Source organism: Pithys albifrons, chromosome 1 (assembly GCF_047495875.1).
Source record: "Pithys albifrons albifrons isolate INPA30051 chromosome 1, PitAlb_v1, whole genome shotgun sequence".
Taxonomy (NCBI): Eukaryota; Metazoa; Chordata; class Aves; order Passeriformes; family Thamnophilidae; genus Pithys; species Pithys albifrons.
Genome location: NC_092458.1, coordinates 89,436,100 through 89,540,398, shown reverse-complemented (window position 1 = coordinate 89,540,398; position 104,299 = coordinate 89,436,100). Strand labels below are relative to the sequence as shown.

Sequence of the window (104,299 nt, the reverse complement as noted above, 5' to 3'; positions counted from 1 at the left end):
AGTGTTTCTGAGCCCACCAGGAGGAACAAAAGGAGGCACGAAGATGTGAGGATGGAAGGAAAGGCCACTGACCACTCGCATAAGCCTTGTGGAAAAGCACTTCCATAAGAGTGGGTTCCTTGGCAGAGTGGACATACATGTTGGATGCCAGAGAAGGAGATACAATATGAGGAATGGAAGGGAAAAGGGGTACAATGGGCTTCTGGAAAAATCCTTGTGCAAAAGGAAGAACAAGAAGAGAAAAAAAAAGGGGTGCTGTGCAGAGGCAAATGGGAGTGCAGACAAGCCAGTACTGCTGAAAAGCTGAATCAGTCTGCTGAATCAGCACAAAGCCTTGACTTTCACAAGGACTGTGCTGTTGACTTCAGAGACAAAGGCAGAATGGGTCATATGAGAGAGTCAGGAAATGGAAGTTACCACCATCTGTGTTTTGGTATCTATAATGTCAAGAATAACTTAGTAAATAGGAACTTAGAAGCCAGGGGCTCATCAGCTGAAGCTAAACAGGGAAAGTGGAGCAGAAACAGCAGGAGTGATGACTGAGAAACAAGGCAAGCACAAGCCCAGCATACAAGGAAACAATTATTTCTTACTCTTTGTAAAAGCTGGCACAGTCAAATTTTAAAAGCAGAACTATTATTTCAAATGCAGCTTTAGAGCAGCTTTCAGTGCATGTGCAACACCCAATTTAACAACCACTTAAGTACATCTTATCCTTGATGGGCACCGAACTAAATATGTCCACATTTCACACCTATAATACAAGTCATATGATAGATTTTCCATGGCCTTTAAAGCTATCCTGAGTCAAGGACATGTACCTGAAAAATCACAGATCTTTAGTACAGAATTTTTGACTAAGCTGTGCAGCACTTTGATCAATAAACTCACTAAGAAATTCAAAGCAGCAACTGCAGATTGCTTTACCTCAACATTTAGAAACTCAGATGGGAACATATTTTACAACCCACAACGGTTTTTTCTTACTATCCTGATGATGTGAACTCCTCGGTCTCTCTGAAGGTTCTGAAAGCCCCTTCATCACAGGCTGCTTTAAAAATAAAAGAAACATACCTTTCTTTTCTTAAAAAGAAATTTAAAAAAGGATGTCTTTGGACAAGTTCATGACTATATGCTTACCTATGACATTTGCATAAAGAAGACATTTGCTACTGAATAAAAGACTGTGAAGACAAGATGTTTGTCAGCTTTATTCACCCTGGAGAATTCTGGAAAAAAGCTTGTGACAAAAGCAACAGGACTTTCAAGTTTGAAAAGGTTGTTACTGTAAAAAGAAAGGGGAGAAGAGAAAGTCATTGCTGAAATGGTTGGGCTGCCATGTACAGTTCAACAGTCATTTGGAAACCTCTCAGATCTGGGATGTTCAGGCACGTTATGACAAGGGAAAAACACAGGCAATGGAAAATTATTTTATCACTGTAGCCAGGAGTGCATTGATGTCTTCTCATAAAACACCAACTCAGTTTCTGCAAGGGTTAGTTAAACTGAAGGATGTTACCAGGTTTCTGGGAAGCAGGCCTGGGAAAATACATTATGCTGGCACCTAGAGCAGTAGCAAAAGGTGACTGGAACAGCCTTTTCAAATGCCTTTCCAGCCTTTCCATTGCCAGGCTATTTCTGGGGACTTCAGGAATTAAAGCACTGCATGAACAAGTTACTGTGAACCATGTCCATCTTCTGTGGTTGCCTGGACCAAGACTACAACAGTTGCAGTTGTCTGGAAAGCCTCTGGAAGGGTAAAAATCTTTTCTCCTGGTGACAAACCAGCCATCATGTTAAGGATTTGCTAGGTCATGATACCCATGAATCTCCTGATCATCCCAGATACTACTGGAGGATTCATCTGTTGGTGGATTAATAAATGTGCAATACTTACTTGTGAGGCATATTTCTGTATTTCTACATCCCTATCCATGGGAAAAGCAACATTCGTTACCGTTACATATGATTAAGTATGTTCTGCTCTATCCAGAGGCCTTGTGTCACACCACCATTGCTTTTTAGTAACATCAGGCCAGAGCCTTATTTTGTCACATCGAAGTGTCATTAGGCTTCATCTTTGTCCCCAAGAATCTGGAGAAAACACTGTGATGGTTTAAAAAACAACAGGTGAGACTTACCCTCACTAGACACTTGTGATGTGTGGAATGGTACAGAAGGCATATTCCATAGATTTGTTGAAAAGCTACAGCTTGTCTGGAGTTCAGAAAATCCCACTAAAGAGGATGCTTCCATCTCACTCACCTGTTGCAGCAGCCACCCTCAGACCCCACGCTGAATGGCCCAGATCACCCCTTGCACGTGACTGTTGCTGGGAGACCACAAATGATGTTGGAAGGTGCTGGAAGGTGTTCCCTCTCAGGACACCCATGGTTCAGAAGCTGGTATTGGGTTTGAGAAATTATCCTGGGTTGGTGTTCTTTCATAATGTGAACGCCCCGCCAAACTTCGCTAACTGGTGGTGTAACACAGAAGTGACACTTGCCACCCATTCATGCTTCTCGAAGGTGGTCACCTTGGAGGGGGCAGATCTGTGACACTGGGAACAGAATTCCCATGACAACCTAAAGCAGAAGGAGGCAGCTACTGGTGAACCTTTCTCCAAGAGAAATGACCTTCTGGAGGCAAAAGCTCAACTGCATAATGGCAAAGGCTCATGGCATTTCCTAAGCCATGGAGGCACCTTGAGGTTGGATATCAGAAAGAAATTCTTTGCAGAGAGAGTAATCAGGCATTGGAATGGCCTGCCCAGAGAGGTGGTGGATTCTCTGTCCCTGGAGGTTTTTAAGATGAGACTGGACGTGGCAGTTAGTGCCATGATCTGGTAATCACAGTGGGGTTGGATCAAGGGTTGGACTTGATGATCTCAGAGGTCTCTTCCAACCTGGCTGATTCTCTGATTTTCTCTGTGCCTCCCCAGGACCACATAGGGATGGGTGCTTTTAACATCAGCCTGTTAATAATAAGAGCAGTCTGACCAGCTCTTAGGGGAGCTTGTTTTTGGGACAGCCACCCACACCATCAGCAGTAATTACAGTAACACCCCCTCCCCTTGCACATGCACTTTGCCAGAGTGTTGGTGGAAGATTAAACCCTGCTAATCCCCTCCTGTGCAAATGGCATTTATGTGCAAGTGGTGCAGGTAAACAAGCACAAGCTCAGGCTCCTCCTTGCTGCGGGAACACACTGGTCCTGGGAGACGCCCTGCCTTTGCCCTCTTTCCTGTGGGGAATTCACTAGCCACAATGCTCTGCTTGAAGTGGGGAACACAGAGCAGGAACACACCCCATCAGGCCTTTGCCAGCCACGACTAATGCAGACCATATTTATAGCAATAAACTAGTGCAGATACCTAATTCATGTAGAATTTAAATATAAGGTGCCTACAGCCCGCTATGAAGAGGTGGAGAAACAAACAAGATGCTCCCAAATGTGCTCCACAGCAGTTTTCTTCCTCGTGGCCACAGTCATAGGAACCTCTGAGCACAGGGATGAAAATATCTGCTGGCACAAGCAGCATGGCACATGCCATCTGTCAGCATTCAGCCAAGGATTTGCCTCCCAAGGCCACACTTCTCCCCCTCACATACACACCACAGCAAATCTGTTTCCCTAAAAGCACTATGAACTGTTTCTAGGCAGGATTCTTGGAGAGCTGTGCATGGGTCTAGGGACAAGCCATGGCCAGGCACCACAGTGTGGGCTTTCCCCACAAACCATGGCAAAGGGTCATCTCTGAACAGGTTTTCAAAGTGCAAGGCAGCCAGATGGGGTTGCAAGTTGTGAAAGACCAACAAAGTTTCAGACATTCCTGGACCATTTCAAAACATGTTTTGACGAGCCCAGTAGTATGGGGTTTTCTGCAAGGCCTTTTATGATTATATCTCTCAGCAGAAGACTCAGGACTGCTTTAAAGAAAGGAAAACAAACAAAAAGATGCAATTTAACTCCAAATACCTGAATAGAGTAACTAGGGAACCCAGCTTTGGAAAACACACTCAGTGTTTATTTGAAGATAAAAACCACAGCTGCAAACCACTCTGGTCTGATTTTGATTAAAAAGGGTGTTTGGTTATATACATGCAAGGGATGTTTTAAAGTCTTCCAGCAAGTCCCTTTCAGCAGTGCTCCTCACAACAGAAACAAAGCACGGGGTTCAGCCAGGGCTTTCCCCAGCCCCTCTGAGCCTGCAGGGAGGTTTTTGAGCAGGGGCTTTGAGTTCAGGGTCCTCCAGCAGAGAGCAGAGCAGTACATGGGGAAACAAGGTGCTTCCCCGAGCTGCCCTGGGGGACCCTCTGCCAAGGAGGAATGAGATTGCAGCGACCTGTACACCTGAGGCAAAGCATGTCCCCCAGAGGACAGACTTACCCACCCTCCAAAACACACCCAAGTGTGTTTGGAGCAATGGACTACTGTTAAGGGAAATACAAGAGAAGAGCAACAAGGCTGGTGAAGGGACTGGAGCACAAGCCCTATGGCGAGAGGCTGAGGGAGCTGGGGGTGTTTAGCCTGGAGAAGAGGAGGCTCAGAGGTGACCTCATCACTGTCCAGAACTACCTGAAGGGAAGTTCTAGCCAGGTGGGGGTTGGTCTCTTCTCCCAGGCACTGAACAACAGGACAAGGGGGCACGGGCTCAAGCTCTGACAGGGCAAATTGAAGTTGGAGATCAGAAAAAATTCTTTGCAGAGAGAGTAATCAGGCATTGGAATGGCCTGCCCAGAGAGGTGGTGGATTCCCCATCCCTGGAGGTTTTTAAACTGAGATTGGCTGTGGCACTGAGTGCCATCATCTGGTAAAGGGACTGGAGTTGGACCAAGGGTTGGACTCGATGATCTTGGAGGTCTTTTCCAACCCAATCGATTCTATGATTCTATGTTCCCTTACTTCTAGCATCCAGGTCTCCATCCACACTGCTCCCACTCCCATGATATGCCAGCTTGGTGAAGATTTGTTCAGTGTCATCCAGCTCACAAGCAGGACCCGTTAAGTCACCCACAGGCATCATGTGGCTGTTCCCAAGGAACAACGGGGCGGCCTCCCGAGTTCATAAACATTTATCAGCATTTGCAAAGCAAGGCATTGGACAGCAACCACGTAATGTTGTCTGGCACAAATGATAATGTTTGCTCAATACTACGCAGGTTTGTTACAAAATAACTTTTACTGTGGATGCCAGGAAGACTAGGAATTACTGAAATACACTTCTCCACAAGGGCATTTTCCTTTCCTATCAATTTTCAAAGCGCTAAGGCTGAAATTTACTCTGTCAGGGACAACCCCCAAACAAAACAATCCTGTGGCTCTCACACAGGTCCTTTCACCAGCAGTAAATGTTTGTGTCCTTGCATATATAAAGGGTAACATGCTGACCTGCTGGGCTCCGGTCTGTGACCCCCTGCCCCCACCCAAACTATCACCCAGATTAAGGTTTGTTTGCACTCCCAACTTACCTGTTCATCAGCGCCCACGTCAGAGACGAGGACCCTCTAACATGCTGGTCTGTCTCACTCCCTTACACGAGGAATGACACAGCTTCATGAAATAATTTAGTTGCCAACACAGTGATCTTCAGAGATGGGTAAATAGCAGCCAGCCTTGTGGGGTTTTGACACTCTGATCATAGTGTAGTATTTGGGATAAATGCACAACTTCCTAATCAGTACTAACCTCAAGACCCATGTTTTCCAGAGGGTGAAGAAAGGAGTTACAGACAGGGCACTTGGACAACACTCTGAAAATGCATCAATCCCATGCCAGTCTGAGATAAAGCTTTGAGCTGCCACCAGTAAGTCCCAGACCAGGACAAAGAGAAGGATCCTGGGTCTTCCTTGGAAGACCAGCCCTTGGGCTGACACCAGATGAGCTGCACCCTCACCTCACCACAACTGGAAGCACGACTTGGGCTCTGCTGTGGACTAACTTCTCCTCATTCCTAAAAAGACCCTGTCTGCTGATAAACCTCCTTGGAAAACTCTCCACTTCGCTCACTGGTGAGAGAGGAGACTGCAGCAAGTTGTAGTACCAAGACACGTGGTCTTTACCCTCTTCCAATGAGTCACCACAGAGCAGCAGCTATAGGAGGGGAAAATGACACATGGACATGGCCTGCCATCTCCAGACTGTGACTAAGGGTGCAGATGGCCCTGGCCTTCTTCAATACAGCACTAGGGCTTTCTCTCCCAATTTTTTTTTAAAGGTTGTCAACTGCAACTCACAGCCTCAGTGCAGAGGAAGAGGTGTGCACATTCAACTCTAGTGGTCCTGATCACCCAAGGCAGCCCATCCGAGTAGGAAATATACAGCTCTACTTTATGATGCCATACTTCATATACATCAACATAATGCTCCACTTTAGATCTGTGCAACTGCAGGGGCCTAAAATGTCAATTTGACATTCTGAGCATCTGGTTCAGGCATCTACACAACTCAGGTTTTATTTGCACTCTTTTTGTTGCATGAGTGCTAAAAGCAGACAAGGTGGTCTGAGGGCCAAGATCTGCTCCTTGAGACTAGAAGATGGGCAACTCATGCCAGGAATCAGCACTTCCAGGATTTTGTTTCCTAACATAAAGTAGGTATTGAGGGCTCAGAAAAGGGTATCCTTAAATTAGTTAATAAAAGAGGCAAGAATAATATTCTCAGCCTGGCTATTGCTGCAAGGTCACTGCATGGCTCAGTATTTTATCTTATTTGAAATGGAGCTGCGGCATAATTTGGGAGGTTTTTCATTACATGTGAAGTTGAACCATCTCTGAAATAGTTCCTGCTGAAGTTAATATCAAGTAATTCTTGTTTCCCAGTACACTACATTTGTGCACTGACAACTGGTAATTGCACGGCAGGATCCAAAACATTTTGGCAATAGATCACAAAACTCTTCAGGATGTAGGAGGAAACATGGGATTACTCAAGGAATGGGAACACATTAGCCAGTTAACAGGATCAGAAAATTAACATTCAAAAAGTCATTTACAGGTTTCAAAGGTTAGCATGGTAAGAGAGAAACAACTCAAGAAGTTTTGAACTGTTGTTTCATGTTGCTGGAGAGGTTCACCGTGACACCACCTTCTCTTGTTCATGTATTTATGTTGTCTGTGAGCTACTTCTACCTTTAAACTGCAGAGCAAATATCAGAAACTCTATACCATAAGTGAAACAGGGTCTGGTTCTGAATACACACTGGCCTCTCACAAGTGGGCCCCAAAAGTCAAAGTTTTTGCATCCCTTTGCAAGTTTCATTTGCTCTTGGTTTTACACAACACAGGTCAAATCTCATCTGCTCCCCAACCACGTATAGCCCCATTTGAATGATTACAATTCCACAGGGGTTCTGCCTGCAGCAACACCAGGATCGACATGTCGGCAAATAATGGACAGACAACAGCAGAAGGAACATTTCTGGTTTACTGTTTGCAATTTGTTTTACAGCTTATAATGAAATAACTGTTAGAGATATTCTACATTCATATGTTTCAGGCAAAATACAGTTTTAAAATCATAAGGCACTTTAAGACTTCCTAAAACAAATGCTCATGATAAAAATTCACCAAGAGGGCGGGATGAGAACCCTTTCTATCCTTAGTGTTCTACCCTCAGGTCAGTAAATGATCAATTCTCTAGTCAGGCAGGCAAGTGAAATAATCAATAGAAAGGTTTCCAAGACAGAGTTATTGCTGTATTAGTGTGCATTCTGAAGCAGTCTATTTGAAGTGTCTTCAGCTGGGGAGGGAAGGCATGGTGTGAATAAGATGCATTAAAATAATTCTTTGAACTGGGCAACAAAGATGCATTGCATGGATTAAGTTTCATTACTTTCATTGGATTAAATTCCTTCCATTCATTATTGCCAACAAGAGTGAGGAACAAAAAGGAGCTGGTTCTCCTCTCCCTCCCCCCACTCCCATTATAATTCAACACAAGATTTCAAAGACTTAAAATGACCAGGACAGAAAAACTGCATCTGGCCACTTCAGAGTATGTTTAAATATTCATTACTGACTTCCTCAGGTCTCACCTCTTATTAAAGAAAGACAAACATAAAAGAATTGGCAACAACTGTCTAAGTTGCTTCCAGTCAAATTGATATTTTGCTTCTTTTTAACATGACCCCACCGTTCACATGAAGTACCTGCATTCAGAAAGCAGCAGCTCCCCCTGGCAGGGGCTGGCAGGGCAGGGGATGAATGCATGCATGGCCCTGGGCCCTGCAGGGAAGGAGCAACGAGCAACTTTGCTTCACACACTTGTGTCTCAGCTTAAGAACAGCTTCAAAAGCCGGACATGCTGGGCTGCTGTAGCAACAAGGGCTCTGATACCAAAACATCATCTGAAGAGTTCATTTGGAGATGCCTCTGTAGGAACTGAAATCTGCTGAAAACTGACAGAAACAACTGTAATGCTGTCAAAACCACTGCCTACTTCTCAGGGCCCTGAGAAGGGAACAGTAGGAACTAGTCCCTATTATCCATCTGTGTATTTTCAAGTTGTGTATTACCTATTTTATTGCCCAGTACATTTTCGAGTCTTTTGCTGCAAAACTTGATTCCCAGGGGCTCAGTGTGTTAGAAACCACAGCCCACACCTGCATCCCTAGTCCTCTCAAATATGCCTCTGTGGGGAAAAAAGCCAAACCTAACCAATCATTTGTCCTGCAAGTCCTTGATTGTTTTAAATTCTGAATTACTTGAATTGCACTTCAAAGCCCAGCAGCAAAAAGAAAACTTGGTAGCTATGTTCAGAAATATATATAAACTTTTAAGAGACAAGATATTTTATCAAGTCTAAAAATGCATAGAGATATCAACTGCATAAGCTGTCAAGTTTTGACCTGGCTACAGTGAAGAAGCTGTGAAAAAAAAAAGATTAGCCTAATAGACCACATAAAATTTGGGCAGAAATGGGATGCCTGTTCAATTAGGGAAAAAAATGCAGTTAAGGATTGAGCTGAATTAGAACCAGCCACCACTGTTCTTAACTCATCACATACGGAGGTGCTACTGTGCAAACAGGAACTGTGATGAAATCTAACTTTGTGAAGTGAAAAAATGCATGACTTCAAGGCAGTTGCTGCCAAAGAGAAGAAAGGGAGGTGGTACCTCATGGCCCTGAGCTCAAAAGATCTTGAGATCTAAACTTGTGTGGCTCATTTTCACTGGCAGGAGAGTCAAGTTCCAGACCACTCTGTTGCTCACTATGGTTATACCAGCAGCCAATTTAAAACTGTGGCTCTGGAATTAGCACTGTCCTTCAGCACTGGTGAGTGACTGTGTTCACTTGGGGCAGGAAGAAGCATCTGAAAGGTGAGATGAACAAAACAGGCCACTCTCTGACTGCAATTTAACAACAGCATGCAGTTGGTTTCTCTCACATTCTGTAGGTTCTTCTTCCCAAGCAAACCTCACAGAATTTGCTAAAGTGACATCCAGTTGCTTGGTACATGTACCTTATTGTGTCTTACAAATATACTTTAAAAAAATTATTTGGAAAGGCACAGAGCACATGCAATTAGTTCCCTGCAGACCTGTGCATGTGGGGAATCGTGCATGTGGGGACTAAGTTGCAATGATTAACAATGAACAGGGTACTATTTTACAACCAGGTAATTTCTTTCAAACTCCAGTTCTTTCCAAGGGAAACCGGGGAAATACGGAGTGCTGTCAGGGAAATGCGAGGCAAGAAATTCCACCTGCACATCGAGACAGACTGGAATATAAAAAGTTTCACAGACCCTGCTCTTCAGGTCACATGAAAGGAAAAACTGTAGTCTAATTAAAAAAAATCACTAAAGCTAGTTGTAAAGAGAATAATTATCAAAGTGCTTTAATATATAAAGTGTCAAACGTAATTAAACAGGACCATTAACACAGAGCTGCCATAAGATGTTCAAACAGGTACAAGTGTTTCCTGAATACAGGAGGGAAGCACAGGTTTTTAGTTTCCCCTGTGGGGCCAAAGTGGGTTAAGAGAAGTTTTTCTTGTTCATTTCAGCTTCTTAACATGTTTTCGCTCTGTTCGTGCATTCAAAGGCACAGCTGGATTTGGTCTATCAGAAAGAAACTGCACCAAAAGGACTGCTTACCATGAAATATTAATAAAGAGGCAGCTCTCACTGAGTGAAACAAACAGCCTCATGAAGTAGATTTATAGATGCCTCTCCATTCATAATATTATTTTTATAAGGAATTTTTTGATACTTAAAAATTCTGAGCTGTTTTCTGCAGCTTTCCTTTAGATGTAGTTTAAGATAACTGAATGTGTTAGTTGAACCATGCAACCGACTGCCAAAGCTGTTACAACAAGAGCAAATGCAAACAAATAAATAAGGAAGACATTTCAAAACCACTTCGTGCAAGATGCTCAGACAATGTGCTTTTGCCTTCCTACTGGCTTTTCCTCTCATGTTCTGGATCAGGAAAAGAGCCATTCTCCACAGCACTTCCCTTGGTATGCCCATTAAGCTGCTGCACACCTTAATCAGATGACCTAAAAGACAGAAAGTAACTCTACCAAGCACAGCAGAGCAAACTGCAGCAGGGGAAACGTGGCTCTTTATAAACAAAGAATGTCAATCAAGACCTTCCCTGCAATTCACAGATATCAAAGCAGCTCTGCTCCACTAAGCTGAGACTCAAAAGCGTGACACAAAGCACCACATCTGGTCCCTTGCACAGGCACGTGTGGCCACAAGTCTGAACTAATACCAAGTCTCAGCAGAACAACTTCCCTGTTTTCTGAAGGCATCATAGAGACAGCAACACTCCAGGTGTAATGGGAAGAGGCAGAGGGAGGAAAAATAGCAAATACAGTTAGAAGGAGACAGCAGCTCAGCATAACGAGGGAGAAAAAAGGTGGCTCAGTTCTGTGGTGGCTATGACATCTATAGCAGCATAGAGATGCTACACCTTTAGGCAAAGGAAGAGTAACTAGTTTGGCATAGTCCTGAACAAAAAAATTTCAACCTTGATTTTCAGTGGATGGGTGTAAAATCTGTAACTGAAATCAAAGGAGACAGAAAAGAATCAGGCTGCTACATAAAACACTGGGGGCCATACATACTCACATGGCATCATTAGCCTGTTTCTGATTTACCACAGTGTTAAAGGAGCTGGACAATCTCCTTTGCTATGCAAGATGACAAAAGTTCAGTGAAGTTTCATGGATTAAAACCCTTCTGAATCCGCCAGTGAGAACAAATGCCCCTCCCCAGCCTGTCTGAGGGAGGGAAGGTGTCTCCCAGTCAGGAGACATTTCTAACAACCCCAGGCAACCTACAGGCAGTATGCTACTGGGTTAGATCTCCTAAGTAGCACTGCATCAAGCAAGCCTAGGCTTGCTAAGATGTTCTGCCCCTTGCATGGACTTGAGGACAATTTCAGGCCAGTGGCTCATGCTTCACCATTCCATTACTGCTTTCAAATCTGTTTTCCTGGCTTGCCCTCTCGCTCCCTGTTATCCCAGAAGGACTTTCTGCATCCTGTGCGCAGCGACGCTGGCCTCATCCTCAGAGTCAGACTCGCTCTGGGAAGTGGAGCTTTGGGAGGCAGAGCTGAAGGGAGAGGAGCACTCTGGGGAGCACAGGTAGTGCATCAGCGGGAGGCGGTACTTCCCACAGAAGTCAACGAACTTGATTTGTCTGACGCAGCTGTCAAAGTAGACACCTGTAAGGGAACAGTAAACACACATGAGATCCCACACCAAGAGATCTTGTAAATCCTACAAGGTTGTTGTGGCTGGTGCCTATGCCTCAAATTAGGATTTAATGGACACAGCACTGGACACTGGAGCACAAAGGATACTGAAGGAAGGAACCAGGATACCTATGGATATGTAAAATTTCTGTAAAACTGTATTTGGTAGGGGATTCAGAATGGCACACTCTTCATGTAAAGACACAGGGCAGTTACCTCCAAATAATATGACAATTTCCTCTAACCATTAGGGAGAAAACTCAGGCCGGGAATTTGCAAACTTCTTAAATATCAAATAGATTCATGCACTCTGTTTTCAAACTTGTAAAACCTCTTCTGCCAGCGAGTAAAAATGCATTCACAAACAGACCTCCACAACTCTACTTTTCTTCTGCTTGAGTGAAGTCACCATGCTGAGCCTGGATGCTACTTTCCATGGCAACAGTCTTGCTGTAACACACAATTATGTTCTCTTCCTGTAACAGCAAGTGATTTTAGATGCTGACATTTTCAGAAGTTTCCAGCAGGGTTTTAAGTCCTAGCTGGTCAGGGGCAAGCTTTCCTCCTGCAGTGCTAGAGCAATGCTGCAGTACTGTGGCAAGTTCAGAGGGCAAAGTGAAAAAGCACAAACCCAACCCACTGTTACCCAAGCTGTGCAAAACACTAAAAAGAGAAACTTTTCTTTCCCTCCCAACACAAGTTCCAGCCCTTCTGTCTTTGCTTATGGAGCATGCTTTGATATTGTCCTGTAAGGAGATAAGATAACAGCCTGCATTACGACTGCAGGGTAGATACTAATTAATGATTTTTTTCCCCTTAATCTTCTAAAGGCTAAATGCACAGATCATTTACTTTGGATAAAGATTAAGCATTGAGCCAAATTAAGCCTGAGCATTTCAGGCTTTTTTATGAAGTCCTCTCCTTCCAAGAACTATGCAGCCTAGAGCTAAACAAGTTGGTCTCGATAACTGCTAAGCACTTAGAGCCACTCTCCTCTTTCCCATCCAGAAATCATGCTAGCTGTTCAGCAAGACTGCTTTGCAAAAGCTGCCCTGTCCATTACTTACTCTGAATTATTTTAGGACAGAAGGATCAGAAATGTCAGATCATAAAACCACAGTGGAGTGCTGGGATGAGGTACAAAGACTCTGACACAAGTGCTGTCTTACCTTCCCATGCAAATACAGTAAACCAGCCCTACAACTCTGAACACTGTTCCTAAGTCAGGAAGTCTCCTTAAAGGCAAGTTTGAAGGAAACCTGGAGCCAGAATGTGGCTGCAACAACACACAGAATCTGACTGAGCTACTAAAGCCATGACAAGTCAGAGGGAAAGGAAACCCATGAGGTAAAAGCAGAAAGCAGAGCTGAGAGGGTGAACTTACCCCCGCATTTGGGATTGGGACAGTTGCTGGCCAAGCTCAGATAGCGGACCAGATTCTCTGGGAGATCACTGGGAGCATAGGGAACATTGCGAGTTTTAACTGTGCGTCCAGCAAGTTCCTGAAGGCTCGGGGGATTGTAGGTCAGGTCCCGCACAAACCGAACCACCAGCGGGTTCCCACGCAAGCTCAGCTCTTCTAGGTGAACCAGGTTAAGGATCTCTCGAGGAAGGTAAGTCAGCAGGTTATTGTGCAGGCTAAGGGAACGCAGGGAATGCAGCCTGAAGATGGAGATGAAAACCCATTGAAGATGTGCAAGCAAAATTGTTCCACAACTGCATTACACAAACCTGATTACTCTCCCACCAATTTCTGTTTTGTGGGCTTTTCTCCCCTTTAAAACAAATTCATGCTCTAAGATCTGCTGTTACTCCAACACACACACTACACTAGAAAACTTGGCTCAGCTCCAGAATACCTGTTAAAGAAACATGGTATTAAATACGCTGCTGTCCCTCTCAGTGTTCTCAACACCCCCATAAAGGTAGCACAGAACGAAAGTGTACGAACTGAGCGCTTTCAGGGGACACAACACTTCCCTGTACCGAGGGCATGCATCAAGAACAGCTCTGTGCAATACTCTGAATAGTCACCTGCTTTCTCTCATGCATTAAAGATGATTGCTGGCAGGCAGGCAGCCCTGGAAAACCCCATGTTTTCATGGCTTGCGGCTGCACCACCTTGTGCTGTGCCATGACCAGATCTCAGCAAGGCCAGGCCAGGTTAGTGCTGGCACAGGTGACAAGCAATTCTGTGGCTCTTGGAGGAGCCTTATTCCTCTCAGGAAGCACAGAGCAACACTTCAGCATGGCAACCAGGGATGCTATCAAACAGTAGAAGTTACAAGACAACTGGACATTGTCCATCAAGAATAATCCCACTACACCACCAAATTCCAACTCAGAAAGCTCCATGCTGCTATTCAATTGCTTTTGGGGTTCCAGCTGTGCTTCCTATCTCTTCACTTCCCATCTCCCATACAGAGCTGCAGTGTCCTCTTTCACCCATTATGAACACACAGAGCAGTAACTTGGCTCCTAGAACTGTGCCATAGGATTTAACAAATACTAAAACATTCTAAGATCCTAGAGTAAGGAATGCCAATGGAACACAAGGGTTGGTGCAAGACAAAAGCACACACAAAATATATCAAGCATTTATCATTAAAAAACAGTAGCATTCTTACTTCTTACAGTGGCAATTTCTCTTTTCTGAGTTGCCCAGGTAATTCTCAGGCCCACAGCAAAAATCTATTAATTCACCTTAAAGTGGAATGTTGGTACATTGTTTTCCATAACCCTTTGACTGAGTCTTCCATGTCACAGATTCACGGTCTGCCTGCAGTGCACCATGCCAAAGATCATCTTATTCAAGTCTTGTCACATTAACAAACTAAAGGACAAATAGGTCCTCCCAACTGCTTTTATCCAGACACACAGAAGAAAAAGTTCAAAGAGTTAATTACAGCTGGTGGCTAATGACAGTAAATACTCACTGTGCCAGCTGAGGTGGAATGCTCTGGATCTTGTTGTCACACAGAACTAGATACTTTAGACAAGGCAGTTTTGCTAATTCAGGTGGAATTGAAGTGATGAAATTCCCTCCAAGGTATAGAAACTCTAAACTGAAAAAGAGAGGAGAAAACAGTGCATTATTTAATGTAAATTATTTCAAGTTTCCTTTAACATCTAGGTCTTCACATCTCCTGCATTTCATAAAGAAAGCTCACAAATGACTACATATGAGATAATTTGCTGAGGGAAAGAAAAAAAAGGCTGAGTTGCACATCAAAATTACATCAGAGCTGCTGTTTCACCACAGATAATGTTGAGATTTATCTCTGGACTCCTGCAGTCACCATTACATCTGCAGGCAGGCACCAGATTCCCACCAACTCCATGTGCAAAGCTCCTGCTCCTATTTCCAAGGAAGACCAGCCTGCACATCCAAGGTCTGCAGCACTGACACAGATCCTGGTGCAGCCAGTGGGAACTCTCAGTTTCAGTAGGATGAAGCAAGAGAACAGTGTCTCTCCCTGAAAATCCAGCCCTGCACAAGCACTAGTCATTCTTTATGAGATCACAGGACTCCTCAGTGACTAACTGGAATCTCTCAGCGTTGGTCAGAGGCAGCCAATGCCCCTTTGATACAATTCCCAGATCAACACCACCACAGCTGCCATGGCAGAGTGCACCTGAGTCTCACAAGTACTACCATGTAATTTCTCAGATTGATTTCAGCATACTGAAGTCACAAAGCCCAAAGCTACCAAAAACATTAACTGGGCTTAACTGCAGTTTGGGCCTGAAAGAAATAAAAGAATCATTGAATGACCTAGGATTAGAAACAAGAACAGAGAGAGGCACTAGATCCCTCCTGCCAGGTGGAATAGCCACTATTTGCTGTGCATCTCTGCCCTTCCAGAAAGAAAAATTGATATGCACTTCTCTTCACCATAGCAGTTTCCAGTCCCTGTTGCAAGGATTCAAATAGCTTTCTTTCCCTGTTCTCAGATCTTGTCTGGAAGAGGAACAAAGGAAGGTTCAGTTTGGGTACTTCTTGCTAATCACAGTCCAGACAAGACTTCTTCCCATGCTTGACAAAGGTGGATCCCACAGTCCTGGTTCAGCATCTCCAGAACACACTCAGGTTAGCTGCCTAACCAACCTACACTGGCCTTCTCTGATCCACCAAGTGTTCCTCACGGGTCAGGGAAAGGGAAGTCCTCCAGGCTCCATCAGCATTTCTTTAAGTCTAGGTTATAACCTCCTTGGAATAGGAGACACCTTCATCTCACCTTGCAACTGAGAAATGGATGCAACTGGCACAGAAACACACGAACAAAGCACCCAGAGGAGACGGTGGCTGATTTGGAGAAGGTCTGACCACTGCAACTTGTGTGCCACAGCATATGTGGAGTGCCAGGAAGCTCCTCCCTGAGGCTGCCCCTGGGATGGAGCAGAAAAGCAGAACAGTAGAAAGAGTCTATTTTGCTCAGTTCTTGCAGGAAACTTGAACCCCAAAGATCCAATGACAGCATCTGCCTGGGCTACAGAGGCCACTCATGCAGCACAAAGGTCCACCTGCCCAGCAGTGAAGAACACGAGAGACTTGTGCAACTCACCAGGAGATGCTCAGAGAGCTTAACTTCCCCTGGATTCACTTACGTTTGGAGTATGTCAAAGGCAAGCTAAATAACTAAAACTTAACAAAGTGGGTACAAAGCTAAGCCTTAAGCTGAATTTGGTAATATGAAAGGAGGTAACTACACTTGCTCCAGCCGAGACACACTTGGAAGTTACTCTGAACATGCAAGAAAGTACACAGGGAAAACCCACCACCAATTCCCACTGCTCAAAAGCAGCCTCTCTTCTACACCAGTAGGTGAGGAATGGGGGCAGGGGAAAGGCTGCTGTGCAGAGACCATGTCAAGGGGAGATTATTTTTAATTAACTTTTGATCCCTTAACAAAGCCATGACTGTTAACCAAAATTCCTCATTCAACCTCCATTGTTTCTCAAGGTGGATTTAGGCTGCTTGGATCTCATTAGGGACTTAACTGCTGACCATACAATTCTTAGGCATATTTTAACTCCATGCCTTTGCTGGAGCCCACAGCAAAAACTGTTGGACAAGGGAATTCTAGTAACGTGGATTTCAATATTTAAACAAGTTTGTATGTGTGCAAGTTTACACTCCTATGAAAAGCAAATAATGAACTCCTCATCCTCTGTGTTTAAGGGCATTAACACCGTGTTTCAAGAGCAGCTTACTGTACAAACTGAGCATGCAAAAACACTGCCTACAAACTACTCACAGCTTCAAATCCATTCTTTGTAAAGTCTGTGTAATGAGAACTCTCTGTCTTACCAGGTAGGATATAAACCCCCAACATCAGAATACAAACTGTCTCTGATGCAAAATCCACTAAGTAAGACAACTCCTTCAGTGGCAACAAAGTGCTCCAGAAAAACTGCTTTCTTTTTATCTATCTTCTGAATCACCTTTTTGAGGTCAGCAGACTAATAACTCACTGGGCTCAGGCTGGTGCAGCAAATTCAGAATTTCCACATCAACTTAAAATATTAATTAGATGGTCAATTTATGTAAAAAACAGATGGATGGAGTTTTGAAACTGTGAAGAAACTTATTTAAAAGATATGAAAAATATTTTTATAGGTTCCACTGAAACACTGCTCAGTAGGTAAATGAAATCCAGACCTCCAGTCCTTCAAAATACTATTTGGTAGAAAGAAGGATCTAGCCCAGTCCTGGATAAGCAAAGTGAAGAAATTAACAACAGCCATTTCTGCATCAAATTAAGTGTCAAGAATCACCTGAGCAAAGCAAATCACGACACAGGAAAGCATTTTCAAGAGACACGACCCTTTTTATAAGGAGCGCTGACCACACCACTGGGGGCCATGGTTTGTTCCCAGCTCATCACCTACTCCTGGCCTGATTTTCATGTCCCACAGAGCCCATACATAGACGCCAAGGTGATGGTGGGTGTTGAGCTGTCCTGCTCGGGGCAGGGCAGTTGGCTGCTTGGTAAGAGAAGCACAAGCACTGCTCAGCTCTGCCCTCCCTCCTCAGACAAGAGGCAAAGAAACCCACAGCATTTACCGCAGTTTGCGCAGGAGGACCACAACAGAGACAGGACTGAACTTAGTGAATACTTACCCAGCTAACCTTTCACACTGAGACCCAGTCCTTCTGACAATCATTAATCTGTACAGTCATTCTGATCGATCAGCTGAGGTCTTGTGCACTGCTGTGTACACAGAGGGAGAGCTGGAATTTTTTTTGTGCACTTTCAAAAGTCAGTCCAGAACCTTCGCAATGCCAGAGAGCAACAAGTCTTAAATGAGCATAAGCTCACTTCCTATTTTTGAAGCTGGAATAAATTATGTACTTCCAACCTGCCACACAGGCTCAGGCTGAATGAGTTTCAAGAGGATACAGATACTCACAAAATCAACCTCAGCAAAAACTGAAAAACACCCCAACAACCATTTGACAGAGTAACTAATGAGGGTTGACACTTTCTCTTCTGCCTTTTAGCAGTGTTTACAAATACACTAATAAAAGGGCAGTCCCTTTCAGCCTCATACCCAGCAGCCCCCTGCTCAGCTCAGCCAGTGCTAATTACTGCCAAGCAGCAGCCAGCCGGCCGAGCCCATCAAGTGCTGCTCCTTCCTAGCATGGTATTTCACACCATCAGGCTGTATTGTGGCAATGAAAATCCTTTTACATACTAGGAAAGGACTGGAGAAAAGCTCAAACAACTATGAATCAATTCAGGTAATGGGAGCAATAACATGTCAAGAGACTGTACATTCTTGCTCAAGTATGTCCTTGATGTTTTCAGGTCATCATACACCACAAATCAAATCAAAAAGGCCCAAAACATTCAGTAAATAAGAAGAGCCCACTCGGAGCACTAGAGTTATTTTTGATACCCTATTAACTACCACAGCACTCCCATAGTCATGTTTCAAGGGGAAAATGTCTTCTGGCGTAGGAGATACTCAAATTTTCAATCCACCCTGTTTGCCTACAGATGCTTCTTTGGATAAAATCTAACAGCTGACATCAAACAGATGCATCTAAATAGGTAATCTAAAAAAAAAATCAACAACCAACAATGGTGCCTGAAATAGCTCCGGGTCCTTTTTAAGACAAACTTTTTAGCAAGAAATTTCCAGGGCAGTTTTGAGGCTCAGGCAAGGGAGGAATTTCAAAGCAGCCCACAATACACTCCTGTTAACCCTGTTCTACGATTTGCTAATTCCTGAGAGAACTGCACAGCCTTTACTGACACGCAAATTTAAGATCAAAGGGTCGTCTGCAAACTATTTGCAAAACGTTTGAAGAGAGGAAGAAGGGAGGCACCAAGCAGATTTCCTAATGCTGCATCTTTATCAAAGCTCCACTTGCCCTTTTTCCCACACTGTAGCAGCCCTTCTTTAAGCGTATGCTTGTCTAACATGCTTAACACTACCCACGAATGAAAGCAAACGCTCTGGTTTTCACTGCATCTAAGCCTTTACACAAAACTTGGATAAATCCTGCTAGGCGTTTGAGGTCTTTGATCCCAGCCCTCACACAACCAGGCTTTATTAGAGGAACACAAGCAAGAAGAAAAGGAACATGCACGGCTCTTCTCCAAGCTCTTTCTGCCTGCTCCTGGTGCTCTACTGCACATACAATCATTGAATAGATTGGGTTGGAAAAGACCTCTGAAATCATCAAGTCCAACCCTTGGTCCAATTCCAGTCCCTTTACCAGATCATGGCACTCAGTGCCATGGCCAATCTCAGTTTAAAAACCTCCAGGGATGGGGAATCCACCCCCTCTCTGGGCAGCCCATTCCAATGCCTGATTACTCTCTCTGCAAAGAAGTTTTTTCTGATATCCAACTTCAATTTCCCTGGCAGAGCTTGAGCCCGTGCCCCCTTGTCCTATTGCTGAGTGCCTGGGAGAAGAGACCAACCCCCACCTGGCTAGAACTTCCCTTCAGGTAGTTCTAGACAGTGAGGAGGTCACCTCTGAGCCTCCTCTTCTCCAGGCTAAACAACCCCAGCTCCCTCAGCCTCTCCCCACAGGACTTGTGCTCCAGTCCCTTCACCAGCCTTGTTGCTCTTCTCTGGACCCACTCCAGCCCGTCAGTATCTTTCCTGAACTGAGGGGCCCAGAACTGAACACAACACTCAAGGTGTGGCCTCACCAATGCAAGAGTACAGGGGAAGGATCACTGCCCTGGTCCTGCTGGCCACACTATTTTTGAGTATTCACCAGAAGAGTATGACTGAACTTGAAACTCACAGCAGGAGATTCCAAGTACTGATTGCATGAGGGCAATCCATGCACCCTTCCGCCAACAGCTGCAAGCACACAGTGAAGATCAGGGCTGCCTCTTACCAGACCTGCCACACAAATTTTGTCCAGAATGGGCACAAGCCCACCAGTTACAATGTTCATCACCCCAAGGATATGCAGAACCAATGCAGCAGGTGGATCTCTGCACAGATCACAGCTCAGGAGCTGCTGAGGGCTGTGAATTGAATCTGAGAGTGACTGACCATAAAGTCTCCCAGCGAACACACAGCAAGGTCAGGAGGGAGAACTACAGAAAAGATAACACCTACTACCTATGCTAAGGATGTATTTCATCTGGTAGGAAACAGGAAAGCAATGCAAAGAGGGCTGCTCTTGCACATCTGGTGCATTTGCCACCCTAAATTCACAGCAACAGCCAAAGATCAGGCCTTGCACTGCACTGACAGGCATGGCCTCAACCTGAGTAAAAAAAGCTCTCAGCAGGGGCAACACCTACATTTCTCAGAAACATAGGATGCAGTTGCCAGTCACCCTACATGTTTACAGTGGAATTAGGATAAAAGAGAATTGCATTTTCCTAATGGAAAACATGAAGCAAAGGCTACTCACCCCTGCTGCCAGCATGCTCTACCAGTATCACCCTGCTGCCATCACCAGAGCAGTCATGACCATGCACTTATGAAGCCATAGGAAGGAAGCTTCACGCATACAGGTGGTCATACTACAGCAGCCTAAGAGGCAACCAATAATCAGGAACACAGCACTCACTTTCCATGCAGGATCCTGCACTGCACACAGCAGATTTTTGTGGGCAAGAATGGGGCAAATGGCTGAAGCTGGAAAGAGTAAGGCATGACAGCAGCAGGACTGGCTGTGGGTCTTATCACCAAGTTCATTAATGCCAAATCACCAGGAACATGCTCGGGAAAAGTTTTTGCATAAAACACCCAACGTAACCCCAGCTAGCTGTAAAGTGGTAGATTTATGTTCCTGAGAATAGGAACACATGGCACACATCTCCCATTTCATGGACTGTGCAAGTGTAGTTGCCAGCATGTTCATCCTCCTTTGGTTGCTCAGACCCATAAGCTTTCTATCCTTTCAACTTCACGACATAGATCAAGTCCTTACCTGCTACATGTCTGGTCTTCATGAAAACTGATGTGCTACCCCTTCAACAACTGTAACAGAAATTGTGGGGTGGCAAAGACATGAGGCTTAGTTATCAAGAAATGTTTTTTTTTTAAAATGTCATCACTGGTCAAAGATTCCCTGGAAACATTAAGTAAGTATATTAAGTATATCTTTGCAACTCCCATCTGCTCTATAATCAGTGACTGGGGCAAATGAGAAGCTGCCAGGGTCACAGGAGGAAGAGAACTACTGGCCTCAGGAACTCTAGTGTAAGCAGGAGGAACATCTCCGGTCAAAGCGCTGCCTGCTCAGAGACCACAAGATACAAGAAAAATTTCCTTTAATGGGAAGTTGCACATAGAAAAAAGCCCAAAGTCTTGGCTTGTCAGCAACAGCAAGATGGACATTTGCAGCTTAAGCTGTGAGGTTAGCAGAAGCCCCAACACCAGGTCACATTTCCAAGTTCCAGAGTTCAGAAACTAAATGCAATCTTCCACATTGCCCTGCCGTAACAGCTGGCTCTGCTCTGCCCTTGCTCAGGCTCATTTTACTCACTGTGATACCGTGCACACTCACACTGAGGTAGCTCTCTTGTCAGCAAGTAGGAGGAGCAGGGTCTGGCAGCAGTTTTAGTCCAGAACATATTTACTGTGGTTTTGGCAAGGGTTATCTGGCTCCCAATGAACAGATTCAGGATTCCCTCTAGAGGAACATTAGATTATAAAGTATTGTTTTCTCCCAGCACCGGCAAGCAGTGCACAGCTCCCCATTGTTACCTGAGCAGTCCCAGATACAGAAGTCACTGATGACATAGTGGCAAAGAAGCTGACAATCCTGGTGGGGCCCAGATTTGCTATCTTGAACTAAAGTTCAATTATATTATGTTGACATGTTAGCAGAAGTTCAACGAGTTAGCAGTGATGACGTGGGCAGTAGACACAAGCTGGGTCTAGTCTGACTTTTCCACCTGACACATGACTTTGTAACGATAAATGGACAGTTCAATAGCCTTGTCTGCATTTGCCCTCTCAGAATTGTCATTCTGGGGGTTTGAGCACCATGTGCGGTGCTACATGGCCCGGTACCTTCCTGGGGACAGTGACATATGGAAAAGTAGGGCTGAGGTTTGCTTTCTTGGGAGGGAAAAAAGAAAAGGGAGAGGGGAAAGTTGCAACCACTGAGAACATGTAAACAGCAGCAGGGAACCTCTGCCTCAGAGGTGGGTGCAACAGTTGGATCACAACCACATCCTGCATGCTACCAGACACGCTATGGAGACAATGTACATCATCTCCCTCACAGAACTGCCCTCCTCCATTGGCCTCCTCTCCCATGAAGCTGGTGCATCATTTCCTTCTTTATCCCTGAAACAACTGTTCCTGGACAGAGAAAAAGCTGAGCTTACTCCTCCCTATGACTGCCCCAACCCAGGGTGCAACCCAGCTCTGCCAGGAGGGGTTATGGGTATTCTCTATCACTCAAAATTCCTCACAGCATCTCTCAACCCCTAGAGTTTAGCCTGCAATCGCTCCAGATCCTCAACATGCAAACTGTGCCACAGGGTCAAAAGCTGCATACACAACTACTTATACTGTAGCAGACAAAACCATTTCCCAACAGCACTCAAGCAGTTCTGGTAGCTCCCACCAAGGCCCATGAGAGACATTGCTCCACACAGAACATCCTATGCTTCTGCTGGATGCAGCTCTGCTGAGCCATCAGAGTGAATGCAGCTGAGAGTCAAGGTTGCTGAAACTTGCCTAAGAGAGGCTGCCTCTGGCAAGTCCCTTGGGAAAGAGCTGGAGCAAACAAAGCTCAGATCCAAAGTCTCTGTACAAAGCCACACAGAAGCCATTCTCAGGCTTGAGAATCCAGCAGAACACACTGAGGTGCTGGTGTGTAACACTTATGCCACAGCACAGCCTCTTGCCCAGGACAACAGGCTTCAGAAGCACCCAGCCCAGGTCAGTGCAGGCAGCCAATACCCGATGTTACCTAAGGCCTGTTCCCACCCCACCAGTGTTCCTAATTACCGTGGTTCAGCCATAGGTTTCTGTATGACCAGCCCGTGGGGGCTGGATATCGCCCCAGAGCCAGACGTACCACTGCACTCGAGCACAGCCTAGGGCTCCACGCTTCAGGTCTGTTAGATCTACGCAAGTCAGTGGGTTCAGAGAAATACCACAACCCCCCATCCATGAGAGCAAGCCCTCCCTACCGTGAGCCCGCAGCTGTATCAGCAGAAAGGCCTTATTGTTAGCGTGAGCCACAAACACATCTTTATTCTCCTGGGTAGCCCATCATGCAGTCATGACCTGCATGAGCCCAGGGGCTTTACCTTGCTGTCACCTAGAGATCTGCATTAGAGCAAAGCCATGGAGTGCTTTCTGCATGCCAATACTCACACCGACCACACTTTCACTACGTGAACCTCCCCTGCAGGAGGGCAGCCCAGGGACTGAAAGAGATGCCCAGTTTACAAGCGCAGATGGCCCATCATCACTTAAAGAATACAAAGAATACACAGGATCGGTCAGGTTCGAAGGGACCACAGTGGGTCATCTCGTCCAAACTCCCTGCTCAAGCAGGGTCATCCCAGAGCACATGGCACAGGATTGCATCCAGAGGCTTCCTGAGTATCTCCAGTGAAGGAGACTCCACCACCTCTCAGGGCAACCTGTTCCAGTGCTCGATCACCCACACAGTACAGGTGGAACTCATGTTCAGGTGGAGCTTCCTGTGCATCAGTTTCTGCCCGTTGCCTCTTGTCCTGCTGCTTGGCACCACCGAAAAGCGCCGGGATGCATCCACTTGGCACCCTCACTTCAGATACTTATAGACACTGGTGAGGTAAAGAGCGCCTTGGAGCTTCAGTAACTCGGCCTGCCGAGGGGGAAGCGCCACGCTAGCGGCAGCAGTGCTTGGAGACACCTGGGGCTGGGCAGGACGGACGCCGGGGGGCCCGCGCCTCACCTGCGGAGCTCCTGGATGTCGGGCGGGATGCTGTGGAGCCGGTTGCCGCCGAGGCTGAGGCTGCGCAGCCCGCGGAGCCGCAGCAGCGCGGGCGGCACGTCGGCGAAGCGGTTCCCGCTGAGGTTGAGGACGCGCAGGGAGCGGGCGAGAGGCGCCTGCCCCAGCCCCTTGGGCAGCGACCCGGGCCCGCCCAGCCGGTTGTTCTTGGCCAGCAGCGTGTGGAGGCACGGCAGGGACAGCAGCTCCGCGCCCATCTCCGCCAGCCCCGTCCCGCTCACGTCCAGCACCTCCAGCGCCGGGAACCACTGCGACAGCCCGGCGGGCAGCGGGCCCGACAGCCGCCGCGGCGACAGCACCAGCTGCCGCGCCTCCGCGCTGCGCCGCGCCGACAGCTCCGCCGCCAGCGCCAGCTCGGGCTCAGGCTCGGCCGGGCCGCGTCGCGGGGGTTCCGTCTCGGGGCCGTCCCCGTCCGCCGCCGCCGCCGCCGCCATCCCGCCCGCACCGACCGCCGGCCCCGCGCGTCACCGGGGGCTTCCGCGCCTCGCCCCGCCCCCGCCCGCCCCGGAACATGGATCGCCCCGCCGGCCCCTCGTGGCTCCATGGTGCCATGCTCGATCCCGGGCGCGCCGCCAGCCGAGGCAACGGCTGCCCCAGCGGCCGCAGAGGGGCGAGCGCTGTTATGCAGGTTGCGGGGCCCCCGCGGGTGGGCTGCAGACGGGAGGGAGCCGTGCGGCGGCCCCGGAACGAGCGCGGACGGTGCGGAGGTGGGGCGGTGGGTGTGGGAGTGCGATAGCGGAGGGGCAGCCGCCGCCACGGCACCGCTGCTCGGCCCCGGCACTGCCACAGGGGCCGGGCTGGGGCTGCCGGTGGGACTGGAGATGCCACCTGCGCCCTGAGAAGTGTTTCACACGAGGCTCGCAGGAGCCGGGACGCCAGAGCTCCGAGCTCTTCTTACTGGCAAACAGTAACTTTCCGCCTGCCCCTTTGGGCGCCCGCCCTCCAAGCCCGAAGCGGAGGCACTGCCTGGCCCCGTGTGCCCCGCGGCCTCTCCTCTGGGGCTGCCCCGGCATCACTGGTCAGCCGGTGCCTTGTCCAAAGGCTGATCTTTGATCCCTGCCCGTGCCAGGGGGTTGGAACGGGATGACCCCTATGGTCCCTTCCCATCCAAAGCATTCCGTGATTCCATGAGCTGCTGCTGCCAGAGCACCGAAACAAGGGCCTCCCAGAGGTAGCGGTGCCTGTACCTGACCGCGCGTGAAAAGACCAGCTGTGATCCCGAGCCAGGGCTTGGGCAGGAGTTAACCACGGCTGGTAAGTGTGGCAGGATGGCGGTCACGGATCTGCGTGGACTGACCCTGCTTGTACCACACATACACAAACAGGTCACTCAGAACCCGTGATTTCAATTCATTGCTCTTTGGACACAGGTTAACTGCAGCGTAGTCAGTAACCACAGGAAGAAGCAGCAGCAGTGTGTGATGACAATGAGAAGATTCACAGCCCAAAGGAACTTTTGCCCTGACAAAGTCCAGGCTTAAGAAACAGACTTGCTTCCTTGTCATGTGTAAGGGAGCCAAAGGGAAGGGAATGACAACCTCCCATCCGTGCAAAACACTCCATATACACAGAAGTCCCTGTCATCTTAGACTGGAAGAAATAGAAACAAGTCACAGTTTGCTTTTACTAGCCAAGAGTTTAAAACAGCACATGAAGTAGCAGCAAAGATGAGTTCAAAGGTGTTCAGAACACTGGGCCAAAACCGTGGTCCACTTGTCCTTCCCTTGGGTCTCTGGGTTTCACCACAAATATTTTGACATGAAGCTCGCATCCCCAAGAGCAAGGAGTTGTCATGGCTATGGCCAGCCTTCAAAAAGGAGTGTGCCATTGAGGAAGGGAATTAACAGGTCACCCTCCATTTGACTTGTTTTCCAAGACTTTGTGGATTCACAGATGTATGCCCTGATGTGAACTCAGAGATAGCTGCAGAACAGACACTGTACTGGCATTGCTACCTCTTTTCAACATAGTTTTCCCCATCCTGTTAGGTTGTGCTGTTTCAGCTGGATCAGGATGGTTTTATGAGAGTTTATCCAAGGACAAGAGTAAGGTCCTCTGGATTTTGCTCTTTTCTTCTGTAGTGCTTAAAGCCTGCTTCACCCAAAGCTGTGTCTTGTCAGCTGGTTCAGGAATAGAGTTTTATTATAGATCAGTTTCTTTCCATCTCCAGAATTAAAGTTAATAAATACATTACAAGTGCAGTTCAGAGTCTTGATCAACCAATTAAATAGCCTATTTCTCAACTTCAAGCTTGACTGCGCTGGAGAACTGTGAAGTGATTAAGTAGCTATAGTGCAGCAACTTAATACTCAGATGTGCTGAACTGCATGAACGGCTCAGAGTTTTTCCCAGGCCTCTACTAGCAGCAGGCAATGGAGTTTTTTGCTTTTTCTCCCTCCCACCTCAAATTAATTTTGTTTCAGTAAGTATGCATGATGCACAAGGCAAAATATTTATAGTGCCATCTAGCTAAATTTGTGGCTGATGCTTCCGTTCATTTCTTCTTAAAAATCTGGGAAATTCTAGCAGTAGAAATTAAAGCATTACGGCAGCCCCACTTTGCAGTTGAGCAGTGAATGGGCAGGGAATGCCACAGGAGAGGCTGCGTGCACAGCAGCTGGTACATGATAAAGAGGCCATTTGCTGTAAAAAGTACACATGGAAGAGGCAGCATCTGTGGGTTGGGGTTTTTTCTTTTTTAAACAGCACACTAAGGGAAACAAAGTAAGGCATCTTTCTCTTCTGTTGGACCATCATTTGCAGAGAAATGCCTACAGTAGTGGCATTAGTTACAGGGGAGGTGAATGTAAGGCATTATCCTCCTGTTACACAACATTAAAGACTGTTTCATCATTCAGTTCAGCAAATCATTAGCCTTTTCAGCCCTGCATTCATAAGGTTACATCACAAACAGGAGGTCTATTCCTGACAGCTGTTACTCCAGTATCTTCCAAAAATCTATACAGGGAGGAAGTCTGTGAAATACCAAGGAAGCATCTTCCAGTCCTTTGCTATCCTTGACCTTCAAAAGCATTCCCTGATGTGTCCTCTGGATCTACCTTAATGCCACTACTGAAGCTCGTGTCCCTTCCAGAACATGGAATGATTGGGTTGGAAAAGACCTCTGAGATCATCAAGTCCAACCCTTGGTCCAACTCCAGTCCCTTTACCAGATCATGGCACTCAGTGCCATGGCCAATCTCAGTTTAAAAACTTCCAGGGATGGGGAATCCACCACCTCTCTGGGCAGCCCATTCCAATGCCTGATTACTCTCTCTGGAAAGAATTTTTTTCTGATCTCCAACTTCAATTTCCCCTGGCAGAGCTTGAGCCCGTGCCCCCTTGTCCTATTGCTGAGTGCCTGGGAGAAGAGACCAACCCCCACCTGGCTAGAACTGGGCATGTTGATCTTGGCAGCAGTCTCCACCTGAAGACATTTAGATCTTTCTTTCTTAACTGTACATAAGGCTTCTGATCTGTCCTTGTAAGTCACATTTTCAAGGCCTTTAGTTATTATTTTTACTTGCCTTTGGGTTCTTTCCACCTGATTTCTCAGCTAGAAAGGAGGCAGTCACGCCTTGCATTTGTCAAGCGCATTGAGATCTGTGTTTGAATGTGCAAAGACAGATGATTTTTTAAAAGAGGAAAACAAAGTCACGTTGCTTATGATAAATAAAACAAAGACATATTATTTTTTTAATTTTGTTTCATTTATTTGGCAGTAATATCCAAACCCCCCTGCTTCAAAAAAATTACAAAATCAAGTAAAATAAGTGCACTAAGGAAACCTACAGAATACTGATAAATTTCACACACGTACAGGAGGGACTATAGAGGGAGGAGTGGGAGTTTTTGTTGGTTGCTTAAATTTGGCTTTTTAGAAAAAAAATGCCTTCCCTGCCCCTTGTAGTCTGTACAGCAATTGTCCCAGACGGCAATGGCTGCAATTCAGCACTTCCTTCACCGCAGCCACTTCACCCTGCAGGAGTTAGTGACCGACCAGCCTGCAGCGAGGTATAGTCTGGCCATGGCTCAGTCTGGACTGCCCTTCCCCTGTGTGTAAGGAGGTGAGAGGTTTCAGTCCCCTTTGGGAATCGTAGCCCTTAGAATGGGCATGCCTTTCCACAACTGCACATCCCTTTGGGGGCACAAGAAAGAGGAAAAGAGTCCACAGGTGGCAGCCCTTTCCGCAGAGGCACAACTGCTGCACTCCCACCCTGCTGCCCCAGGCCACCCTAGAGTCTGTTGTATGGCTTCTCAGAGAGCTCAGCTTGCCTTGCCAAAGACTGCAGCCCATCCCTCCACCTTCAGTGCAAGAGTAAGCTGTGTAAACCTCAACTACCAGCACACATCTCTCTGCCTGCCACCCTTGTAAACTGCACATCCACAGCAGACAGGAAGGGGACTAGAGAACATATCACACAGTGCATCCTACAGAAGCCCTTGAGCCATGGATTCGCCTCCCCTTTCTGTGCATGCTCTGGTTCTTACAGCTGGAGATATTCCTGACTGAACAAGATGTTATCCCCATCCAGGGAAAGCCTTTAAGGGAAGCTGTTGTGTTTTCTTTAAGGCACTTCAACGATACAAGCTTGAAGAAAGTGAGCTGGGAGGCACTAACTACCTTTTAGAGCACGGTCAGAATAAAGCAAAACATTTTTTAATAATGTTCCTGTGACTCCAGACCCAGCACATGAAGCCTTTTTGCTCATACTGTTGGGAAGTAGCAAGGCTATGTCTAATGGGTGCTCCTATTTCACCAACCCCTTCTTCCAGTGCCACCAAAACGCAAACAATGATTTTGTCCCAGTGAAGCATTGTCCATGTTACCCTCAGTTCCTATGGACTCATTCCTTTCAGCTTCACAGGAGACAGATTCTCAACTCTAGGCCCCCATGAGAAAAAAAAAACAAACCCAACAGCCTCTTTCTGTATTTATGATGTCAAAACCTCCGTAAGTGAGGTACATTATGGTTCTCACTGGAAGAGTGACACTATGCCAAAGTCAATGAAAGTCCCCTGGGTTCACATCAGGAAAAGAGCTCAAAGGCCAGACAGCCTTTTACACATCTGGCTCATGGGAAGAGCACAGAAGGGACCATGCTTTCTTCTTTCCCTACCCTTCTAGGTACCAGCTCATTGTTTCTCTCCAAGGAAAGCACTGTGCAAAAAGAAGGCTGGGACAAAAGTCCTGCTGATCTTCACTCAAGCAGGACATGCTTTAGCAGATGCAAGTGGAGTTTTGCTGGAGTAAGCACCAGGGACTGCAACTCACCCAGCAACAACTACTGAAGTTGCTCACCAACAGAAAGATGGAAGTCACAAGCAGTCACCTCAGGGTATTTGCAACTGCTTGGGAAATACAGCAGGGGCATGAAGGGAATGTGGATGTTTGGGTTTATATGAAGTACATCTGACAACAGCTGGAGAAAATCAGCCAGCATTGAGGCTGCAGAGGTGATTATCAACAAAACAGCATTTGATTTATACCTACGACCACTGCTCTGAGAAATGGGTAAGACAAAACTAACTCATGAAGGGATGTGAGTGTTGTCAAAGATGTTCTGATCAATGACACTGTGAAATGTGTCACTAATGAGGCTTCCAGCCCTGACTCCAAACTCATACCTGGAATCAAAGAATAATGCTGCTGCCTCACCCTAGAGGAAAATGAAAAGCCCAAGATGATGGCCAACAGCATAACTAAACCGTTTTCTATGTAGTTTAGCCTTTTAAGATACTCTACTACTGGGATTGCCTGATCTCTCTGTCTCTACACTGTTTGCACTTCCCTCTGGACAACTTAGGAGAGGCATGAGCAGACTTTGAGCACATGGTCAATGCTAGCTAAGGGAATCAGAGTTGCAGTGTCAGTCCCTGTCTGGTGAAACTAATTACATCCAGCCCTGTCTCTTCTTCCCATGAAGGACATTGCTATCCCCAGCTGGGGAATACCCTGTAGTGCAAGGCTCAGAAGTTGCTTGTGGTGTTTGTGGCGGCTGAGCGCAGTGCGATGCAAACTGTGCATGGGCATTACAGCACTGGCAATGACAAAAACCCACACGCTTGGGTTTTCTTGAAACATCTAGAGCTACAAAACATACAAAAGCTGAATTACTACCATAGGAAACAAAATAATAAAAAATCCAAAACAAAACAAAAAGGGGACTCAGCATGTGAATGTGAGAAGAAAAAGTTAAGATAGCACCTCTAAGGAGGGGGTAGGGAGAGTAAGAGTGAGATGAGGTCAAAAGGAACCATGTTGTGTTAGAGCCCACAATGTACTGGAGGAGCTGCTGGGGACAGTCTAGTGGAAAGCAAGGAGGAATGTGCTGGACTCATGCCAGCAGCATGGCACCACATCTCCCAGGTGTCACACCAGGCTGACCAGCTTTGAGGAGTTCAAAACAAAGGGAAAAACCCTTGGCTGATGAGGACCTGCAGCACATGTACTCAGCCACAGAACTGCCAGGCCTGTATTTCTGCAGCCAAGGCCAGTGCTGACAATTATATTGATCGAAGGCCCTCTTTTCTATCCAGCACTGACCTCCGTCCTTTCCCCAGATCCAGGGGAACGAGAAATCCCTGTTGGTTCTTGGGGGGAGCAGCTGTCTGCTCTGGGGAAGGATCCCAGAGGCTGCTGTGAGTCCCTCTCAGCCTTCCAAGGTCCCAGCAATGAAGCTTCCTGAACAGGTGGGCTCTGCTCCCCTCTCCTGGCCCCAATCTCTGTGTATTACAAAACAAATAACCCATCGCTATACATGTAAATATCTGTGACTGGTCAACTGTAGTAGACACTTGTGCATACTGAGATCAGCACTGGAGGACAGGGTGGCAGGTTGGGCCCATCCTCCTGGGCTCCTCCGGGGTGGAGGCCCCTTACATCTCCTTGGTGCTCATTCTCTTGGTCTTTGCAGATGTCTCCTACAGAAAGAGAGCACAAAAGTGAGGCTCTGCACTGACACAAGAACTGGGAGTGCTCTGAAACCTTTGGTCCCTCCACAGGCAATGCCAACACTGGCTTGTACCTCAAAGCCCCACACCTGTATTTGTCCATACAGGCAAGAAATCCACCTTTATTGTGCTCCCCCTTCTACCAGAAGTCTCCAAGTGACAGAATGAGAAGGAACCCCTCTGGGAAGGGGAGACCTTCCCAGCCCCATGCTAACCTGATGCTTCTGCAGTTCCTGAATGTATCTAGCCACCTCCTCCTCAGTCAAATCTTGGTCAGGTCGGTGTCTCTGAGCAGGCACCTTCTCATTTCTCCCTGCAAACAGAAGTGGAGTTTAGTATTATCATAAATAGGAAATGCAAATTTCAGAGGCTGAACCATGTACAACAAAAAGCTCATGCTTAGGAAGGCTTTGCTGGAGGAAGGTGTGAGTTGGCTTCTTAGAAAGAGAATGGGCCTTTTAGCTGGCTGGGACTTCAAAACCTGGATATCTAGCCTGTCCCTGCCTCTCCCTCACACATGACTGATAATAAAACCACAAAGAAGAGGCTGCATGTTATTTAAAGGAAACACCTATAATAAGTTCAAATATCTTGGCCTCTTGTAGGGAATAAATGCGCTATCCAAGTACAGTAACTGATTCCTAATGAAGAAGTAATTTTGCTCAATGAAGATGCAACTTGCTGATGAATTTGAGCAGATTCTTTGGTTCCATTATTCCTCTAACAATCTAACCCCTCTGCTGCTCTGACATGGGCAGAAAGTCATGGAATTGTTATATCATTGCATGCTTCTGCCATGGATGCAAGGAACAAAGCAGGCAGCAAGAATAGGTGTTGCATAGCAACTTTGAAGGTTGTTTCTGGGGAGGCAACAAAAAGAATCTCTGAGACCTACCCACAGCTCCTCTGGCAGTTCTATTAATATTCCAGTTATCTTTTCTCAGGTGACTTCCTGCTGCCACAGCCAAGTCTGGGCTGAGGTGATCCTGAAGGCCAGATAAACATGAAAAACTCTGTACACACTGATGCTCTTCCTCTCCCTCCTGCTCTGTTCAAGCAACTGACTATAGATCTGAACTCATGTGCTGCTGATGGCTCCCACACAACACTGAAACAAAGTTCATGCAAGGGCCTGTTTCTAGGGAAAAAGGCCAAAAAAGTGCAGCACAGTGCTGGGGGGGTGGACATGACTCCTTGAGAAGAACCCACACATTTCCCAAGGCAGGGGAAAGGTGGCTTTCCACTGGCCCTGGACTATTTGTGAAAAGGCAGAACAAAGAGTTGTTTCATAACCACACCATGACTTCTCACAATTGTAACGAGGCTGTGCAAGCTTACGAAGCACCTTTCAAAGGAAGAACAATCAACCTTGCCTTACTATGAACACCACTTCCCTTCATCGACATTATTTTCTTCTATAGTTTCTATGGCAAGAAGCTAAAGTGCTTTCTTGGCATTGGATGAAGTCTCCTATATCCCCTTTGGGGCAAGACAGGACCCTAGGTCCTGTTTACAGATACCATAAACACAGATACAGTGAGGATACAGACACACATACAGGAAAGCTGACTTGCTTACACCTACACCTGTGGTTGCAGACAGTGACCTGTTTGGTCTGTGCATGGCCCAAGCCAGCTGGATGCAGAGTAGCTCTGGTCTGGAATATTTGGTGCTGGATTTTCATGACACCAAATCCAAACTACAAACCCCAACAGCATCACCCCCAGCTCAGTTACACACTTTCTGACCTCCAGAACAGAGCAAGCCTGGGTTTGACTAACATGGTGAGGTTTATGCAGAAACCACCCGTGGAAAAGCTGAGGAAAAGCTGGAGAGAGAAAAATGTAGATAGCTGGTTCCCTTAGACTGACAGAGAGTAAGAATTAATTCTGTACAAAACCAAGTAGAGGAACTGTCTGGAGAGCATACGGACCTTCACACGTCATGGCAGTGCACACCCAGTTCCCGCAGGCACAGACGCAGCGGTTGCACTCCACCTGGGTCTCTGCTCCATCCTCATAGGTTTCATCTTCCAGGGCACACTCTAAAGAGGCACAAGACAAGAGCAGTGTTTGTGAGACAGCAAGCAGGATAAAGACAATATGCTTTAGAGATGCCTTAAGAGAGAAGAGGTATGAGGTTTTGAAGGAAGCCTTCCTTCCCCTAACCACCAAAAGTTTCATAATGACTGAAATATTAATGCTGAATTTAGGGTGTGAAGTCAGCCAAAAAAACAGTCTGGGAAAGTAAAAAACTTCCATTTTTCTTACTCAACACATTTCAAGTTCTCAATTCCAAATGAAATCTCAATATTGGATTTGTTTGAATTTCCTAATCCATTATACAAAGAACCCCTGAAATGAAACTTTGGGGTTATTCTGAAACAATTCCTGTTCCAGTTTGAAGCTGGAAAATTGATTTCTGTACTTTCTGTTGCCTTGAGAAAAGAAGGCCAAATTCCCCCAAGATTTTTCATTTCAGATCACATTTCTTCTTACGGTTCTATTATATGTTTAGGGTGAGGGCCCCAAAGTGCTCCCAGGCCTGTACGTTGTTAAGTGATAACCAGCTCATGATGTTTTCTTGCAACAGGCCACAGAGGATTCAACTTAACACTCCCTAGAAAGCATGGCCTCTGTCTGCTCCTCAATGTTACTGCAGTGGGATGTAATCTGGCACCTTTGGAGCAACACCCCCTCTGAGGAGGCAATGAGATGACTGGCTAGGCATGCCTGGTCAGCAGAGCACTAGGCTGCTTTCACATGAACAGTAGCACAAAGCAGGATTTGTAAGGATAGTGAACTTTAAGATGTTCACAGTGGCTGTCTGTGTGCAAGGCAGAGCATAGCAAGACTTCGGTCTGATCTGACTTTCCTAAGTTATCCATCTGTGAACGCCTCACATGATTCCTCTCTGCACCATTAAATACATGCCTTGACCTTACAAGCATACCATACCCATTCGACCTATGTCCTTCCTTCTAAAATCCAAGCCCTTCTCATCACTAGAGCTGAGAGCTCTGGAACAGGAAAAGCAGTAGTTTGGACAATGCAGGGACAAGAGGTGCTGCTGGATGAGGCAGGCATATATGAAAATTATCTCTGGGAGTGGAGTTACATCATCCCATGTCTGGCCTGAAGCTGATCTCTTTTCTTTCCTTCCTTTCCCCTTTTGTTCCCTAGTACAAGTGATGGATTCCTACTTTTCTCTGGTGGATTGAATGATGGGCTGAGGCACTTGAGAAATTCATTGAAGCTGAGCTTCCAGTCAGCATTTTCATCTGACAGCTCGATGAGGGCATCTACGCAGAGTCCTCTGAAAAGAAACACAAAGGCATGTTCTACACAGAGCTCTACTACGCTGGTCCCTGCTCTACTGTCCTCAGAGTACAGATGAGTAAACCCAGTAATAACTAGAAGGGTTTTGAGATGCCTGGTGGAAGTCACTTCTCTGAGGAAACCTCATTAGATACACAGAAAAGAAAAACAGTCACAAAATACTCTCCTTTTGCCTATGGGCTGGGCAGTGGGGGGATATTCAGAACAGCAGGAATAGGACATCTACATCTGTTAACATCTACATGCTGTCACATGAGTAGAGATGCAAGCACAGCATAACCACCACCAGCCTCTTCTCATTGTCTCACACACAGTGGCACACACAGAAAATGGGAACCTCTCAAACTACAGGCTGTGTATGAAGAGTGTTTTCTCACCATCTTCCTTGCACTGGATCTAGCTATTAGGCAAAAGGTGACTTAAGTTCACTGGAAAGCTAAATTATTAGGAAATAAAAAAGAGACGACAAATTTTCTGTCACCCAACACCTTTTGGCTGCACAAGTGCCAGTTTTGGGGCAAGAGAGGGTTGGAATACATGCTTAATGTGAAGGACAGGGGTGGCACTGCTCCTCTTGTGGTGTTCAAACCTAATTAAGTGAGAAGCCACTTCATACACAGTTACCTTTGTTAGTGCAAGCCCTAACTGATATTTACCATGAGTGGATTCTCATGCTCCATTGTACCACATCTGCCCCTGGCCCTCCTTCTGGCATCCTATCCACTGCCCACCTGAGCAACTTGTTGGTCTCCTGGTCCATGTAGGTGGTGATGTTGATGGCAGTCTCATTCTGTTCCACAAACTTCAGGAATTCAGTGGAGTCCAAGCGAGAATCACCATCATCAAAGCTCTGTAGGGAAGATGGGAAGGTATAAAGGAGTCTGATTTATCCATTCAAGGTAGTCCTTCTTTTTCCCCTCTTCCAGAAGTACTTAGCAATTTGAAGCTTTAGTGAGACAGGTGGCATCATCCCTGTTTAGCACAAAAATGAGGCTCAGAGAAAAGCAGCAACATATCCATATTAGCATCAGAACAGGGGAGATCTGATCCTAGCCTTGTTCTCACAGATAAGCCACACTGTGTCTCATTCACCGCCTGCTGCTTGATTTATGGCTCTAACCCTATTTCCTCTTTTTGTTCCAGCCAGCCTGTAGCCTTCTTTTATACCTCCTGCCTTAAAGCAGACCAGTTGCATTCAAGGTGTCAGCTTTTCAATATGTGTAAATCCAATGCTGTGCCTGGACTCTGACAGTGACAGAAGGGAAAAATCACAGGAAGCAATTTTCTGCTGACACCAGAGAAGAAACAATTTAATGCAATAGCATAACGTCTCATCACCAACTTCTTAAGGTCCTGACAGGACTCCTGGCACTGAAGAACAGTATTTTTAGCCCCAAAATCCTGGCTGTACTCCCAAAGAAGTAATTGCATTTTGCCTTCCTGCTTGGAGATGTGACACCACAGTGCTGGGCACTCAGCAGGAGTTGCTGTGCCCCCTCAGAGACACCCTCATTGCTGTGAGGGGAAAATTAATCCTGCACACAGACTGCTGCCACCTAATTTTGCCATGTGACTTGGGGCAGGTTGCTGTGGCTCTTTGTGCAGTGCTTCCAGGAATGCCGCAAGAGACACTGCTTGTTGTTACCTCTAGGTGGTTTAGGAGAAACCTGTAGGGCTAGAGAAATTACTCTGAGTGCTCTATCCTGCATAACTGCTCCACTAACATGTCAACTCTACTAAACTTTGAAGCCTCTTGTCCTGTTATTTCTTGTGAAAGTGGCCGCAGGTTTCTTAATGACCCAGACTCAGTTAAGTGAGTTTTCTTGCTTCTCAATGCTATGGTCTTTATTAAGGTGTTCCCACAGAGACCCTCCAAACCAGAGCAGCCTCCCACTACTGGTGTTGCTTCTCTTGAAATAATGTCCTTCAAGGTCATGGCCTGCCTGATGAACAGTGCACATTGCAGTGGTCCCCACAGCCAGGCTTTCAGGAGGGAAATAGCTTAATGCCACGTCTACAAGCCTACCCATCAAGGACAAGAGAGAAAAGCTGTGTTATAGGTGTCTCCAGTGTTTATTACATGCAGGGCAGGAATCAGGCCATTTGCAGAGCCCTGCAGCTTGACACAACAAAATTCCTCTGTTACAGAGGAGACTCACTGGTGAGACAAATTTGTGTGTGTTTGAAGCCATTTAGTTTGCTTTGCCTGGATTTCTCCCAAGTTGTTCCAAACTCTGAATTCTCCTTTAAAAATATTTCAAAGCTTTAAGGATTACCACCCCTGAAGAGAATCATAGAATCATTAAGATTGGAAAGACCTCCAAGATCATTGAGTCAAACCTTTGACTGAACACCACCTTGTCAAATAAACCATACCACTGAGTGACATCTCCAGTGATTTTTTAGGCAATTCCACCACTTCCCTGGGCAGTCTATTCCAATGCTTGACAGCCCTTTCAGTGAAGAAATTCTTCCTGATGTGCAATTTGAATCTCCCCAGGCACAACTTGAGGCCATTTCCTTTTGTTCTGTCGCTAGTTGCCTGGGAGAAGACACCAATTCTTACCTGGCTACAACCTCCTTTCAGGTAGTTGCAAAGAGCAATGACGTCTCCCATGATCCTCCTCTTCTCCAGGCTAAACAACCCCAGCTCCCTCAGCTTCTCCTCATATGACTAACTCTCTAGACCCTTCAGCTGGTTTGTTGCCCTTCTCTGAACAGGCTCCAGCACCTCAATGTCTTTCCTGTAGTGAGAGACCCAGAACTGAACATGGTACTCAAGGTGTAGCCTCACCAGTGCCAAGTACACAGGATGATCATTTCCCCAGTTCTGTTGGCTGCACTAATCCTGATAGAGGCTGGGCTGCTATTGGCCTTCTTGGCCACCTGGGCTCACTGCTGGCTCATGTTCATGGCTGGCCATGCCACTGACCAGCACCCCCAGGTCCTTTCCTTCTGGGCAGCTTTTGAGCCACTCTTCCCCCAGCCCATAGTGCTGCACAGAGTTGTTGTGACCCAAGTGCAAGACCCAGCACTTCACCTTACTGAACTTCATACTGTTGGCCTCAGCCATGGAAATTCCCCCTTTGGTCCAAGTAAAGGAATTGCTTTGCCATGGAAACTTTAACCCAGTGTCTGGGATCATTGCTCCAGAAAAAGTGGGACAGTAAAGAAAACATGAGACAACCTGCCTCTGAGCTGTGGCCATGGGATTTCACCAGCACGCTGACAGGCGTGGGGACAGTGGGTGTGACTGGGTTGCATGGTGATAATGGAACAATCCTGCTGGGTGGCTCATGCCTTTCAGCAAAGCCCATGACCTGAGGAGACTTTGCAGCAGTGGCTGGGGACAGCACGTTTGCAGGGGAGGGACAGAGCGACTGTATTCTGCAGGACACCGCAGCTTTTGGGTGCCAGCAGGCACTGGGAGAAGTGCCCAAGGCAGTGGGCCACAAGCAGGTTTCCACAGACAGAGCAGCATTAGTGGCTGCAAACGTGAAGATGCTCTCTGGAGCAAGGGGACCAGCTCCTCTGTCTCGCCAGGGGGTGCCATTGCCATGGCAAATTTGCTTGCAGTGCTAACTCCTGTCAGGCACCATTAATCTCTTGCTGTCAACAGCTTATGATTTAAACGCTCTTCCCTTTTTCCCACCTGCTCCTCCAGCTCCATCCTGAATGCTTTGAAGTCTTTATCAGGAGCCAGCCGTGAGGGGGAGGGACACAGCAGTTCATGTGACTGGAGCATGGGATCTGCTGGTTACAGAAGGGGGTGGGGATGGGCTGGGGGTGACTGGCAGAGAGGATGGAAAAAGAGCAGGATTATTGAAGGGCTGAAGATTCAGGTGGCTCCCCTTGCTCTGCAGAGCACTAGGGAACTGCCAGCTCTCAGCCACAACCTCACTCCTTGAAGCCCCTCTATGTCCCCTATACCCATCTCAACATGGCCTTGGGACTGTCTGGGACAAAGGATCAGCAGCCCCTGCCCCAGCTTCCTACATTTCCATCACTTTCACCCACCGTTTTTCCTCTATCTTTTGTCCCCAGAGGTTAGTTCTTTACCCTGCCACAAGCATTGTTGGTCTGCCCTTCTTTTCCCCAGGGCAGGTCAGACACCAGGAGACAGAGATGCTCCAGGTCTGGTTGTCACGAGCTGTGTCAGTGGCTTTCTCAATGACTGCTGCAGGCAGCCTGTAACACACCAGGCTGTAGGACATATCAGAGCTCTCTGGCCCCCAGTCTGACAGGCACAGCACACACTGGAACCTCTTGGCTGGGGGCACAGCAATTTTGCAGTGACAAGGCAAGAAATGGTTTCTGGGCTCTGAGGCAGCTGCTGCTCCACTTGCCTTGAAATACTTGTCCAGGACTTCGCTGTAGTTACTGCCTTTGGAGAACCACCCGTCTGGGATAATCTCAGCTTCCAGCCACTGGATGACGCGGCGACGGAGCTCGTCCCTGTCTGACTGGTAGCACACAACTGTAATGGGAGACAGTGCAGCAGAGCAAAACACGAGGATGAGGGAAATGGAGTTCATAGGGAGGCTACAGAGAGAAGACTGGAAACAAAAGCCAGCCAGCCTGCCCTGATGGCAGCTTGCAGCCTCTCTGTCCTTGGAGATACACCGCTGCCAGATGCAAGCAGAGGTTGGAGGCAGGGGGCGGGTCATGTGCTAAAAGGTGTACGGGCTGCGGGTGACACCATGTGGTAAGGCTGGAAAACAACACTCCTGCCAAAGCTGGTCTTCCCGTTGCCTAATCATGCAAAAGAAGGGGATTGACACTATCCTCAGCCTTCCCGATGGCGTGCAGCACTGGCATTCAGCTGTCAACCCTCAAATACCAAAACCTCTATCCTCTCCAAAAACTACCCTGAGCAAGCCTTTCTATCACACTGTTGCCAAGACTCGAATTTTAGAGCCTGTTACCTCAGGAGATTTTTTTCCTTCTAAGTCCTAATTTGTCCACTCTGACTGGAAATGAGAGCGGGTAAAGTTGGGCTTGTTCACTCACAGTGTTCACCAGTGTCACAGGTTTCTCTAGGTGGTTATCAGTTTGTGTGCTTGTACCAAACCATGCATTTAGAAGAAAAACTAAAAGCTTAGCTGTGAGTTGTCATCCCTGGCCAGAGGTCAGTGAAGCCAGAACAGGAATCAGTGTGCATTCATGTCACTTACACACACTAAGGATCTTCCAAATCCAGTGATTACAATCACAATCAGATGGACAGACGGAAAAAAAATAATCTGTAGGAATTCTGCAAGTTCAATTTTGAACTTCTTTAAAACTGCTTTAAGGTGGTGGCTGTGCTCTGACATGGTCCTGCCTCTTAAGTCTGTATGAGGGTTTGCTCTCATCTGTCCTAAGAAGCTGATCATTATACAGCTCCAGCACTTAGAGGCCATGAATGGGAAAAGTGTCCCCCGATGAAGGCAGAAGCCATGGCTCTCAAATCCATAGTCTTAAGTACACATGGCAATATATAAGGAGAAAAACCAAGCACAAGGAATCAAAGAGATTTATCATTTAGGTGTTCTATCATTTAGGTGTCACAGAATCATTTAGCTTAGAACAGACTTTTATAATCATCTTGTTGGTGGATGATAAGAGGCAGTTCAGCTGCACCTGACTGCCCTGACAATGCCCCATTCATTGCCTTGTGCTGCCTCTCTGCCTCTGCACCCGCCCGTTCATCACTCCTAAAGCAAAGTCTTCTTTTAAAAGAGTGCTGTTGGAGCTGGGGACAACAGCTCCACAATTATTATGTCTTAGATCCCAAATGAACCAGGTGAAAGAGTGCTCTCTCCCTCAGTCTGGGTGATGAGCAGTTTGTGTCCCCAGGGACAAACTGGCTTTCATTGCACCTTGTCCATGCTGAGTCCCTGAGACATCCCAGCACAGTGAAAAGCCCAGGAGATGTACAAGCTCTGAAAGGTTACCCAGGAGTAAAAAGCTGGGAAATCGTATTTCAGCTGATTTATCAACTCAGACTCTGCTACAGCCAGTGCAGAGGAATGACTTTTAAACAGAGCTGTGCAACCCTTCCAGCACACCTTCCTGCCCATCTCCCAGTGCATACAAATGTATGCAGAGGCCTCGGCCAGAAAGGAGATGGGTTCTTACCTGGACTTGCAGCTGGATTCTCAGACTTCTTCTCTGTTAATGGAAACACAGAAGAGAACATTTCTGATGCAGTGTGAAGCAATGTGAACCTCTTCCCACCCTGGGTGCCACTTGGACAAAAGCAGAGGAACTTGTGAGTCTTTGGGAATATGAGGGCCACTATATTGTTAAGGGACTGGAATCCCCCAGACCTTGAGGACAGCCTGAAGACAGTTTAGACTGAAGAAGAAAAGGCTCAGGGGCAATCTCATCAATATTTATAAATCTGATGGAAGGAAATGAGGAAGACTGCACCAGACTTTTTTCCATGGTATCCAATGACAGGGCAAGAGACAGCGGGCACATACTTAAAAACATGAAAATCTCTCTGAAGACAAGAAAACTCTGCAGCTGGTGTGGGTGTGAGTTAAACAGCCCCAGCAATGAGGCAAAATCCTTGCTCCTAAAGTTCTCCAGGGTCCCTCATTAACATGGATCATAGTATGGGCTTTGGGGGTTTATCCTGAGAGTATGACCTTTTGTCAGCAGGTAAAATGAGACTCTTACCTGGCTGAATCCACAAGCTTAGAGAGAGGCAGGCAGGAGGAAGCCATGGTCTCTCAGCAACCCAGGGAGACAATAGCTCCAGGATCCCACCACAGCCAAGGTGTCAGGGTTTTGAGAGCACTTATGAAGACCTCAATGGTCCTGCCAGCCTCACCTAGGGCCTCCATCCACACTCTGTACCCATGAGCTCAGGGGTTCCATTTCATCTATGTTTCAGCCCCTAGTCCTTGCCTGGGATTACTGTGTTGTAGGCATGCCTGTCTCCAGCTTTGTTGCAAGCACTTTTGTACCTGTCATAGAGCCTGCTGACCTAGGTTCTGACTTGGTGACTGTCTTCCCACTTGAGCTCAGCCTTGCTATGAAATGCATCACTATGGACTTGTTTGGCAATTACTGGCGTGTGTCTGATTCTGGTTACCGTCACCAGACCTAAGTTCATTACTCGATTTTGGGCCTACTTCATCACCACTAACTTTCCAGGTGAACTGGACTCTTGGTTGAACCTGGCTGTTGTTCACAGGCTTGCTCTGTTTACGTCACTCTGGGACAAGGTCTCAGCTGGTGAGGCCTCTGCCCTTCCTTGTTATCATGCTTCCCTTTCAACTATTCCTTCCTTGTTATCATGCTTCCCTTTCAACTATTCCTTCCTTGTTATCATGCTTCCCTTTCAACTATTCCTCCCTTAGATTGTAGCCAGCCCTCATTGCCACGGTTACCTTTGCAGTGGCCATCATAGTCCACCTGGATCTTGGAGCCAGTGAGACAGGCATCACGGTGCAGCTCACAGTGGTTCAGGTATGTCTTGCCATTGCTGCCACACACAGGCCTCTTGTGAGGTTTGCATTTCTGTGAGAGAGCCAGAGAAGACAGTGTTTTACCTGCCTCCTAAGACTGCTAGAGGGAGGCGGGTGAGTCCCACCGTCAGCTCAGCTCAGCAGAAGCCCTGGCACAGCCTCCTTGGCCCTGTGTTTGGAACAGGCTGAACCCACCCACAATCACCCCCGAAAATCCTGCATAGGGAAGTCTGTGGGTATGAATTCAAAGGCTGCACTTTATCCCAGTTTCCATTACCACCAGCATGACAGGAGTCTTTCTTAAAGCAGACCCCTGCAGAGAAATCAGTACTCAGCATTATCCTGCAACTACTGTTCCATGTGCCATGGACATGCCTGCCCAGATGTGTTTCTGTGAGTCTGGTCTGTGAACCTCTTCTTGTTTGGCTCCTTTGCATCTTTTTGTATACTCTGATCCACCTTTCTGCAACTGAAAGCAGAATAAACCACAAACAAACAGTACAGCCCACAGCAGAGAGAGTTAGTTCACCAGTGCCAGTGGTCAGGCTGTGGGCTTCTTACTTCTGTTCCTTTCTGTCTGGCTGAGCCTACCCAGAGTGACAGACTCTCTTCCTGCAAATAGGGCATTTCACTCTCCAGTGCTCTGGCTGGCCATGCAGGCTCTGAGGGGAGTGGGAACAAAGAGCCACATGCCCATTCCCAGGATCCAGGCAGAAATGGTTTGAAGGCAAAGGGGCAGAGCGATGCAGGGAGTCACTGTGTCTCTACAGCTGGGAAAGACTCTTCTAATCATCTCTGGCTCCCTGCTGGATGAAGCTATTCATCCTCACAGCACTCTACCACAATTCTTTCCATTTTACAAAAGCTGATTTTTAGTAGAGTGCTTGTAATCTCCTCAAACAAGATGCCAGTGAGGGCAGGCTGTCTTGGAGCTTGCAGACCACTCCCTACTGTTCTCCAAAGCCAGCTGTGTATCTGTACCCTACTGGCCTTTCCCAGCAAAAGACCTTCAGCCAAGTCTCCTGTGTGTGTAAAGACCCCAGGCAGTCCTTCCAGCAGCACAGCTGCGAGTCCCAGACAATGTCACAGGGCTCTTCCCCACATGACACTGGAAACAATTCTTTTGTTTGAGGAGCCACTGTGAATTTGCATCTGCTCCAAAACATCCACAGCCTTGTTCCATCATGGGATCCTTCCAGCAACAGCTGGGGAGTGATGGTGGTGACACCTGTCCCAGACACAGAACCTGTCCCTGTACCTCAATGCAGAGGCAGGTTGGCTCTCCCTTCTCAGTCACTGCACACTCCCGACCAGCTCCGCAGAAAACATTGGCACAGATCTTGGATTTGCTCCTTGGCTCTTCCTGCAAGATACAAAGCAAGAGACACAAAATACATTGTTACCTAGGAGAGCAGCAACACGGCTTTAAAAAAATAGCAGCTGGTATCAGGACCAAAGAGCACCAGGTTATAAGGTGGGAATGACAGCATCAGAGAGACGTTGAGTGCAACACATGAACAGCTCAGACAATAAGCAGGAGCAGACTCTCAAGAACAAGGGCTACACTCCAAGCAGCAGAGGGCTTCCTTGAGGTCACTCCTGGAAAATCACCTAGAGAATTGGAGCAAACATGAGCAAGAGGATGTCTAGCAGGAACATCAAGAATAATTTGCTCATGTCAAGGACTGCTGTCTTTAAAATTTTTTCATGAAGGGTTGGGAGCAGAAATGTCTTTGTTTGAGACATTTAAGAAGTAGGTGAACATATTCATAGAGAAAGGTGCAGTCCTAAATGAGTGGAAGAAATTGCCATAAGGCACCTGATAAGGCCCTTGTCACAAAAACAACTTAACAAAACCACATGACCCATTATCTTGCTTCCACTGGTCAAGATTAAACACTTCAAAGGACAAAACACTGTCATAGATAAGATAATTATACAGTAACCTTCCTATAGTGAAAATTTCTTCCTGGTTCCTGACAGCCTGTAGTTGACTTATGCCCTGCAGCACAATTTACAGGCTTTACAGTCTTCTCCTAGCCAAAGTCATCACAACTATTATTCTTGTTCCCGTAACTGTCAAATCATGTTTTCAATAAAACCACCACTTACTTTTATCAGTTTACTGTCTTTTTTTTAATAGACATTTAAAGGAGATAGTTCCAGGGGTTCAGATTTTGGAGATGCTGGTTTAATACCCTGCTGTGTCATTAATTTCCTTTGCAACTCTCATTTCATCTAACATTTTCCATCTGTACATTGCATATCTGGCTCAGGCCAGCCAACTGGCTTCTGCAACAGTTTTGTATCTCAGAAAGAAGGCTGAGGAAAACAAGATAATGGGATAGTCAATTGCATCTGCTGTGTTTCTCCCCTCTAATATGCAAAGATTTTTTCACTTTCTTATCTGAGCATTATTCTTAACCTCTGCTCATTTGTGGTATCTTTGTACCTCCATCATCTACTTTTGAAAGCAGGTGACAAAAAAGGAGTGGATTTGGTCTGAGGAAGAGGCATTATTGACAGAGGTAATGACAAATTCTGAGCACATTTTTTCTCTGCTTTCTTCTTTATTTTTATTTTCTTTTTCTTTGTTGTTGTTTATATTTAAACCAGAATTTCACAAACAGATCCTGTCTTTACTGAACAGCCCAAAGAGACAGCCTGATCATTTTTTGAATGACCTTGCCCTGGTCTCCACAGTAGTTTGCCTGCTGGCCTACTGCACAGTTCACCAAGCCCAACAAGGTCTTTTCAAAGCACTGTAGAAATCCCTCCAGGTTCACATAGTGACAAACACCTTTCCTACTCTCTGTAACTGTTTCTACTGTGCTGCTTATCCTGTAGAATATAGCACTCAGACACATCAGTCTTAGCTGAGAAATGTATGCTGTACCAGGCCTGCTCTCCTCATAAAGACAGTCTTTTGTCCTCCCTCTGCCTGTTCATCTCCTTTCATGCATCGTTTCTGAGCTAGAAAAGACAGGCTATCCCTTTTGCTGCATCCATCTCTTCCTAGTTACTTTCTGGTGGAGGGCTGAGGTTAATGATCTGGGCACTTCTGGGGTGGGATGGGGCAACACTCTAGTCCTTCACTGCACAAAGTAACCTCATGCAACTCAGGGCAGAGCAGGAAGAATAACTCATTTTGCAAAATGCACAAATTAAAAACAAATTTTACCAGGTTGGAATCTGACTTAGGGCACTCAGACACCTAAAACGCAATGCACTGTAGCCAAGCTAGCTAAGTGCTGATCCATTTAAAGGGTTTTGAACCATATGCCAATTCCTTCACCAAGCCAAAGACAAGAAAAAACAGCTGAACACAGCTGCAAACTGCTCCCCACCAAGGTCTGTAATCCAGGTGCCTGGCAATAGATGGCAGTGCTCTGCATTTCCCTACCCATGGGTGGGCAGGACTGCCAGCAGCAAACGCCTGTCCAAGCCACTGATGCCAAACCGGGCTCTTGACTCCTGGGCTGAGACTTACAGCACTGCTACAATTGCAATCAGCCTCAGCAATCATCCACAGTGACCTAGCTCAAGCTGCAGGACTCCTCTCCCCATGCCAGCTCACTTGGAAACCTGGCCTGCCATGTGGCTGTCTTGGCCACAGCTCCCTCCCCAGTAGTGCCAGAGCCCAGGAGCCATCCCATAGCTCTTCCACTGGGACCTGAGCCACAGATGCCGGCAGGGTGACACCACCAGAACAGCCTCTGAATACAACGAGCTGCCTGCCAGGCTAGAAGGCCACGTTACTCTGATTTTTCTCATTAATAAAAGCAATACAATTTGCTGTTTTTTTCTTCCTGTTATTTTAAGCTGCCCTAGGCTGGCAGTGGGTTGGAGCTGGTTGCCACATTCTGGCATGGCATTCTCCACCTCAGGGTTCTGCCAGACAAAGAAAGGAGTCCAGTTGCTCTGCCTGCCTGCCTGCCTGCTCTCTCACTCTGCCACAGGGTTTCTCAGACCCAGCTTGCTCATCCTTCCTCCTGGCATCTGCAACTGTGACAGCAAATACTGGGCTGCATGCTGGCTCCACCTTTAGGGAAAACTGCTCTCAGCTTCCACTCTAGATCCCTCAGTTCTCCATGCCTCCCTTCCTTGCAATGCTCACCCCACAAACCATACTTTATCCACCTACAACCTACAAGCCATAGTCCCTTATACATAATGCTTCTGCCTCCCTCCCAACATCCTTGAGATCCTCACCTTCTTGCTTCACCAAACATCACATCTCCTACCTGATAACTACCTGACCCTGCATCTGCAACCTGTTCCTTTGTGGCACTCCTCTACCAGGCAGATGCTGCTACAGATCCTCCCTTCACCTCCTGCCAGAGCCAGAAAACTTTTCCCTCCACCAGCCTGCACACAGATGAAGTTGGGAGTTGCCACTGTTCCCGCCTGGTACAGCCACGTGGTTCTGAGGGGGTTTATGGCACACCACAGGGTGGGAGCTCCCTCTGGCAGCTCCTGGCTGCCTTCCCAGCAAACACCGGAGTCTCCTGTGTGTAACTGGGAGTGTAACAGGCATGGCAGTGGGTGAATGGACAAGTACAGTGGGGGTCTGCAAATGAGGCTTTATAATGTCACAAGTCTCTGGTGACCTGCCAGAAGCTACCAGCCAAAGTAGTTTCTTGTTGCAGATATTCTGATCTTACCTTGGCCCTTGTCATGTTTGCTTTTTATAAAGCTCCATCTGCTGGAGTCATGTGAGTAAGTGAGGATGGCAGCTGCCACTTTAATATTAAATAGCTCATGTTTGCACTTAACATGTAAAAGCTTGAAAATACAAACTGCAAAGTTTTAAATGTGAGGTCACACACAAAAATAAAGGACTCCACAGTGTTTCAATGTCATTGCCCTTAAATTAATTAATGTCAGGATTTGGGGGCTGGAATTACAGTTTCTACACTACTTCCTCCCTGAGAGCTGCCACTGCCTTTTCTGTCACCATGGGCTTGGGAAGTGTCACCCGTTCCAGCACAGAGCGCGCTCGGGCAGGCGGAAGGGAAAGGGCAGAGAGTCGTTATTAATTGCTGCACGGTGCCATTTACACCACGAGCCTTGACAAGGCAGTTGCTCTCTTCTGCCTCGGGTGAGATGCCCACATTTTCTCTCTCTCTTTGGGCAATGCTTTTACTTACTCCTCTGTTGCCCAGAGAGCAAGTGTGAAGGTGTAAGAGCAGTGAGAATAAAGGCAGGGCAGGAGTGCCTGGGCCTCTGGAGTGTCTGCCATGGCACAGGAACACTCCAACTCTTCCCCCCACAGCCTCCACAGGGGCATAATCTTCCCAGACATCTCTGCCAAAGACCATGGAGAATGCTGTTCCAAACAACTTGTGGGCCAGAAGTTCAGGGCAGCTAGGCAGTGTCATGTATGCATGTATGCATGCTTATCTGCTAAATGGGGTTGGGAATGCACACCACTTTTGGAAGGCTGGGAAGTGTAATCTCATGGATGAAGGTTCTTGCATGTGAGTGGGCAAACACTAAACAGAAGACCTGAACTGACAGTGCAGTGAGCCATGTGAAATACTTCTGCCTCAGCTGTTGCTTTCTGGGGAGCAAGGAGGAAAAAGACATTTCCAAGGCACCCTTGGGCTAGAAAGCCTCAGCACTGGTGGGGAGGGATCACCATGGCAACTAAAAATGCAGGGCCTCAAGGTGGAGAGCTAAAATTAGGAAATTAGGCAGTGGAAAGGGCTGTTTCTCATGTCCAGCAGCATCCAGTGCTGAGGAGACGGACTCCCAACACAGAGTAAGTGCAGATGTCTGGACCATATCTGAGTCCCTGCCGGATGTCCAGGACTGAGTGTGACTCCACACACCAACATGGTGCCACATTCGGGTCTGAATGGGGTCCCAAGGTCCTGCGAGGTTCTGTGCCTGCTCTGTGCTGGTGGGAGTGCATGGAAGCAGTGTGGTGTCTGCAGAGAGACAGATGAGTGATGGTACACACGGCAGAAAAGAGGCATCGAGGCTCCTCACCTTTATGAGAGAGCTCCTCACTGCAGCTCTCCCTTGGGTGCCTCTGCCACTGGCCCCTGCTGAGCTACGACTGCTGTCACTTGGTGGGAATGGGGACTTTCCCAATCTGCCTGTTAAAGCTGAAACCATGGACAATTCAGTGACAAAACTGCTCTGTAAGGAAGAACAAGCTTCCACCTACAGAGAAGGGCTGTACAACCAGCTCCATGTCCATGATGCCCCACTGCCCAAAGGGAGCAGCAGGGATTTCTGCCATTATATGTATTCTGGGAAACAAGCAGGGAGATCACCCAGCTATGAGGTGGGGAGTTAATCTGTTTCAAAACAACCCCTCAGACTACTTTTTCCTTTCTGTGCATCTTTCCATACAAAATCTCCTCTTGGAAATCTCTAAAGTCTTTTTCTCAGCATCCCACAGTGCTGGAGAAATACTACCTACTGTCATGCTCCTATCGACACAAGTAAAATTCTTTTCTGCTGTTAGCAGTGATGGCAGGTTTTTTGCCTCTTTTGGCATCACTTTCTGGAAATCCATAAAACAACCTGGCCCTCACACAATTCTCAGTGCTGCTTGCTGTAAAATCAAGGCTTTGTGTTTTTGTCTTGTGCAGCGTGCAAGGAAATCAAAGTGCTCTAAAACTGCAGCACTGAAAGCTCCTATGGGAGGCAATCCCATGTATTATACAAACTTCTGTACTACACAGATAAGGCAAAACTAAAGGGCACCAAAATGATGTCTGGGGTTGCAAGATATGCACATACTCTCATGTCTCAGGGAAGGCAGCAGCAAAAGCTGGGGGGAAGTTTTCAGATATAGCCAGTATAATTCACAATAGGATCATTCAATGCAGACAGGGAGAAACAAGCTGTGCAGCTACGTATTTCAGCCTATCCTCCCTATGTCTTCCCACCCACACCTCTTTTACCTGTTCCCCGCAATGACTAACAGGAGTAGGGATATAGGGGGTCTCCAAACATGCCAAGGTGCTGCCTGTAAACAGCACTGCCTGCACAATTTCTAAACCAACTCGACATCCAGCCATGAAATCTAGCACCTTATCCAGCTGTTGTCTTGGCAATGTTTGCTTCTCAGTCCTGACGGACTTTGAGACACAAGGCACTAGGTCAACGATGTAGAAAGCTGAGCTGAGAGGCTGTATCTCCTGACTCCCAATCCTCTCTCCTGTTGTGGGCTGGGAGGGTGAAGCACTTACTTGTGCTGCAAAACTCAAAGTGAGAGGGTTGGGCAGCAGAGCAGCTCAGGGGAGTCAGGAAAATTTAGCAACTCCTGGCACTGAGAAAGCATTTGGCTCGTGCATTTCATCCCATTACCCAAGTGTGCCTTCAGGCAGAACAGCTCTTTCAGCAATGCCCTCCTGCAGAGCTCCGGGAAGAGCAGATCCCACATTTGCTGCAGGGCGGGAATGGGCAGCCAGCTTGTCACCTCTGGTCATTTGTGCAGCTGGTTCTGGCAGCACATTTGTCCTGTTGTTCTGGTTTGCAACTAACAGGAAAACTGCTCGTTCCTCCCCACAACCCTGACCTAATTCCCGTGGCAGCTCCCTGGATCCACTAACACTGGTGTGACGGGGCAGAAATTTGGCAGCAGCATAAACTGAGCAGATTAGCGTGAAACAAGCAGGCACCCCTGACACTCGGTTTGCCACAAATAGCTAGAAAAGGAGAACATTGCAATTTGTCTTCCTTTGGGCTGTTGCCTCAGGATAGCTGCAGACTCTGGAAGAAAACCCACACAAATTACCCTTAATTCTTACTTGGAAGGTTTGAAATTCATTTAGCAAAGGTAAAATGGAGATAAGCCCAGTGTGTGGGCACTGAATTATATCTGATTCCTAGTTCAGCTCTCCAATAAAACCTACATCCCAGGATATCATCACTACAAGGATGATCCAGTAGGCTGTGGAATGACCCACACCCCCTATGCTGGAAGAAAATCTGCTGTCAGAAGTTGCTGAACACATTCATGCAAGGGTCATCCACTGCACACTTCCTCTGGCCTGGTGTTACCTGAACTCAAAGTGGCACCTTCTGGAGCTATTCCACTTCCCCAGGAGTTCCTCACCCTTGCATCCAGGAGGCACATGGTACCTGTCCTCCTGCTCAGACCAGCAAAAGTGTCGGGCAGCTCAGAAGGCTCAAAAACAGCCTGTCCCAGAGCTAGTTAGTTAAAAAGGAAGAGATGTTTGTCAGACAAAGTCTGGACCAGGACTGAATTCCTCAGGGGACTGTGACCAGATGCATTTGACAGTGTTCCCAATGCTAACAATATCCTATTTGAAGGGTGTCAGCATGAGGTCCATGTTGGATGCAAAGGGGTCCAGTGTATTTAAACTGCAGGCTTCCTCCTCCCCCAAATCCTAAAACTATCCTGCAAGCAGCAGAACTAATGAAGCCCAGTTTCCAACAGCTCTCTCTGAGTGGCCTGTCTGTCAGCCAGTCACAGGGCAGCTCACGGACTCCTTCTGCAGGGGAGGTCTTCGCAGGCCCCTCTCATTAAGCCAGTCACCTAGAGTCACAGAACCAGCTGGATCCCATTATCCTGGAGACCTCCACGCTTTATCAGCTGTGGCGGAAACAGGCCGATAGAGCCAGGACTCGCTGGAGGCCAGAGACAGGCAGGCAGACACAGACAGCCTGCTGACATACCTTTGCTTCCTTAGGGAATGGGGCTGCAATGCCTTTGCAGAGCCCCACAAAAAGCTCTCTGGTTCAGCCTCTCATCCTGACAGACTCAACACCGCTGCTGCCTGCAGTCCTGAGGGCAGGTTCTCACTCCAGGCCCCCTGCCATGAATTCAGGCCTCTTGCATTGTCCCTGCCACCGACTCTTTTGCTCCGTCCCCCGTGTTTTCCTCATGTTGGAGGACAGACCCCAGGTCTCTTCTGCTCCCTTGGAGCTTCCCTTGCTAAGGTATTCCAGCCAGGTGCAATCAAGGGCTATGAACAGCCATCTGGACGCAGTGCCACAAGCTGCTGCACTCTTTGTGTGATGTTTTCATCAGAGGATGCATCCCAAACCATTAATCTGCCCCCCAGAGACCTCAGACATAACCCAAACCTTCTTCCCAAATCTCTGCCTGCATTTCCTTCTAATCCCAACTGACATTCAGGACTGTCTCTTTAAATACATCACACAACAAAGTGCAACCTTTTAAAGGCTTTTGAATGCTTCATAGATGGATGTTTAATGGTAGCTGACTTCTGCTAATGGGAAACAAGCCAGAGCATACATCTTTGACCATAAAGGGAATCAGGAAGTGTTCCCAGAAAACATGGATGCAGAGACAAGCAGGCAATAGAGGAAAGGAACTGCAACTCCCAGAGCTCAGAGAAGGTTCCCTCTCTGCAAAAGCCATGCCTCACCAATTTGTGGGTGACCCTCCCAGACCTACTGGCTGCACAGTCCATGATCCATGGACCAGATGTGTCCATCGTATCAAAGCATGGAGCAGGAGAGCAGCTGAGGCTCTGACTGACTTCTGTGATAAAGGGGGCCCATCAGGTCAGTGACCTTTGAATGGGGCCATGGAAAAACAACCTTGCTGGTGGAAGCCTGCATGTAAGAATTTGTCCATGATTCTATTAGGGAGATGGAGATGAAGGTATCTGATGCTGATACTGCTACAAAACAGACTGCTTGGGCAGCAGTGCCTTGCAGAGACTGGGAGCATGGATACAAAGAGCTCTATCTCCCCACTGACCTCCGTGGGTACATGGCCTGGACCCCTGGCAGGGACTGCAGCCCTAACACACCAGCCACGGCTTTCTCACATCCCACACTGAGCACAGAAGTTGGTGCCTGCACAGAAAGGGAAGCAGGAGTTGGGAGGAAGGAGGCTTTTCTCCCCACAACCTAATCAAGAGCAGAAAGGCATCTGCCAAACAGCTGATGTCTCTTACAGCATGATGCTGCTAACAGTTACAGAACCAGGCACACCTCTTGGGGACTCTGCTGCATGAGGACTGTTTTCCCTTTTAAGCTGGAAGGAATGTCTGTGCTCTGGCCCCCACAACCTCATATTTTCCACCACAAGGCAATGACTGGTGAGGCCCCATTAGGGGAACAATGACACGAAAGTCTGTGGAAGAGGAAATCTCTACTGCAAAGAAGTCCGGAAAATGGCTGCTAGAAGGAAGGGAGCTTGCATCTGGCAGTGCTCTCTGTGCTGCAGCCTCACTCAGCCACTCTCATAAAAACACTCCTCATATTCACAGCTTCCAAAATGTCATGGCCCAAAACCGCACTGTCTTGTAGCACTTTTTCCTCCACCCATCCCTGCTGCACTTCTGGACGAAAGAGCTCAATTCCCTCCTGTCACACCATGCGGTGAAACTGCCAGCTTTTCTGCAACCACCGGGACCTTCCTTGCTAGTGCTGGCACCCAGCAAGGCACAGAGGCAGGAGGTCAGAGACTGACTGATTTGCACTTGCCAAACCAGCTGAAGAGGCTTCAGCTGTGAGCAGGGCAGGGCCAGTCCCACAGGAGAGAGGACGTGGTGCTGCTGCTCCTTGACGGTTCTTAGGGGGCGCAATCAAGTTAGTCACTTCATATTTGGGTAGAAAAATAACCCTCCATGCACAGGGAAGCACCTCAGTGCACATGAAAGGTCCTAAATGAAGTCAGTCCCACAGTACCTTTGGGATGAGATTGGTATCATCCTTCTCATGTGATAGACCAGAAAGGAAAGGCCCAAGGGAGAAGATTAGCTTAAGAATGACCAGAAGACAGCAGCTTAGTTCCCTCTGCTCTCTGGCCTGGACCACTTCACAATTCGATACGCAAGTCAGACTCCTCACTGGGGCACAACTCTCCTTCCCAGATCCTGAGCGCCCTGGGCCAGGCTCTGTTTTGCCATGGCTGAACTTCTGGGAAACGCATTTCTCCATCTTGTTTTGATTAAAACAAAATTAAAAAGAAGACCAGCACTGACTCATGAATTTCAACAGCAGGGGGCATTATGTAAGTGTAAGCACATCAGACAGGTCACAGCATCTTAGGAGTGGTCAACACAGGAGTGTGTGAAGAAGGGGGATGAGGAGGAATTTATCCTCAGGCATGCAGGTACAGCTGCAGCATTGCCCCCAGCCTCCAGAACAGAGAAGAGCTGTGGACCACAGACTACTGCTAGGAATTAAACATAAATGCCATCACCTCCAAGCACACCCAGGCTCAGCTGTGAACAGGGAACAGGAGGTTTCTCTGCCAGGTGGCATTTTCCCAATGGCATGCTCCTTTCCCTACAGGATGCAATAAGTCAGACTGCAGAGCTCAGTACTACACCCCTGAGATCATCTGCCCAATTTTGAGGTGAGCTCATCTGCCTGTTCCCCACCCCCTTCCCATTATTCAATCTGAGGCAGTTTGTGCCGTATACAACCTCAAATTTTCCCTTTCCACCCCCAAATCTGTGTTGACCCACAGCTCCTTGTATCATGGCAGTTCCTCTTTTTATATCCTTCATCCCCCTGGTTTCCCACACTCTGAGATCCAGCAGATTTTACTGGTCCTGACAGTAAGTTTTGTTGCCTCTTTTTTCTGACCAGCTGGGATTATTTATTTCTGAATGGGATTCAAATCTGGCACATTTTTCAGCCATCACCTGGCTCCAATAGAAAGAAGGGAAGAGTGAGCTAAGCAGTGGGAGGCAAGTTAGAATTTACAACCTTATGGCATATCCACACCTCTTTCAGTAACTGGATACACAAGAGGAATGTAGATTGCAGGAAATGCTGAGGCTTACCAGCATCCTCCAGCTTCTTGTGCAAGACCTCAGTGGTTTAGTTCCCATCACTGGGATGGGAATCCAATTGCAACGGATTTTATGACTCCTCTTCCAAGCTCTGCCCCTTAATTTTTCTGTACTTGTCTTCTACCACAGCACATTGCAAAATAGCAAAGGAAATCGCTATGTGATTGGAGGGAAGCACAAAGTCAGCCTCAGTGTGGGAGAGAGAATGAGAACAGAGTTGGACATATGCCAGTTTTGCACTTCCTAACGTCTAGTCTTGATGAAGGATTTGCTCAGCTCCTTGTTAATACAGGACAGCTTCAGGGCTGCTTCACCCAATGGCTGTGCTGGAGATGGCTCTGCAAGAGCGGATCCCCAGGGGACAGTGCCCTGTCACAGTCATTCCTCTCCTTTGAAGCTTCTTTACTACGGAAAATCATGACATCCCCTTTACGCAGTGGGAACAGTGAGGAAGGGTCAGAAACCACCTTGTTATTAGGCATTATTTTGTCTAGACAACTTTTCTTGGTCTGTAGTATTGACAAAGCATCCCATTCCTGAAATGATACTGTCAGGAATGGTTATCAGAGTAATGGGAACACCTGAAAATAGCAGTGACATAAACCTGAAGTGGGGAAAAGTTTGGGTAGGCTGGGGAACTAACCTGGAGAGTGCTCATCAGTGGTATATCTGCCAAAACCCCACAGCTCCATTGAAGATTAAACTGTGTCCCTGTAGCTAGAGGGAGTTGAAGGCAAGTTTGCCAAAGCTCTGTCATACTACAGTCTACAAAACAGACTATGATTTCAGGGGGCAGGCAAACACAAAGAAAGCTCTCCAGGTTCTTATAACCTCAGCTTTTACTGCTGAAGACCTGAGCAGGGGCAGAAGGGTGTGTGCAGTTGGTTAGACCATGGTGCTGATAACATCAATCCAGTCAATCCCTATATAGGCCATTCACTTAAGAGCAGGACTCGATGATCCTTGTGGGTCCCTTCCAACTCAGAATACTCTGTGAAATCTGTGAAATTTGTATTGAAAAGAACTAAAACACTGCTGTAAAAACTAAGTGAAAGTCCTTGATGCAAAAGGAACATGGGGAGGGCTGCACAGGCACACAGGGAGAGATGTGCATATGTTCTCTGCTCTCAGACGCATCACATCAGCAACAAGCAAATCTCATTAAACTGCAAGGGCAGTCACCCCACAGCCCCACACCATGACCAGAGGAGCAGCATTGGGCCATCTGAGACCCGTCACAAGGTGAACTGTGACCTCTGAGTTATGATCAGCACTCCTGCTGTCACTATTATGCTTCAGAAAGCCTCCAGCCCATGCACCACCACCTGAAACTGTCCCAGTCCAGAGCTAGCACCATTTCACACCTACCCTGGAGGGCCTTCCCTCTGCGGTAGGGAAAACTCTCTAAGTCTCTCTAACTTGTGCTTAATGGCCGAACTCTTTGCTGAAACAGCCAAGGGGAAACTCAGATAAGGTGAGAAGGCCATGAGAAAACTGATAGCATCGATATGAAATATGCTATAAAATCCAGTCACTATGGCAACTGTCACAGCTAGGAGGAAAGAAGAAAACTTCCAAAGTCCCAGGGTTTCCAGCCTTCCCATGGATGCCCCAAGGATGGGTATCACCCCAGGCTATTGGCATCACAGCCACCTACAGCCCCTTTGTCCATGCACTGCTCCCTGCAGCTTGTGCTGGACCTGTTCTCACTCAAGACTGTGGTCAAACACGGAGGCTTTTCTTAGGCAAGATGCTTGTGCTTACACTGGTGTGTCTCCGTGGGTTCCTGGCCTCATTCCTGATTTAACACAGCATAAAAAGAAGGGGAACAAGTGATAACTATGCTCTGTGGACTATCACTGAGGAAGATGGATAGTATTGCCTCTCTGACCCGTTAGCTTATGATGTGTTATGTGCAAGATATACCTGTTACAACTACAATCCCTCTCACAGCAGAGGAGCAGGATATAAAATGAAGGGGAAACAAAACTGAGCAGTGAATAACCTTTGCTGTGCTCATTACAAGTGGCACATCCCACACCCACAAGTGTAGTCTCAGGGAAGCAGACTCAGTCACCCCAACTTCTCCCACGGCAGAGCTTCCTTTATGCCCCCACGGCCTCTGTGCCAGGCTGACAGCACACACTTGCCAGCATCTGCAGCCTGAAGGCAATTCTGTGATTAAGAAACAAGAGAAGTCACTATTGATTTCCTATAACTGCTAAATAAGACTCAGTAACATTTTTCAGACAGAGAGCTAATTCACTGGAAAATGCAATTTTAGGTAGACCAAAACTATTTGGAAATTTGTGCCTAGTTTGGGGAACAACTTTGATTCCAAAATGATTTATAAGATGAAGTAAACTATTTTCCCTTAATTATTTTTAAAAATATTTCGTGAAGTTATGTATGTAAGCTTAAAGGTCAAAGAAAGCAAAATAAAAACAAGTTTTGGTAACCTTAGCAACTGCTTGTTTGTCCAGTTCTTTTCTTCTGTTGAGAATAAAACATGAATTTCAGCTGCCCTGAAATGAAATTTTTGGTTTGACTCTCTGATTCAGCTAGGAAATTAAAAAAACTCAAACCAGTAAGTTATTCCAATGGCTTTATTCCTAAAACACTGTTATTTGGTGTCTAAAGCAACCTATTCTTCTCATTCTTTCATCTCCTTCCATCTGGCTCTTCGTGACCATGTCTGGAAATAACGAAGAACTGTTGCAGACATCTCTCTCCCTCTCTCTCTGCAAGCATGGAATTTATTCCTGTCTAGTTGGGAAGACTGCTGATGCCGACTGCCATGGCTTAACTTTCAAAAACAAACAGAAAAACAAAGCTGCAGCTCCATTTTTTGGTTATGATAACCCAGACAGATGCTGCTTCAGGGAAAGCATCCCCTCCCCTGAGTCACTCCAGCAAAACAGTGATTTAATGAGGTAGCTCTCTGTCCGAGCTGTACCAGGGCTGCAGTCACCCCTGCTGCTCTGCTCTGGTCCCCTCTCAAACTGCCCTGTCCCACTGCTTTCCAGCCTTCAGTCCCTGAGGAGCCTGTGCCTGCCTCCTGGCTGCGACACACAGTGATCTGTCAGCAGAAGGGAGCATCCCTGTCCCCGCCAGCACCGTCCCAACCAGCTGGCACGCTCATGGGTGTCAGGAGGTTTGCATGCAGAAATGCAAATGGAAGTCTGGTACCCGCACTGCAGAGATGCTCAGGTTTGCCTTGAGAAGCAGAGTGCACTCAGGACTCATGCAGAGACAACACTGAAGCACAGGTGCCTGGGCCCTCTTCCCAGCACCCATTCCCAGATGGGCAATTTCAAGAGACACTGTCATCGTCTCTACACACACCCAGAGGTGGCTCAACTTGCAGAGACAAAAAGGACCTGGCTGCATCACTGCAGTCCCTTAAAAATGGGGCTTTTGAACTCCAATAGCCTATCTGGCCCCAAACGAGTAAGGGCAGGCAACCAGAGCCAGACAGATCCAATAACAACCTGGTCTCACTTTTCTTATTGCCCTGGAGACAGTGACAAGGCATTAGGGACTTGCTGTGAGCTTTAGTAATGCCCTGGGCTAGAAGGAAAGGGCTGCAAGCCCTGCTAGTGACCCTGAGGCTCTCCATGCCTCCTGCAGCCTGCGTTCCTAGAAGAGGGATCACTGCTTGAACCATTTCCAAAAGCATGAACTATTCTCTAATACTTCCTGAGCTTTCCCTAGGACGTTTTGCTTTCTGTCCTGTGGCCTGGCTGGGCTGCATTTCAGAGATGAAAGGCTATGAGTGCACACAGATGCTGGCATCCTCCTGCATTCCTGGCTCCAAGGCTTTCCTCGAAGCAGCCACGGGTGCACTGCCAGGGAGGAGCAGCTGCCTCCCAGCCCAGAGAGAGGGCTGCCCCTCTGCCAGCTGGCAATCCCCAGCTTGCCAGGTATACTGCAAGGTCCCAGCACAAATCCCTCTGTTTTGGGGCCAGTCATGAGCCCCTGGGGCCCCCAGCCAGCCCAGCAGAAACCAGGGCAGCTTTCCTGCTTTCCCTAAGGGTTACCACTGACTTAAGGAGACATAATGCATAATGTAGAGGCCGTGATGCTATCGGCACGCAAACTTGCTCAATAAAAACATGTGTTTCTCATCTATTTTGTCCCCATGGCTCCCAGAACACGTCACAGATCAAGCATGTGAAGCATCACTGCCCACAGCTGGGAAACGTGTGCTATAGGGAGGAAACCCAAAGAGCACTTGAGGTCTTGGGCAGAAAATTCAGGATTTGTGCAACATCAAAGCAGTCAGCAGGCACTGGGGGGCTGCAATAGAGACATCTGCATGCATCCCATCTCCCAAGCCCTAGCACAAGCCAAACCAAATTCCCAACCCAAACACTGGAGGGAAGCTTGCTCACAGTCTCAATGTGCAGCTCAGCCCCATCGTGATGTTAAAGGAAGAGTCTGCCCATGCTCTGGCAGACTTTCAACCCAACACACTGTCCCACCAGTGGTTCCCACTTAAATTGTGTCACGGATGCAGCTCAGCCTTAATCCTACAAAACCAGCTAGAGAAGGGGCCTCCCTGGATGATGGCCTCCCCTGCACCCCTCCAAACTCATCCCTTCCCTCTGACAGGGCACAGCTCAGGAGAGCCAAAGGCAGCACTCAAGGATCACACCAGCCTGCAGCACAGGATGCTGGCAGAGGTAAGCTCAAAGTCTGGGTAGAAGCCACAGACCTCTCTCTCTCACATACCAAGACAAGGAATTATAAGCACATCCCTGTTAAAAAAAAAACAACAAACCACAAGCCCACCAGAGAGTGTGGAAGAGTGACCACTAAACCAGATGGATGCAAAGAGGAAAATCTCAGCCTCACTGAAATAAGAGGTGAAACTCTCTCTTGTCTTGGGGAGATCTTGATGCCCTCACTGCTTTGTGCATGCAAACCAGCGGCACGCCAACAGACCTGTGGCAGGGACCTCTTGGAAAATCCATGATATTCCCCTAGCTGGCCACAACATTCATTTCCTTATGCGAGGGAGTCCCTGTCACTGAGGCCAACCTGCTCCTAATGCAAGTGCTCTGAAAAGCAATGTCCTTGAAGTTTCTGTGTATCATATGGTTTGAGGCAAGTGCTCCCCCATTCCCCTCCACTGCCATGACTCAGATAAGCATACAAGACAGATTATATCCAGTAAAGGAAGACAGAGTAAAGAAATGGCTCTTTTTGGATGTACTTTTTAAATAGGTCATTTCTCCTCAAACCTCAAACAAGAAAATTACCATTTGTCCTAGTTCAGCAAGCTGGGACCAGTTTATCACTGTGTGGGTGTGACCAAAGCTGTGTATTCTACACCCACTATGTCATTTCTCATTAACTGTTAACAATGCACCATTTGCAGCAGCTGCCCAGGGCACACCTGACCCCTCAGGCTGTGAGCTGGGTGTGAAAGACACCTGTGAGATAAGAGCTGTGATAAGTGCCCTCCAGGGAGTAATGAGCACCTCCATACCCAGCCTGAGGGGGCGTGTCTGCTAAAGGGCCATCAATGATTCCAAAATACCCCATGACTCACAGAGTTAATCACCCATTGTGGAACTCCCCACCCTGAGGGAGGTACTGGGAGTTCCCACTTGAACCTGAGGGTATATAATCTTGGGGTTTGGGGACTTCTGGGACCACTCATTGGATCCAGGAGATCAGAACCTTGACAGGACTGCAACCACCACTCTTGACCAGACTGCGACTGTCATCTGCACCAACAGGTTTTTCGGTGCCTTCTTTTTACTTTGGACTCAGAGGAACCATGTGGGGCTCAGCACAGGAGCCAACAAACACTATTCTGTTTGTGCCTCAGGGAGCTGGGTTATACTTCTGGGTTTTGTGCGTTAAAACCAATTTCTCTTTGTATCGTTGCATTTATTGTAATATTTTTATTAAATTGTAACTCTGACTTATAATCTCTTTTGTGTTGGGTTCATTTCTTCTGCCGGTTCACCTTTAAACCAGCACACTATTCTTGTTTCACACCACACGGACAATCAGATAGCCCTATTCCCACAGCACCTCACTGAAATCACAGAGCAAGAAAAGTGCCACCCAACTGGTTACTAACACAACTCACGGCTGTTGTAGCAGCTGTGGCTGCCATAGCCCTGTCCCTGTATCTCGGTGCTGCCAAACCTCGGGCCCACTGGCACTGTCCTTTCCTTCCCCTGTCTTGCCCTTGACAAGGAAACCTCAAGCAGGAGCAGCAAAGGGACCATTTCAGAGGAGATATTTGTTGTTTCCTTCACATCACCACTGCAATGTGGAGTTTTCAGCAGGGGTGCTGTTGGTAATGAACTCAGTCATCTGGGGTTGCATCTCTGCTATGCAACCCTTTCTGCTGTCCATGGGCTGTTTAATTTTTCATTTGAGTGCCAGACCTTCTGTTCATTAGCACTGAACTTTTCCCTGGTGCCACCAGCTCTCATTGCTCTGTGTTGTTACACTACTTCCTATCCTATGACTGATTTTTACTCCTGTAACTTTGTACTGGTGAAAACCTCAGTTTTCCCAAGGTCAGTCATGGTCTTTGAATCCTTTCTAATGCTTTGGAATAAGATGAGCTCCAGCTCCCCACTTCCTTCCTGTCCAGGTGACTTTCCTTGCCCCTTTCCCAACATATTGATCCTACTGCCCTTCAGCATTACTCTTCATCTCCAACACTTGCCTTTAAGTTACACAGCAAAGTTCCCAATGGGATCACACACATGCAGGATACACATAGAGCTGAGAGGCACCTTGTGACCCACCAAGTCTATCTCCATGCTACCAGTGTTCCCTCTTTGTGCAACTCCATTGACATGATACTGATCAAAGGCTGTTATTTTTGGCTGCCTTACACCCACAGAAAGCCTGGTCTCAAAATCCTCTTACAGTTATAAGCCTTCCTCTTATGTCAAGACTAAGTGTATTCATGGCCAATTCATACCTATTTATTCTTATTGGCATAGGAATATATTCTGTGCTTTAACAACTTAAATTTCACCCCCTTGTCCTTCCCAGCATAAAGGAGGAAAATAGAAAGCAATAGCAGATATCTGCCTTAATGAATAATGCTCTTTTATAAAAGTGATTTTTTTGATTGTTATCAACATCAAATTTAAAGAAGCAAGAGATCAAAAAAATCTTCCATTGCAGTGGAAATATGGGGGAATGGGCCAAATCAAGGGTGAAAATATGCAGTATAACACCATTTTATGACCAGAAGAAGGCAAAAAAAAGTTTCAAAACTGAATTTCATATTTTTGCTCCAGTGCAAGCTTAGCCAAGATTATAATCAGGACAGTAAGTCACGATCGTTAAATTCCTGTTCCTTCCAGGGAAAAAGAATCCTCTGTACAACAAGATGTGACATGCAAGATTAGTGATGGAGACAGAAAGCAGAATGCATTTGCTCTTGCCTGCATTACCCTGGGAATGAACAGAACACCATGAAGCAGCTCTAGCTGTGTTTCAGAGAGAGAGCAGACCCCCATAGAATTGAGTTCCTGACTGTTTTGGAGCTGATATCTATTATTAGCCATGCTGTTATCTCAATGGGCACCTGAAAGACCAAAGGCAGCATTTCCCCCACGTTATAAACCCTCTCCAATAAATCAGGGCTGTGTTTAGTATGATTTGTAATTCTCTGCAAACCTGTAATTAAAAATACCATGCTACAGGAAACAATTGCCATGGATGTTTTAGGTCCCTGCAGGTATCTAAGTGCTCATGCCCCCACAGCTGGAGCATGCAGAGGGCCCAGGAACAAGTCCCGGGAGAGAGGGAGGAGGATCGCAGAGATGCTGCCACAGAGCAGTACATGTCTGTCTCTCTCACTTTGTTTCCCTAGCTTTAAGCCCCACGGAAAGAAACAATTCTTTTCGTGCAGCCTTTTGCAAAATCTCTTCAGCAGGATCACACATTCATCCTCCCTGCTCCTTGAACAGCCCTTGTGCCCCTCCTTCCCAGGAGGATGGTTAAGCACAGATGGATTCAGGCACCCTCGCCAGCCCTTTCCCTGCCGCAGTCCAGGGAGGCATTCCAGGCTTCCCCCCCAGCATGGGGACCTGACCCTGAGGAGCTGGAGCAAATCCTCTGCTTTTGCTGGCATCTCCAACAGAAGGCAGCAGACCACACAGGCTCAGTTGTCCTCTCCTCGATGAAGAATGGTCCCTTCTGGGCAAACTTTAAGCTTGTTTTGGGAATGTAGAGGATAGAGAAAAAGGGAGGGATGAAGGCTGCATTGTTGTGTCTCCATTCTTGGTTGCTCTTTTGGTAAATAATGGACTTTTGTCTCCAGGGCTGCTAATCAGCAATAAATGCCCTCAAAGAAAGCAAACAACAGCACAATAGGAAAGCCCAGAAATAAATCCATTTCATTACAAATTAATTTTGTTTTCATTCCATTTTTTGTGCTAGTAAGAACTTTAGGTTAAGCTATGCACTTTCTTTTCCCAGCAATCTCTGCTGGCTGTCGGCTAATGCAACAGAAAATTAAGCTTTTGACAGTATAATGGTTTTGTTATGAAAAAAATACAATTATATTATTTCCCAAGACAAATTCTACAGTACTAAATGTCAGAGCAATGCAGCATTGTCCTTGAAGCTGTTGTTGAAGGAATTTTACATGAAGAAATAGCAGGGCAAACAGCTTTCACGGGAGATGTATTTTACTGCACAGATCTCCATTGCTCAGGAATACAGACAAGGTTTTGTAGCAGGGACACAACCCATATGTGGGATAACTGAGCTACCCAAGCTTTTGCCTCTATGCCACTTGCAGTTGTGCCACCAGAACTAGAAATGGTAACTGACTGAAGCCTCCTCTGTGGCACACAACATGCTGTGTCAATTCATCAGCATCAGCTCATCCTCATACTAGTGTTTCTGAAAAAATTCATTAACAATAGCTAAGGCTGATAATCCAGAAGTAGGAAGAAGGAGTTTAGAGTACTAAATGGAGTGAATTCATAACAAATATCACAGATATTTCAGTAATCCTCCATGTCTAGGCTAATCCCAGCAAAGCTTCATGGACAGGAATACCCCCAGGCAACAGGAGAAGCCATAAAAGGCCAGCTGAGCACCAGCCCCTCCTAAACACCACAGAGAAAGGGAATATCAGGGGAACTGTGTGGTTTTGGGACAGGCACAGAGCACCAAGCCTCAGAGCCTGCACTCACCCTGGAAAATTCAAGAAGGCCAGGCATTAGCAGGAAAATCCCAGGCTGGAAGTGGGAATAGGAGCACCAGTGTGGTCTCAGACACAGTTCAGCAGTTAGCCCAGACCACTGGTAACCAAGAAGTTACTCACACGCAGCATCCATATGCAGGAACTAAGGCAGTGTAACAGCACAGATGTGGGACATTCAGTCTCACCTGGCCTCACAGCTGGCAAACAAGCCCATGCATGTTGAACTTAATAATGCAGACATTGCCAAAGCCATGGCAGAATCTCAGCCGCAGCTTGCAAGGAGTCAAGCACCACAATGGGAAATCTTGTAACAGCCAAGGCAAAGCCATCATTTTCCACACATCTGGTATTTGCAAGACATTATTGGGGCTGGAAAAGACAAAGACTTGCCAAGCTATGCATACGAAACAGCAGCTCTGATCCACCTCCAACTTTGCTTGCATCTGCACTTCACAGCCTGACCTCCTCTGAAGGTCCCCTTGAGAAATAGAGGGCAGCTGAGCCAGCTGATTCACAGAAGTCAAGGTGTCACCCTGTGTTATGTGTTGAACAGGTAGCACCCCAATGCCTAAAAGCAGCCTGACACTTCTTATGAAACCGTCTTTTCTGCTGCTAAGAACTTTGCCAGCACTGAACTGCTCAGGTTGAAATTTTTCCATGTCAGGAGTTTGCCTCAGGCTGACTTTTCCTTTTAAAGTGTCAACAGAAAAAGGTCAGTGGTTTCTAAGAACAAGGTTCAGTAAGTTGTTTTGTCCGTGTTCGAGGAATTGTTGTTATGCTCAGAACACAGACTTCAGCTCTTGCACCTCTGCAAGAGCCTGAATTGGGCGGGAGAGTCACCCTGGTGCCTCTTGCTCGAGGGGACATAGCCACATCTCTCAAAGACTGTAGCAATTTTGTATGAATTTGTATTTGCAGAAATCACCAGTTTACACACACCCAGAATGAGCCCTATTCTGGGATTTTAGGATTTCACAGGCAGCTGCTGCTTGGGTCACAGCAAGGAGCAATGAAACAAAAGGCAGGAGACTGTATCTCCCTTGCAAGTTATCAGTCATTACAGCCAACAAGGCTGATGCCAGAAAAAACCAGTAATTTAGGACAAATAGTACAAGGGTGGAGAACTGAATCAGCAGATGGTTTGCATAAAAGAGGCAGGGTCAGGACTGAGACCAGAGAGAGAAGATGGCAGGGAGGTAGGACATAACTACTCCCTGGAGCTACAGCCAGATGTGGGACCTGGATCATGTGGCAGAAGGTTCCAGTGTGTGTTTAACGTTCCCTCAGCAACTGCAGGGTGGGATGCAACTCAGAGGCTGAATGAGTACCAGCAGCAGTCTGAATGCACAGGTCCTACAAACCCTTTGCCTGTGAAGGTGGCTGAGCTACTGCTGTCCCACTGATGAAACTGCTATCCCTCTCAGTCACTCAGCAAGCAAACACTAGATCCAAGAGCCAAGCACACAGGCAGCTCACCCCCTCATCTCTGACCTTGAACTTAGCTTTATATTTGCTCAAAACAAAAGTATAACTCTGTGCTCTTAATGGCACAGAGTCAAGGGTTGCCTCCAAATCTCTAGAGGACGAAAACCACCTGGAAGCGATGGCTTCATTTGCTTGGTTTTGCCTGCATTAAGAGAGATGTAGTAATAGCCTACCTTACAGAGGTTTGACAGCAGCTGAAGTAATTAAGCAGCCAATTAAGCAGCAAAAGCTCTGGTGACTAGTGATAGAACCCGAGGGAATGGCATGCAACTGTGTCAGGGGAGGTTTAGGTTGGATATTAGGAAACAGTTCTTCACTCAGTGGGTGGTTGGGCACTGAACAGGCTCCCCAGGGAAGGGGTCAGAGTACCAAGCCTCTCTGAGCTCTCAGGAAGCGTTGGAAAACACTCTCAGGCACACGGTGAGAACTTAATGGTGTCCTGTGCAGTGTTAGTAGTTAGACTCAATGATCCTTGTGAGTCCCTTCCAAATCAGGAAATTCCACTATTCTGAATGCTCTAATGGGCTGAGATAGATGATGCAGCAGACAGCAAAATGAAATTACAAATGCTCTGTACCAGAGAAGCATACAAACATTGATGAGTGCCAAAGCAACAGCAGCCAGAGCTCATCACTACAGCTCCCAGATGTCTTCCTTTCCAACAGTAGAAGAGCACTCACCTATGGTACTCACTCCTGGAAGGGCCAGGGTCCTTCTGGGCGGCCAGGTCTTGCCAACACAGGGCACAGCCTCCAAGGGGCATTTGCCCTCATCACACAAACAGCAGCCACATAAGCAGCACACATGTCTCAACAGAAATTAATTTTTCATGACAGCTGGAGCTGCAGCACAGTAGATTTACACCTGGAGCTCAGGAGCATGAGATGCAGGGGTATTCAAGGCAAAACAAAGGTGGTAGAGAAAGATGAGTAACAAGGCAATGGCCCACACAGATGTAAACAGTACCTCCACAGCAGCCATTCCTCCCTGAGCAATGAGGGTGATTGTGCCAGACTTTGGGAAATGTCCCAGAAACCTGAAAGTTTATAGTGGCAGCGGAAGCCAAGATCTCTGCACAGACAACAGATCTCCAGTTACCAAAGCCAGTTCAGCTGGCTTAGCGACAGGTTATTTCCATGGGGGTTTTTTTGCTTGCTCATTTAATGATTACTTTTTTCATGTGTCTCTGATTTCCCATGAACAGCAAGAAGCCAGACACCATGAATTTTTGCTAGGCCTCCCTCCCAAATCAGTGGGAGTATCAGTGACACAACTTGCAAACACAACCCTACCCATACTTTCAGCCACTGGGGTTCCCATCCACTAGTCCTTGAATCAGAGGTGACACCACTGATCATCTGAAGTTGGATTCCCATCCTCCTGGGAAGCATACTACAGAAGATTGGCATTCTCCTTTTTACCGTTTGTATCCACCCCTGCATGCCTCCCTCTAAACTTCCCCTCTCGAAGAGAAAAACATCTGATCTGCTTTGGTTTCTCTGTCAGGGCAGAATATTCCTCCAAACAGCCTGACATTCACAGATGCTGGAAATGCTTAGCGATACAGAAAGGAAACAAAAGCCTTCATCCTCACTGGAAACCCAGCCCACAGCACCAGCCTAACACTGCCTGAAAATACTCCCTCTGAACTGAAACAGCTCCACAAAGGGAGTGCAGCAGCCACACTCTCCCTTTGCTGGCAACAATGCAGAAAAGGCTGAGTTCATGTTTCTCCACACCCCCCCTTGTTTGTGGAACTATACAGACACCACAGAGACATCTGGGGCAGGCTGAAACTTGGTGTTTTCCATGCTTTATGTCAAAATCAAATCAAAGACAGGGTAGTACACTTAGTTTGGACATATTTTAAGTTAAACAAGCATAAAATATTTGGCAAACTTCCCTTGCTTAATGCAGTATAAACAATTTTGGTGTTAGACAGAAAATTTCCCATTTAATGAATGCAGTGAGTAACTAAAGAGAAGGTCACACTATTCTTGCAGTCTTAATTAAGCACAGGACAGCCCAGGCTTTTGCTGCAACTTTAGCAAAGTCCATGTGCGATGTTAAGTGGCTCATTTGCAGCCAGGGCTGCACTGGAAGGTGAGAGGAAATATACCTGCAGGACCTTGGGTCTCCTACAGCACCCAAGTGAAAACAAGCACATTTTTGCCGTTACTTTCAGAGGGGAAAAAATGAACTCCAATGGACATAAAACTGAGGCAGACTAAGGGTTTCAGAAGGGAGCCTCTGGCAAACCCAACTGCAGCAGTTTAAGACATTAGCTTGCACAGCTGTCTGCCAGCCCTGGCCGTCCACTTTGTCGGCCAGCCAGAATTTACTGCTCGTCTAATAAAGTCAGCAGAAAGAAATACAAGCCTGTGCCTCAGCCACTACAGTTCACAGCCCAGCGTATTAGACTGAACTGCTGACGATCACTGCTTTTCAGTAACATCTCAGACTCATGGGTGTATATCCAAGGAGGGGAAGAGCAGACAAGAACAGAACAAAATGTCTTCCTTGCTGTGAAAGGCTTAGAAGAGGCTGTCTAAAAAAAGAAAACAGGCAAATAAAGGTGCTAAAGAACTTATGAAAGATGTTTATTCTACAGAAATTGCTGCAGTGTTGCTCTTTTGCATCCTTTGCTGTTGGAAATGCTGCTTTGGCTCTCCACAGCTTGTCCTGGGAAAAGGGAGCTGTAGGCACAAAAGATAAAGCCAGGTCTGGCCAGAGTTATTATCACCACTGCTCATGCCCTCACTAGCCCAGAGCCCACTATTAAGTAGGAGGTAGAACCAGGTATAAGAAAGCCAAGAGTTCTCCCGACCCTAATGCCTGCACTACTGACAGTTCCCTCCCCTTCCCAGGGCTCCACTCCCAGAATGACATCACCTGAATGTATAAGCAGTCTATTTTTATAATTCCTAATGCAACCAGACCCTCTTCTCCTATGCAGAGATGATTCAGTGGTAAAATGCAATGTGCTGAAAGAAATTAAAGTAGGAAATTTAGAAGGGACAATGGGTTTTCTTTTTCAACAAAGATTTAAGAAAACCCAGGAAATTCACACACCCAAAGCATTTATTAAAATGTGTCCTAGAGCTGCCTTTGACTTAAGCACGCCAGGAAATCAGTGGCAGCCTTTCGAATACTGAGAACAAATTCTGAAAGTACATACCATTGTGTATGTGTAGACGTTAATCTCATGTACTGGTTGTCACACTGGCCTTATTGAACAAAGCTACACTAGATGTTACCTGTGCAAATGTGCAGACTGTAAGAATTATATTAATGTAGCGTGATCTGTTTCACCTCACATTTAAAAGGAGCATGTGATACCATAACAATGTCTTGAACCACAATTAACCAATGTAGGTTTTGCAATAACTGAAGGTCTAGTACCATGCAATTAAAGCTTCAGTAAAATAACACTGAACTTTTTAAGTAGAACTTCTTGGTTTGTTTTGCAAAGAAAGCAAATCTTGCTATTCAGCTCCCCAGTAAACTGGGTTAGCTCAGGTTGAAATAAATTAAAAACAAGAAAACAAACAAAACCAAAAATATGTACTCAAAAACCCCCACTATCTAAAGAAGCTCCTTATTGCAGGTCTAACAGCCCTTTTAGGAGAAAGCTTGCAAAGCTTGTCCCAGTCCTTTCCTGCCAAACACCCAGAGCCTGTGAGGGTGCAGGCACCTCAGGTCAGATGCACAGGTGAGATACTCACTCTAGAAGGTTATCTGGCTGAGCAGAAGGGATGGTATATGTGTGCTCTTTTAGCCTAAGGCAAAAGCAAGATATGATAAATAATAGCTGGCAATGAAAGATTTACTGCAAACACAACACCTAACAACTCCATCACATCCTATGCAAATCCAGCTGCTGGCTCTAAGTACCAACTTGTGTTTTAAGTGCTTTAGCACTTATATGGCCTGAGTCACTTCAGTGCAGTAACTCAGAAGAAAACAGCCCTGACCTAAGAGAGACTAAGTATCGTGCAGTGAACATGAGTGTCTACCCCAGTTGTGCTCATCTTTAAGAGCCTGTCACTCACGGAGACTTGACACCAACCCTCACTTACCATGTAAGCCACAAAACCCTTACCCATGCAAATATTACTTGCTCGTGCGTTTGGCAACCCTGACACTGTGAAACCCATGTACAAACACAGCCTAGTCCTAGCAGTGAACCTTTACACAAGAAGCCTTTAATGTTTCGGTCAGCAACATGAAGTCCAGGGTGCAGATGAAAATCAAGTCTCTAAAAGGGACACTGTTTGTGGCAGTTTCCTTCTTCCCTTGAAGAATAAATACCCACTCTACAGCAAAGGTATCCAAACTGGCTGCGAAGCAGCCCCTGACATGTTGCAGCTCACTGCTTCATCTACCATGATAAAGCTGCCCTGAGTTTAGTTATCAGTGCACAGCGTGCCATAAGCAATGCAGGACATGCTCTGTGACCTGTCCCTGCTGCATGATGGCAAGTTCAGCCAAGGCTGCAGCAATGTCTCTGGTAACACAGCACTTCAGCTGCCCAAGTTTAATCTTCAAAGTTCTTTGCTATAGCAAAACACAGCTGACTTTCATGAGGCTCATGTCTTCCAAAACAGCAGGATGTCAGCACAACCCTGCCATAAGGACCCTGTTATTTCAGTCACATCAACGTCCCATTAAATCTTGTTTTTCCTTCGCTTTCTTGTATGTCGTCACACTAAGCAACAGTTCATAAGACACATGCTCTACTTCTGTGTGTGGACTTCACTGTGTTTCTTCTTCTTACCTGAGTTTTGTATCTTCATCTGAGCCAAGACATAATTCCTCTCCTTCCCACTTCCCTGTCGGAAACCATGCAACTGCAGAGATCAGACTACGCTAACACTGGGACAGCAGCCAGCAGTACGTGGTGTGCCTGGCTTTAAACAGCTAAATCCTATAAAAAATAATGATACAACTATGGGCATTCCTCCCTGAGACATCCTAATGCTTTCAACAACCTCTTAGGAACACATAATGCTGCTGAATGGGACAGAGGCTGAAAGGAACTAATTTGGGGCTCCTGGTCCTTACTGTGTGAACACGTTTTGGCTGAATAAACAGGTCTGAAAACTGAGATAGTTGTATGCACATTCTCCACTGCTGTATGACATAGCTGCTCCCTGAAAGCAGGCATGAACTGCACTGCACTATCACCTAAATGCAGTCACAGGGTGGAAACCTCTCCTTAAGGAATCTCATGCACTGACATAGGAACAGGAAAATTCTTGGGTTCCATCGAAACACCTACCTTGAGGTGCGTGGGCCCCGACTGCTATCACCATTTAGGAGACTAACTCTCCCACTCTCTATGAACCTTACATATATTATATGTCTTCAGCACCTTGGGTTTCAGTGCTTATCCAATACCACACAGGAAGCCTATGGGAAGCAAAACTGAGCCTTGCAAGTCCTGCTAGGTAAAGCCCCTCCTCACCCTTCTGCCAACTACAGTGGGTTCAAGAAACCACCCTGCCCATGCACTGCATGAGTATGAGTGAGGACACAAGGCCCTTCTCACAGAATAAACTGATGGATTCTTCTGTATCCATGCCTTCAGCCATGGTATCCTGTGTCCTTGAGTACATAACCTAATGCCCTCTGGAGTCTGCCTCTGCAACAAATGAACACTTGACAAGCTGCCCATCTCAGCAGAGGACCATGGGCAAGTGTCCTGTGGGAATGTGGAAATCTCCCCCTTGCCTCCTGTCTGCTGCTGGAGGCTCTGAAGGAGAGGTTTAGTATGATAGGAATGATGGGGATAGAACACAGCTTCTCTGAAAATGCATTAATGCTCTCCCACATCCAAAACCCAGAACAGCCAGGCTTCTCTCACAGAAACTGCAGGGGGCCTGATGGGGTAGAGAGGAAGGCACCTCCTTTCTCCCCTCCATGAAATGTTTTATCTCATGCCTGTGTAAAGATAAAAAATTAAAAAATATGTTCCCTCTCCTTTCCATCAGCAAGTTATTCTGGGGGTAGAGTTCAGTGTTCAGCTGCCTAAGGGCAGAGGAAAAAGATGAGGGAGCACAAAGATAAAGCAGTACAGGAGGTGCTCACTTTTTTCCAGGGCAGCTCATGGGCAGAGTGACTCACACTGCTCTGTAACCACTCCTTTAGATGCATGTTTCAAGGCAGTTTGGCTACAAGGGTAAAAATCATAGCCCCAAGAAACACAGGGCTTTGTTGCCTCTTGCCAGGCTTTTATTAAAAATGAGTTTCAAGTTCATAGCAGAGCACAGGGTGAAAACATCATCACAGGAGAGAGAACTACGTCCTCTCATCACTGACAGAAAAAAAGGAGTTCCAACTAGCTTGCCCGCAGAAAAAGTGCACGAGCTTTCTTTATCCAGTTGCTCTGCCACCCAGTTAAGGCTGCCATGCAGGAAGATGCCTTAAAGCTATGAAAGCACAGATATTCAGCCTAGCACATTTGGTTGGTCTTCCTGAGGTGAGAACTGGAAGGGACCTGGGAACAAGAAATGCGAAGATCCTTCTACTTTCTCTCAGAGAAGAAAAAATTCCAACATCCCTATTAAAAGGCAAAGGTGGAAATGGAAAGAGAAACAAAAAAGGGGTATTTTAATAACCCCTGTGTGTTTATTATGCCTTTTTAGTATGGAAGGTTCTCAAGGACCAAGTCAAGATCCAGCCCAGTATGTGACAAATTGTTCAACAACATCTGAGAAGAGAGTCCATGCCCCTGGGACAGCAAGCAAGATCTGCTCTTGGAAGAAATTCGTAATTTATAGTGCCTATATTTACAGATTCCCAGTAACAAGTACATGGATATGCCCTGTCATCACATGGTGAGGGAGCACTAACAGGCTGGGAAAGGGGATACACTGTGCGGAGATTCAGTACTGAACAAGAGATTAGGAAATGTACCTTACCACGGGATGGCTTGAGCAGCTCAGACTGTTTAGTTTGCCACAGACAAATCCAGAACAGTCCTTGTGCAGACCACAGTTACAGCAGTGGGGAACAGACACATGGTATTAAAGGCATCTTCTGTTTAGTGGATTAAACAGAAGATTTAGCATCTGGAGATGAAAACTAGAAAAATACAAGCCAGAAATGAGGTGTAACAGCAAGTGTGTAATTAACCACTGCAACAACATACCAAACATGGTGGTATTTTCCATTTGTGGTAATTACTTAATCAAGACTAGATGTTTTTTTAAGGTACATTTTGGAGTCCAGAGCAAATGGAATTAATAAAAAAGCTAGACATATGGGTTGTATTATGCAGGAGGGCAGAATTAAAGCACAGTAGATCTTTCTGGCCTCACCATCTACTAATCTGTAGGGAAAATTGCCCCTTTTAGTGTCAGTGGAAATGATAGACAGCCATATTTTTAGTGACAAGACATGCTGATGTTTATATGAAATAGTAATAATGATATGTTGTGTTACACCCACACCTCCAATCTAAAATTCTCTAAGCTCTTTACCATCACTGTCACCAAGCCTGACAACTCACTGGCTGATAAATTGGCATTATCATCCCCCTTTCATCCAGCTTGTGCTTTTTCAGTGTTGCTAATCATCTGCTTACCATTTACATGGGAAACAGTACACTTGGGCTACCTGTCATCTTGAGCACCTACTTTTAGGCCTCTTGATGAGCAGACGGTCACTTGGGTGCCTTGCAGAAGGTCTCAGGGTGGAAAGCAGCTCAGCACTCAGAGCTGCCCAGCAGCTGCCCTACTCTGAATGCTCATCCCCAGTACATACTTTACAGCACCCAAAAAACTCTGTATAACCTCCCTAGAAAAATTCCACTAGCAAAGTACTTTTTAAGACCAGAAGTCAGCAATTAAATTGTTAAAAAAAAAGAAAGAATGCTTCCTAGTTGTTCTAACAAACATCTTCATATATGACAGACACACACCAAAAAAAAAAAAAAAAGAAAAAAAGAGAGTAATTTCCATTAGTTTCCATGACAACCAATGGAAATCGCTAAGCCATCTTCTCTCCCTTATCAACCTTTGGCAGACCTGTCAGGCAAAGCAAGGGACTATGCCCTGTGTCAGATTCTCTGCTTAACTAGAGCACAGGAAAATCTGCAATGCCATAATGTCAAGTGCTCCCCTTACAGCTCAACTCCAGTTTGACTCCTCTGAGATACCGATGGAGATGCTTACTGCCCCCCTCCAAGAGCAAATACACTCCAGAAAGGCAAACTGTTGAGGAATATTTTAATAGCACAGACCACAGTGTGTTATTAGAAACCTGTGTGCACAACCCTGCCTACGGAGAGGGAAACGGGGCCCCTGCATCCTTGAGCCTGCTTCAAGAAGAGCAGTAAACAATAAGGTATGCAGCAGCTGCTAGAGAAAGCAGGCAGAAACAGTGATACAGAGGGACATGGTTTAGAAAGAAGTACCAATCAAGTTGTGTTGTAAAGCAAGCAAACCCTAGCTATTAGCCAATAATATTCCTGCACTATTCATGTATTCAAGAAGTACGTGATAAAGTGTGTGTGTTTTGGTAAATAAAGTTTAGAGCACTGACGATACTTCTGAGAAGGTCACGTCTTTGACTCTGTCACTGGAACTCCAGGGCTCTAACGACCTTTTTTCTATAGCAATCCTCACTGGAACATCCCAGCTCTCCCACATTATGCCCTGACTCTTTCTTTCTCTGGCTCCATCAAAGATTCAACCATCTGCTCCTACTTGTGGGCCATTGGCTCACACCTTAAATGGCACATATGAGCCATTTTTTCACATCTTTACTGCATGGCAGTATCACACAGCAGTTCTGGTCTGCATTTTGTCCCCGTTTTTCTTACTATTTTTAGAATTGTAGATAAGGACAACAACCCTCTGCAATACCTGCTGCACCGTCTACACAAGAGCTTTTAAACTTTTCTTAACAGGAACACATTCAGCTTCATAAACCCTTCTGAGGCACAGGACATTCATCATCCTTGTTTTACAGATGTGAGCACTGCAGCTTAGAGGAATGAGGTTCCTTGCCCAAATCATGACATAATGCTAAGACTGAGAACAAATAGGTCTGGAAAGAAGAGTCTGCTTGCATTTTCTTGATGCCTACATGCTCTGAAGGTGTTTGAACCACCACACATGCTCAGAGGCTCCTGCAGTTCCTCCAGTCTGCCAAAACACCCAGCAAATAAATATAAACCTAAAAAAAGCTCCCAAATCCAAGTAGTTGTCTCTATTTAGTGATAGTTTACTGTTGACTTTGCATCTGCAGCCAGGATGGCCTAACTCACCCCAGCATCTAGACATGAGCTGCTGCACTGCAGAAGAGCTTGGCAGTGATTTGTGAGGAAGTATTAATGCTCAGCTGTTCTCCCATCTCTTTGGTTTTCATGTGCACAAAGTTAGGAGCAGCCCAGACACTGCACTGGCATCATGTGGTTTCAAGCTATTCATATACCACAGCCAGAGTCAACACTCACCCAGTAACATACAAAATCCCCAAATAATCCACATGGATTGCAATCGATTGCATCCTTCATTCTCCCAGCCCAGGTCTGGGTTGCAAGAGTTACCAGCAAGTCACTCTGTACCCAGGCTGAGAACAGTGGCTCTGTGTGCTCACAAGGTGTAACGCACCATGTTCTGTGCCCCATGATTAGCCAGGCTGTGGGGCAGTTTCCTCACAACACCCTCCTGGGGGACTGCATACAGCTCTGAGCACAGAGAGGAGAGGACAGATCACAAAGTCCAAAGCTGAGCAACAATAAATTGTTCTACAAACTTGCTTCCCACAGAGTCCTGTCTTGAGGCTGATGGCATTTAGTGGCTATGAAGGTATGAACTACAAATGATGGGGACACTCGCAAATAGTTTCTATGGTCTGCAGTAAAAGCTGATCTCATGCTCAGCTTTTCCCTTGGGTAGGGCAGTAACCACTGTACCACTGTGCATAATTTTACAAAACTTAGAGGAACATAGTATCTTGTAGGAAATTAATATACCTCACTAAACATTGCTGAAACTGGTTGTTTGGTTTAAAAAGGAATTTGAGAAGGTTGAAAGGTAACAACAAACACAGAATAAGATCATGCACATTTCTGTTTCCTTTCCTGATTTGTCAGGAGGAAGGGAGCTACAAGGAAACAGAGAGGTGGGCTAAGCATGGAGTGGAGCTGAGGGGCCCCATAAACTGGCTGTGTGTACAAGGTGGAGATAACTGCATGGGTGAGGTAATGATTATCATTGAACATGGGGGGTGTAATTAGGACCGCTGGGACAGAATAAAAAGATTAATGGTCTACTTGCTCACAGAAGAGGACTGTGAAGATAAACTTGCTAACTTTGAGATACTCCAGAGCATGCTATCATTTCTCACAGAACAAGAAGGGGGCATCACTTATCAGGAATGTGCAAAAGTGGATTTGACAAGACACTAATGGCTGTAGTTTGTACAAGCAGCTACTAATCCCAGGGCATGCAGTGATACCCTGCAGAGGAAACTGACTGTTTTTCTGAAAAAGTAAAGAATAAAAAAGTACTCTCTTCTTAACCTACTCCTCCTTATCCTTACTTGTCATCCTCTACCAATGGATCCAAACCCCAATTCCCAGGATGTGAGAAAAGGAGCTTTGTGAGAAATGGAGCCTCTATTGCAACCTGCCTTCTCTGTCATCCATCCACAGGGCAATTGGAGAAGGGGAGCACTGCCTGAAGAAGATTAGGCTGACACTACTCATGTGGCATTCATTGTCTTAGGGCTGGAATACCCCAGAGCCTGCATCATGTGGAGTAAACACGCTGCCCTCAGAGGAATGCCGCAGCTTCTCTGCCAAGTTGCAGAGGATGCCTTCGACATGAATGCTTGGTCCTGTGCCACCTTCATCTTCCAGAGCCCTGGGTTTGAATGCACGAGCTGCAGACCAGAGCTGGGTCACAACCTTTATGGTTATCCCTGAGGAATTTTACTCACCCAGACAACTAAATGATCCAGACATTGCAAAAATTCCCCGATGAAATCGCTTCCTCCTACATATAGGAAATGAGACAATTCCAATCCCTCATACTTAAGCTTCCTCTAACATAAACACGAAAAAGCAGCCAAAATGCAGGAGGGAAAAGAAAGTCCCAGAGCAGCAAGAAGTACATATGTATGCAAAGAGTTACATCATGCAGAAGGAAAGCTCTTGGCTTTGGGCTACAATTACCAGCACTTAAATAGCAGGGGCTGCTCTAGCACAGAGGGCACCTCTCCAGGAATGGCCCTCCAGATCGATTCATTGTTGGGAAAATGGCAACAGGCTCTGCTGTCAAAACCACCCCTGGACAACACAGTGCCTGAGGCCAACTTGGAAATTGCCCAGTGCCTGCCAAATGCCCGTGCTGGTGGATGGACAGAAATTCCTCATTCTGCCCCTCTGACACTCAAGCCCCAAAGTATCTTGCCCTGGCAGCAGAGCCACAAGGGAAAAGCAGCCAAGGATAGTGTCTCTGATGGCAGAAGGCACACCCAACCCATGGTGTGGACTCCTGCTTAAGTCAAGGTTCACCAGTACATCTCTTGATGATAGCAGGTACCTTTACCAGCCCATCCCTGTCACTCCACTTCTGCTTCTCTCCTATCCAAGAATTCACCATCCTCTTCTTCCCTCCCCTGACTTGGAAGACTTAAGACCATCTCAGAGCTGAGTCATTCTCCTGCCACACGTACCTCTGCAGCAAGTCTTTCCATGATCTCACAGACATGGAAATAAAGAGGTTGTTTCTGTCTACAAACAATCTTTGAAGCTATCACTATTTCTTGAAAACTTTCATTGCACGGGAAAAGCTGATGAAGCTTTGGAAGCTCCACCAGCATTCATATTCCCAAGATCCTGTCTCAGGACTCTAAGCCAGGAGCAGGAATGGGATCCGAAGGGACAGGTACTGGCTAGGGACAACCATCAGTGGGTGCCAAATGCTGTCCAAGAGTCCTTCCATGCTTGGAGTATAAGGCGTGCAAATCCTTTCCAATGAAACCCAGCTACTTTGTCTTGATGTTTTTATCTGTTTCTCTCCACTGTTCCTTCAAGATGGTTTGATACTCTTTGCATTGCAAAACAGAAGGGAAGGATAAAGGATATAGAACAATAAGAACAGCTGGTTACTATGGGGTCCCTTACACGATGTTAAGGTATTTTGAGAAAGTGCTTAGAGGTCCATCTCTGGGACAGCAGTCAACAAGGTACAGCCAAGGGAAACGCTGTACAGCCAGCCATCCTGCAATGCCCACACAGAGGTGAATGGGTTCAAACAGCTATTCCCTCTCGAACTCCTGAGTTTCCTACTGCATTCGGTGTTTGCCTCAGGAGCACAGAACTGGCACCATCTCCCCAGTGAGACAAAACCCAGATTCCAGTCTTCAAGCAGTGTTTAATTTCCCCGGAATATTTTGTTAGCTGTCCAACAGGAGAAGTGTGGGATCCACCTACACCTAAACCCAATGAGATACCAAACCCCTCCCCAATCATCCACCCCAAATCCCTTGTTCTTTCCAAATACATTAATCCAAGAGGAGCCTCCAATTTGTTTCCAGGATACAGATACCTCTTGATGCACTCCAAACAAGGTGCAGATGTCTCCAATAAATTCCATATTTGCAGACTGGAGCACGAGCTTGCTTTTCTTCAACTCTCACAGGCAACCTACATCTACACCATTGCGCCAGGCAACCACAGGGCTCACGTCAAAACCAAGAGGTACAATGTAATAAGTGAGAAAACTAAGGCACAAAGTGGGTAGTAAGATTTCACAGCAATTTGTATGAACTTCACTTCTAGGTAGCCAGTTGACAAGGCAGAGAAGGGACAGTCACTCACAGCTGCTGGGTGGTGTCGCCAGCGCAGACCAGAAATGAAGCACACTTGAGAACAAGTAGCAAGAAAATGCCACATAGTCGCTGCTTGTGCTACAGTTATCTGTGCTTTAACAGAGCATCAAAGCCTCCAGACCTGTTTATCTGCATTTGTTTATTTACTGACTAGGAATTGCAACCAGAGCCCCATGGTTGAGAGCAAATATGCCCCTGCTCTAACTAGCTCATACTTAACTCTGTACACTAGTGGCAAAATCTACAACCCCAGGTAAAGTAAAGATGTTTATAACCCGTTGCCCACAACCTAGATGCAGCTCTGGAAGGAAGTATGCCTCACAGCACAACAGCAGTCTGCTCTTTTCATTTGCTATATCAGAGACAACACTGCAAGAGATAAATCTCTCCAAGGAATTGCTGGTTATTCACACATTAGCATTGCTACCATAGCAGAGCAGAAGCCAACCTCCCTGCAAAGACAGATGCAACACAGCTAAACAGGCCGTTTCTGGGAAACAATCTCATATAGCTCACAGGATATGTGGCAGAAACACAGCCTGGTTAATGGGAGACTCGTAAGTCCAGGAAGACACATCTGGCTGAGATTTGTGACAAACTCTCTTCTGCACAAAGAGAAACATCCCCCAGCTCATGCAACATCACACAAGAAAGATCAAAGGTGTCCCTGTGCCTCCTGATGGGTAAGCAGCTGTACCAACAACAGCAGCTGGAAAATGCAACAGGAGAGTCAGCCAGTCCCTTCCTCCTGTGCTGGGAGCAGAGCTGCCTCCTCGACAGCCCCAGCAGCAGCCCCCTGTTAATTACCGGCAAGGAATTTGCACTCTGGCAGATAAAGTCACTGACCCAGCCACTGGTGCGTTTGCACAAAAGCAGCTCGGGTCTGACAGCAGCTCCATCTGAGAAGCAGCACCAGGGCGCCATGCACATGTATGTGCTACACAACATCACCTCTGCCTCAGGGCCTGTGCCACACATGGTGCTGCTCAGAGGTTATGGTTCCTTCAAAACAGACAGGGAGGTTGTATAAGCACTCACATACAGGGCATTTGGACAGGGACTTCAGCACAACATAAGGTGCCTCAGACAGAATGGCTTGGTTCGTCTCCCAGACTCCAATCCCTGGAACCATCTGCAGCACAGCAGCTGCCTGACAGCACAGCGTGCACCTTAAAAAATAAGCTTTGTGCAGATGAGCCTTTGCTGTGTTTCCAGAGTAGAAGCACTTCTTCCCTGCCTCCCCATTTGAAATATCCTTATCAACCTGAGACACAACTCTAGCAACGCCTGGTCTGGCACTCAAGGGAAGGATTTAAAGGAGAAAGACACCTATCACTCCAAAACCACCACAAGGAAAAAAAATGGATGCAATTTTTCCTTCCACTGAAGATACCTTGCTAAACTAAGGAAGTTAGTTTTATTATATTAATGTGTTACTGCTGGGTTTTATTGCGCAAGGCAAGTCATATTAAAACCAGCCTGAATTAGTCTTATGACTGGCACCACACTGTCTTTGCCAAATTATCAGTGAAAGGAGGACTGAACTATCCACAAAGTCTGTATCACTTAATTCCAAAGGCAAATGGATACTGCTTAAAATGATGGCTTCAGGGCTAAGTACAGCTATGCAATTACATCAGGATCTCAGCTTTAATTTTTTCAGTTTCATTTGTTAGGACAGCAGTTTTTAGGTTTTCTCCACTGCAAAAATGTGGGAAAAATTTAACCAAAGCAAGCTGATGATGCTGGCTGTGTGAACAGCCCCATGGGAGGAAGTACATCAGGTCCTGGTTCAGAAGACCAGCTGAATTCCCAGCTCCATCTTCCCTGGTGTGCACAAGCACTCTGGAGACAAAGTGGCACAGGCCTTGGAAAGGGTCAAGTGTTGCCCTCCTTACATGAAAGAACAGTCAAATCAGATTGAGAGGAAGCACTTAGGTGAGTTAAGCAAACAGAAATCCTTGCCTTTTCTCTCCTGTCTAACATCCCTTTTCAGATTTTCACAAGGAAAAATTCACCAAGGGAAATGGAGGTGGGGTTAAAAAAATTCATCCCAGAGCTACAACAGACATAGACAATACAAACACCACGCTATTAGAAAAGGTTACAAATGTGTCTCTAGATGCTCATCATCACTTTGTTACTTGGGGGTTACAGCCCCTCAAACCTGTCATTAGACCTCCTTGCAAGAGGAGACTCACTAGCCCTCCTCCTCTAGACCTTTTCAGTCAAAATGAGACAAGTCAGTTTAAACTGTTAACACAACTCTTTCCAAAGACTGGCTCATTTGGCCAGAAATGGGTTAAGGATAGTTCAGGAGAACAGCTACAGGTCCCAGAGATTAATCTGAATGGTCACAAAACTGGCAAGAAGCAAAGGGCAGGCCAGGTCAGTGACCTCTTGGCAAGGCTGGGTTCAAGAAAAGACTCCTGTCAACAGCCCACACCAACATACTCATGCTGGCATAAACATCTTTGCTAACACCTAAAATTCACACTGAAGTAATTTTCTTGATGATTCTGACTCAGGTTTAGGCCAAAATGAAAAAAAAATAGAAACCCTTGCTCTTATTTTGAAATAAGTATCCTGGTGGGACATAGAATAATGCTGGTATAGGTACAGTGGTATAAGACCCGTGCCATTGGTCCCAAATGTCGCCCTTTAGACCTTATGGATATAGGCAAACAGTGACTGGACTCCTCTCCAATGTCAACTAGGTAACTTACTCCAGCAGGATGTGAACAACTGATTAACTTTTAATACATTCAACAGACGTTTCAAGCCTCTCCCTTTTCCTCTATCGTGATGGACGCTTCCCAAAAATCACTCCATCTGCTTTGGGAGCCCAAGTTGAGAACATGAGCAACTTCATGTCTGTGGCATCCCTGTTAATATGAGTGAAGGGCCAGCTCATTGAGCCTAACTCAGGAAGAGAGAGATAAAGAGGGCTGTCTGAAGCTGGTGGCTGGCTTCCATCCGAGGAACACAGTTCACCGTCTATTGCTCTTGTGACTATTACTGAACTGGGCCAAGAAAAGCTCCCAAGTTTTGGCACGTCTCAGATTTTCCAGTCTGCACAAAGTCATGCCAGGAACATTTACTGAAGCAATTTCTTTCTTTAAAGACTCTAATTATGCACCTAACAATGTTGTAGAAATGAGTGTTGTACAAAAACCCCAGTACAGCTCAGATACAGTTTTGCCGACAAAAGGATTTAGAAGCTTAAGGCTCAGTGTTACTCTGAACATACTGAAAGGCACAAAATGCAAGCTGCAGCAGGAACAGAAGGAACAGAGTGGTTATCACTTCCAAAATCTGGAAAGGGAAAACCACCCAAGAAAATGCTACACTACTCTTTCTGAATGGCAGTGATGCAGAGAGCGGTAACAAGAAACATTTAAAAGAGGGCAACCATAGAAGCTGTCTCTGAATTCCAAGTTACTCACCTTCAAGGACAGCCCATTCCCTAGAAAATGAGAAGGTCCAGACATCCCAGAGAATGAGATGATACCCGTAAGTGAACTGATGTTCACCACTTGGCAGCTACCAGCAAGGAGGAATCAAACTGAATCCCAGAACAAAAGCTGCCTGAAGTGTCAGCTTGCTCTGAAATCAAACCCAGATCTCAGTCATCACTCTCAAGTTTTGCTGAACTTTTAGACTGGAATCAAACCAAAACGTTCACTGGTTTGCTGCATGGACCATTACCTCTGAAGCCAGTCAAATTATTCATTTATTCACACAAGCGTGAACCGGTCTTTAAAATCAGATTTTGAACAAGATGGCTCTACATTTTTCTTACTCTCAGTTTGCAGGTGAGGCACAGAAACACGACAGTACTTACATCTGGGAAGCTATCCAGGTACTCCAAATTAGAGTATATTAAGCAAAAAGCATGATTTAGCACTTCAACCATTAACATAATGTTAGTGACACCAGTGAAATCACAATCCAGGGCCAAACACATCTTGGCTATGTTTCTCTGGGTTACTCATCCCAGAAGGCTTTACTCAGACCACTGCCATCACTACTTAGCTGTTACTATCTTTCATCTTATGGCTGCACTGCTGTGCACTTCCTTCCTGCAGAGGTTTTGCTGTATATTGACCTGAACTGCTTAAGGTTTATTTAGGGTTCCTAAGAAAATGAATAAACACAATTTGGCTTTTCCAGGACAGTGTTGGAGAGGATGCATGGAAATGCTCACTACATAAGTATGACACTGTTTGAGAAGAAACTGTATTGCAAAATTATCATGTACAGGCAGATGTGAAACGCTAGTCCGTACTACAGCTCAGTTCCACTCCCTTTGGTTTTCAAGGCAGTTGTGACTAGAGCTTGCAACCACCCTGTGTCACCTCTGCTCCTCACCTGGCAGTCGTGGGGAGTTCACTGAAGAGCTTTGCTTATGGAAACAGCAACAGCGATGAGCTCCATCCTAAACCCCACTCTTTGTCATAACCCAGGGAGCACAGTCCACAGGTGGGAGGCAGAAAAAGAGGGAATCAGATGTGTTATGCATTTTTTTGCGCAGAGCCAAACTGTGATGCTCTAGGGTGGGTCTTGCCATCTGGGAGAAATATGTAGGGAGAAAAAATGCAAGCAAGGAAGACGAGCCACCCCCCGAGCAGGACCGCTTCCCTCCGAAGACAGGCTCGGCCTCCCTCCCCAGCCCAGCTTGAGTTCATTTTCCTCAAATCACTTCCACATTTCCTCTGCCGTAATTATCAAATATTTTGTTTCTGACTTCACTTTTTAGGGAGGCCGCCGCAACCGGGAACGCAGGCACCGTTTGTTTTCTGTCAGCAGAGCTGGGGGGTGTTGCAGCCGGGGGCTTTCAAAGGTTTTCAATGTCATTGCAGTGAAAGAAAGGAAGAAAAGAGCGAGAGAAAGAGCGCGCGGGAGAGAGGGAGGGTGGGATGGCGAGAGGAAGGGATGGAGGAGAAGGCAAGGGGGGCTGCCCCAGGGAGCCCGAACCGGCGGCGGGCTGCGGGGGTGCGGCCCCGGCGGGGATGCACCCCCCTCGCCCCCACCGAGATGTCCGGTGGCCCCGCAACTTCCTCGCCCGCCCCGATGCCACTTTGCCCGGTCCCGGCGGCTCCCCCGGCCCGCCTCGGAGCCCCCGCTGCCCCCGTCCCGTCCCGCCCCGTCCCCCCGTCCCGCCGCCGGGGCCCCGCGCCTACCTCGGCTCGCAGGCGAGCGGCGGCCAGCAGGGCGCAGAGCAGCGGGAGAGTTTTCCAGATCTGCAAGAGAGGGAGCAGGGGGCGGTGAGCGCGGCCCGGGCCGGGGGCAGCGGGGCCGCCCCCGAGAACTTCCCGGCGGCAGAGCCCACTCACCATGCTGCGGGAGGCTCCGGCGGGGCAGCGCGAGTTGCGGAGGCGCCTTCCACGGCTCCGACTCGCTCGGGAAGGGAAGAGGAGAGCTCCCCCTCGCCCCGACCCGCCAGCCTGCGGCTCCACCCCCGGCCCGGCCCGACCCCCGCCCCGGGCCGGCTCCTCCCCGGCCCCCGCCCGCTCCCCGCCGCCCCTCGGCGGTGCCCCCGTCCCTCCCGCCGCCGGCCCCTCGGCCACCTTTGAAGGCGGCACAAAGCTGAGGGGCGTCCAGGGCACTCGTCTGCCGCCGCACGGCGCCCGGCGGGGTGCGAGGAGGCTCCCCTAGTCCTGCGCGCGGGGTACAGGAGGAGTGGGCTCTGCCGTGCCGGGGGCAGCGCCGCCTGCCCCGCCAAGACGCCGCTCCGAGGGCCGCAGCCGCCCCCCGGGTGGACACAAAAATGGAGAAACTGAGGCACGTGGTGGCTTCTCCACTCACCCACTCAACCCACTGTCCCCACATGCTCCGAAGCTGAGGCCACACTGAAGTCTCGGCCACAGCTACAGGTGCCACTCGTGTTGGGATGCAGGGAGATTTAAAAGTAAGGGTTTAGACCCGCATGTATTGGCATCCAAGTGGCTGAGTGAAACAGGCTGTTATGCCAGGCACAGGGGCCTGAAATCCCACCTGAAATGCTTGGTGGTGCTCATTTGAGTACAAAGGCTGTGATCCTCTTGCTTAATCTCTTCATCACTGAATTTCAGTAGCCTCCAGTAGCCAGAAGGAAGGATTCGGCAATGCAAAGAGAGCGATTGCCCTGGGCACATACAGAAATCTCTGTCATAGCAAGTAATGCTACGACACCAGTTGTCAAGGGCTTTTCCTTGAGTTCTGAGGTTTGTTGTAACCAAAAATGACACCTCTGTCTTTGAAATACCATCTCACTGTGACCAAGCATGCCTATAAGCCTGTCTTCCTGCCCTGCTTTATTCTGTGCCTTCAACACAGGCAGACACCAAGAGAGATGCTGGCATGTGTACCCTCATTCACCAAGACCAACGATTATTCCAGCATCCTCCTGAAAGGAAAAAAACTCTAGGAAGAGTTATCTGAGATCAGCTCACATCTGGTCTGTTCATGGCAGCTGTGCCATTTTTCTGCACTTCCTTGGGCTCTGCTTCCTCACTCAATTTTGTTTTTACTACTACTGTTGCTAATTTTGCATTTATAATGCATACTCCCCAGCAAGTTCTGCTTCTATCTATGAGAGGCACTAGCCTATAAATCTATCATGAAGCAATGTATAATTATTTCACTGCTGATGCTGAGTGGCATGGGTTTCATTGTTTGTTTTAAACTCACCTTTCAGGATGTATCTCTTTGTTTTGGAGTCACTGATTGCCTTGCCTCATGACACAGTGCAGGCATAGTTATGGCTGAAGTCAGCTGGCCTCTGGTTTGCAGAAGCATCATAGGAGTGGGCTCACCCTGAGTCACTCTGATGTGAATGCCATGGTAAGAAAAAAGCAAATGGTGAATGATAAATACATTTCAAAAGATTCATCAATTTCTGGCCTCTCTCTGTGGAAGCTGTGCTATATGAGGAAGGCAGGCTCTCCCTTTCTACAGAGTAAAAGTGACTCATAGCACTCTTGGGAACAGAGCACTAACAAGGGTATTCTGTGCCTGCATTCCCTCCCTGACACCATGGGCAGTCACCTCATGTAAGTGTGATTAGCCACCGTGCAGGATTATGTAGGTCACCACGAGCATGGGTTTTTCTTTTGTGTGTTCAAAAGGACTGAGTATGAAACAGAAGATAAAGGATTAAACCTCCCATTCTATGCTGACATTCAGGTGGATGAAAATGTATTTCTTCAAGTTAGTTTCCATCACATGGAAATGGGTACAAGTGAAAACCAAAAAGCATCTCTCATGCAAGCGTCAGAGAGGGTGAGCACAGGACAGGCACCCATAAGGGCAGAGAGGGATTTGTACAATTACTCCTTTAAATCAAGTAGGACCTTTGTGGACAGATGAGGCCTGACTATCTCTGATTGACTGGCAGGGAACAGCCCTTAGCCCTGTGCTGGAAAGATGACGATACTGATGGAGCCAGAGCTGTTTGTAGGAGTGTGGATGTCTGCCATGTCAGGAAACTTACCAAGTCAGTAAAAAGGTGTGTTATCCCTTCCATCACAGGCAGCACAAAACAAACTCAGCACAGACACCGGAGCTTTAATCTGTGTATAAAGGCACATATTTTATAACCAAATATGTGATACCTGACAAACTGTTCCCTTTTATTCCACTTTCACCATTTAAAACTGCAAAGAAACAGTTTGTACTACCTAAGTGCATGAGAAATAAATCTGATGGGAATCTTTGCTCTTTCGTGATGGACAGAAAGTGGGAGCTTGAATCAGAAGCACCAGAATAAAGGGGAAAGCAAATGCATTTACAGATGTGGTTTCAAGCTGTGGCCATAATGGATAAGGTAATTCATCATTGCTGGCTATACAACCAAAGTAGTATCATAAAAATGCTTTCAGCTAAAAGCTTCATTATGAGGGTGAACGATGCTTCCCTGAAATTTTGAAGGTTGCAATGCTCTGGTGGGCCAAAGAAATTGGGAATCATTGCTCCACAGAGAAGATGTTATTCTATTACATACACCAGTACTTTATTTCTGCTGACACTTACTTTCCAGTCACTGGTATTTCTAAAACAAACATTTTGTTATACATATGGGATTGCAAATTTTGAGATACACGCCCAAGTGGCTGGTCAACTGAATTTCCGTAACAAGTTGTTGCCTGAGAAGCAGAGCGCACAAAACCTGGACTCATGAAAGTGTACATCTCATGGGTGGATACATTCTCCTGTGTTTAATAAAATTTGGGCTCCAGCTGAGGCTTTCTCCATTGTTGATGCACTGTCAAGATCACTCCCATAGATCTCTGGTGTCTCACGAGGATTACTCTGAAGCCGCAGCCTCTCCCTTATGTATGGGCACACATATACACCCAAAGTGATATTGTAAGCCTTGTTTCCCTGGGAAATGAGGCTAAACACATGTCAATAGATTAATTCTTAAGCCCTCACCCAGCCCTTGTGGCTATACCATGACATCACCCTCTCCACATTACCTCACTCCCATCCACCACCCACATCCTTCATGTCTCCTCCTTTCTCCTTCCATATGAAACATCTGCCCTAAGGGATGAGGTTGTGCTCACAGTGCTGTGCTGACGTCAGTGATCGCCACACCTGCATTGCATTTTAAGCGACAATTCAACAAACCAAGTTGTTTGGCAAGTGGCCTACATGATGGGGCAATAATCTGCCCCACTGAAGATTAAGAAATTGACAGCAACATTATTTGGTGAAATTAAGAAGCAGGGCATTATTTTTGAATGGCAAATATGTTAGGGTGATAGCTGAGAAGACTCAGCTCATGAGGCACCAGAGAACTTCCATGTTGTCTTGAGCTACATGAGCAGTCACTCCTCGGGGACCAGACTGCCAGTGCCTAAGGAATGGCCAAAGGACACCTGAGCTTTCAGAGCAGAAACAGGCCAGGAGAGCAAGACATGAGGGGACAGCCTAGTGCAGAGTTACACCCTCAAAGGTGCTGGCATCACCCGAATGTGAGGCAAGGCTGGTGTGAGCCAGCCAGTCCCCAATGCAGTCACACACGGATTACCTGCAGCAGTTGCACTAATCATGATTCCTTAAAGCTCTCTTTCAGAACTGATGTAATAAAGTGCCATGCCTTCCCCTTTCTCCCCCTAGCAGATGTCTTTATTTTGCAGGTTGTACTGGGGATATTGCTGGCCAAAGGACACACAAGTCTGGCACTAGCAAGCTATGTGGTTTGTCTAGAATGCATTCTTTAACGGTTAATGTGTTTGATGGGCTTTTGGATATTCCATTAGCTAGAGCAGTAAAATGCCGAAATACCTTTGACAATCTGGTCCTTAAACTTTATACTTGATATCTCTGAATCAAGGTGAGGTTTTCTAACTTAGAATGAGCTCCCAAGACATCATTTCCTCACAGATTTCATCCAGCCCCAAGACCCAGGTGTGATCATCCAGCTAATCTGTGCCCATCAGGAGTGGGCACAGAACTGCACTCGTGTCCAGCCAGTGTAACCAGATCCACATGGCATCTGCCACTCCCTGGCTGAGGGTAACTTGGTTAGAGCTTGGTGCTGATAACACCAAGGTCATGGATTTGATCCCTGTATGGGCCATTCATTTAAGAGCTGGACTCGATGATCTTTGTGGGTCCCTTTCAACCCAGAACATTCTGTGACTCTGTGAAAAGGAGTCCTACCTACCCAGAAGCAGATTGGTACCATGCCCTGAAAGTGCCCCACAGGATGCCACTAGCCCATGGCCAAACACCTCAGAGCCGACAAGCCCAGTAGCTGTGCTCTGGAGATACAGTTCTGTCAGAATTACTGTGATTCCTTATGCACAGTGAACACGGCTCACACATCTGGAGAAATAGCTGGCATGAAGGAAACAGGGTTCCCAGGCAGTTCCATGGCCCTACAGGCACCTACAAGGCTTCTCTCCAGCCTCATGTGGAATATGAGCTATCCCAGCTGCCAGATATGTGCCTCTACCATTGTGTAGATGTTGATTGGTCACACAGTCAGTTCATAGAGACTGCCTGGCACATCCACCCCGGTGCAGAGGAGATGTGGCTTGTTGCTTAGACGAGCAAGAACCTAATTGCATCCAAATGAGGCAGTCACTAGCAATACACCTGTACCCACAGTTATTTTGTGGGGCCCAAACCCATGTACTACTGCCTCAGTTTGTTAGATTTGAGTCTGATCACAGAAAGGTCTTCAGAGAGAGGTTGATAATACACCAGGCAACTGTAAGAGCCTGGCAAAGTAAGTCTTGGAACTGCTATCAAGGTAAGGTGAGTTGTCCATCATACAGGCAGCTGGATGGGCCTGTCCAGCTCATAAGATGGATTTCCTCATGTGTAATGCTACAACATAAAGCAACATTCAGGGATGTACAGCCATGGAGATACAATGCAAGGCAGAGTGCCGGTTTGCCTCCATACCTGCTAATGTCACAGGCACTTCACAGCACATACTGTTAAATATGACATTGTTCTCTGTAAGTGAGGAAATAATCACTACTTTTCACTTCCTTCCCATTATCTCTCTTACTTTCCAGACACATTCACTGAGGAGTTGCTAAGGTCACTTCTGTCAGAGGGTAGAGTCAAACTCAGGACTCTTCTGTGGCCAGATAAAATTTCAGCTGCTTTGTCTTTCTGCATCATTGAGCTACAGAGATCTACTCAGCCTTGCCATATTCCATATAATAACCCAGGCACCTCATCCCCAACAGCTTAGGGCCGCAGAGCGAGCAGTTATCTGCCACCGGCAAATCCCGATTCACACAATTAAGAGCACTTTCTCCATTAGCTGAAACAGTAGGGGGTTTGTGCTAGTGAATGTAGCAGGAAATCAACTCAGGATGTCTTGAGCTCTGACACAGGCCATTATAATCTGTTAATTATATCACAACTAAACACAAGTGCTCCACATGCCACTCACTTGTCTCACCTCTCAATCGCTGCTGTCATGCAGGGGCAAGCTTAATGTTTGAATGAAATATCCAGAAAAAGCTCCTGGAGATGTGCTAACACCTGACATCCCACTGTATAGAAACAAGGTGCTCTTTCTTCAGCAGCCAAAGATCATCACTTATGGTTTAGCTGTGGGACTCACAGATCTTGGCTACCAAGTCAGAGTACCAAGTGGTGTTGAGCCAATGGGCATTTCAAGGGGATGTGTTGGTTAGCCCCGTGCCACGCTCTCTCATCCATGCCCTTCTCCCCTCCCTGCAGTGTTTGAACATTCCTCAAGCACTGCTTGCAGCCAAAGGTGAATCCAGTGCTGGGTAGAGGATGTGCCATGGAAGGACCTCTGGAGAGGGATACTTCAAAGCATGTTGCAAAAGTGTCTGCTGGTGGGAGCAGATTGGTGGTGGTAATCAGATTCTTCAAACTATGGAAGCTGGCAAGAAAGGTCCCACAGAATTCCCACAGCTGAGGCAACAGGGCTGGGTTGCACCTGTATTAATATGAACAGCACAGGAGGTGCTGAAATGTGTGGAACCAGCCCCTTTTTGGGAAGGAAGGGCAAGGACACAGAGCTAATGAGCCTGCTGAGGTGTGGGGGGAATTTTGTGTAGAGGCTTTTGTGCACCTCAACACCACATAACCCATCTATGGGAGGTGGGAGCTCAGAGACTGTTGAGGTGAACCTCTGCAGAGCAGCTCTGTCTGGGGATGTCTCCTAACATGCATAATTTGTCCACAGCTCTGTGACAGTAGAAACTGAATGCACCTCAGAATGCCACCTATCCCTTCAAACATTTGCCACATCAAATGCTGGCTCTCAACACTGCTACAGGCCTGTCACGAGTGTATCTCAACTCATGTCCTGCAGGCACCTACTCCTTACCCCTACATTATCCATATAAAAAAACCTCCCATGGACTGCATCAGACATTTGTATGGTTCAGAGGACACAAGTTCCTGGGTTCTCCCATCCACACTGATTAATTTTGTTAGCCATTTCTCATCCTCCAAGGCTGGGCAATCTGCTAGCATAGAACAGGCTCACACACACTTAGCTATTTGTCCCAGCCCTTGGTAGAGCCTGGGATACTTGCTAGAAGGGGTTTAGGAATTTTGCTGCCCAAAATGTGTTTTGAGTTATGTGAGTTGTTCCAGGGCCAGTGAGGGCTGGGTGTGGAACAGCAGCTCTGTGAGTCACTGGGGGTCTGTGAGACCAGAAGGGAAGGTCAGCACAGCCTTATTTTACTGCACACTATTGCAATGTTCTGTACACAGATTCATTATGTCTGTTCTGGTGGTATATATGAGAAAGCTTGGGAGTTGGCCATGTAAATTTGGACAGCTGACCTAGAACATAAACATGAGTTCAGGGACTCTCATAAAATGAGAAACTATGCTGTTAAGCAAGAAAATGTGCAATGTGTTAGTAAACACAGCTCACCCTAGAGACTAGCTCTTGTCATTGCTTAGCAATGCTATGAAATCATATATTCCCCTCCCAGCCTTGGGCTAAACAGTGGAAATTAAGGGGTTTTAGTTTCCCTCCATACAAAGGTGCAATGCCTGTCTTCAACCAGAGTTGTTGTTCCCTAGGAGACACTAAGCATCCTTGGCCCCACCACAGAGGCTGGCAAGTGTAGTTGCTGAGCATCTGAATATATGGTTGTAGCATTAGGTGGTAAGTATGGAGAAAGGCTGACCTTAGACATCCATATTTGAACATGTTGGCCTTTAATTGCTGCAGCCAAGCTGCCACAGTGGGTCAGGATTTATGCCAGACCTTTTTCATGTAAGAAGAGGATAAATAGCTGCAAACAAAGCCAATCCAAAGGAAAAGGTCGCTGCTTTCAACCTGCATGAGAGAAAGCTTTTGGATTGGAACTGCTAGTGATAGGAAGCAAAGTGGATAAGAAGCTTTGATTGCAAAGTGAAGGAGTTGTCCCAGTAGAATGGAAACTGGGAGAGCTGGGTGGGCAATCTCCAGTGATATACTCATTACTCTGGGCCAGGGCAGTGCTGCAGAGACCACTGAACTCTGATGGATAGCAAGGCAAAGGAGGTGAGAGACACCTTTTTGGCAAAACAAGAGTGGAAGAGATGAGCAAAGCAAGCCATGAGCAAAAAGAAAGGATGAAACTACCATCAGAGGTCTTCTAAAATGAATGAAATGGCACAGATTTGGAGAGGTCTGCCTGGCTCTGAAAGGCTGAGGGAAGGGATAAATTCACAGTGGTAGTGTGGCATCTTCTCAAATCCCATCTGGACAACTGATGCTCACAAGTTCATTGACTTGAACACCAGCAGACTCCCACCTGTAGAAATGTAGTGTGTTCACTGGAACTGAACTTTTGACACTATTTAAATGTCTATGTCCATGACTTCCCACAACAAGAGGCGCAGCTGTTTAGTAATAGCACTAGTAGAGCCCAAAATGCTGAATAAAATGTGTCCACTGAACCCAAATCTCCAGTGTCTTTTAGAAGTTTGTCTATATCTTCATTCAGCAAGCATAAGGTCATCTGCTCCAGACAAAACACCTGGCTTGGCAGTTTTGGCTCCTGTGGCTACCTGTCCCAGTCTGAGGGGAGAAGCTCAATAGACAAGTGACACAAGCAGGTCTGGATAGAGCCACATTTTGTAACTCTGTCCCATGCAGATCTGTACATGGTATACACAAAATCTGTTCAGAAGCTCTGGGGCAGGGCTTTTTGAGGCCTTTCCCACCATTCCACTCCTGAGGAAATGCATACCTGGGAATGGCACAGCTCTGAGTTAGTGCGGAGCCTGGAAATGACAAATTAACATCAGCTGTGAATTTACATACTTTTCATAGCCATTTATGGCCGTGTCTGAGCTTAAATACTTAAATAAAAGCCATGGTCCCTGGAAAATTTGGGCCTGTCTGTCAGTGAGGCATTCCAGAGAAAACATCACGTGTACATTTCATGAAGTGAAATAAGATCTTTGTTCTGCATGCTTTCCCCTCCCCCCCTCCCCTTTTTCTGAATGAGGCAGTTTTGCCCAGGGATTACAAGCCAATGTTCCAATCCCTCACAGACGTTTTCCATTATCAGAGCTGCCTCTTGTACTCCAAATCATTTTCCACAAGACTCCTGTAACTTGGGCTGAGAAACGAAGCCAAGAGCTCAGAAGAAAGGACACTGTTCCAGGCTGCTGACAAGACTGAAAAATGCTGCAGGGTGTTGCTGGGACCACCCAGCCTGAAGCATCCTCAGCAGGGGAGCAGCTGAAAATGATGCTCGTGGTGGGAGGAGGCTCACTGTACTGTACAGCCATTTAAACAGCTTGGTAAATTAACTTTGATGAGGTATAATCACATTGTGTGAAACTGACTGAGGGGACTGGTGGTAGACAACTGTGACTGATGATTAACTCCACAGCATACAGCACAAAGGGTCTTTGTGTTGAACCCTTGAGACTTATATTTTGTGAGACCCCTCTGTCTGGGGGTCAAATTGCCCCTGCTGTAGAAAACTACCAAACAGGGTTGGAGGAAGGGAGGAAAAACTCAAGGGAGGCTTTCTGTTTGGATTCTTCTTTCCTCTGCTCAAAGCATCATCCTTTGCTGGGGGAAACCACACATATGGAGCTGGACCACCTACGTACTGCACAAACCCAAGCAGCTCCCTTTCCTGCAGAGACCAGCTACTGGAATGGCATCAGGCTCCACTCTGCAGACTCTCTGTTCCATTGAGCTCAGCTGCAGAGGAGGTCACCAAGCCTGGAGAGCACATCTGAAGAACCCACAAAGCCCCTTTCTGCATCCTCACATAAGTTTGCTATTCCTGTCCTTGGAGTCTTCAGCTGAAGCTCCTCCAACCATCATGATCTCATCTGCCTTGAGAAGGAAAATCTCCAATACCTTATTTCGTGTTTGCAAGAAAGTTAAGGAACTACTTGAAGAAAACAATCCAGAACTGAAATTAGGTTTTCTACGTATCCCATTCCATCCAACTCAGTTCTAGAAACTGAAATAGAGCTACAGTAGAGATGTAAAATGGGTACCCACACCCACATCTTACATTGCTACAGGAAGGTTTGCAAGGACTCCTCTGTGATACCCTAATCAGAAAGGAGTGAGGTTCTATTCCTTCATGAGAATGGCCTGCCCTAGGATAAAGTTGGTCTGAGCATAACTATTCCCAATTGCTATATTTTCCATTTCATCAGGATGTTCTGGGAAGTAAGAAACACAGGGAGGCCTGGTTTCCAGGATCAGATCTCATGACTCCTACCTTCTGGGCCAGACCTCATTTCAACTGGCTTGATGAGTTTGACTTATTCTGACTTTCAAGCCTCACAGATTTCAAGAAAACTGTTGGAAAATTCCTTATTTCTCCCTTTTTGCCATGCTAAGCCTAGCATCATATCTCATCACCTCCATATGAATGCTCCAATCACCTGGTTAGATGGTGAAAGACAGACAGAAACTGTTTCCTTGGCAGCTGTTTGCAGAATTGAATGACTGTCAAAGCGAAGATGATGTGATCTGAGCACCTCTGCCAGGCTGGGCCTCCCTGAGGATTTGGGTGGTCCTGCAGAATCACAGAATTGCCAGCCTGGAAGGGATCTTGGTGGCTGTGTAGTTCAGCCTCCTACCTGGAGCAGGCTATTGCAAACACACCTTTTGTTTAGCCAAATCTTGAAGATTTCTGCAGGTAGAGACTCCTCCACCTCCCTGGGCACTTGTCACAGGGCTCCACCACTGTCATAGCAAATCCTTTACTGTTCATCTGCCACCCCTAAACTTACCCTCACCCCTTCTTGTATCCCCAGACGTGGAGTTCCTCAACATCTGTATGGGCCACCATATGTAGGAGCTCAGTGATCCAAAATGGAGCTGTGGATTGATCTGAGAAATCTCCTGGACCTGGAAAGATCTTGGCCATAGACGACTTGAGTCACTGATGAAGTCACTCTGGCACTACACTCTACTTGACATAAGGAATTAGTCTGAATTATGCTATGGCTGCAAATTATGATGGAATCATGATCATTATATATTTTTGTATTCAGGATTTGATAGTGTAAACTTGCTACAAACCTAAAAATAATGTGAAATGCTTACCAAAAATGCATAACTAACTACATTATACCTTGTCTACAAATTCTTCCACTTGCATTTCCTTCAATAATAGTGTGTGAATAGGCATTTGTGCAGAGACACCTTCTGCTCCTATTCTCCTGCTCTGATCAGGCTAAAGGCTTTTTCTTTTTCTTTTTTCTTTCTTTCTTTTTTTTTTTTTTTTTTTTTTTTTTTTTTGAGCACAGACACAGCCACAGTAGGAAAACCTGGCAAATTTAGCTAAAACTAATGTTGTACTTCTTCACCTAGCTGGTTCTCTCTGTCCTTGGGAGTCAAATGTTGTTCATTCTTTTTTTTTTTTCATGTTATACTGCAATGGTAAGGTAAACAAAGTTAAAAACAACTTAGTTACATTGTTCAGTCACAGCAAAGATCAGACATTTTCCCCAAAGTGGTGGTGATTTTTTTCTTGTCTGCTAAGAAACAATGCAGCTCTCTCAGCTGAGGCCATACAAGGTCAGGGAGGGTCACAGATGATTTTGCTTCTCAGCAGAGACACAGCTTCTGCAATTCTCAGAAGCTCCAGACTAAACAGATATCAAGACAGCAGAGGGCACACTGCAATCACTGCAGATACAGGTGGCTTGGCAGTAGCCCCTGGTTAGGCCACATAGGAAGCACACAGATATCTCTTGATGCACCTGTTCAGGGAAGAAGGAGATTGTGCCACGCAGAGCAGACAGACATGAACTCAGAAAAAGGGGAGGGAAGAGAAGCGGAAGTGGGGAGCAGCAGTATCCTAGCTGAGGGGAGAGCACACAGGCTGGCAGAGGCCATGTATGGAGCTCCTGAAGCACTACTGATGTGAGGGGGTCACTTGGGGTTTCATTCCAATGCAAGGGATGACCTGAAATAACCTTCCACATCTTGATGGTTCAAAGCATTTCAACTTGGCAAGACTCTCATGTGTCCCATCTTCCAAAACAATAAAGTAAAAAAAAACCTCACCCCAAATCAATAGCAACAACAACCCCCCATGCTGTTCTATCAGATGGATCATCACCCTGAACAATAGTGGGGCTGGAATAATTTCCAAGAGGGAGCCTCTGCAAATGGACCAACTGGAGGAGAGGCTGCTGCCTGTGTGCTGACAACATGTCCCTCTGATCTTGCTGGGCAGCAGATGGGTGGATGTTGCCCAGACACTCCTGGTGGCCCTGTGACTCAGCCCTAGCTTTCCAGTCTGATTCTTTCATTCCTACCTTGCCCTGGTCCCTCCTTTACCCAGAGGTTTCTCATCTCAGTCCTCTTTTCTCTCCAGTCACTACCTCCCCTCCTTGGATGTGCATGCTTTCTCTACTGCTCCCCCAGAGTGTCTGTCTACCTTCAGCTTTGAGGCTCAGCCTCCTTCCTCTTCTCAGTGCCATCCCCCCAAACATCCCTCTCCTGATCCAAGGCTCCCTTCCTCTAGCTCCTTGTCCAGTCACCCATCCTTCCCAGTCTTTCCTCAGGCTGTTCACAGTCTCTCCACCTCAGCTTCTTCTGCCTGTGTCTCCCCATTCTGTCTGATCTTCCTCAGTACTCCAGATCCTACTGTTCCTGTCCTGCACATCCCTGGTCCACCTTGGTTACCCACAGTCACTGCCTTCTCCCTGTTCCAGGCCCAGGAAGCTTGTCCCAGTATAACTTTTTTCTTCCCAGCTGGTCCTCACCACTCTGCTCTGCATTGCAGGTAAATGTCTTTCCTTCCCCAAGCTGGTTGGGCAACTGGCAAAGGCATCAGAATAGCACAGAAATAACTGGCTCCTTGCCTCCAGCTGGGAATCAAATGGGCAAACTTGTCAACCCTGCAAATAAATTGCTGCTGCTGCCCTTGCCCAAACCTATGAGGAGCCAAGCTGGTACACACACACCCATCCAGCGAGTGGGAAGCATCAGGGCCATCGCAGTGGCCTTCAGCTGATGTGATGCCATGGAGATATGGACATTGTGTTTCTCCATTTTGCCTTCTCATAGCTGATTACCTTTCAAACAAAAGGAGTAGTGGAAATGCCTCATTTTAGTGTTTGTGTATGGAAACACACTGAAGCAAAGCCCTCTTGAGACAGCCAGATTTGTATCCTTGGGAAAAGCATTAGACGATCTGTGGAGAAATGTACATCCTTGGGTCATTTCCTGATGGGAGATGGGAAAGACCATGAAACGTGGTGGCTGCAGTCTTGCATTCCTAATGATGGTACTTAACTTCAACTGACCTTCCTGATGGACAGATAAGGTTGCACCAAAGCTTTCCATCATTTCACAGTCCTGTGAAGTGCAGAAAACATAAGCTAAAGCCATTTGTTTCCGTTTCCACATTGCTGGCAAGGCTGATCTCAGTAAAACAGAGGCAGAAGGAAGTGGGCTGGAGCTGGGAAGGCTGAGTACAGAAGGAAAAGGAAAAAAGTTGTGCCTAAAGAGTTTGGCAAAGGCTGGGACAAGGCAAAGGAAGAGAAAGAGGGGGCAGACATTTTTTCAGGACATACTGGACTCCATCTGAAAAAATACCTTCTAGTTCTCAATCATAACAGCCTTTTGGAGCATTTTCTGCAAAAGAAAAAACATTCCAACAGGCACATTTTTTTCTTTCCTTAGAAATCTGACTATTGGTAAAGCCGACAGGACAACCCCTCTCTTACAGTGTATTGCAAAACCTTATTCTGGCTGCCAAACATTCACCATTTGTTTGTACTGAAATTTTCCATTCTTGCTCTCCGTCTCAGACATGTATTTCCTTTTAAGTTCTTACAGAAATAGCATCCTTGTGTTCTGAAAGGCGACTTGGGAAAAGAATAGTTTTAACAGTGCAGATTTGTTTTTTCAGCCATTCCAGAATGGAGTAGAAATTCAGGGAGCTGAAGCAAGAACTTTACATGAGAGAGAGGACCCACTCCCTTCATTTTTGTTTTCTGTCAGATCCTCAGTTGACCTTATCAGACCCCTCGGGAAACTGTTTGAGTTAATCAGCACAAATGCCAGTCTTTCTGGGCTACAGCAAACTTGTTCCTGTGACCAACTGTTAGAAACAACTAGTGGACCCTGGCTGAAATCTGGATCCTGATTCCTTTGATTTTACAGAGCAGTTCACACCCCTAAAACTTGGCATCCTGGTACATTCCTTAACATAAAATAAAAAAGTTCTTCCCTCACCCTTTCATAACTCCTTTTTCTTGCAATACTTGCAGTGTTGTAGCAAGTCTACAAAATGTGGCAGAGTACATAAGTCAGGGAAGGGTAACTTTTTTAATATGGTCTCATGAAAGTCTGTCCAGATTTTGGGTTGAAGTACAAAATGTCACAAATTTCCATTTCCCATCCGTGACTGGCACAGCACAGCTTGAGGTTCTGGCCACTTGCCACAAATCCCTGACAGTTTTACTGCCATGCCTAAGTTCTGGCCCTGTGTCCTGCTCTACCACTTCGCAAAGAGCTTTGGTCCAGCTGATCTGTTGCCAGCTGAGAAGTTGTGGCCAAATGTGATACAGGAGAACTCTTTGATGACTGCTGTCTAGGTGCATACACGTTTCCCCCTCACCAAAATTAGGTATTGGATTACTAGAACATTGGCCCGTAGTGTCCTTGTAGCCAACACAGGGTGGTATTGACTGGATGAGTGAACTACAAAGTGAGTAAAAAACAGGCTGAACTCAAATTGTAGAGGTCACCATTCCAAAGTCCAATAGGAAGCCACTTGTGAATAACATTTCTCAAGGGGTCAGTAGTGGGACAAATACCATTTAACATCCGCATATATGGGAGCAAAAAGGAGGAAGAGAACACCTTGAAGAGTTCACAGATGATACAAACCCAGAGTGGTGATGGCTGTGCTGGAGGGCAGTGCTGCCATTCAGCAGAACCTAAATAAGCTGGAGACAAGGGCTGGCAGTAGCCTCATGAAGTTCAACAGTGACAAGAGCAAAGTTTTGCATTTCTTCCCAGTGCTGGCTGGCTGCTGACTGTCCAGAAAACACCTCTGCAGAAAAAGGCCTTAGGGTCCTAAAAACCAAGTTGTTGAAGTCAGAGGTGTACTCATATTACTGGACTGCACAACTGAAGGGAAGGAATTATTTACTTTTATTTATTTATCTATTTGCCTATTTATTTATTTCCTTTAATTCAACACTCACGAGGATGCATCTGAAGCAGTCTTTCCAGTTCTGGTCTTACCAGGCATGAATGATATTGATATCCCTGAAGAAAATCGGGGATCTGGAGTACTTCATGCATGACACTGAGGAACCTGAGGTTCTTCACACTAGAGAAAACAAGGTTTTAGGGGACTTACTTGCTGTCTTTGACTAAAGAGAGGGTTATGGGAGAGTCATACTCTTCACAGAGGTCCAAGTTGAAAGGATGAGTGGCAATGGACATAGGTCACAGTAAAGGAAGTTCCATGGTTTATCATCTGGAGTAGTAAGTGTATATTCTCAGACTTATTCCCCTGTGTGACACTGGTTATGGGGTAGACTCTCTTTTCTATGAACTCTGTCCTCTAAAACTAGTACTTCAGCCATCTGAGCCCTCCCAGTTAAGTAACCACACTCTCTGGGAGATCGGCCTGTAAATACCTTTTGGCTAAACCCTCCAAAGACAGAGCTTCAGGACTAAAAACAGCACAAGTTTCATGGAAGATGATCTCACTAAACATCTTATTTTCCTCAGTGTCCTAAAATGTTCAAATTACAGACCTTTGAAAACAACAGAAGTCCCATGAGATGCTGGTATTTTTGGTGTCTGACACTCTTGGATGAGCCAGAACTGACTCCTCTTTTGCAAATGCATATTGGCTGTGCTGGGGGTTAGCCCACCTTTAAAATAAACCCTTTTCTTCTCCCTGCATGCTCTGGTTGGAGAACAAGGTTGCACAGTCCTGCTGGCCATCTCCCTTCCCCTGCAAAACTGCTGCTTTTCTGTTATGATGGGCCAAAAGTTAGGTGACAGCTGGGACCAGTGCAACACATAATTTGGTGTTCAAAAGGAAAATAAAACCTTCACCTCTTTCTTCTGACACCTGTTGCAGATGAGGAGCCATTCTTGCTTCAGTGCTTGTTTGCTCTTCCCTTATGGAACTGTGGGAAATTTGGAGGCTTCATGCTGGGCTTTCAGAGAAACAGATGAGTTGGCAAAATTTTTCTTTTGTCTTTTATTCTTTGGTTCTGCCTGGGTTACATAATCAATTTTTTTGTCTGAAATCACAAGTTTCTTTTTTGAGTAATAGAATCATTTAGGATAGACATGACACTTAAGATCATCGAGTCCAACTATAAACTTAGAAGGCCAAGTCCCACTAAACATGTCCCTAAATGGCAGTAGTCAGTCTCTAACACTTGATAATGTATCTAATGCCTGAAGTCTTGCACTGTTTTAGCTGCTATTGCCCTCAGCAAACAGTGACCAGCACTGAACTAAATCAACCATTCAAGCCCCACTCCCCACCCCATGGCTCAGTTCATTTTCACATGCCTGTACACAAGCAAGAGGAAACAGAATCCCAGAATTGCTTGCTGTATCTCTTAAAATTCACCTCCTCATCTTTACATCCCACCTACAAATGGGAGAAAGCTCAGATCATAACATATGTTGCCATTTGACTCAAATAAGGGGCAGCAGGAGGAGGTGGTGGACCGAAGAGCAGGAGCTTGCCTTTATGTTTGAACTCTGCTGTGTCATTTAGTTAGCACAGCCCTTGTGGTGTGAATGGTCTCCCTGCTGGCGACAACGTTTGAAAGGTCAGCTCAGAAACTGTAGGTGACAACAATTAATGGTACAACTCTGTGCGTGTCTCCACGGATAGCTGGCTCCTGGCTCCTCGCAGTCTGTCCCCACCCTCCCAACACATCAATCACACAGACAGCATCTGACATTCCAAGAACTTCTCCTGGACCCCACTGTCTTTATCTGGAGAACAGCAGGCATCATTGTATACTGAGTGAATGTTGCCTTTGTGGGATTTGACACAGTGCTGTAAAATTTGCTAGGTAATGATGTAGCTAAACAAAAGCTACCTTTTGACAATAATTCACCATAAGTAGGCTGTGGTATCTCTTTTAATGAGTGCATCAATTGTCAGTTTCTGCCAATAACACAAACTGTGCTTCACCTCTTACAATACTGTTTCCATTTGAGTAGCAATGTCCAATTTTTCCTTCTAACCATCCTTTCACACCATGTCAAGAACTTGTTTTCTTTTACTTTCTTTTTATCAAGCACTCTAGCAAAATGCCCTTTCCCATTTTCTTTTTTAATATCCATTTTGCTAGGAGTCACTGTTTCTCCTTGCTTTTCAGCCTTAGTCTTTTCTGTGCAGACAGTTTTTCTCATTCCAAAAGTCTGCAATAGCCAAGGGAGCTTGTTATTCTTGTGCAGGTCACTCTGCTCTCTTTGCTTCCTTTTAATACCCAGCACATCCCACACTCTGCTTCTCTTGCTATTTCTGATAACTTAAACGCAGACACTGATAAGTGTTGGACTATCAATATGGATTCCTTCCTCAAACTCTCCTTTTTTTTTCCTATTCTCTATGAAATTTCAAGGATGAAGATATGCCAGAAGAATTTGTCTCCCCCTGATGATATTTTCCCTTTCAATTTGAGTCTTTCTAAGTTTAGAGTTATATGTGAGTTACTTGGTTGTACAGGAGCATGAGACTTGCACAGAAGAACATGACCTAAGGGACTGTGCATTGCTTGCAATTTTAGCCTGTGGTCCAGTATTATGCCAGAGAAAACCAAAATCCAGACAACTGCTTTTCTAGGAATACAGTTTTGCAGCATTGGCTTCAGTTCATCCCTATGCTACCAGAGGTCCTTCCTACTATTTTAACTGTCTGACGTGGTTATTCTCTTTGCTTTTGCTGATTTGAAGGTCTTGTTCAAAGTTTCCTTGCCACTCTACCCCCTCTTAGTCTTCCTCATTTTTATCCTTCCCTAGTTTGTAAGCTGTGCATTTATGCTGCTTGTGGTATAAGCCTTGATAGGTATGTCAATATTCCTTTTGCGTTTGCAGACTTTGAGAGGGAAGCTGCTGTTCATTAGCTGCTTTCTTTACTTTGAATCAAATCTGATGTCTCCTCTTTCTGCAACGTGGACAAAATAGTTCAGTTCCTTTGTGTGGATTTGCATTTTGCTATGACTCAGGTTTAGACTGCACTGTCTACTTCTTGTAGGTAATGCTGTTAGTTTGGGGGGGGGGTTTGTCATGTTTATCTCTGGGTCTGTCCTGCATATGAATATCATCAAGATTGACTCCCGCACTTCATCAGCTTTGTGTTATTTTGGGAATCTTTTGGGAAACATCTCCAGGACAGACAGTATTTTAAGAGGCAGACATTTGAGATGCTGTCTTCTTGCTGTCTTCTTAAAGTCATTAACATTCTGCTTTCTTGGTCCAACCTGGAGTGCTTGGGTCCATGTGAAGCACTTAGTACGTGTAGCATATTTGGCATACAGAGCAGATACATGATCTCATCTCGGGTGTGTAAGGGGCACTGTCCATTATTGCTTTCCTTATGTCTCAACAGCCTATGCAGCTACAGATTATAATGATGTTTCTCCCTTTCCCTGTGACTATTGTGCAAGATGATTCCAGTGTTTCCTCCACTTGCTCCATTGTCTTTAGCTGTAGCACAGGCTTTGCTCCCCACCCCTTTCTGAGTCCTGCTGGTGGTGGATACCATGGTGTGTGTTCATAATTTTAGGCAGTTGCTGCTCCCTTGCAGGGAGGGGTAGTGTTGGAATCCCAAGGAAGTCTGGGATGCCATTTCCAATGATTTCTGCTGATTCAATTTCCCTGCAGCAGAGGAGATAGCATCCATCATTATCCACTGCAGCACAGATCCATTGCTGGACAAGTGCCCCTGCCCCAGCCTGGCAGGCACAGTGAAACCGTTACAGGAAGCAGCAATTCCCAAAGTGACAAGGCAAAGCCTGAGATTCAGCCAGAAAATCAAGAGGCTGTGACTTAAAAGCAGTTTCCAGGCTAAGGAGGGGGGATCTCCTATGAAAGCATCTCAGCAGAGCTATGCAGAGGATCCTCCACAAAAGATTCTTCCAGCTCTTTTTTCCTCACCAGGTTTGGAGCTGCCAGTCAAAATCCTAGAAGGGTGACAGTGCACGCAGGGCCCCAACAAACTGTCCATCCCATGTCTTCAAAATCCAGAAAAGCACTTGATTCCGTACTGTGAGGCAAGCTTTAAGGTTTTTATTACATTTCAGGGACATTTTTGGTCCCAGGATCGCCTTTGCTGGCATTTCTGTATCACAGCATAGGAGATATTTGACACGTTGATGTGTATCTGTCTGAAACACTGCATTTCCCTGCTGTGCCAAATGCAGGTCTTTGCATTCTGCCAGTCTCACAATGGTATTCATGGCACAGCTTGAGCTGTGCTTCTGCTTTACTCTGCCCCAGGGTAACAGCTAGCTTGTGCCCCCATGAGAAGATCCAATGTCACCAGTGTGTCTCCTAGGCCCTGTTAGCAGAATTAGAGATGCCTCACCATTTTTTTTTCTACTCTGTGCAGTGTCAGGAAGAGTGCAGTGTCACTGCTGCTGAATTGCTGTCCTGCTCTGCAGTCACACATGCGGGTAGGGCCAGGTGGTGCCTTTCCATCTGCTCAAATGACAAGCTCTCACCTGGACTCTGGAGAGCCAGGTCTGCTTGTTGCTTTGCACGGTGTAATGCACCACACTAATGTCCTGCTGGTGTTCCTCTGCTGCTTGCTTTGCTTAAACTGCTGGGTGCAGCTCAGGCCTCTGCTACCCTCTTCCAGTCTCAGCAATGCCTATGGCATCCTGTTGACTTTGGCTCTCCATTTTATGAGGTACCACCACCCCACATTATTCTTCTAGATGTCTGTGCTCTCTGAGCCCCCTCTGATCAATTGCTAAATGGCTCTTCATCACTAATTTTCCTTGTGCCCCTTTCTGTTTTTACCCTGTTAAAATCTTCTCCTTCAGCATGCCATTCCTGTCTCTCAAAGCAGAGTTTTCCTTATAACCTCACTTCTCCATTCATTACTGGGCTCTTCCTGCCCCAGTTCAGTTTTTTTCCTCAATAATCTGTGTTTCTGCATAAATGTCTTCCTTTGCTGTTCATTTGCCCTGAGTTCCTCACCAGTCCCCATGGCCCACAAAGGGCTCAGCTCCAGCCCACCTCTTTTTCTGTCTTTCCAGAAACCCCCCACACCTCTGCTCTGTTCCCCTCTGCTCCTTACCACATCTCCTGCAGTCCTCTCGTGCAATGCACACATCAGGGAGGGAGCCAATATCTTACCAGCTACTACTCACGGGACATTCAAGTGGGGGTTGCCAGCAACTGAAACCATCCTGCTCCTGCACCTCTCTCCCCATCACTATTTGTCTGGGCAGTCACTCAGACCAGCACATTCACCCCATGGACATTTTCTGGGTTAATTTCCAGTCAAATAAGTCAACGGATCTGATTCACTCACAGCCTCTCATGTCTGGACCTAGTCAGGGGAAAAGAGGTGGCCAGAAGCCCCCAGGAGAGCAGAAGAATCATAGAATCATAGAATGGATTGGGTTGAAAAAGATCTCCGAGATCATCAAGTCCAACCCTTGGTCCAACTCCAGTCCCTTTACCAGATCATGGCACTCAGTGCCACGACCAATCTCAGTTTAAAAACCTCCAGGGATGGGGAATCCACCACCTCTCTGGACAGGCCATTCCAATGCCTGATTACTCTCTCTGCAAAGAATTTTTTCTGATCTCCAACTTCAATTTCCCCTGGCAGAGCTTGAGCCCGTGCCCCTTGTCCTATTGCTGGGAGAAGAGACCAACCCCCACCTGGCTAGAACTTCCCTTCAGGTAGTTCTAGACAGTGATGAGGTCACCTCTGAGCCTCCTCTTCTCCAGACGAAACAACCCCAGCTCCCTCAGCCTCTCCCCACAGGACTTGTGCTCCAGTCCCTTCACCAGCCTTGTTGCTCTTCTCTGGACCCACTCCAGCCCCTCAATATCTTTCCTGAACTGAGGGGCTCAGAACTGAACACAATACTCAAGGTGTGGCCTCACCAATGACAGGGGAAGGATCACTGCCCTGGTCCTGCTGGCCACGCTATTTTTGGTACAGGACAGGATCCCATTGGCCTTCTTGGCCACCTGGGCACACTGTTGGCTCATGTTGAGCTTCCTGTCAATTAGTACCCCCAGGTTCCTTTCTGCCTGGCTGCTCTCCAGCCACTCTGTGCCCAGCCTGTAGCACTGCAGGGGGTTGTTGTGGCCAAAGTGCAGGACCCAGCACTTGGCCTTATTGAACTTCATCCCATTGGAATCAGCCCATCTCTCAAGTCTATCCAAATCCCTCTGCAGAGCCCTCCTGCCTTCCAGCAGGTCGACACTCCCTCCCAACTTGGTGTCATCAGCAAATTTGCTGATGATGGTCTCAATCCCCTCCTCTAAATCATCAATAACGATGTTAAGAGAAGTGGGACAGCCCCTTTCGTCAGCACTGTAGCATCAGGGTAGCTAAACAGGACCATGCATCATGCCCCAGGACAAATCAGTGATAAAGGGATGCTATTTGGCTTCTTTGAGCAATCTGATGACTGTCAAAGGTCTTCTGCCTTGCAGGAAGAGGTTCGCACATCTTCCCTTCCGAGTAACACTATCAGGGGACCAGCAAATGATGCCATACAGAGGAAATTATGCTCAAAAGCACAGTTAGAAGAAAAAATGTGCTCACTGGCTGTACAGGCATGAAGTCGGGTGTCAGCAACAGTAAACACAGCCCCTGAGCCTTAACAAAAATAATAAATAAAATCACCAATGATTGTTAATCTGGAGAAACTGCTGGGACACTGCCTTGCTAGAGGTATAAAATGGATGTAAAGTGAGAGAAGAATGAAGAGTATGGCTCTTACTTCATGTGGAAAAGGCTGTTCAAGAACTCCCTGAAATCAGAGGAAAGTCATTGCATTGCTTGGCACCTGCCCAAAATGATTTCATTTTCTGTTCAGAATTAAGATGCATTAATAGCCTGAGGGCAGCAGTTTCCTTGCCAAAAAATGCCTTTCTCCCTCCACCACCTCCCAGCTTGTTTTAAATAT

General features: G+C 46.7%; 2 protein-coding genes across 2 annotated transcripts; both read right to left on the bottom strand.

Moving 5' to 3' along the window:
* Nucleotides 1-7,407: 7,407 nt before the first annotated feature.
* LRRC58 (leucine rich repeat containing 58) lies at nt 7,408-24,627 on the bottom strand. Its single transcript, XM_071559965.1, has 4 exons — nt 24,100-24,627; nt 14,645-14,773; nt 13,093-13,370; nt 7,408-11,678 (listed from the first exon to the last, which is right to left on the bottom strand). The coding sequence occupies exons 1-4, from the start codon at nt 24,588-24,590 to the stop codon at nt 11,470-11,472; spliced, it is 1,107 nt and encodes a 368-aa protein (XP_071416066.1). The 5' UTR covers nt 24,591-24,627; the 3' UTR covers nt 7,408-11,469.
* A 4,778-nt stretch (nt 24,628-29,405) lies between these two features.
* On the bottom strand, nt 29,406-82,670 carry FSTL1 (follistatin like 1). The gene is made up of 11 exons (XM_071559951.1): nt 82,549-82,670; nt 82,396-82,455; nt 43,167-43,271; nt 41,831-41,960; nt 40,569-40,601; nt 38,795-38,925; nt 35,180-35,298; nt 34,313-34,425; nt 33,044-33,154; nt 31,326-31,423; nt 29,406-31,080 (listed from the first exon to the last, which is right to left on the bottom strand). The coding sequence occupies exons 1-11, from the start codon at nt 82,549-82,551 to the stop codon at nt 31,036-31,038; spliced, it is 948 nt and encodes a 315-aa protein (XP_071416052.1). The 5' UTR covers nt 82,552-82,670; the 3' UTR covers nt 29,406-31,035.
* Between the last annotated feature and the right edge of the window lie 21,629 nt (nt 82,671-104,299).

Excerpts from the sequence above, each read along its gene's own strand:
- FSTL1 (XM_071559951.1), bottom strand. Across the intron at positions 43,272-82,395 it reads CCGCTCGCCTGCGAGCCGAG|GAAGAGCCAAGGAGCAAATC; the intron begins GTAGGCGCGGGG and ends TGTATCTTGCAG. Across the intron at positions 31,081-31,325 it reads AGGAACTGCAGAAGCATCAG|GAGACATCTGCAAAGACCAA; the intron begins GTTAGCATGGGG and ends CTCTTTCTGTAG.
- LRRC58 (XM_071559965.1), bottom strand. The coding sequence starts at position 24,590 with ATGGCGGCGGCGGCGGCGGCGGACGGGGACGGCCCCGAGACGGAACCC. Across the intron at positions 14,774-24,099 it reads GACATCCAGGAGCTCCGCAG|TTTAGAGTTTCTATACCTTG; the intron begins GTGAGGCGCGGG and ends TCTCTTTTTCAG. Across the intron at positions 11,679-13,092 it reads TCCCAATCCCAAATGCGGGG|GTGTCTACTTTGACAGCTGC; the intron begins GTAAGTTCACCC and ends GTTCCCTTACAG.